Consider the following 115,591-nt stretch of genomic DNA (forward strand, 5'->3'; position numbering starts at 1 on the left):
TCTAAGACCGTGGACTCAAGCCTAAATCAGTAAATCATGATAAATTAAATAGATTTTTCAATTGTCAGTAATACACAGGTTTTGACATGTTTATACTTTGCGTCTTTGCTTCGTCAAGCGAGCGTCCGTATTCCGTAACGGCGTAACAAGATCTTTATTATCTATGTGTGTATTATACATCCGTGGTGTTATATTATCATTTTGTCCACGGTGTTGATAATATTATCTACAAGGTTGTTCAACATCCCAGACAACCTGTACGATGCAATCGCCAATCGGTCCATTTTCAAATTTTCAAAACATAATTCTATACTAAAAAAATATTAAATTGTAGAATAGCATATAACCGTCAATTTTAAAATGTAACGCTTGAAAACGTAAAGCTAATAACCTGTGTAGTTGATGGCTTGATGCTCAACCAAAAAAGAAAAAAATTTTATCTACATCGTGATTTTACCATAGACTCTATAATATAAATTATAGAGTCTATGGGTTAACGTGATATTTACAGATCTGCCCCCGATAACAGTTATAGCTGATAAGAAGAATGAAGTAGTCAGAAGCACGGGTTTAGACAACGGTTTGAAGTCTGTAGGAACTACGGAGCCAGGTTTGTGTATTTGAACAGAGCAGAACTTATGTAAACAGTATAATATTATTTTAATAATCTGTTCATTGTGAGAACTTGAACTTAAAAATAATACCAATGTTGGCGATAAGTTTCTTGACATACCTTCTTATTTGAAACAACTAATAGTTAATTTATGTTTGTGATAGATGCATTGTTTTTTATATCATGATACTACGAAAACCTACAAATTTTATCCAAATCAATTATCTGGTATAATATTTTGTACTTAATATTATTTTGGTTGTGATCATACAAGTTAAGTTCAAAGTAAAAATACACATTCACTATATATGGTAAGTGATGTACTAAATAAAATTAAACTCAACGCAGATATTATTTTTTGCATTGTAGAATTTACTATAAAAGTTTTTGTATGATATATTTCAGTATTTTATGTATTAAGAATTTAGTGTTGACCATGTACAAAAAGTATGATGCTGTCGTAAATATTTAGTGCTAAACAGTATAATTTTAAATTAAATTAAAAGGTCTCAATTAAAAACATAGTAAACGTGTCTCTTATTATTTATCTAATTACAATCCCTCAATTACATATGCATAAAAATCACAGAAAAACTTTTTATATTATTATATTATGTTCATTTTATGTACCTAATTAATTTTTTATTTCTTAATTTATATTAAATTTGTTTCAGATGTTGTGATGTGATTGGTTATCGCACATCAGGTTTGTGATAGTTTTGAAGGAATAATTTGCACTTTGGTGTTGTAACCAATCTGAAATGTTAAACACAATATTAAATACAAAAACATAGTGAATGACATAAATGAAGAACTTATTGGCTGATAGTGTAATTCTTCGAACTAATTCATCAGGTACGTAATTGGTAGATATTAGTATAGCATATTAGAATTAGAAATTGAGCGGGGTGTTCGGTAGACCAAAGAGAGACTTAAAATTAATTTATAATAGATTTGAAGAATTAATCATACCAGGCAGCAGATTTAATCCTGTTTTGCACTGATTTAAATTTTTTGTTGTAGTTTAAAGATTTGAAGTTGGACTTAGTAGATTTTGTGTATGAAACCAATTATTGTTAAATGCTCAATTTCTTTTCACTGTATTTTTACTTTTTTATACTATTTGGTAGGCCACCTTAAGATATAAATATTTTGACTTCATTGTTAATTCCTGGTTCACAACTCATCTTATTAATCAATTTTACTTTTGAATCCATTTAGTATTTCCTGCAATAAATTATTGGCAACTAATTTATAATTATTTATATTTATGTTTTTATTTAATAATTTTTCAAATTTGTTTAGTGTTTCAGTTATAGGTTAAATAACTACACAAATATGGATAGTCAAAATCAGCATTTGGTTGACCATAATTATAATTTTGAAGGAGTCAAGTTTCCATACCAAATAGTAGACCATGATTATGCCTTACCAGTCATTAATATAGATGATGATGAAGGTGTAGAAGATTTTCCTGATGAAGAAGATTTTCCTGATGAACAAGTCAATTTTGAAGAACCAACAGTATACCGAATTCTCCCCGGCGTTCAACGCAACACAAAAATATATGTTGATAATGCTGGTTATAAATATTATAAAAAAAAGTTTCTAATCAGTACAATTACATTAATATGTGAGCGACAGAGAAATCCAAGCCGCCCGATGTGTTATGGTACAGCAACAGTCAGTCGAGACGAGACAGATAATCGAATTACAATTATGACTCCTCATAATCATGAGCCTTTAGTAATTGACATGAATGTATCATTATTGAGAGATGCTCTCGGTGAAAGATGTCTTGATCCGGTTAGAACACAGTCTGTTCGGAGTATTTATAACAGTGAAATAACTAAGTAAATTGATTTTTATTTGATAATTTATATTTTGTATAGTTAGTAGGTGGTTATTAGGTTAACATTTTTTTTCTAAGTCATGATAAATTATGAATTTTTTAATTTTTTGTTTAAGTTTGGTTTGGTTTTTTAAAAGTAGATTTGACTTGAATTTAAACAAAACACCGAAGATAGGTTTGATTTGTTGAACTTTAAACAGTTTGACCCACCTCTACTTCTAATTGTTGTATTATTGCATTTAGCTAAGAGTATTTTATTTTAAACATTTTAATTCATTCAAGAATAATTTTATTGTTTTTTTTTAATTGAAAACTTTTCTTATGACACTGTCCGATACTATTAAATATCTTTTTATTTGTTATAATTTTGGTAGGCATCAAGATGCGGCTAAAAAGTACACATTTAAACAAACACAAGCAAGAGTAAAAAGAATGAGAAGATTACGACTACGGCGATTAGTAAGTTATATATTAATACGCATGTTACTGTGAAAGACAATAATTAGGAATGGGCGTTATTCAATGTTAAAGCTAGGGGGATCTCAGTCTCCCTAGAATTTTACCCTAGTTGCAGTTATGATGTCTTTGGATTGAAAATGTTGTCAACACCCACAATTATGTTAGAAAATGCTAAAAAACACATTTTGTACTAGAATTTTTTAGTTTTACCAGGAATGTAACCATTTCATTCGTAATTCTTTTTTTATTAAAAGACAATTGCTTTATTTCCTTCATTTATCTAATAGTATCTATCACCTTTTGTCATATTTACTATGGTTCATAATCTCAACATACTAACTGACAACCTTTGTATTGTTGAAATAATTTCCTTAGTATCATGCTGAATTGAGGGGGAATAGAGTTCCTCTTCTATTTCTTATTTAGCATGTTTTTATGTGTACTCTTAATTATATCCTAATCAATAAGACATTTAAATATTTCGGTACTCTCATTGTTTTTACACATTTACATCTCCCTTCTATTTTTTCCTAACCACTGTTTGATATAAAATAATTATGAGACTAGTTTAAATAATTATTACTTAAAATATTTATACTATGTTGTGTTTTTAATAGTTATTGTACCATCGCATGTGCCATTCTTATTGTTCAATATCACTAGAAGAGTAACTTTGGCATGAAAAATAATATGTTGTATAGTTGTTATGTAATTGTTTTTGTGTTGTAATTTAAAATTGTATTGTATGTATTTTTTTACAGGAATGCCAGGAATGCTGATTATTGTTAATAATTAGTTAGTAGAATTTCAACAGCTTATAAATGATCTCTCGGTAATTTCTTGGTTTTTTTTTTAACGTTATTTGTTTCAATTCTGATTGAGTAATATTATATCCAACTTTTATTTTATTAGATTAAAGATGGTACATGCAGATACGAACACGAATACTACCAGGTTGATTAGGGAATGTGTACCAACAGACTAATGGATGCAGTGATTTGTTAAAATTTCTGAGGAGAACTGGTCATCATAATGATGATCTTGTTCACCAAGTCCCCTCGAGTATGTTGTTTTATATGAATTACATATTAAATATTAATAGTTGCTATTAACTTCTTTAAAACAATTTATACTTGAATCTAATTTATCAATAAGATGGTGTGATTTTTTTCCACTACTTAATTTAATTGTAAATGTATTCTCATAAATTAAATTAATTTTGTTACCTAATCATTGTTTATTGGTCTATTATTGTTCAGTGTTATAATAAATTAACACAATGATTTACATTTTTTACCCAAGTCTTATACTCAGCATTGAATTTGATTATTTCCTAAATTCTAATTGTTGTCGTTTATTGAAATCAAACATGAAAAATTACAATTACATTCATACAATAATTGTCATACCTTCTTAAAGCTTCACACAGACTGCAGCTGTAAGAGTCCAGACAATTTACTGCCATTGTGGCGGCACCGCCAACATAGAAGAATTTTACCGCCATTACAGCAGTGAGTGGGGACCTTTAAACAGCTGCTTGTGTTGAAGGTGTTGAGTTCTTAAATTAGATATTGAATAATATAAAATATAACATTATGTAAATTACGATGATAGCCAACATAACTCATTCTACTGCAGAAATAACAAATTAATTTGATTAATTATTAAAAAATATTTATATTTAATATGTACTTAACACCATCTACCACTGAGAAAGAGTACTAATAACACACTACTTTGTATTAGAAAATCTAGGTGTTTATTGATTTTAATTTTAGTATTTTATAATTTAATTACTCATAAAAAACCTAGTAATGTCCAATTTCCTACAGAGATGAACAAATTGTTGGTATTCCTTTAGATTATTGGTTTAGCAAATATTAACATCTAATATTATTTATACTGCCATATAAGATACAAAGATATGTAATATGTAAAGTAGTATTTTCTATCCACGATTTGCCCATACAGCCCTTACCTCTTAAGTATTGCACCAACTGTTTTAGAATAAAAACTACTATGTTTCAAAGACAAATTTTCCTAGGCCAAATCCAGGTGAAGTGTCAAATAAATGACTGGTTGCAAACATTTACTGTATTCTAATTCAGGGGTCGGCAACCTTTTTTATGTCAAGGGTCAAAAAATAAATATACATTTTTCACGGCCCACAATTTGAATATACTTATTCTTTATCACTTATTCTCAACAAAAACGTACAGTCATATGCTCATATCAAATTTGGTGTATTTAAGTTCATAATTATTAGTATTAGGTTAGGTATATTAATTCTACATAGTGTCTAATATGGTAACAATGTTTTAATCCACTGTTTCCAGTCCACAGTATATAGGTAGTTTGTGGTTTTTATTTATTTTTTTTTTACTCCCGGCCTACGTACAATATTGGTATATGAGTTGCATACTTGCGTGCAAAGCTCGAGGGCCGCGCGTTGCCGACCACTGTTCTAATGGGGGAAACCCCCTCTAGATTTAAAGATTTTGTTTCATTTTCATTAATTAGTGTGCTCAACTATTTTTTTTTACTAATTCAAATGAACGTAAAACCACGATGTAAACCAAAGAGTTTTTTTATAAGCAAATGCAATGCATTTATAATATTTATAAACATTTTTAACGTATAATTTACGAAATTAAAACAAAAAAACAATTCTTATGTACAGACGTACAGTAAAATTTTAACGGATTTCAATATTTCATTACTCAATACTTCATATTAGGTTTTATCAAATATCCCACTCAATATAGACTGAAGTAGAGAAGTCATAAATAAAGGAAGTTATTATAGAATATCAAGCTGGATTCATTGGCAGCATGTAAATCTATGCTTGAGTTAGGACGTGCACCGAGTCCATTTTTCCTACCGCTAAATTAGGTAGGTATAATCAGGGCTCACTTACTGCTTAGTGCTTACTAATAGAAATGGGTCCCATGTATATTATACCATACATACATGGCATTACATGCATAAATACCATATATAAGCACCTAATACCTATAACAAGCAAAGTTATCTACTTAATTCTTACAGCAAGATGAAACTAGTAAGTAGTAACTACCAATTTTTTGAAACACTGTTCACCCGTGATAACAGTTAACTATGAGTGAACTTATGTGCATGTAAATAACTAAAACAAGTTCTATATAAAAAAAAAATAATAGAATGCAATAAAATACGTTCGTATAATAACATTCCGGTTCACTAATCAATTGTGATAATATTATTATGATGTTTCCACCTGATTGATTTATCTTTTTGAAATAAAGAAAAATATGTATCGTTATTCCTGAGAATTGTATTTACGTTCTATACTCTATACTCTATAGGGTTTGTCCTGTGTCGATACAAACTATTTTTTTTCAAATGAGAACTTATTAGTAATGGTTATTTATAAATTGTTATACATTTATACTAGGTATATTGACTGTGTACTAATTTCTAAGTCCTCATAATATTATCGCATTTAAGTGTAATATAATCGCAAGTATTATTTTAGGGACGAAATAAATAAATAAAAATATTATCGACCATAATTATTATTAATCCAAGCAATTTATAAATAACTTCATAATTTACTCTAAATAGAAACTGTCGGTGTATACGGTATACCCGAACGCAGCTTTGTCTAGTTCTTATCATAATATAAGGATTCTAAAGAAAAAATATTTGTTTTTTGACGAATACGCATTACTTTAATACGATTGAGCAAGTACACCAATAAAATATAAATGCAATATGCATTACCAGCATGACAAATTTAATTTGTCATGAATACCATTAACTATAGGTTAAGTTGTCCTTTATCTATGCACCGGTATCAATACACCTTGCCGCGCATATTATTTATTTCTTCCATGATATTTTTGATATTAACCGTTTATTTTCTGGTGATAATAATAATGTGATACAAATTATTAACCGTTTTTTGTTTTTGTATTGTGACTTGTGAGTTGTGACATTCTGTATTTCTACTGTTTATACTTACTTTTCTATGGTGTCTTGAGTACTGGACGTTCTGCTTCTGGTTACTTGTTATATCTTTCGGTTATTTTATATTGTGGAATATGAAAATATCAGTCTATACAAATTAGTAAGTACAAAGTATAAATTACTGTTAGATTTTTAAATTACAGAGTTTGGAGTTACAGACGTAGGTAACTCATATCAGTAAAAAATTCAAATGTACTATAACTTCATTTTCGATATTTATTGCGTATTTACTATTTGTGTTTATTTTAATTTTGTTCGAAAGGTAGTACAATTCATGTGTTCATAAATTATGAACCTATCTTGGAATGACTAAAGTTGTATTTTATAGTTTATAATCCCATAATTATGGAAATTGCATTATTTATAAACGATTTAAAGCATTATTACTGTCGTCATAATATACTTAATATGTTGTTATTTATAAAATACCTATTGAAAATGTAATATAATATGTTATAACTGTTACTATAATTTATAAAAATGGCATTAATTGTTTGTTTGTATTACTGTTAGATTAAAACACAAAATAATGAAGAAGGCATCTTTTGGAAGACGTTCGTCAGCAGCTGGGCGAAACACTTTTGGTACATTTGGACGGCAGAATTCATTTGATGGCAATGATATAAAGTATTTATTGATTCCATTAACATAACTATTTTACAATGCATTATTGTGAAGCAAGTTAGCAATGGAATTTTTAAAGCAACTAATTTATTTAAAAATAGATTGAGTCGTCGAGAAAGTCGTGGTATGGAAAAAAAATCTTTACTTTTGAAACCTGGATTCTCAGCAAAAAAAAGATCTGCATCATCAGACAATTTATCTGCACATGATCCAAAACAGTGGTCATCAACAGTGAAGAAACCAGCCAACCAACAGAGAAATACTTTAGTTCGTGCAACTACATCCATGAATATTACTGGTATTAATTTAGTTGCCTCTACACCATGTGTTACGCCTGGACTAAATCCAAATTTACCTGGAATAAATTCTAGTTACAAGTAACTATATTATTCACTAATTTTTAAATTCAAATTAATAAATATATCATATAATACAAATTAATATTTTTGTAGAAATCGAAGGTTAAGCTCTGAATCACGTTATAGTAACTATGGTGGTGTGCTTAAGAATAGAAAAGAAGTGCGACCGTTGACTGAAAAAGACTTTCAACAAACAGCTATACATAAAGTACTAATTAGTTAATTACTAATTTAATATTTCTTTTTATTCTGTCCCACGAGATAACTACTTATTTGCATATTTTGATTATGTGCTGAACTTTGGGTTTTGAATGTGCCAAAATCTAACTTTAAATAAGTGTAAAATAAAGTCCTAAGAAGACTTCACCCAAATTTATTGTCTTTGTCTTACAAGTGCTGAAATGTGTAACATAGCAAATGTATGCTAAGCAGTTCATATTTATTTTAATAGTAGAATTGTGACTATATATTGACCTATTATCAAATATAAAGGTAAGAATATTTTATGTGCTATGTTTTTTTTTTTGATATTTTAATTTTGAAGGGAGTTATAAGCATTTTTAAATTTGTTATATTTTACACACTTATTTATTGCTTGGAAAAACACCACAGACAATCTTGTTACCTTGTAATTTGATAATATTGATACTTAAATCACTTTATTATTTGATACTGATTAAGCTAAACATAAACTGCTAATTGTACATTAGCTATGTCACACATTTTTACGACAGAGACAGCAAATGCGAGTGAGACCTCTTCATAAGGATGATCAATTTTTCTCATGACACTAGGTATAGCTCATTTTATTATTACTTTTTTTATATTTTTGGACTTATTTCTTATTATTTATTTACAATGTATTATCTTTATGTAACATACTTATGTATGTTATATTTGTTAACTTCTGTAATTTTTATAGTATAATATGTAATATAATTAAAATAAGCTTTATTTGATACTATTTAAGTATTTTTGTTTTTAGATTCAAAACTATTTTTTGACTGCTCCTAATGCAAGTCACATTCTGAACAATGGTAGCATGAAGCCAATGACAACTACTATGTTTACTGATATGTGCGAGTATTTATTACATAAGCTAGACCGAAATCAAGTATTAAATAAAAGCAAATACATGGAAGAATTACCCAAAATAATGAAAAAGTACTATTATAAAGGAAAAGTGGATAAATCTTGGCTTATTACTGGTAATATTTAATACTTAATATTTGTTGTTCATTTATATTAAAATTTAAAATAATTTAACTATAAGTCAGATAGTTACACCATTTTTTTGCTTGCGGTGTCTACGGTGTTGCTGGAACTTCTTGAGAATTACTTTGACACCCTCATTACTATACATTTCCATTAAATAAATAACAGATCTTAGCTTTTAATTAATAACTACTTATTCAGATAAGAGCTGTATGTAGTTTAACTAAAGCAGGAATAGTGGCGGCTTATAGTAATGTAATGAATTAATTATTTAATAATTTAATTATTCAATTACTCAATGTCATCTAATTTTCAAAGGAAAAAAAAAATTTGTGTACATTTTTTAAATTAAAACAAGCATATTTGATTATGTTCAGATTATGTTCAGTGTTTGAGTAAATTTATGTTAGTAAAATATAAATTTAGTGCAGTAAATAGTTATAATAGGAACTTGATTAATTATGTCTATGTTTTTTAAGTATAAAGTATAAACCATAATTTTATCATCATTGGTATATCACTAATTTCTATTTATTGAATCTTTAAATATGGATACATTTAAATGATTTATTTTCCTTTTATTAATGTCTGTGTAGTAAATGCTAGCCATTCCTTTCCACAAGTTGTTGGTTTACTTCTTTGGTTAGTAGAATTATGTGAAACTCAAAATCGATTCAATGTAATGGATACATTGTATCCAACAATTCTTGATCCAGACGAGTCTGAAGATGAAGATTATGAACAAACAGTGGAATTTAAGGTATATGTTACAATCTTATTTTAAGTTTTAAAAGTAAACTTAAATAATATTTGAAATCATCTAAAAATGTAATATGTGTAGTCATGCAACTTAAATTGTTTTTTATTAATGTAGTATTTATTTTATTGATTATAGACTTTTATAATTCTAGTTTATATAAAACATTTATTGTTCATTTGATATATTATAAAAATACATTTTTAATAATTTTATATTTAATAATTATAAATTTTGTTTATAGATGTACTTGCCGTTTTTATTAAATTCATATCAAGTTGAGAGTAGAGGATCTAATAAACCAACAGATCAAGAATTCCTGAAGAAACAGGAAGAGCTCTTGCTGGACAATTATAGTGTGTTAATGTTATTCTATCTTATGTTGTAATTGTTATACTATATTCTTTCTTATTTTATTTAGAAAAAACACTTGGTATTGATGAAGAAGCATTGATTAATCTAGAGGCAGAAGTTAATAGTCATAAAGAAGAGCTAGATTCACTAAATGACCTTACTGAAGAACAAAAATTGGAGGTATATAGTTAAATAAATATTATTAATTGTTAATAATAATAATAATAATTTAATCACCTAAAATAGTAATTGTATTTAAAAATTAAAATGACAAAAAGTAGCTTACATTGAGATTATAAATTATAACTTACTAACGTTTAAATATATTTATTAACCTTCTACAATGTGTTATTTCTTTTTTATCTGTATTAACTTTCTAACTTCCTTAATATAATATCATAACATTTTTTGAGTATACCTATTGTACTAAAAAAACTGAAATTGAATGATACACGACAGGTCAAACAATTTTAACTCAGCAAATTTTTTTTACGCATGACTTGCAATATGGAAACTGTACACATGGTAATAGGTCAATTACTTCACTATTTGATATTATTAAATTATTATTGGCCTATTAATTTTTAATGGAAGATATTGATGCAAGCTGTCATTTGTGAAATTATGTTTATTTTTTTTTAAATATCAAAAGAATATGTAACAATTAAAATTTGTTTGTTTTTTAGGAAATGAAAGCTATGAAAGTTGCATTACAAAAAGATATGGTGAACTCAAAAAAATATATCAAAGATTTACAAACATGTCATGGAGAAGTACAGGAATATATTTCAAAGAAAAAAGATGAACTTGTTTTTCAAGGTATTAAATTCAATCCTATTATCTTATATATTTATTATACAGAGTATAATGGCAACACATTTTTTTTTAAAATATACCTATTATAATTTTAAACATAATTGTTGTAATTTATAATGTTGAATTTGCTTAAGATGGCTGGAGCGTTGACATGTTTTAAAGAGTAATATTTAGGCATTTCATGTAGCAATTTTATACGAGTTGTGTTACTGTGTGAGAAGTAAATGAATGTTGATGTATGTAATTCGTAAAATTGTGTTCTGACCAAACTAGATAGAAATTGGTGGTAGCCTAAGTTTACTATTATATGAGTTAGAGTGTTGTATTCTTTTCTATGTTGATCATGAAAAATTTATATTTGTATTATAGTTGATGTCAAATACTAAACCCTGTTAATTCATCTTTGTTATACTTATATTATTATTTGAAATATTGTTTAGAAAAAGATATTGAAAACTTACAAAGGGAATTGAATGCAGTCAAAAATTGTATTAATGGTCAACAGATTACTCAAGATGATAAAAAAAATATCGAAGAAGATATAATTAATCTGAAACAAGACATACACTATGAAACAAATTGTTTAGAAGAATACTCAAATATAGTGTACTCTGAAGATTTAAATGTTGTTGATGTTAGATTAAAAGTTAGTATTGTTAATAAACTTCTTTAGGGGGACGAGGTGACCGAGTGGTCTGACTCTTCCGCTGCGACGCAGCCGGTCGCGGTTCGATCCTCGGCCACCGGGCGGCATTTTTCTCCGGACAAGTCGCGGTGACCGGAGAGCAAGTGCTGCCATCCCCCACCCCCGGGGCATGGCAGAAACCTACGGGTGCCCCATTCGAAATTCTGCCAAAACAAACACACACGTGTTCCCCCTACCGTTCCAAAAACCTACAGTACCTACTAATAGCTAATGGCCACAGTTGCCGGGCTCAGGATCAATTAAAAAAAAAAAAAAACTTCTTTAGTAAACCTTTCCCAAAAAGTATTACCTATTTGATAAGTTGTATTTAATTGAACTTTCAACCATAGTAAAGAAGCTATTCATTGGCATTTTATTGTGTAATAATAATTGTTGCTTACAAATATTTTATTTTGCTCAGAATCTATGATTAAACACAATTTATTTTGTTTACTTTTAAATAGTTATTTTCATGAACATATTACATTATATTTATGTTTCATCAATGTTTGTATTTTCTTTTAATTTGTTTGTATTTCATCATTTATTTGAATTTCGGTCTCGTAACATTATTAATTTAATTACTGTAATTACCTTGATTATAAACTTTTAACTTTTTATTATTTAGCTGGACAAATTATTCGTACAGTACAATAAACTGTGTGCAGAAAATATTGTTGTAGTACCTGAACTTGAAAACGCAATAGCGGATAAGAATGTGCTTGCTTTACACATAAGAGAATCTTTGAAAGAAATTGATGAATTACTGAAAAGTTTAAAAAACAAAAATGTTGAAAAATTGAAAGAAGTTGAACACAAAATGGCTTCTATACGAATAGAACTAGATTCAGTAAGTAATAAAATTAATTAAAATAAGTTTACGGCTAACAAATTTTTATGTGTACGGTGTACCTATGAAATATATTGCGATTTTAGGCAGAGCTGGAGTTTAACAGATTGAAGAAAATAGCAGAAAAATTAGATCCTGAACGTGATGCTGATAAAAAACGTTTGTTAGAAATCACTAATCGTCAGTTTGAGGTAAATATTATTTTAATATTTTTAAGTGGTTATTAGGTATGTTTCATTGTCAGGAAGGCAAAAATTAAATTAATCAATCCTGTAAATCTTTCTAGTCTCCAGATAATTAGCTCAATTGAAAGTTAGAAATTTTTAGTATTGTCTTTTTTTCCTATGACATCCAACCCTGATCCTGAAGAAATTAAGGAAACAGTAGAATACAATTGTCAAACAAACATAACATTTTTGAGAAACTAAATCCAAGCTTAACTTAGTCACTCCATACTCCTATTTAATAGATATATTAATTTATGTATGCAATTATACATGCATAGAATAAAATACTCTTGAAGGAAAATAATGTAGATGGTATCTATAAGGCATCACTTTCAACCAGTGACTATGAATAACTCAATTTAATTGGTCCAATCATATTTGAACTATTCAACCTCGTCAATAGTCAAAACTGTGTATAAACTGAACAATTGAAACAGTTTTAAGTTTATTTGATTGTTTGAATAACTATTTGGTTATGTTTAAAAATAGTCTTATTATTTGATTGTAGTATAATATCGGAAGTATCCATAATGAGTACCCACTACATCAGAGGTAAAAATGGCCCTTGATAATTTATCAACCTTTAAAATTTAAAAATAAATTACTAAAAATGTAACGTTTGTAAAATTTAATATAAATAAATATTTCCCATTTCATTTATATTATTTTTAACAATCCGGTTTTTTGTTAAGATGTGCCTACAATAAAATAAATTATTAAAGAAAAAGAAAAAGTTAAAATCTTGGCCTGCCCAGAATTTTTTTTTTGATGGCCCTCAATAAAAAAAGATAGTTCACCACCGCACTGCCTTAACTCCAATACTACAATTAGAACTATATATTTTATTTTTTAATTTTAATTTTTAATTTATTACATTATGTATTCAATGATTACTATTACTTTAGGAAAAACAAGAGCATGAAAATAGGTTATACGAGATTCAAGCTGAAATGAAAAGTATTAATCTCGATAATACTGAGGTTAAAATCAAAACTGAGGAAAAAAACAATTTATGTCAGCAGTAAGTATAGTTGTTTGATTGTTTAAAATTCTTACCTACTCGTTTAAGATAATATTATTCAACTTATTTTGTATTTTTTTTCAGAATTTGTGAAATGGAGGAGGAAAAAAAGTACATCTTTACAAAAGCCTCTGACTCTTTGAAAAAACATGCTCAACTCATTGAGGAAACAAAAGAGTTTGTTAAGGTATATTATGATATTTACTATTTTTTAATAATTCAGGTGGTTTCAATTAGCTTATTTTCAATGAATTGTAATTTTTTTTCTATTGTCTTATCATTTTTACTATATAAATTAAAATAATAATTCAGATGATAAGCAAGTAATCATTTTTTTAAAGAATGGAACCACCTTTTATTATATTTTTGTAATATATATTAATGTTGTGCTATTTTATTTTATGATAAATTTACAGATACATAATGACCAGCTATTACAAAATATGCAGTCTATTAAAAGTAACTATATCCAAAATTAAAATAAATAATATATATAATACATATGTAAATTCATATAGGTTGAATGAACAGGTATACTTATTTAAGAGTTTATTTTTATATTTTTTAATTGTACTTAACACGTAATATTTTAATGTTTTGAATTGCAATAAATGATTTAATAACGAGTTTATTATTTGAATATTTAAAACACAATTGTTGGTTTAACAAGTTAAATAGAATTTAAAAGGTTGATCACTTGTCATTTCTTCATTTTGTGCTGTATATTGGACAGTGGTAATTTTTTTTACTTATCATGAGTTTTGAACTTTGAAAAGCAACATTACAGGTAAATGTGTCTTATACATGCTCATGTTAGCAATTATTGCATATTGGTCAATTAATAATTGACCAACAATTAGAGTTAATTAGAGTTCTGAAGAAAAAATAATAAAACCAATTGAAATATGTCCCCAATTAAATTATTGTTATATTTTGTTTAATGCATAAAAAAATTTACCACTTATGGGGAGTAGAGCTGTATGCATTTGCATATTTTTTGTTCTTTTTTCTTATATAAGTAACTTTATAGTTACCTACATTAATACATTTGAAGAAGCATCGTTAGGTATTCAAATTTGTTATAATTAATGTTGTGGTTATAGTCATTACCAAAAATTACTATTTAATTATATTACTCCTCTCGATTAACAGTCGTTCATTAGAACATCACAAAGAACAGAAGTAATACTCTTTAATTAACTAATTTGATAGATATTTTTCATAATAATTCCATTACTATGATTATACAGTTTGGTAGGATAAAAATCCACAAGATCAAGTAGAAAAATACTGATGATCAATGACATTGTAGATAGCGGGTACCTACCTCAAATTGATTAGCACAGTAGCAGTAGGTACACAAGGATGGCATATTGAGTGATCAAGTTCAGCTGTATTGTTGTCAACTTGTTGGCTGTAAGTGTAACTAGGAGGCGATTATTTGTTATGAGTTTTACTGATTGTTTCTAGGTAGGTACTAGTGTACTACAGTGGGTATTATACTACTACTATATCTACGTCTATCATACTACTAATACTGTAGTGCGACACTACTACTGCTAAACTAAGTTTATTATGCTGCAACAAAATTTCTAACTTCTTAAACCAATATTGATGAAAATTATCTAATTACAATAATAAAAGTAATATTTTATCAGTTTTTGTCGTATTCAATATGGACATATGGTTGTAACAAGCGTGTTTCAGATGCAGTGCTCTTTGTTACAATATTTAGTTCAGCCGTGTATGAAATAATATAAAGGCCTTAAGGATTATATTATTGAAATTTACATGGGATTCGTATGCAGATAGTCTAGGAGATCTCTAGAAGAAAATGGCATTTTTTGTGTTTTCACGAAAAGTCAATAACGAGAAGGACAGTGTTTCTTACTTTTGCTTAGTCTTGTATAATATGTGAACTGCGTATAAATGAATTTTAAATAAATTGGCGGTTATACTATACAGATTCAATACAAACTAAAAATCATGAATATGATATTATTTAATGTTCGTTTAGTTTTACTTCATAATATATGTTTGGACGCTTGATAATGTACTTACGACGACAAAAGAAATGTATATAAAAGAATAGCTCACGTGCTCACGACTACGTAGCTGAAGTATCATGTTATCGTTATATGTAAATTCAAGTATAAGTGAGGCGATGGAAAACAATGACGCTTAATTGCGCTTATACTTGTAACAATATAAGATTGCAATGTAATGTTCCATTATACACCTCGGTAAGTTTATATGTGGGTACCTTTAGACTTCAGTGTAAAATATATATTATGTATTAAAAAATAAATTCACTAAAACCCAATTCGAAAAATAGACGGCTGAAACGTTAAAAAAGAAAAAATATAATCGAAGAATCATATTATGGTTGTTGCGTATACAGCGCTATAGATACGACAGGCTGTACCTGTAGGTGCGTGTATATATTATATGTACCTACGACTATAGTTCCGCGTTTCCTGTTTTTCTTCTCGTGCGGAAATTGGTGTCCCTCGGATCCCGTCGTCGCCCATATAATATAAATCAGGCAATATACATCATGACGTGCGACGCGTAGGAGGTAAGTACTTAACTATTTATTATGATATTATAAACGCCATTCGTCCGCCCACCGATCGCCCCAAATAGTCGATTTCGCACAGCACACGTGACGGAATTTTATTTATTATTTATATACGCGATCTCTTGTACCGCGACCATTGGTGCCGGAAATCGTGCGTTTTCATGGTCGTTTCCTGTCGTTACGTATAATAATAATAATAATAATAGTATTGTACGTCGTCATTATTTGCCAATACAGTGTGATAATAATATTAGGTATTATGGTAGGTATACCGAATTTCGAGTCGCTCTCTATTTGCAGCACCATATCACATCGCGCGGATCGACTTTAAAAGCCCCACAATAATTGTGTGAGACTTAAATTGCAAAGACGGGCTTTTGCGAAACAATGTGCCATTTAATCGTATAATAATTATTATGACAATAATATTCGCGCTGCGAATGCAATATAATAATACGTCCATCTGCCATCTGCGCACGCTTCCGTTGGATTTTCCCCTTAGGATTCCGCCAAACTGTTATATTATTCTATTTATACATTATCCTGTATCTGCATCACATTACTGCTGCTACCTACTATACAATATTATATTATAATGTACATTGTTATCGTCGTTCATTTAATATTATTATTGTTATTATTATAACGGTGTATAAGTGTATAATATCAGTACCTATGTCACGTACCTTCGCGTAACACAATATAAGGCTCTCCCGTCTAGGTTGTCTGTTTCGACATGCTTAGGACATTTTTGATTAAAACCACCTGTGATACGCATATTGGCATATATTTAAACATTTAATAATAGAATTATCTATAAAAAAATATCCAATAACTAATATTATTAAATAGATTGATAGTTTTCCTAAATAATAATTGGTTCAAGCTGGTTGTAGTGTTGAAATAATATGACTTTTTTCCGACTGTTCAAAATAACGGCCCTTGCCCTTATATATTTTAATGCGTATATTATCATTTTCTCGGTATATTCTTTATTTTTATTGTTAAATAAAGCCTTGTGTCTTGTACCTTTCGGTAGAACACTTTGAGGCTTACCCTTTTGTTTCGACAGTACCTAATATAGATTTTACGCTATCGAAAGAATTTTTCAGTTTGACAATAAATAATAATAGTTCTTTAACATTAAATAATCGACATACGCAAGAGCCTAGCGCGTAACTCAAATGTTAGTCCGCAGAAATTAATGATTAGGTTATGATATGACTATCCATATCACGCGATGTCGAAAAATGTGCACATTCCGCGCAACAGTGTGACATGTAGCTAAATAGCCTATCCAGAACGCCGTGTCGCCTTTACTTTTTATCGAAACGCATTAAAAAAAGTAAACAATCCATAACACGGAAGACGATAAAATGGAGGGCAAGGAGGAAGGAGAGTTAAATGTTCGAAATTACAATGTATAAATTATTGAAAGCACAAGAACACCAATTTGAATAAAGGAGCACATCATTTGTTAGGTTCATATTATTAATATACAGCCAGTGTCTCCATACGGAGGCTAAAGCTTCATTATTTTTTCATAATAAATTCATACTACGACTATATGTCCATGCAATTTATTATAGTTTCAAAATAATGAAAAAGTCATATGGGTTTAGTTGGCGTTCTAATATTGTGGCATTTTAGATAATACACATATATAGTAAAAGACATTATTATTAACTTTTACAAAAATGTTTGTTTTATTTAAATATTGTTTTTTGTATAAAGATATGTGTTCATGTTTATCTCATGATTAGGTATAAATTATATTTTTTCAAAGAAGTTATATTTTAACATCGCCTTAATCATCGCATTATTGTCATTATGTTTTTTTTTCAATTTTAACAATAAGTTTTAAGTAAGTGAAGCTGATTATTATATTTATACGCGGTCAACTTGTAAATGGGACAAGTTAGCTCTATTATTTTTTTTTGGAAATTATAGATTACTAATTAAGATAATAGTATTAAATCATTATGTAACTTACTAAATGTTTGTGAACTTTTTGACAAATTTTGATAGTTTAAATATAAAATTTAAGCTAACTCTTCTCTCTCTAACATAAAATGTAGAGCATGATAGGTCAGTAGACTCACAAGCACCTAAGTAATAATAATATTATAAACTTGTGTTATCATCATCACGTGAAAACGTATTATAAAGTGCGTAGTAACTAGTAAGTAATATTTTATTATTTTTAATAGATTAAGCTTCAGGTACTGGACCACTGTTTTGCATTTGTTAATTTTTTTTTACAATAGATTACCATACATTAGATTAAAATAAACAAAAATACTGCAGAAAATTATGTTTACAAATTTCGTATACCAAATTAAAAAAATTGTTTATGAAATATTTAAATACTTCATCTGATCTCAGTGCCTGGTATCGTATAGTGATTATAGAATATTATTTTTACTTCTGTAATTTCGAATATATTATAATAGTATAGTGTTAGTTTGGTCGACCAAACTAGGAAGTTAGACGGATTTAATATTTATAGGATTTTGAATTTGTAATAAAACTACATGGTTTTTATTGTTTTGTTGTTATGAGTTATGACTATCAGTATTATTGTGTCTGGTTTTTTCTGATGTAGGAAATTTGATTCCTATACATCCAGTATATTATGTATGTATAACAAGTCTCAATGATTAAGATAATAGTAGATAAGTAAATACAAATCAAACTATGGCCAGGCTAGTTTTAATACAATTTAAATTTTTTTGACAAATATTATACAACTTATATGCATTTATTTAGTGATGTGCTACTATCTATAATTTGTGAATTTTCCAGAAATATTTAAATAAATATTCAACAATTTTTTTGTAATCAAATTCGAATTTACAATTTATAAAATGTCGAGATTTTTCATTAGAATTTCTTTAGTCACTTCTTCATATTTAGGGCTAGAACTCATGTATATTTGTATGTTTTTTAGAAGCGTGCTTTTACAGATTTGGTTAGCAATGGCCACAAATCGGCAATGAAATTGCCTCTTTATATAACTTTTTTTTTATTCAGATTTACGATCCATCGAGGGTCTTTACTGCCAAAACTACTTCCTCTATTTTATCTCTATCATAATATGCTATATCTTGCCAAACTGTAGTTCACTGATATGAATGCCTTCTCCTCCACTTAACGATAGTGTAGAAAATATTGGTAAATTCAATGCGTATATTTTACTATATTTTTATCGCATACCTACCCAACTTGTAGAAAATGAAATGAATATTTTACTAATTCCATAGGTACTCCTAGCCCCGATCATATAATTATTATTTTATTTATAAGTATTAAAACTAATAATAGAGATAATAATATGCAATTGCACGTATGTCAGATCTGAGCCCCAGTGGCTTAGCATAACTATAACAGACACGCTATATATATAATATATACCTGTTACGGACACAGTAATATTATGCATGTTTGGCAATCGAATTATTTCTCGCGACAATACTGTTATGGTAAGAGCGCCAGAGTGATCGTCTCGCCAGGCGGCGCGGAAAAAAACCACCGACCGACGACCGGAGGGGCGGCGCGGGTGGCGCGAAGACCGTCCGCACGCCGCGTTCGCCACGGGGTCGTTCAGTGCCGTGTTCAGCGCGGGGGGAACGAACGCCAGTCAGTGTGTCGCTGGTACAGTCGTCGTCGTCGTCGTCAACAAGCACGTGCCACTCGCTCATTAATCCAAATCGTCGGTCGGCAAGTGGTCGCCGGACGCGAGAGGTGAGTGATATTTACATAATATGCTATGCGCTATGATACATATTATTATAAAATATTAAGTCACAACATCATAAATGGACATTATACTATACATTTTAATTGATATGTGGTATATTATGCACAAGATACAGGCTTGGAATTTCGTATCAAAAATACTCGGTTCTTAGCCACCTGTTGCGGTGTTTCGTGACAATACGGTTTAGATTACCAGAGTGGTTATTATATACAACTATAAGACAATAATATTAAATTCAATAGCATAATATGTATAGTATATTAATATTATATAATTGTCATTGTGAGTAATTTTTCACCACTGTTATCGTTGTTGTTGTTGTTGTTGTCGTTATGATAATATATAGTTGTATCGTTGTATGTGCATTGTACGTGTTACCCATATATATTATTATAGCTTTCGTCTACACATATCGTACTAATATAATGACACGATAAGGGTATGGTGTTGGCGGCCGATCGGACCATACACCATTATGTTATAACATGACCGGATGAAGTCGTTTTTCATTTTTACACATTAGATATTATTTTTAAATAATATCGTGAAAAATAAATTAAACTATTCGTACATGACGATGATACCACTAAACGAAAATAATATTTGAATCGTATAATTTAATACGCCCGTCATTTCAGTGCGCTCATACTACCTACGCAACACTCTGTAAGTTTTTGTCCATTGGTCGGTGGGCGGAGCGGAGCGCTGTGGGTGACGCACGTTTGAGGGGGGTCGCCGCCACCCTGTGCTTATGCGCCCTGTTACCTATATGTACTATTATTATTAACACACGAGACCTCGAACATTATTTATCAATTAAATGAGTTCCGCCTCGATTAGTAAAACGTACGTTGGTTGTCTGACGTGTTAAACAACTATAGATATACCTTGTACATATTGATAATATCACGGGGAATCGCATAGAATTTTAATCGCAGAGGGTAGGACCTGTTATCTTGGCTGATTAAAAAACTACAACCGATTGGAACCGATTTTGGAGGCTTATATTACAGCATACTATATTACTTTTTTTTTTATTAAATCAGAAATATTTGGATAAAATAAAATATGAAAGAGTACAAACATAAATGATTCATTTATATCTCCTGCAAGCGTTACTTGTGATAGAGAGTTGTACATGTAAACAATATAGTTACTATACCCTTAATATGCATATACATCATGATTTGTTTGAACAAAACCTTACCTAAATCTGACTTTTTATTTAATCTAATACTCTATAGCCATTTCTGTTGTCCGTGATGATTACTGGTGGCTATAGAATGCTTTTATGTTGCCCTGCGAAGGATGGAAAATATTATTTGCAGCTCAAAACTGGAAAAGAGTTTGGGTAAATCGAAATTATCAACAGAGTAAATCCATCATCAGATTCAGATGGTGGCATTTATACTAATATATATGTATATATATAATATATAGATACCAATCCACGAACAATAAATAAATACATTTTCAACACCAAAGAGGGTTAATATTATTAGAATACATTTGTATAATTTTGTTCATAACGTAGGACGTTTTTGATTAAAACCACTTGTGATATTATCCTCATATTGGCATAAATGTAAAAATTTAATAGTAGAATTTTCTATGAAAAAGAATAACTACCCAATTATTAATATTATTATATACATTGATCATTTTCCTAAATAATAAAATTGGTTCAAGCTGGTTGTAATTTTTAAATAAAACAATTTTTTTTTTGACTGTTCCAAATAACAATAATAGGTGTATTATTATTTTCTCAGATTATTCTTTATTTTTATTATTAAATTAAGCCTCGCTGACGAACAATTATGGTATCTATCATACGCGTGGTTGGACACGGACACGTCTTATTATTCGTTTACGAATGGTTTTAACAGTTTAACGGTTTATGTTGGGCTTTAATTAACGGACCGAAACGATAGACTTGTGACCCAGCGATAACAAAACCTTTTTATGGACAGATCTATTTTTTCCTCTACCAGTTTGTGTGGCCGTTGTCACCCTATATTACTTACTATAGTATACACATTTCAGCTATTATATAAGCTTGAGTTTCTTGGTTGGATTATTTAAGATGCATTTGTCTGTTGAGAACAATAACTGATTTAACAATTCATGGTCCAAGTACAATTTAAAATGTTGTGCCCCTGAATTGTTCAATAAACTTGTATTGTTCGAAACATAGTAATACAACAACTAAAAACACTATATATTTTTAGGCTTCATAACGAAATATTTTTATAATATTATATGTACTTATTTTAAAGTAATCTTTTTTCAAAAAACAATCTGTATTTTTGATTTTAATAATACTTATATTATCAAAGATAAAACTAAATGTTTTCAAGTCAAATTTTATCAAAGTGTCCAAAAAATTTTCTCACTGTTCTTAAAACCTGTCAATAACAAAGTCAAAACTCAGATTTGCTTTATTATCATTTGTAATTGATGATATTTTTATAGCTTTCACATTTTGTTGGCCCACTCATCAACGTAGTTTATTTTTTTTATTCTTTTCAACGATGAAATTGATTTTTCACTAGAGCAGTTTGTGTCAAGCATTGCAAGAAAAATTTGTATACACGTTTTCACATTTTAAAACGCATTTGACATTTGCATATCTTTATTTAATTTAAGTTTGGCTGTAAATTTGAGTAGTTGTTTAATATGTCATTTTTTATCAATCAAACATACCTCAGTTTCAACAGTCAGATTTGTATTACCAATCATTTTCAGCAGTATGAGTATCACGGAATCCAGCAGATTTTTATTTTTTTTTTAGTGATTTCATTTAGGTTAGTGAAATTTTCAGCAACTTCTGTTTTGCCTTTATAGAAAAAAAATCAAAATATTACTAAAATATGAACTTTTAACTTTTCAATCTTACATCCATTTACCAAAATGATTTATTTTATTATTATTTTCTGATTGAATATGCAAATGCGCTAAGTCTCGACCTCTAGTCATCACTTTTGTAATAATTTGTATAAAATTATTGTTAAAAGTTTATAATTACCTGGCAATTTTGCGCTTGTAGATGAGTTAGTTATAACTATAATTTTTCATATTACCACCTAGTTTTTCTTCAATTTATTTAAAAAAAAATTTTTTCATCGAAATTGTTATTAAACCGACAAATAGATGTTAATATAATATGACCCTTGATACCTACATCAGTGCTCCACTCAAAACAATAATGTATTGGTATGTATAATATTATGTTACCTATAGTAAATGTTTGGTTATCATTATTTCTCGGGGAAAATGCCTTATAATTATTATAACTTACCAACAAAGCCAATTTAAAATCCAAATTCACCTAATCAAATGAGTTGTAATCAATGGTTATCGACGTTATCGTAGTTAGTAGACACCGTTGTATTTATACCGTATGACTACGATTTGACGGATAGAATATAGGCTTTTACCTTACCTTAATACGATGATGTATAATATAACAAAATATGAATTTAATGCTTATTATAACATTTTTATGTCGTTTTCGTTAATCAGCCAAAATTTTGTTTCCCCCAAATTATGGTAAACAACTAATTTTGTTTGCCTGTTGTTGGTGGGCCATTCTTTCGATTGGGACCAGTACTATATCTTATGGTTTATCATGTCCTTGCATAAATATGGTAGTACATGGTAATCACCTGAATAATCATATTATCAAAAACTGAAAGATATTGGTTCAGTTATAAGTTATAATAAAATATGCATGCATTTATGCACTTAAAAATGATCATATATGCTCTTAAAATATGCTCTTAAAATTTTTTAATTTTCGAAAAAAACATTAAAATATTACAATCTTATATAGTTATATATTATTAATTATTATTTTGATCATATATGCTAAATAAAATATGCTCTTAAAATTTTTCAATTTTTGAAAAAATATTAAAATATTACAAACTTATATTATAGTTATATACTTATATATTATTAATTATTATTTTGATTGCTTCTTATTTAAACTTGCCTGTAACAGAAAAAAAACAAACATTTCAAATATAAATGCATATTTAATATTTTTATAAATCTTACCCAAATGAATTGCATTGTGTCACTAAAATTTTTCTTATATTTTCAAAAGTGAATGAGCGGCGATTGTTCGCCAATAAATTTTTGTATCTCGAAAACGAACGCTCGACATCAACAGAAGTAACTGGGGCGAATTTATAGTACTTTAAGTCGTTTACATTTAAGTCTTCAAGATTTTCCAAAGAATTGTCTATGCCTTCTAAAATATTTGAAATTTGTTCAATAATTTCTTATCCTTTATTTTTTGATAGTACATTTTCTAATTTTTTGTAAATAGCTTTTCCTTTTTCTCCTTGCGGACTTTGCAGTTTTTCTTTAACAATTTTGACGATGGAAATAGACTCAGAAAGCATCATGTTTTGTTTTTCCAAACGTGTAATATAAGTTGAAAGAAAACTATAGTTTGAAGAAATAAATGCTAAGTTTGCTTTCAAATTTGGGTTGTTAAAAATATCTTTAGCTTTCTTGATGCTGCTTGCGTCATTTTCATCTAACTTGTTTATTATATTTTTTATGACTTCATAATTTTCACAATAATAATTAGCTGCATCCAACCATGTTCCCCAACGAGTTAAAATGGGCTGTGGTGGCATTGGGATGTCAGGAGCTTCATTTTTAAATATACGAGATCGAGTTGGTGCTTTCAAAAAGACTTTTTTTACACTAGATATAAGTTGGTCAACTATGTTAAAATATGAACGTACTTCTTCGGCCACACGATGAAATCCATGTACTATACATGTAACATGAATCATCTTTGAGTAAAGTGCTTGAATTGCTTTTCCCGATTTCACCATATACGGCGCAGCGTCCGACAAAAATAACAAAACGTTATCATGATGTACGCCTTGTGGCCATAATAAATTCATAGATTTATCAAAAAGTTTAAAAATAGTTTGATGGTTTGCCTTTTCTAATTCTTCTGTATTTAACAAAAAAATCTCACCTGGTCCGTCAGTACGTAAAACTCCTATAATAACATTGGCTACGAAGCGGCCTTCGACGTCGGTCGTCTCGTCAATAGATACCCATATTTTGTTATTTGATACGCGATTTCGTATTTTTTTAATAAAATATGTGAAATATGCACTTAAAATATAAATATAACAAAATATGCTCTTATAGGGAAAAAACAGCTGAATATGCAAAATATGCAAAATAAAAATGATTGCTTTAAACTCCTAGTACAATGAAACAAATTTCTATATCACTTGGCTATGTTTAGAATGATTATTCACAAATATGCAAACTCCTATAAGTCCCTAGCCCTAGTTATAACATATTCGACTCGCAGGTGTAACATAAAAGATGAAAATTCAAAAATATTACAGTACAGTTCTACTAAAAAAAATATAGTATTTTTAAGTGTAACAAAAATGTATACGTTATTACTGTTATTTAATTTAATTGACGTTTTTGGCGTCAATTTTTGTTTTATTTATAAACTAACAATTCAATTTAAAGACATTTTAATATGAACCCTAATAAACCTAATACGAATAATATTTTGATGCTGTGAAATATTGTTAAATAATGTTTATTCTTAACTGTTATTTATATTATTCTGTTATCTTCAATAATTTTTTATATATTTACCGAATAATAAATTTACCAATGCAAATTGTTAAAATGGAAATTTGTATAGCCTTAAGAGTTAAGTATTTTCTCTTTAGTATAGTTAATTACAAGACTAAGAGAAGTACTGGCACCATAGTTCGTTTTCCAGTCTTCGATACCATAATAATAACAATAATAAAAAAAGTTAATTACAAGACTATTTATGATTATAATAACTCTGTAAGAATGTGACTTGCAATTGAGTTGAATCAAGGACTGATTACACAGTTTCATGACGTTTTGTGGGCGACGAGTGTCTCAACGTACAATATAAGTTCTTATTTATATGCCACCATTGACGTCATAATGTATAATCATACCTATGCCGGCGTAACAATTGAGAGTAATGATAGTTAATATTATTGAGAAAGGTTAATGGTGAATTAAATTAATGATATTATGTGGAAGCCGCACGTGTTTACAATGTTCTAATCATAATACTTATGTTAATTATTTATTTATACATGAATAGCTAATCGGATTATGGTCACGTCTGATTGTTATTAGTGCTATTTGGTTACTAGTGAAATCGAATCTTCATTAAGATTTAAAATCCACTTATCTTTTGGATTAAATAACAATATATTTTTATTAGCTTTAACATCACAACTTGATTTTGGTGTTGGCATTTTCATTACCAAAAGCATCATTTGCGATATATTTTTATTTACTACCCTTAATAATAATTATTGTCGTTGTCCTTAGCGTTAAGTTTTGAAATTGATGTTTCTATCAAAAATAAAAATCAGTTTTTTTTATAATAAGTTTATATGTATGCAATGTTGAAGAATTCATTTCAATTTAAACTTTCTTTTTGAAAATAAAATGTTTTATGATGTTTGTTTTTACACTATTAATTAGTGTAGGCAATACATAATATTATATATTTTGTATTGTCCTAAGTGATTTAAAAATGTATGGCGGCGCATTGGTTATGCAATATTACTACACTAGTGTCTGTACGAGCAAATGAAGCAGCCCATAGATATAAAATTATTGATTTGTTTACTTGTCTTTATTTTAACAAAGCAACTTGTTAAATTTGTAATTATGACATTTGATACAACTATTCGATAATCGACTTGCACCAGTTTTTTTAAACTAATACAACTGTAAGACTTCAGGATTTTCAAGTTTTTTGAGCGATCCAATTTAAGATAATAATACAATCTAACATAATATTATAACTTATCAGTAACAAAACTAAAACGATACTGAACGGATGGAAGTATTGTGATAAAAAGTTCCTAGCTGTTCCTTGTTTTATGAATGGAAAAAAAGTAACAAAAATATAAAACTTTTATTCAGGGTTTACTAATTATATATTATCTATATTTTATTAATTATTAGTAATTTCGCATACTTATAAGGAATAAAGTTAATTTAGAGGTTTCGTGTCGATTATGAGAAATATTTAAGATTAGTATTATAAATAGGATATAAGTGTATTTATTTAAACTTCGATGTAAATGATTTTCAATCTCAACTTGAGATAGTAGGCACATAGATATTTTTTTGTATTACAATATCTGTGTTGTATTATTATTCAACGGCCATACAGAAATAGTTTATTTTCTTTAATTATTTAAAATTTGAAACTTCAACATTGCCTGAATCAAATAGTGGGCTGGTGGTATTTCCTATATTGGTATCCAAAATAACAGCCCAATATAATTATTAATTAATGACAAATTAAAGTTATTAGGTATTTAATTATTTTTATTTCCATATTAGATACATATTTTCAGAATATATTAATATATTATTCTAACAATAATATAAAACATGAATGATATGTTCAAAATTTAATTTAAACATTTCATTTATTATAATATAAATATATTCACATTATTATGTTTATATATATATGTATATATATTATATATATATTTCAGACTCTTTAAATTAACATAGGACTGTAAAAACTTTAAAAATCTCTTATTAAACAATATTTTATACTTTATTTTGGTTTTAATGCATATGGTTGATATAATAATATTATTTTGTAAAATAATTATTTGATTTTATATTAATATTTATTTCCACATGGGTACCTTGAATTATTGGTATGAAAATATGACATTTATATGTATTACATTATCATTCCAAAAAATAGTATTTAGTAATAAATTAAAAACTAAATTTTCCCCGTTCAGTATTATATTATATTATATTAAAACATGCATTTGTTTAGAGCCAAATGGGCTCGGGATAACTAACTTATTGTTACCACTGCTGATTGTTGCAATAATTAGTATATCGTCTGGCCACCGATCTTAAACCTGATGATTAATCGGGTTACTCCAGTTGGGGGGGGGGGGGGGGGTGATCGCTGCTGTCGATGACCAGGCGACTAACGACTAACGGAGAATAAGTCGGCGGTCTTCCGATCGTATCACTTTCGTTGAATCAACTGTGTTCACCTACGATTTCTATTTTCCCCTGCTGTCCTGCACATCGAAAGTTGTGACTGGTGAAATATTCTCATTTATCACTTGCAATGGTCATCTCGACATCGCAGGTCCGCTCAACGGACTCTTCAGAAAATCGAGGCTTTGTATCGTGTCCGACGTGTGACTTGCGACAGCGACGGCACCCGATACTTCATACATCCTTAACAGCTCTGCCACATCGCAATCGGTTCCAATTTCACGAGATTCGTACCGATTTATTTACTTTGAGGCATTTGACCCCGAATCAATGCCATTGCGTATTTTAAGTATCGTAAACAAAATGTTATAACGGTTTAAAATATTATGATGATGAGTTACGGACAACAATATTCAACGACTCGAGTTGATAATATGGATACAAAATATTAAGTTGTTTTTGTATACTAGTTTGTAATAATCGTATTATAAGCGCAATTGTTTTAATCTAGCAGAAGACAGAAATTATATTATATTATGGCAAGAGACTTCAAACTAATGTTAACGTTATTTTTTGGTAATTAACGTTAAAATAATTTCTTAGCAGTACATAACTACGTTATTCGTGGAATGTTAACTTTAATCGAAATCATTATTATGGTTAATGATGTTCATATCAAATTCATAATTTTACATTTACGAAAAACACCACCCAATCATTTTTATTTATGATAAATTACTATTCATTTTTATTTATTATAACTGTTATCACGATTAAAATTAAAACTAAAATAGTAATTGTTACTTTTAATAGTCATTAAATATTTACAACATTTAAAAAATGCATGTTGACATTATTTATTTTTACAAGATCTGTGCCATCCAGTGACTAATTGTTTTTCTAACTGCACTACAGGTGACTTATTGCGGTTTTGCACATAATTTCACAGTGACATCTTTGGTAATCTATTGTGTGCCCATTAAACTGTTGCTACCTGCTGCTTCTCTTAGCTTATTATCGTTTTGTATTTAGTTAATTCATGTACTTTATCGGCAGATTAAGAAAAATTTTTTTACAAGGCATTGTAACCAATGATAGTAATCACTCATGAATGCACCCTGCGTCGATGCTATTAATATTTTTGACAACTTCTAAAATAGTCACAATTACATAACCAGACAGATGGTTGACAGACAGAAATATTGCCGTCTGATGTGTTTAAATCATGAAAATCGACAAACAATTTTTAATAGGTGTAAATTAACTTTGTCAGTGTAGTATATATAGTATAGAATATATAGGTATACTATATAATCATCTATAATTTTAGGCCATGCAAATATTTGGAGCGACGTTTTGAATAAATATGAAGTAAACACTTAAGATACAATCAAAAAGTAAAGTTATAACAGAAATTAATAACGGTGAATCATAGAATTTCCAATAAATGTATAGTTTTTAATTTCTAGTGAAAATTGCTTTGTAGCTATTGACCTAATAAAAAATGAAAATATTTTATGGTTTTAATTAAATAAGTTTGTATTGACCCAATAATTATTTTACAAGGTTAAGTCATATCATTTATTTATCTTATCGTTGTATACATATTGTACTTGAGTCTTAACTTTATTCAATGTTGAAGAGGTTGGGGCACTTTTAACTTAATTAATCAATATTTACAGTATCGTAATAATATGAGTAGAAGTATTTATCCGTGTCAGTTTAAGGTCAAATTAGTTGATAATTTACTATAATATAATTTTTTAGAGGTTTTTTTAAAATAAAATGTATACTTCTTGATTAAGTCGATATTTTATCTCACTGGTCGTAAATGCTCACAATAAATTGTATACGAGTACAGATTACAGGCTGTTTATTATTATTATACCTAATATTAGTACAATGTCAACCTAATGTAAGCTCATAACCTCTGTAGTAAAAAAAAAAAAAATATTATATTTAATGAAAAGAACTAAAAATAAGAAACATACACGCAATTACGTCGCGTACAATGGATTATTGAGTCCTCTAAACTGTTGTACTTTCAAATAACTTCTGAGTAATACAAATTTAGAGCAATCCGACTTTTATCATTCTATCTATGAATAACCATATAAAATTATTTTATTGTATTACTGCTTGGAGTGAAGCCAATTTAAAGTATAGGAAAATATCTTTTGGATTTATTTTTTTGTGTAAGATGTATTTATGGTTTACAATGACGTGATAAATTTTGTTCGGAGAAACATAAGAAAAACGTATAATTTATTATCACTATTCATATTCATGCAATACAAATTACGCTACATCAATACTGCAATTCGTTTGAAATACGTATGAAATCAGTTTATCTGCATGTGATTGCCGGGTTAAAGACTTCTCTCAGTTGAGTCGAATTACTGTCCAAGCGTTCGTTTTCCAATTCTTCTCTGACAATAATTATTCATGTCGGTCTTACAACGATGTAAAGTATCTACGGTGATTTTTATCTCTCTAAGTAGATTAGCCCAAACGAGTGGACAGAAAGCCTTCCGTTTTGCATCTATTAAAATATACGAAAATAGAATATGTTTCGCACTTTATAGGCATTCCATATTTTATTGATCACCTCAGTGGTTGAACGAATGAATTCTGTGAATAGAGAAAAATTGACAAGCTAGGAAATCATGTCGTTTTTTTGTACTAACAAAGTTCAACACTGAGTGTCCGACGTCTAGAAATCGTATTTTGTCCTCTCTCTGTTCATTTCTATACAATTCGATACACTATTATAGTGCTGTACAGTATTACACTGTTGTTGTATGTGCGATTATTTATAATTGCAAAATATTATAATCATTTTTTATGACGTTTTATTTTAGCCATTAAGTTAAAATAGATATATTTTGGGTCTAGAGTTCAAGGCTTACATATTAAATACTCATGAAAACCTAGAGTTGGTTTTTAAATTTGCCAATAACAGTTATATTAATGTTTCGTACGTACCTATATAAACCATAGTGGTTTTCGTCAAGAATATTTCTGTGGTTGAGAGCCCAAAGCTTATACGTGAAAAAAGTCAACTTTTCAGGAGAGCAATTATTTAAAAATTTTATAAAACCTTAAAATACTTCATTTCAAACTCATGAATCACTATTTCGTGCTACAAATTATATTTTTATACATTTAGTAGATCATTTCATCATATTTTGTCACAAATAAAAATTATTTGATAAGTAACATATACCATAGATAGACGCAAACTATTTTTCTTCCACCAAACATTTTATTTTAATTATTGTTGAATATCTCATTTGATAATAGAGCTACACATTGAAGTCATATTGACATCATTGGGGTAACCATAAATAATTCTCTAGCTAAGATATTATTAGGCGTTGTTTAGACGCTTAAAACCGCCGAACATTCAAGAAGTTGAGTGTGTATAGTTGTAACGCTAATTTATTATGCACCAAAACAATTTAGTACTCTAATATTGATACCCACACACAACTAAACACGACCAACATCAATATTAATGGTTTTAATTAATAATTGTCACCGCGAAATTCTAATTTCAGTTTCAGTTTCAAATTTCAAAATAATTTTGTTCACAGCGAATATACTTCATCAAGAAATACATTTTTTAGTTATAACTATGATTTATTTCGTCCGACCGTTGGAAATACGAACATGTAATATGAGACCAGTAATTAGACTCAGTCGTCATTAGTATAATGCAATTTAACTTTTATATCTAATTAAAGAATAAAATATGTTTTGTTCTGTTTAAATTTTTTAAGCAAAATAATAATTTCGAAGCCTATGTAAATTATTCACAACTATGGGCTTACAGTTTTAGTTCATTTTTAATTAAAAATAATATTTTACGGAGATATATTAAAACAGAATTAGTTAAAAACCCGTTGGTTGATATATTTTATTGTGATTTATTATTGATAAAAACCTTTAACCAAAATCAATTTTTTTGTGAGCCGATTAAATTGTTATGATAGCGGAAAAAACCAATTTAAAAATAATATTGAAAAAGTGGGACAGGATACATACTCAGTGTTGTGCACAGTACACTTCTTTTGTTTTGCTTGCCTAGACGCAGAATAGTGATTTATTATTTATATAAATATAAATTTATAAGAATAATAAATCATCATAATAGAAAAACAAGTTAGGAAAGCTTACTCTGCGAGAGTGTTAAATTTGCGGTTCCTAAAAGTAGTTTTATGCAACGCAATTAATTATAATTCCATACAACTGATGCAAACATTTTAAAAATAATTTTTTAGTAACTTATTTTTTAATATTGACTAGTATGAACCTATATTAAGTAGGTACTCACATTTTGATATTTTATATTCTGAGGGTAGCTAACGAATGTATAGATTTTACAATGATGTGCTTTTTTTTGTCTGTCACTGACATTTGGGTTGGTAAAGATGTTCTGATTCTCGACATCAGTATTTTTTAAGATAGAAAAGTCAATCTGGTTGGTACTTTTGAGAAGTCAAAATTGACAGTTCAGAGGAGTTTTTGAAAACGTAATGAAAAACAAACAAAAAGTGAAAAAAAATGGTAATTTTTATGTAAAATAAATTTTTGAATAAATAGATTTTATTTTTTTAGGGTAACTCAATAATTAATAACGGCAATCGCTTGAAATTTTCACCAAATGTTAATATTAGGATTTTAAATAAATGGTAAAATTTTTGAAATGTTGAACTTTTGTAAATTATTTTTCGGTTAGAAATTCATAAAGTGTTCCTTTTTATAGCTAACAATAGAAATTTCCAACGAGTTTTTCTACCTCCATCAAAAAAAGTTCATCTGAAGGTTTCTGTTTTATAGCCATCAGATATTTCCAATTTTCCTAATTTTTTTTTTAACTATTACATTTGATTATTCATACAAATATGTTAGGATGACACGAAGTTTTAGCTGAGATTCGTTTTGCCTATGTAGTGATTTATCATTAAATTTATATACAACACATCCATTGCAACGAAATGCTCGACAACTGCTGTACAGAAGAGCGGTAAACACTTGTCCACCGTTTTTTGCTATTATGTTCAAAATACAAATATTATAGACTTCAAATTCATTGAGAGATAAATTGAAAAAATCGATATCTTTTTTACTGTTACCTAGGGACAGTAAGACATTGCACGGAGAATTTAAGAGGTAATTTTTTACCAATCATCGTATGTACTGGTATGTGGTAACCAACGGACAGACGGACTGATTATGCAGAACGGGGATGTAATAGGTGGAAAACTTATGCATAGAAATCTAAAAAGTAGTTAGATTCATCAAAATGTGTAATAGTTTTCGTCTTTTTGTAGTTTATCATTACGCTCAAGGAAACTACTGAACAAAGTATACGATCTCCTAGGAGTACCAACTAGACTTGATTTCATTTGATGGATAGGGCTACTAATTATTTTCTAAGTTTATCACGATAAAAACCCAAAATCATTTTTGTGGAAACAGGTTTCCATAGTCGTTGGTAGAGTTTAAAAAATATTAAGTGAAATCTAAAAAAATGAAACTTTTTAATACATCGACAGTAAAGTTGTGTTTATCGTATCTATATTTTATATATTCTAAGTTTTTAATTCAACAAAAATGCAACATGATTCTATCCAAACCATTATTAATTGATACACGTTGTACCATAAATAAAATCCAATAATTATCATTTCATAATCTGATTGGCGATTTTAATCTATTAGCACTTGGGTACGTGTGATGTGTTTTTTAATTGGCGAATGTATGAATATATACAAGATCATAAATAATCGGCAGTTTAGATTTTTAATAATTTGATCTAAGTACAATTATTCTTTTTACATTTCTATACACAGTACGATATCGTACTCGAGTCTTACAGTCAAATATTATAAATAATATGCCTTACTTTTGATATTAACAGGACTACTACAACACGTCCAACCATCCATATAACTTTCAGGAAACCAAAGGGTGAACAATTTCCGCCCTAATCCGAAAAAAGGAAAAAAAAACAAGGGACACCTATATTAATTATTTATGCTGGCACAATATTTACACTGGACGGGGAAGTGTATACTTTAATATAGGTAGTTTGAAACTAATTAATATGTATTTGTATTTTACTTTTTAAAATTCAACAACATTGTGGTGAAATCAATTCGCAAGAATTTTCAAAAACCAATCAACGCATAATTTGTGCTGTTTGCATAACATGAATATTAATGGCGAAGAGAGAAAAATATATTGGAGTGGATAAAATTAAAGAGTGGAAAATCGAATTCGCCTACATTATTGCGAACACGCGATCAAAAGAAAAACATTAACTATTAATTATAATAATAATATGACGAGGAAAGTTTATCGCTTAAAATCAACATGGATGACGATATAAATTTTTTAGACTTCAGGCCTTGAAGGGTATTACCATTGTATACCAATTTTATTTTGTTGATTAGGTATTATCGCAATAATATAGTGTGTTGATGTCAGACAAATACAATATGCGGAATAAAAAAAAAGAAGTAAAAATGGCTTTTAATCGTGTAATATAGATAGGTACATATTGTTATTCGGATTATTATATTGCATAGTGACACGCAGGTGGTCCAACTCACGCTTCCGTAACTTATTTGTGTAAAAAAACGTAAATGGAGTAGAACCACACAAAATAATAAAAAGTGCGGCGAACCTTAGACAGCGAGGTACGATGGCGGATCTCACATCGTTGGCCATTCACCCTACAGCGTGCGTGGTTAGGTACTTTAGAATCTCCGTAGATTAAAATTGTTCTCGTTTATATAGATTATTAAAAATAAAATAGGAATAGCTAAGAATAATTTACTATTTTCTCACATAACGTTGTACAATTTTGTGTTATACTTTTAACGCTAGACGCTATTTATTTTCTCTTGTCGGTTTTTGTGAAAAAACTATTCTCATAACACTAATGGTTTATAATGCTATTCTGAAATTCGTTTTTTTGAACGAATTTGAATTCGTTAAAGGTACACGGATATTGATTATTAATACGAACCTCGAACATGTTGCAGGTTTCGGTTAAACTCCTATAGCTATCATATGTTCTACGTGGAATCTTCCTTGCGAATTAAAACCAAATATTGTGAAATTGTGTTCGAATAACCTGCACGTTTAAATTCATAGCATTTCGATGAGTATTTTTACTCGGCCACACTGGTTTACATGATAAATTGGAGTTGTGGTCATAATATTATGATTTTAATTGTAAGTATGAAAAAAAATAGTATAAATCAAAGAAACAAAATAGTTGCGACGTAAATCAAACATGTCAATAAGAACGGAGACTTGTCACAACAAGATGAGAGAAATAAAATCAACCACCATGGCCCATGGGCACACGACGTATCACTCCCGTACAGACATCAAGCCACAGTCAACAGCTGATTAAGAATAAATCGGTTACACCTTATACACTCACGAACATCTGATAAACCAAAACGAACAACGAAAATGCATTTCATGCAACACCACTTTACTACGGTAAACACGTCTGTTAACCGAATGTCTCTTGGCGAAGGACCCTGGAGATAGTTTGACACCCTCTACTTTCCAACAATGTATGTGAAATGCTAACACCCAACCCAGAGACGACATCGATTCTGAAAATATGACACATACTCATACATTAATCGCATTGTAATCAAATTAACATAAGCCTGATTTAATGTCATAATTAAAATATTTAGCATACATCTATAAAACGGAAGGTATTCCGGAAACTCCAATAATTTTAACAGCTGGGGAGTATAAATAAATAATTATAATAAAAAATAGTGGTTGACAATTATTCTATTGTAAAAAAATGCACATTTCAATATTATGATAAAGGTGATAACTGGCAGTTGGTGTGGGTATCTATGTTACTTTAAAAAATATGTAGGTAATTAAGTTGCGTTAAGTACTCGTTTCTTAGAGCTAAAAACGTAATAAAGTTACGCTACTCGTTTCCCAGATAAAATTGTAATAAAGAACTTTACTTGTTACTCAAATAAATTAAGACGTCAAAAAGAAAAAAGTTCAAGAAGAGTTAATTAAATAAAGTACGGTGCAAGTAATTATGTTGTCCAAAACATAGAAAACTGGATTGTGACGCTAAACAGTAACGCGTTACTTTCGATACGATACTACGCGTTACCTATTATAATACTGTGATGGTTGCCACCAATATGTATAATGGTAAAATGTGTAAGTATTCGATTTCGATTGTTTTGATGATATAAAAAATAAAAAATTAGGTACATTATAATGTCGGTTAAAATACGAATCAAACTGTATTGTACTTCAATTTTCACTAAAACCGTGATGATTTTTAAATTTTGACGCTATTGTTATTTTTAATTTCATGTTGGGAAAACAGAATTTTCGAAAGCGAAATATCGGATGCCGAATTACGTTTTTTCAAATTAAAACCAACATTTTAAGAATAGATGAATTAAAATTAGTGGATCGACCATATAATACCACGTATATGTGCAACAGTTTACAAATATTTAGATTAAGATAATTTGGGAGTTTGGTTCATTTAAAACATTACATTTTTAATGCGCATTAAGCCAAAGTAGTAACTTCCATTAATTTATTTAACACGAATGATGAAATATTGAAATCGAATTAACTCTAACCCGCATTAGCGAATTCATAATATGAATAGAAAGCGTAGGTAGTATAAAAATATCTGTTTTTAAACAGAACCAAAAACAAATATCAGATAGGTAGTCACTCGGCCTTAGCATTATCTAATAATTCGCAGTGTATCGTAGGTACTTTACAAGAACAATAATAGTAAGCGTTTCGTAAAAGACATATTTTTTGCTCGCCTTTTGATGTCGTGTTTTATTTTCGTGTAAATTGCACTTTTTGGAACTAGTGAAATGGTTTTGTCGTCTGCAGCCAGACATGACCGAATAAACACTTTCACTATGACAATTTTACGTTACCTACGAAAACAGCGAACAATCTATTATATTATACATGACGTATATCTTAAATTTAAATGGTTCTTGTGTTTTATTGTGTTGGAGTATTTTTTTATTTTTCACACGATATAAAAATTGATTACAATCTAAAAACACTTCAATCTCGTAGCTCTCGATTAATTTAAATTAAGAGTGTTGTGTCAAACGGCGAAATTATTTTTATAAAAAAAAAAAAAAAAAACATTGGACGAACGAATTCTTAAGACGAATGGGCTACAAAATAAATATAATAGACGCCACGCGCCCACCATACGATGAAATATGATGAAATGTGTCCCGTGCACAAAACCCTCTCATAATATTATAATATAGTAGAGATCGTCTGGCGAAAATAAGTCAAATAATACTACTTTACAGTGTTCAACACGTTGGCAGAGAAGCGCATATTATAGTGGTGTTGTGCGAAATAAAACGACGAAAGATAAAAATATATGTCACGTTTACATTTGAAACAGACGAATGCCAGAAATATCGAAAATATCAATATTAATAATCCAAAAGTATGTGCAAACAAGAAATGTGGGAGTAAAGTTATGTACATAAACACTTATTTTATGTTTTATAAGTACGACAATATTACTTGTGTTCTCATATTACCCGAGGCATAACGGAACTAATCATTTATTACGTTGGACGCTTGACTTCATACAGAGTTGTGAGTTTCATATACAATATATATAAAAATGAAATGTTTTTGATGAATTAAAAAGAAATTATGCCTGACAACGCAAGTAAACAAGTTTAAAGTATTTTGAGGTATTTTCTTCACAACCCAGGCGTATAATATATTCATCCATATAACCATATTATAATATGTATAGCCAATCTTTAACCGACAACCGTACTTTAGTCATTTTTTGTTTTATTTTTTACAAACACATTATACATTGCAATAAATATTTTTTTTTATCAATACTACATATTATTGACATTGTCAATATTTACTATTTGTTATTTGCAGATTTTTAAAATAAAAACATAAATTACAATTAATTATATAAAACGATGCACCTATAATATATTTTTGTCAATCGAGTGTTAGTCGAATGACCCAGGATCCATACGAATAGTATGAACCATACAGGGGGTACACATAAGCTTTATATTAATAAAAAACAGGTGCTTAATCTAATGATTTATGATTAATATCTATATAAATCAATAGAATTGTGATGTGTTTATTATGCCGAAGTGCTGTCGCTGTCACCGGAGACAGAAATGTCTTTTTATTATTCGTTTAGCACTCATACTTATTGTACCATCGGTGTATAGATTGTGTGATTAAAATAATATAAACATATATGGTATAAGTCAATCTGCCAATATCAAAACACGATTTTATTAGTTGTATACTTTTTTATTCGTTTAGTTAAGATTATAAATCATATTTTTAACATAAAATGCTATTAGTTGAATACCAACAATAATGTCTTTTAATTACAAGAATATAATCGTTTGTTTCATCCTACATGTACAATGTGCATAGCGACCATTATTATAATATTTATATCATAATATTATCATATTATTGGCAAATGGTATTATTCATTGAAACGATTTTCGATATCTCAACGAATGTTTTTGATGTTAACTGAACCTCGATTCAGTAAAATTCATCATATGGTCATTTCTTGTGTGGTAAAATTGAATCGTTTGCATTCGTAATATTTTCTATCCGTTCGCTTTTTCGAAGTCAGTTTCCAATGATCAAAATCTCTGCTTTCGAATAATTTCTGATACAGCCAAAGAACGTATTACTTAGGTACAACTGTCTATTATACCGAGTGCCGAGAAGTGAGTGAAGTGGGACTTCTGACTTACTTCAAACTCAGCAGCAGTATCAGCTTTCCAAGACTATTTAATATTTATACAATTTTGTATTCAGATAATCCGCAGAATGTCGATAAAATGTAATTTAAGTACGACGATTGTACGAAAACATTTCTATTACCTCTCTTATTCCTCGGGCTCGTGTTACAACAAATTATTTTATTTTGAATTTGTTTTATGTAACAAAACTAATTTAACGTACAGATAATTTAGGATGTGTTCGGTCTTCATTCTTGTTGCACAATTTGCTCTTTGGGTAAGGCTTTACTTTTATAAAATATTCAATACGCTTACTCATTATTTTTGTATTTCCTTCGAGTTCAAAGTAAGTGTTAACATAAACATCTTTGTATTCCTCTTTTCAATACTCTCCTCGACTCTAATTGGATATTTTATGTAAACATATATTATTATTTAGTTGAGAATATTTTTTCTTATAAACTTTAATCAACAATGAAATAAATCGCCATAGACATTTTTAATGACTCCAACAGACGGGAGAAAATTAAAATGTTAATAATAATATACTCTGGAAAGTATGGGTACGTAAAATGAAAATATTACGAAGCTAACCGCCATGATGGTATACGCACTCCTTGAAAGTGTTTTCGCATAAATTTAAAATAAATACATTTAACTGTTACAAAAATTATTGCACGAAATGTAAAATAATTTAATAACGTTGCGGTAAAACGAAGTTGGCACGAAAACAACCGAATGTTTATTTTTGTCCATTTTCGGGGTTTTTCGAAATGTCCGTGTGTCACAAATCACAATATAAAATACAGTATAGTTTTGTATAGGAACTTCTTTTAGGCTATAGAGCCGGACAAACGGGTTCACGCCCCCTCACAAAAACGTTATCGTCTTTGTTTTGACTATTACTCGAACACGTATCAAAGAGAAACGATGTCAACCGTTGCAAAAATGATTGCACGATGTGCAACATATTGAAAAAATTGCGTTAAAATTGAGTTGGCTCGAAAACGGACGAATGTTTATTTTCGGTGAAAACCGTTTCGGCCATTTTCGAATTTTCCGTGCGTACAAATCACAATACAAGCTATACACTACAGTTGTGTACATACTCTTCTTGTAGGGCCAGGCGAGCAGAGGGTCCACGGCCCCCTCAAAAACGTAATCGCTTTTATTAACAGTCGTTATATACAACTATATTGTACATAATATTATTGTATATGCGTCTGCGCTGAATGCAAAGCAAATAAAAAGTGTCCCAAAAGCTCGAGCGTGTGCACCGACTTTCCACGGGTACACGACTCTTTAATGATCGTAACCAAATCGCCGGAGAAAAAATCCACTGGTCGTAACAGCGAGTCTTGTCAAAATATATCGCACGCAGATCCGAACACACGTCAAAAATAGAAACGATCATTCGGGCAAAGTGATGCTCGGGGTCGGTTGAAGTCGAGGAGAGGTTTTTATATCGCCGCAGAATATAATAATAATAATAATAATAATAATAATAATAATAATAATAATAATAATAATAATAATAATAATAATAATAATAATATTTTAATGCAGACGATGTTATCGTACACATTTCGTGGCATGTCAGGGGCAATAATGATTATATCCCCACAAGTCTGCGTTTTTCGTTTAGCAGTTCGCATAGGTACCTATATGCTTTATTTTAACGGTGGCGTTTTATTTTCTTCCCGTTGTAAGCAAACTATATCGCAATATTATTGTAATATAGTATCCGATGTTCGACAAGTCGTCCGACTCGTATACATACTCGACGTGCCGGCGAACTCGAATGTCGATATCGACCGACTGTCGGAGATGGCCGACCTATTATTATACGTATTATAGGAATAGAAAATGACTTACAGAATAATGATGGTCGTCGTATAAAATTACAGATAATATGGTAATCCGCGTCTTATCCGATCCCGAAACATATACTCTGTCCGTCTTATTTTTCCTTCGACAAAAACTACACAATTACGGTACGCGACGAAGTACATTTTTTTTTAAACGTGCGTTTAGTATCTTTAAGTTTGGTATAGTTATTGTAGCTCGTACGAATGAATACGCGATTAAACAACACCCAATACTTCGTCGTACATCATGACCTGCGGTAAACAGTTGAAGTTGTGATCAGCTGTATGACTGCCGATTATCTGCAGTCATCGCATCGGAGGAAATAAAACCTAACCTAAACCGATACGATAAGACTAGTATATGTCTGTGAGCAGCTGACGACCGTTTTATGTTAAAATCGCCGTGGCTGTAAGACTTTCAGGGGCTCCAGTCGAAGCTAACTTCGGGGTGTGGGTACCCATAACCTCGGTATGCGAGACAAAACCGAACGCAGTCGACGATCCGATGAAAATATGCACGCGGAGTGCTATCATGTTGTTGTTGAAAAATTCAATTTTATTACACCACAATAGCTTCAGACACAAAATTAATTACCACGATGAACTTATTATGAACGAGACGGCACTATGACTAAAATTGTTCACCGACCAAACAAAAGTTGGGCATACCTAACAAACCACACGGCACAATTTGTTGTGCCTCGATGTCTATCAGTCTTGTGAAGAATGTAATATTACATTTTGTTTCTGCGGCTTAATATAGCCTAACATCGAGAAAAAGTCACTTAGTAACTTTTAACAGAACGCCCACGATATTTATACGACTTTATATTTATTTATATATATATATATAATATATGTATATTGTATACAAAAACACAGTAAATACATACTTACGATAACATTAACAATGAAATTATTAATGGACCGCAATCATTAATATTAACTTTATTTGTCTTTTGGATTTATTTCTATTTTGTTACATTAAATCGTCGTTTATAGAATAATACGAGGGTCTAAAATAATAAGAACGTCTTAAACTTTTGTTTTCACTTCTCTCGATATTAAAATAATTGAAAGTATCCGCGACAAATATAATATTTAGATAAAATAATAAATTATTACATAAGTTCGTGTCTCCAAGCATTTGTACAGTGTTAAAATATCGGTTGTACCTGTCTTAAGGTTTTAACTTGTGAGTTGTATACTTGTACATGGTGCCATAATAAGGTCGTATCCACTGAAACATATCATATGCCACCTATTTCGAGATGAGGTATGGAACATATTATTCAATAGAAAAAAAAACAAACCTTAGGTAATACGTTATTGGTTTTCATGAATACTATTCAATGAAGAATAAAACACGTGGGTACCTATATTTCTAAAATTAACCAAAAATAATATATTTTGTTTGGTGTTTTTAGACCACAGAGCTTACACACGAAGTCGTCAAGCACGAAATGGAAAACAATGTTTTATTTTCCAATAAGAAGAGACAGTAACGAAACAAAAACGTGTCATAATAATTATATGTCAACAAATTAATATAAATTTCAAAAGTGTGAATCAATACAGATTTATAATATTATAATATTATGATGATTGACGATGTACCAATATAATATTATTACGGTACTACCTATAAGTTATATTGCGTTATTCGTTGAAAAATTAGTAAAATAATAACAATTTCGAATAAGCGCTTTCGACAGTGTATAGATCTAAGTTTTTCGAATTTCGTACTCAAAGAGGAGGGGTAATTTAATACGAATGTCTGGAAATGATCGGTATCGTATAATTACTTCCGATGTAGTGTTCTTATATTAACTACACTTTTTTTTCAGTCGAATAGGAAAGAATAAAAATCTTGTCCGGAATTTTCGAACATATTATTTTCTCACGAAATCGCTTTGGATTCGACTATGTACGAGTAACGCAATGAAAATTATACAGACGTGATTACGTGAAAGTAGTCTAGACATGATTATTGATAAACATTTCTTTACGTCAGACCGAACACGAAAGTAATTTGGATTTCATTCAACTCGAAATATTCATTAAACGTGTAACTATATTCGTTTAAATTGGATAGTTTTAACAATGCGTTTTTTTCTCTTATCATCCAGTTTATTAAGAAGAGTTTTGAAATAAAGTCATGTTTAAAAATAACAACATGTTTAGCGCAGAATGAATGAAAATGTTCGTAGTTTTTTTCTTACTCTGAAGTCGTGTCAATTAATTTCTTCATCAGTGTACTAAAGTGAGAAAAAACGCTCTGCATCAAATTTGATATTAATATTATGCTTACGATACATAATATATTTTGTTGTTTCATCCGAATCCTCGTGTTTGTGGTCTGTCCTGTAAAATCGCATATAATCACAACATTATATCTCAGTCTTTAAAAACTTAAACTCTCCTTGAAATATTAATTGCTTTTAACCAGAATAATTTATTTTCCATTTCAGTATTAATCTGCAATGTTTTAATATTTTCAAAAATAAAATGTATCTGGGTCGTAATTATGTTTTGTTAATCCAAACATTGTTTTTCACTTTCATGATCTTGCGAATTCTGAAAAGGTAAAAGTTTTAATTATCTTAGACGTAAGCGCGTTACGGGCAAACTGCGATTTCGTTAATATTCGCGGGCAAATAAACCTACACACAATTTATACATTAAAGAAATATTTTTCACCTCACTTCATTTATTAGACAAATAATTTATTGTCGAATTTCGTACGAAGTGGGCGTGTAGTTGATACGCCGTAATTTCCAGTTAACACATTGTACATTTTGTTTTATTTCACATTATATTATATCAATTTATTACTTTAAAGTTAGCGTAGTTTAAATACAATCGATGTACAATCGTATTATGTGATGCTTTCTTGGATAACTATAATTCCTTTAAGCTATGTTATATTTTTATCGAAAATTCCAATCGCAGACATTGTAGAAATAGGCATTTTGGGTTTTTGTATGCACAGCGAAATGAAAAAATCTTTGCTTACGAGTTCGTTGAATTAGGCCTTAACGGCGACGTCGCCGGTGGTTTAATCTACTAGGCGTATGCAGTTATTATAATATATATATTTATATATTTGCGATATTACACATCACACTTCTACATAAGAATTAAAATACATGTACTGTGACCTGTGACCCGAAAATGTGCGCGAGGCATGTTTGACGAATAATAATATTGAAAAAATAAAAAAAAAAATTTTAAAAACACACTTTTCCATAAAAACATTTAAAAAAAAATTTTAAAAATTGTACTAAAAAGACAAAAATAATTCTCTGTACTTAAAAATAATGAAAAATTTACTGATGAAAAATTTAAAAGTGTGTGGTGCTCATACACTTGACATATATTCCCAGTCACTATCTTATAAACATGATTGAACAAAGAAGTGTATGTGAGACTTAGCTCGGCTTTTAATGTTTTGTATGATGCACCTCACACTTTTAAATTTTTCATCAATAAATTTTTCATTATTTTTAAGTACAGAGAATTATTTTTGTCTTTTTAGTGCAATTTTTAAAATTTTTTTTTAAATGTTTTTATGGAAAAGTGTGTTTTTAAAATTTTTTTTTTTATTTTTTATTTTCTACTTTTTAGTTGAAAGTAAATATTTTTATTAAACGTTTAAGAAATATGTTTGTGAAACAAAAAGAATCAAACTAGACCTCGGGCTAAGGGGGAACGCCTCTTTAAGCTGAAGACTACAGTTTTCCGCTTTAGGGAACGGGGGCACCCCCTCCCCCCATTTTGGAAATTTTTTTTTTGCTTGATTTAGGTCCGGGAGGCCACTACGATGTCCCCCGTCAAGGGGAAACTCTGGGTTTTGAGTTTTTGATAGGATTTAATGGGATTTTCTTAAATGTTGCTTTTTATTGATAAGGAGTTTGATAAGAAATTTAATTTACTTATTTTTCATTTTGGCAGCGGACAGATTGATCTAATCAACCACATCGGTAGAACATGAAGTTACGAACAGTCTGTTGCTCTTATTTTCACTGCTGACTGTAGTGTTTAAAGAATATCGGTATCCGGTGTTTTCGGTACCTATATCAGAATACCGGTATAATGTTATTTGATAATAATTACCGTTGTTACCATAGATATTATAATAATGGATAGGACACGCCTATACTTGCTTCGTAAGAGGTTGCGGTTTTTTTTGGGGAAGAGAGAAAGTTCAATATCTGCGAGAGATATTACGGCGACGTCGTGGGGACAATCCTTTTTTTTTTTTTTGGTCCATGTCCCAAAATGACAACGGATTATTGTATTGTCATCCAAGACCAAGGTCTATACCAATTTTCAGAATTTTTCATCTTCAAAAAGTGCCTCAAATCGAGCGCGCAAGATTTGATCACAGACAGACGTGAAACCAAACTTAAGAAAAGTGTTAATAAAAAGGAAAATGCTCTTTCTTGGACTGTCGAGTCTGAGCATACGTACACCGTGTACCGTACACATCTGATTTAGTAAACCGAGGATTTGTATTTAATATTCGCACGACTTCTATGTAGAGAACCGATGCAGCCGTGTTTGTCATTAACATTTTAGATTTTTCGAACATTCGTTTGTGCGTTGATAATCTGTCATCACGTTTTGGGCAAAAGTTGGTGCGTTTCTCAATTTCGTGATGTCACAATTAAATAACGCCTCCGCTAACCTGTTGATCGCCCGTTTGGTTATTAGTAAGTTTCGCAGGTATTTATAACTGTATTATTATAATTTTCCCACGCGTATTGTATCGTTTGCAGGGCCATATCTGAGCAGGGAACTGTGAAAGGGGAGGGGAGGGCTAGAGTTAAAATAAAACCGCAATGGAAATTATTTTCTCTATCTTTTCCACAGCCTAGCGTGTATATTAACCGTATTATATATCGTCACGATTGTCATTTTATTTTTATTTTACCATTTCACCCGAACCCCTCTGTCAGGCAGTGGCGGATCCTGATAGGTTGTTCAAGGTTGTAGGAGGGAGGGGTTCAAAAAATATTTATACTATATCTACATCAGCAATATATTATATTTCTGAGAGTTATGCGTGTTATGTGAAATTATAGTGGCAGCAAACACGTCTGCTTGTAACAATATTGCAATCGTATAAACAATAATTAAAGATTATTAGAATTATGCTAAAAACTCGACCCAAGGGAGATCGCCCCATCTGCATCCCCTCTCGTGTCAGTCACTGCTGTAAGGCCAATAACTATTTGTAATTGACTATGCGTAGTTGTGCCCTCCTTTGAGTGTTGTACACTGTTATTGTAGTGATCAATAAAGTGTCACTCTACACTCAATACTGTAATACTGAAATGTACGTTTACCTTCAATCTATTTATTTATTATGAAGAGGTTATGTTGGAAAAGTTTCACATTTTTCCCCTCTACACCTTTTCATATAGGAATACGAAACAATAAGCCAACCAAAAAACACTTGAAAACAATAATTTCATTGTTAAAAAAAATTTTTTTTATTAGACATGATACAAAAATGTGAAACACATTTGTATTGGATTGATCTCCAAGAAAACAAAATGTAAATTTAACAAGTTCTGAGAATTTGAGCCACGGATTTATCGTGTTATACCTATATAGTGGTATTTTTTTCGTTCGGAATGAAGTCTTTGCTTTATGGTTGTTATTTACATTTATAAATTTAAATTTATTTGTCAATGTTATTGTTTTTTTATTTTTTGGGTCTATCCATGGTAGTAAAATATGAATATAATGGTTGTCCGCCTTAGCAGTTTGTAGTTAGTAATGGGACTTTTGTTATTCGAATAAAAACATCGGGAATTAAGAATGAAAAATACAGTTTTCCTATGGATGACCCTTGGACCCCATCGATTCCATAGAGTTTATAGTCCAGTAACCTATAAATAGTATACTGATAATATAATGACAAGTTAAAAAAAATATTCATTTTTAATGTTAAACATATTTAGTGATGAAAATATTTTTATGATGATAGGAAGTTGTTTATAATTACATTATATGTAAATATATTATAAAAAAAACATTGGCAGGTAAATTTCAGGACAACGATTTTATGTTATTCCAAGTAAATATATGGATTTAAATAGTTTCTAATTTCCGAATTTGAAAATTGTGTGTTTTGTGTGGTTTTTTTTTTAAAAATTTTTCTGACTTGGTCATTTGAAGTTATTTCCGGTTCCTAAAAAAATGATAAATATATGTTTATTTATTTTTAACATAATGATCATATCAAAAATAACAAACTATATTAAAATGATAGAAATAACGATTGTTCACATCGCTAATTTAACCGTCGATTAACATCGCATTTTCCTACTCGTCGAATTTTCTTTAGCGAATCTGTCATTGATAACAATTAATCGGCTCTACGAATATAACATTATATCATCACAAACCGTTAAGATACTTCAATGTCTACAGCGGTAACAGGATGATTTTCGAGTGTAAACCCTATTCGCAGATGGAGTGGTATCAAAACGCCATCGACCGTCCACGGGTTTCCAATCATCAAAGTAAAAAAGTAATAAGTTACGTCGCGAGTTCACCGGAAAATTCTTTGGAGGCAGTTAATTATTACCCAGTCTGCAGACTCGGCGGCGGCGCTTTCGTTCCGTTTTGTTTAGTTTTGTCGTTTTTATTTTTAATCCGAAACTCTACTGCGACGGCGGTACTAACCGTAGAATAGGTACAATGGGCGTAAGTACAAACGGCACGAGAACTTTCCGACGCTATCCAATGTCTTGGTGAATTTGTATACATCGGCCCACTACCCATCCTCCACCCACACAGTGAGCATCAACCCCTGTCGTCTACAAATCGCAACGCATTAGTCGCGACTTTGTTTATTACCAACCTTCAGGCTCAAACGTTTTAATTTCGACGACCGTTTCGGAGAAACGCAAAAGTTGTGCAGTGTAACAATAATAATAATAATAATAATAATAATAATAATAATAGTATGCCACTCACTTAAATATTATATATGACACGCACTCGTTTTTCCGTTGGAATTTCATTTCGAAAACCACTAACAGTATATATACGGTCGGTATATATAGTTGGCAATAATAATAATAATAATAATAATAATATTATTGCGACAGTCGTCGATTATTTGTACGGCGTTGAAACGGCACTTCCCTCATTGCAGGAAAACGTCGTTTTAAATACCTACGTTTTCGAATAGCAGAAATTCAGCAATGGGAACTATTATGCTGTAATGGGTTTATAGTTGTAGGTAGTTTAGGAACCCATTAGTCTTACAATGTACTTGCCATCGGTTGTAAGTAATAAGTACTTACTACCTATTGAAAGTCACATCGGTGTACTGATTTACTACAGCTGGTAAGGTTGACCGACACATCATAAGTATTATTATTATCTTTAAGTACCGTACAAAATAATTATATTACATTTTTTTAATATAAGTGTTTCTCAATATCATTTCCGTCTATTTAAATCTAAAAATATAGGTACTATGAAACTTTGCTCTCTGTACGCTAAGCTCACTAACCCTTCCCCCTACTTTGCCAACCTGCAATTAAGATGTATTGTCTATAATGCTGTTAATATTGTTATAAAATCATATCTATAATTTTCTTTTTTTTCTTTTTTTTGGTTTTCTAAATGTTTCATTTTTCTTAAACGTTTTAAAAATAATTGCGAAGTGTCCATAGAATATTATAAAAACATCACCGTACATTTTTTACAACTAAATCTTTGAACTATTAACTTTTAAATTCCAAATTCAAATTTGTAATGAAAATATATTAATTATATACCAAACTTAATGCATAACGTTTAAATAGTGTTAAGTATAAAATTTAATGAATTAAAATGAAAAAAATATATCAAATTTATGTTTATCAAGTGTAATTAGTTCCAGATTTTGGAAAAATATTACCAAATTTACCGTTTATGGTATATCTGGCTAAAATGAAAATAATGAACCTCTGAAAATAATCTATTTAATTTATTCTTAAACTTAAAGTAGATTAAACTTACTGTGACTTAATATTCCATCCAATATTTATATATTTATGTGTATTTATAAATATTATATAAAATATGTCTTTCAAAATTGTTGGGAAGAATTTATAAAATCTTGTTTTAAAATGATACTCAACCGTAATAATCAAATACCTTCACATTTTGAGTAACTAAATGAGGGTTAATTTTAATTAAATTTTAGAATTATTTGGTGTCGTAAATATAAGTCGTTTAAAATTATAACTGTTAATTTGCTTGTAGTAAAAATACTACCCAAAGTGACTAATCTTATATAAGTTTTATATACAATTCTTTTCATACATCATGTTCACACCTATAAAATAATAATTTAATTTTGTGCTACTGTTTTTTACATTTGTTTTCTTATAGGTGCTTAAAAATTATTTATACAAAGAAGTTTATAAGAAGAAACCAAATGTTTAACCATTTAGTTTTTATGTAGAATAGATATTTTTACTGCTTATTTATGAGTTTTTTTTTATCGACATTACTTATTAGATGTTCTTATCGTGTCATTACCAAAACAATAAACCTTATTCGTTCCACAATAGTATTTTTTTATTTCAAGATATTATTAAGAATATATTTTTTTTAATCTTTTATGCAAAATTATTTCATTAAAAGGATGTTTCATCCACAGTGTAGTCTCGGTCTAAAATAGTGTTACAAACGTTCAACATTGATAATTTGTGTTCAGCAGAACCAATGTTGTGTAATTAGATTTATTATATGAGTAAATCGATCCTATTATCAAACTTAAACAACTTCATTATTTATGTCTGTACCCTTTTTTTTACGATATAGAAAAGCAAGTCCTGAGTGTGTAAAATATTTAAAAATCCTCGCAACTTAGATTAAAATGAATACATCCTAGAAAACCGACATTCCAACTAAGTTAAACTATCTTACTAATAATTTTACTAATATGTTAACTGTATTTAAAAACGTTACACCACAAAGTTGGTTCAAATATGTGCTATGTTGTACTTTTTCCTTCCTCATAATGTAATTAGAAAACATGTAAATTTAAAATTTAAATTTCAGATTTTCGGTATTAGCCATCAAAATCTTCATAGACTACGTCATATTTTCGCTCTTTGATGCATATTTTAATTATATTTAATTATTTATTTAATTTATTATTTTTTTAATGGATATCTTATTACATTTTTATTTCCTACTTTTGAAAGTCAAGTAAAACCGTTAAACTTTTTAAAGTCTTTTTACATTCTGTAAATATAAATATTTCAAAGTTTTAAGATGAAACTGAATAATTATGTAACTTTAAAATGCGGTTTGTTTAATTGGAACGTTTTAAACTATTTGTAGACATACTTAAATATTTCGTGTATAATATATTATATGTAAAATATAATAATAATTTATTGTAAATATTATATCTGTTAAACGAAAATACTTCATTAATCCAGAACGCAATTCTTTTTAGTTAATATTATTACGTAATATATAGGTTAGGGGATTTAGGAATAATAATGTTTGGTTTGTTCCAGAGTAATATTATGAATAATAATTAATCATGGTTCTTATATCATAGTTTTCAGCTTACATTTAATGAAGAGTTTCATTCTTATGGACATGTTATATCGTTTTCTATTGTTTTGAACGTTTTCGAAATCTTTTTTTTTGGGCCAAAACGAAAGCACTTGTTTAAAAGAATTCGAATTATAAGTGTTTCATGTTATTCAGAAATATATAGTACTCACGTAGTCATTAATCACCGTGTTGTGAATTGTGGATTTAGTCTTCCATAAAATGTTTGTTCCGTATGATTTTTAATACAGCTCTTTGGTGGATATATGAACCCAAATAAAGAAATAGTATTTTTCTTTATCATAAAGTTTGTCACGATACTGAAGCAGCTAGCAGCTTAACACGTTGAAACGTAATAAATTAATTTTGCAAAGTATACTTACATATATATTTTTAGTTTTAAAATATAGACGATCCGATCGTTGAAGTATTTTTCCATCGCATTATTAACGCAGGTTCGAATCAATACTTGTACGAAGACTATCCCATAGATCCGGATCGCTTTAGTGGATTTTCTTCGATTCTCTGTCAAATATGGAAATTAAAGTATTTAATAAAATTGCCACCGAAATAATTTTTAAAAAAAATTTCACACTAAAATATTATTAAAATGAAGTACCTACATAATAATATTATGATATAAATTATTTTTAATCATCACTTTAAAATTCAACCCCCCCCCCCCAACCACTCTCAAAAAATACCAGAACTATGGTTTTCTCCAAATGAGTCGTGGCAATAATGTGCACAATGCACCAGCTATACACCACGTATACGTGCATTGCATTGTAGTGCAGTCTCGTATTGTAAGTTTACCTCACAGTCAAAGTTTTTACGTCTCATCGGCGGCGGCGATATTGTTTGCGTGTACAATACAAAACAATATTCATACCTCATCCATACACGTGCGGTATATATTATACGTCATGGCAACCGATACCGCGGTTCGAGGCCGATTCGTATTACAATGGGTGCGGGTACTACTCAGTCACATTTTCGATGAGAATTAAATACGCTGAAATTTGATACTCGACCGTGTTTCTAGGATATATTTTTGGTAAACTCGCGAGGCGTCGATTTTTGTTTTCCGCGGGAGTGTCTCACCCTCCCCGACTCCGCGGTTCTGTGGATCGCCGTCAATAAACGTCGTTGACGATAAAAAATTGCACTATTTTCAGTACGATTGTGGTCGGGTGTAAGCCGCGATGTCTGTGCGTAGGGTTTGGATAACACCGCTGAGCACGCACTCTTCAGTTCTCTGTAAGAGGACCTGACGCCAATAATACAACTGCAGCGATGGGGTTTTATAATAATTTCGTCTAAACTAGTTTTGGTTTTTATTTCGTTTGATAAAGTTGGACGTGATCGTGTATGCATGCAGCTGGACACGTCTGTAACCACTGTGAATAAAGCTCCGAGTTTTTTTTGTATTCATCTTTTCCTGTTGTTTTTGTCGTTGGACTTTTATATTCATATTTTTTTTTTATACCGTAGCATTATGTTTTATATTCTAACTCTTCAAAGGTACCGGTATTTTATATTCTACGAGGTTGGTAGGTCCGAGGGACTTCTAAAGTGACTGTATTTTGAATTCTTAATTCCCGATGTTATTATTGCAATAACAAAAGTTCCTTAACCGGCTAAAAATTGCGGAGGCGAACGACCATTATTTTTATATTTTGCTACTATATAGGCGTCGAAACAAAACAGGAATAATGGGAAATAAATTTAAATTTATACATGTTAATAAGCATAAAAAAAAACTTTATTAAGAATGAAGAAAATAAATCTACATATATAGATAGTATATAATACTAAAAGTCCCCAGTTAAATTTACATTTTATTTTTGAGTCTTTTAAGATACAATCCAAGTATGATATAAATGTGTAAACATTATTTTTATTTTATGTCTAATAACAATATGATATTTTTGTGTATTGCTGTGATGTTCAGGTATTTTTTTCCAAATTTTTATGGACATTTATACATTTTGAGTAGAAAAATAATACATTTTTTTCATCATTTTATTTTACAATTTCAAAATGAAACCATCAAAATGTTAAAATATCTACTCAAATCGTATGAAGCGCTAGTTCAAAATTGAGCATAGTATTGCTTGGAAACAGTGGAAACCAATTATAAAATCCCAAAATTATTAAATAATGAATATTAACTTTTAGGTATTTGCATGAAAATACCACATTATGCATATTAAACATAAGATTATGTTATAATAACCATATATTTCACCTACTCACTTATTTCCATTTCACCCACACTAGTACACTATCCTTAACAGTTGCTATGGAAAACTTTATGATTATGGTTTAATTAACAGAATTGGTTTCTTGAGAAAATTATATAGGTCATGGAACATAATATAGGTAGGAACATCGAATTCCACTTAATGTGGTTACACTGGTGTAGGCAATTTAGTTATCTTAACCAGTTGATTTCATACAATTTTTTTTAGTTTTTGTCAATTATTCGTTATCATCACATGTTATAAATACAATAAGAAAAAATATATTTCTCAAATTAGTTATTTGGAAGAAATTCACAATAAAGAAAATTAACTGTCAGTAGAATAATCAGTATAATTGCAGAAGGTACTGAGGGCGTATATCGATTCCGCCGATTTTATATCGATTCCGCCGGCTATTGACTCCGCCGGCTACCGTTTATAATATCTACATATTGATTCCGCCGGCTACTGTTTATCCCTCCCTTGTATTTGTAAACGTATTTTTAAAATTACAGTCCTGCATAATATACTTTATGATATATATATATAAAATAATAATAATTGTATAATAATTCAAAACTAAAATGTATAGTCTAATTAATACGTGTATGTGAATATTTTATAAAATGTATAGTTTAAATTGTATAAAATAATAAAAATAAAACGAGTCAACAAACTGACACTTACATACATATAATTGGAATTAATATAAATATAATTAGTAAAAATAGTGAAAACAAAATATTAAAAAATTATCAAACGATTTGAAGAATAATACAATTTCTAAGATTACTTATTTAAAACATGTGTCCAAATATTACCAAAAGTAGTTACATTTATGTTATATTTATTTTAATTAGATTATACATTTTAATTTTGAATTATACATTTATACAATTATTATTATCATTTTATACAATTCAGACTATATACATTTTAATATTTTATCATTTATTCACATACTTACACGAATTAATTAGAATAATATACATTTTATTTTTGAATTATACAATTATTTTTTTTTTATTCTTATTATATACTATGTATTTTAAAATACATATACAGGGAGGGGGGATAAACAGTGTCCGGCGGAATTGATGTGTAATATTATAAACAGTAGCCGGCGGAATTAATAGCTGGCGGAATCGATACAAACCTTTTTTTTAAACAGGTAGTTTCGGCGGAATCAATAATTCCCCGGTACTGAACCTGAGGTCTACTTGATAAGTTTTTCTAACAATATTGTAGCCTATACCGCATCAAATTAACATAACAAATTATGTTATGTCATAGTAAGTTCAAGTTAAAACCATTAGATCCATATAAATGATTCAATTACCCGGTATAAAGTTTTATTAACATATTATGGTTACTTTAGAATTACAAACATACTGTTGGTTTAGTTTTTATTTTAAATATTATTATTTTATGATTTCACTAAACAATCAGTTCCATAAGTCTGTATTGACTATAAATCATTAATTGGAACTACTAAAAAGATAATCATTTTACGACTTACATACTTACTCGTATTGTTATTGAACGAATTTCTAGCTAGCTACGTCAAAACTATAAGTAATATAATAAGCCATGCACTATATTATATACACTAAATATATTCAAAACTCACCTCTTAATACTAGACTAATTTTTTGAAAGAATATTATTCATTTGCTTTATAACAATTATCTTAATTTACCAGCTGGGTGATCATTGGAATGATGCTGTTGCTCAAAGCATTAAATTTAATGTACGTGATGGACAAAATTACTAATCTCGGAGTACATAATTTGTTCCCTACGAATAATATAACATAGAACGTAGTTGAATGTCATACAAAACGGTAAACGTGACAATTTTGAATACCTATTAACTATATTTCGTGTATTCAGGGTCCACATTTTTCAAAAAAGGTTTGTACAACTTGATAACTCTCACAATTTAATTTCTGACATTAATACGCCTGTTGCCGATCTTGAGAAGGATAATGAACAGTTTTGAGTTTGTGAGAGATTTGTCAAAATCATGAAAACATCTAAATCATTTTGTATCCAAGAATTGCAATTCTTAAATATCATTTAATTTTGACGTAATACAAGAGTATGTATTATTAATAGATGGTTGTACTTTTAGTGAGTTAAAATTATAGAAAATATAATAGACATGATTTTTTCAAATTTACGATTGAAGTTTTTTGGCAACACACAACACACATCCTCGCTCTGGTTTTAACAGTTTATACGGTTTACTGGTTTTTAGAATTGTGTGGTTTATTATAGTTTGTATTATTAGTTTTCATAGGATCCATTAAGAGAATTGGAGTTTCAGAGTACTCAATTAAAACTTTTAACGGTAAAAGTATTAAAGTGCGATTTTATCGTAAAAAGAAGTGTAATTTTAAGAACTAGCGTTTTAATTTTCACCACGCAATTTATTTTTTATTTTTGAATAATTTAGTACCCTCACTTTTGGATCGTTCAAAATAAAATTATTATAGCGGGAAATGAATGTATGCTGCACGGATATTAATGACTATACTTATCATCATTGAGTATTTAGATTATAATATTCATAAAGAATTATACACTCAATGGTATTATGTTCGTATTTTAGTCAACGTGTCAGTCGGCACATAGTGAAGTATGTAAATGTATCTGCTGTTTGAGTTTGCTCGAACGCCGTGTGGTCTACACATATTTTCGGTGCGATAGCGAAGGTGTTATTATGGAGGATTAAAATTGATAAAGTTTATGAAAACAAAAACTAAAAAAGGGAATAATGTCAATTGTGTTCCACGCTCTTTTTTCCAGTGACTTCTTTCGTGGTCACTATATGTTCCCAGGAAATACAGTACCTTGGTATAGTAAAGTATACATAGTTAACAAAACCATTTAAAATCGTTTCATCTTGGTTTTTGTTCACACAATGTCTACAGTCGACGCCCAATTGAAGTTTTCATACTATATATTATAGTATATATAGTATGAAACTTAAATACCTATGTATATTTCGACAACTGAACTAAATAAAAAATACAACCTATATCTATATATATACATAAAAAGTTATATTCGCAGGAAAGTCGTATGACTCTACCACATTCTACCGCGAAGTTCAATGTAATTGTTGGTAGTATTTTTTATTTTTCAGTGCCATTGAACCCATCGAAATGAATCAGAAAATACTTTGAATTCATTGAAAAAAATATTTTAAACACTGCATATTATATAAATTGTTTGTAGTAAAATTTTAACATTTCGGACTTCATAAATCATAACGATAATAATCATAATAACCATAATAACAGTAACAATTTGCTATTAATAACATAATAATCTGTAAAATAAATATCGGTTTTCAGATCGAGTCTGATGTCTTACTTCAGTGAAATGGACAAGTTTCGGTGGTGGAAAAGCGCTGCGATGATGTCGATATTCATCTTGGCGGTGTTGCCGTCTCCGTTGGCGACTGGTTCCAACACTTGGCAGAAACCAGGTTGCCACAAAGTAGGTGAGTATACGGCGCGATGACAACAAGAACCATAGTCGTGTGGTATATAGAGACGACACTGCTACCAAAATAGACATATTAAATTTTCACGAAATATCTGGGGCGCTTAGCACCGATCGTTGTTTTCTGGGCTTAGGCTCGTCTAAGCTTTGAACTGTTGTAAACAAAAATAGTTTATGATTCTATATTTTTTTATATCAACATATTTCGTTGAACAGTGTTCATAATACTAGTAAACAAAAAACACAGGTTGTCCAAAAATCAAGAGTCGACGGATGTTTTTTTTTTATCCGCCGAGAACGGAATACGGATAGGTGAAGGATAATAATTTTGAAAAAAAATTCATACAACACACGATAAAATCATGAGAAATACGATAAAAAATTATGATATTATGTGTACCGATTTATGCACTTTGAGGGTCGAAACGAAAACACCTAAACCGCGGACATTTTTCCGTTATTCTCTCGACCGCTGTCCTTATCGTTGCGCTTATTTTGTTTATATTCTAAACGGTGACGTTTAATCCCGCGCCGGTTGGCGCCATAAATATTGGTCGTTTGTGTACTGTTCGTTCTTATATTTATTTTTACACTCTATTGTGTCTGTATCAGCTGTGTGTTTATTTCGTATACGACTTTATAGTTACTCACTTATACTATGACAATCAGTTTTTCGCATTAATTGTTTCTATTTCCTATCATCAGTCACATCCAAATGAGATACACGATGGCCGAGTGCAGTATAAGTGTTTTTGGGAAATGCGTCAAACCATCTGGGACGGGCATAATTCGCACGCCGTCCGCGTAACTTCCAAGGGTGTCGACGACATTTCCACGACTTTTCCTCTCGAGTTCGGGATATAAATATTTACAGGCACAAGTTTACACGGGGCGGACGAAACGCGTGCATTTTTTTTCGTCGGTTAAATATAATAAATAATTCAGAATCTTTTTCGTGCTTGGAGATTTAACTATTTTTAGCCGATTGACCGAGAATTAGCCGTGTTGTTTAATACGTAAGTCAAACAAGCAATAAAAACATCATGTAGAATTGTTTGGTGTTAGCCAAAATAATATTTTATGACCAGTTTCATCAACGTACAGGAGAATTAACGAAGTTTAAAATGTTTTTTTATACATCGAAAACGTGGAATATTATCGTCTTAGAACCGTTTCATTCTTAAACTGTGCGATTAATATTGTGTTACGATTACATTAACATCGACGGACTGCCTATATGATATTAATTCGTTTTATCTACTATAATACAAATTGCGTTGCAATTTAATGGTTACATTAAATTATCACAGCTTCCATGATGTATGTTAACAATTTTATATAGTCGCATCGAATATTGTATTTTAGCGTGTGTGTCAAATTTCATTCCAACCGTCAAAAATACATGCTATAAATGGCGGTAGCTATAAATTACGATGGTTTATTTTTTTAAGTATTTTTTTTCCGAAACCGCATTCGAATAGATCGTATCAAGATAATAATAATATTATGTAACACTATCAAATGTCATGTAAATAGTATACGGACCATTAATATGATATGATAATATTACTATCGTGTTGTTTGATAAATGACGACGTCTATCATATAATACAATATTACCATATTTATGTACGAATAAATATATATATTTGCGTTTCTGAAAAATATCGTAAGACTATATCGATGCACCACCATCACCATCATCACCCCTCTCCCCTTTTCCATCTTCACCGCCATAACCACCACAATCTCCCGTCTTCGCCCACATTTCCTTCACCACCGCCACCATCACGACAGCGTCGTGTAGTGGGTTTAAAAGTTAAGCCCAACAAAGGTAGGGAAATCGAATGAATTGTGCCAGTGGTGTCTTTACTAACACTTAAGTTAGGTTAGGTTAGGTTAAGTGACCTAACACTATATATGCTTCATTACAATTTACAGGTATTATAGTATTGTTGTGTTAGGTGGCCAGAACCTTTTAATCGGGGTTCCCCGCTGGCGTTTAAACGTCGACCGAACCGTTGTTAAATTAAATCCTCCATTTTTGACCTACCGCTTATATAGTTACTGTTATTTATTGATTTTTACGGCCCTAGATATCGAGAAGCGCAGAAAATTAAGTTTCGATTTTATATAATAACACATATTTTATACAACGTAAGAAATAATTTTAAATTTTAATAGTTTTCATAGTTTGGTAATATACGACCTGTTGTTTCAAAAACCAATTGTTAGTGAGTATACTGACACCGCCAAGGTCGAACGATAGAAATAATGATTTAGTGAATTATAAGTTAAACATGGGTAATGACGTTATATTATAAAAACACAAATTTCGTTTCTTCGTATTTATTATCCTAGACAGTCGTCGTAATACTGAAGTTATCATAATAATATCCTCATCATATCCACTATCCTTTGCTCAATCTTTGCCAAGTCAACCAACCTGACTGCCAGTCGTGATGGTCACCGTAATCTATTCCATAATATTACAAACACGATGTGTGACGTCATTGCATCGCTTTATTATTATTGTTAACAATATATTACTTGTCATATCATTGACAGGTCACACGAGGAAGATCAGCATACCCAACTGCGTGGAATTCCCCATCACAACCAACGCGTGCAGAGGATATTGCGAATCGTGGGCGGTGCCGTCGCCGGCGGACACAGTGATGATCAACCCTCACCAGCGTATCACGTCCGTTGGCCAGTGCTGCAACATCATGGACACTGAGAACGTGAGTATTTAGCAATATTATAATAATGGATAAAATACTACTATATTATGATGTGGCCCGGAGTGGCGTAGTGGTTGTCCTCAGTCACAGAGCGCGTTCTAAGCATCGGCCGAGGTCACTATAATTCTCGGATGGGTGACCTGGGTTTTAGTGACAAATCACAGATACACGTGTCCCGGACCAACCGTAGTCCGTAATCCCCTAAAAATGCTAATGTCCATAGTTGCCGAGCTTGATTTCAATTAAAATCAATAATAATAAAAAAAAATGTTTGCGCATGTGATGTGTGGTCGTATGTGCATCGTACGTGAAGCGTAAAGTTAAAAGCAACATACCGTCATTCCGACTCAAGTCTTGACTTGAGTCGGATTCACTGCTAAGTCGTGTGTCTAGTCGTCGAGGGCGTGGTAGCTATGTTAACAACTGGTAACCATATTGGTTTAAGAGTTGAGCTGCAGTCAATTCTTGGTACATTCGGTTGCATCTCGGTTATTTCATGATACCGAAAAATTGACTTCCAATCACAATGCGATTTAATCGACACGACACAACACAAGACGTAGCCCTGAATCCGGCTTCAAAGGAGTATATTTAGTTGCTGGTACATGATAGATATAGGACAGTGAGGGTCCCGATGAATTTCGATACGTTAAACGACGAGTTTTATAAAAAATATTTATTCAAAAAAAGATGGATCGCGATCTTTCCCGTCATTGAAAATCATTTATTTACAAACGCGTATTACAGTCCACACGTTTCTACTCGTCGTTTACTTATTCTGTGTCGATATAGTTAATTATGCGAGCCAAATGGTTAAGTCTCTTGAGTATAATTATTATTTGCGTAGAGAAAGAAAATAAGTATCCAGAAAATACGAATACATAATACGTTTGGTTTCATAACATTACTGATTTATTTTTGAGTAAAAGCTGAGGTTAAGTGACCGCTGTATATCGAGTGAACACGATTCAATGTTTGCCTAATTTATTAATTTATTTGTATTTCATGTAATTGAGTACAAAAAATAGAAAAAAAAACACGTTCAAATTCGTTATCTTAAACCAAATATTCTATAAATTATGTTTGCTTTCAACAATGAATAGCTATTATTTCTGTTAACTAGCTAGATGAAAAACGATATTATATACTTTAAAAAAATAAGTTAGAGGTTCTATGTTCGTATTTTATTTTAAATTATAAGTACCTAATACGTCTATTTAGTATTAACGATTTCCCTCGTTTTTATTTTGCATATTGAATAATTTACATTTATATTTATCGTTTTTGTTTTTCTTAAACAATCGACTTACATAATAACAGACCGAGTGTACAATTACCATGAAATTTAATGTTCACGTTGAAGTACCCAAACAAACAAAAAAAAAAAAAATTTTATAATGCTTCTGAAATGCAAACGTAGTATATGTCATCTCGATGGAAATCGAGTTAAATGATGTTTAATGTTTCATGAATATAAATGGAAAAGATATCTTTCATTGCTGGTATCATTGGCTTAAACGCATATCTATACATATAGACATGAACTTAAGTCGATGTATTATATTATAAAACAGCGTAGTAAGTATATGTAGGTATGTGAACAGCTTTATCGGATTGAATTGGAAGAATGTATGTGCGCCTTACACGAGAAACGATAGCCGTAAAGTATTACAAGCCACTTCGCATCGTCGTAGACTCGGTAATAAACTTTTGATTTAAGAATATACGTCTTGTACTTTTGTGTTTAGCAAATATGTTTTTTTTTATCTTAAAATCTGCAAATGTGAATTTTATGTTTTCTTTTTCAATCATAATTTATGGCATACATTCATGGAATAATCGTAAGTGTACTTAATACCCTTTAGATGTAAAATGTATAATTGTTACAAATAATTAAAGTTGGTAAGGTTATTTTTTTCATAGTTTAGTCACAAATATCGGTTTGTACAGTTTTTTTCCTAATCAACTTGCAACGTGAAATGTAGGTGGGTAGTGAAGGCCAGCTTATATAATATTATCTAATTACATTTTAATTTACAAGTACGAGTATCGTATAAATACATCCAACTATTTACTTATTTATTTTTATTTCAGACGTGGGAGTAAAAATATAGTATTACTTTATATTTAATGGAATACGTGCACTAAAAGACATAAAAAATGTTGATAAGAGATTTAGTCATTTCCTCAAATCCAGCGTGTTGAAATATTATCCGTATACTACATTTTATATCAAACGATTTCCATTGCGTTATGAATGAAGCGAAAAATATTAATTTCAATCAAATGAAAATCTTCTATTCGTTCAATTTGGACGACCCATAAAAAATGTTTTCATCTCTATTTTTTATGCATGAAGAAATACCTATATCTTGTCTAAAATGTAAACCACCATTTCAAAAATGTCCCTTCGTCGAATGGGCATTATTAGAATTTTCTTAACAAATGGAGAGACACTATCGATCATTATCGTAAATATATTTAATTTTTAATACATTGCCACATTATTTAATCAGGATTTTAACAAAAACTGTTTGGTTGTGATTTAAAATATTAACGACCCAATAGATTTGTAATTTCTTCATTTATGTTTGAGAATAATATAGAAAAACGAAAAAATCGAAACCTTTTTTTAATTTTTACTGTTAATTATGTCTTATAAGTTATAACAAACGAAACTCGCACCGAAATAGTATCATAACAATATCAGAGTAGACTTAAGTCCGCTCAGAATCATTGGTATATGACTTTTCTTGTCAGTGGTGCGTTATATTAGCATTCTGTGTTACACGGCGCATCGTGTATGCAAAACAGATACATTAGGGCTTTAATTTTATCGAATATTGTTTAAGATAATATTATAATATTATTTTCAATTGGACGTACTTTATTGAACTATTTCCAACGCATATTATCCATCTTGGTTTCTAGTGTTTCGAATATTCCACGGGTATGCTCACCAACTCATTTAATATGACAATAATTTGGCCGTAAGTCACTCCCTAATCGTGCCAATTTAGCCGATATCAAAATGCACGTAACGAAAACACTTGCACCGCAAACTTCAGACCAGTGGTATTGTGGTGTATAGTGGAAAAAAAAAATTTAGGTCCTTTCAAATACCTCTTTTTGTTTGTTCTGTCTGGCAAAGGCGGGGAAAAAACGGCGAAGAAGACTTTAGTGAGGGGAAGAGAGAACGCCAGCGGCAAAGAAGACTAGCGGTTTATGTCGTGACTTACGAGTATTATTGTTGTTCGCCGGCGGAGATAACTCGTTTACGCAGTTGACGCCCGAAAGGCTTTGAACTCGAGCACAGATAATATTTACCTTTCGGTGTGTATTCGTAATGCACGTAGCGTTTTTATTTCTCTGTATTATACAGAGTGATCGGAAATCCGCCATAATTTTTGCGAGTTGTCGAAATGTCTGTAACTCGAATTTTTCAATCACCCCGTATGCGCTACGGCGGCATACTATCGGCGTCTGCGGTTCGTCGTTTCAGATCCAGATGAAAGCGTGGGCACAAAAAATATACTAAATAACGGGCATATAGGTACCACCGCGGTCACCGAAGCGTCGTCGTCGAGGGATGCGAAGAGAGAGATAGAGAGTGACAGAGAGAGAGAGAGAGAGATAGAGAGAGAGAGAGAGAGAGAGAGAGAGAGAGAGAGAGACCAGAAATAACTCGCATGGGTGATTTCCCGAGGGCCGATTGTTCAAACAAATATAATATTTTTCGACACACACACACATTCACCCACACACACACATACACACACTCATACGTGCACATATATTTATATCACTATAATACCCGATGACGACCGCCGCCGTTAGGTAGTAATAATAATAATAATCGCTTTTGGTTTCGGTTTGGAGCTTTTTTTCATAAATCCCGAAACACCGTGTTGTGTATATATGTGCGTCCTTTAATCGGAATCGTTTTTCGTACGCTTATCATGGCCGCCGAATCCGTCGCCAGTGCCTTATACAGTTGGACGATGGAGATTTAATTTATAATAGTTGCGCGATTCAGTTGCAACGTGCGCCGGGAACGGACACCTCTCCAGGAGAGTTTAATAACAATCGGTCGCTTAAAAACGTGCCTGGTAATAAAAAAAAATATATAACAACAGCGAGAAGGTTAGGTAAAAAAAATTATTAACAAACTATGTTGGCGTCGTCTTACGCAATAAATTAAAAACCTGTGCTTTTGGCGGCGGGCAATAAAACAATAATATTATGTCAGTGTCCCACGTCTGTTTTCCGGTTCATCACTTCACTGGTGACTAATCGATAGTTTAGCATATTATTACTATTCGAATGTCTCGATTAAAAAATTGAGAGATTTTCGAGTGCATGTTTTTTATATTAAATTTGATACGTTCATATGATCATAGTAAGTCTTGCACATCAGTCAGAATATTTCGATCCGATTGAAATATCACGGGTGAGATGAACCGGTAAATTCGAGTGTTTTTCAAATTAACACGTCCACGCTCAAATACTTAAAAACAAAAAAAAATAGATTTTGATTTGTTCAATACAATTCAATATTCAAAAACGACGTCGTCACAAAGTCTAATGGAATTTTGTGAAGATAATATTATACTACACAATGTTTCAACACGAATGACTAAAGATTTGTGTTTGAACTTTCTGGAGTAGTTAGAATTTGTATTTAGGCAGCATTTTCAAAAAACACCTATTTCATACTTTTAAATAAATTGTAAAACTAATTATCGTACAATATTTATAATCTTTTATTGTAAGTTATGTACTGTAAATATTTTTTGTAAATCTCAATGGACTTTGCTACCGAAGGTTAAATTAAATAATAATAAAAAAAACATTTTATACCCAAAAAATACTAAAAATTAAAAATGTATTTAATTTTAATGACCAATTTAATTTCGTGTTCACATTATGTTGGAAAAAAGTTGGTGACTTTCACTAAAATATATGAATGCGTTCTTTACAAACTGGGAAAATTACAATAATTAAGTTACCTATAGGTAGGTAACTAATAACTAAACTATAGTTTGATTTATTCTATTGAGCTGGGAAAGAAATACGAATTTGTCAGTACTCGTCTTGGATATTTCGGATGTCTGAATTATTTTTCTATGTTGAAAAGCCGAAGTTTCGTTGTACTTGTGTAAGACCACACAGGCCGTTACGTAAATCGATAAGTTGTCCATATTATATTAAATATTATTCGCCAGTTGTGCGTGCACTCGATGTCAAGCCAAAACCACGAAAATAATATGTGTATAATACATATATCAAATTTTTTAGTTCATTTTTGCAACATAATAGGTACTTATCAGTTGTCTGTTATCCTCTCACAATCCCACCTGCACTCACTGGTACTGAAATTCGATACAGAGCTCATCGTATTATCGTATGTAAACCTCCACCAAATTGTATATGTAATATATTAAAAAATTGAATATACAATATTTAAAAATTTAAAAAAAAACCGAATTATTATTAGTATTATAATATATAATGGCAGACGTACGTATACATTTTAAAAATTAATGAATTCAACTTTAAAGTGTATTCAAGCTTTCGTTAAGTATTTTTTTTAATTCTGGGTATACGACCACAAAATAAGTCGAAACATAATGGTTCAAACGCTTTTATTTTTTTGAAACGTAATTTAAATACAAAACATTATTTACTGCTCGCATAGTAAGTGAGACCGACTGGTGTCATAACGACGTCGTAACCGCGAGCTTGCATGTGTGATGTCAAACGTTTATTGAGTTATTTCCCGCGTGAAAATATATTTTGTCACGAAAATAAAAGTACGAAATACACACAGGTCCTGCGGTTTAGTGTATAGCTCACATTAATCACATAAACGCTTTTTCGATCGACGTGGTACACATACTATTATGGCATAACAAGTATATAATATTTTATCATGACGTGACGTATACATTTTTTCTCCTCGCCGAATATTATTATCTCCGTCGCACGCGTCAAACGCACTTTTAGCTCCGAGTAAATCAAGACACGTGCGCCGGCCGTACCTCGTTAACGGCCGACCCCATCACCCACCACCCCACGGTAACGGTTTACCCACCCACTCGTCGTGGGAAGGACGACTTCCCGGCACCGTCCGTTCATTACGAATGCTTACAATGATATTATCGTACCATACAAACCGCACTAAATATAACGCATTGAGATACTATTGGTATTATCGTATTATCATGTTATAATAGCTTGTTGTTTGATTGATAATATTATTTCGAATACAAACCCGAGATACTCATGACTAGGACAGTGAATTTAATGCACTAATGAACTTTAAAAAATGCATTAAGAATGACGAAAAAATGCAATAAAAAATTCACTTAAAATGCAAAAAAAATGCAATATAAAATGCCAGACATTGTAGTATAAAATTCATTTAAAATGGTTTTTAATTTAATTTTAATATTTATATTAATATTAGGTACAGGGTATTATACATGACATACCTTACATCATACATAAAAAGGTAATGTTGACGAGAAAAGCGGTTTTGATTTCGCTATTTTACCGTTAACACACTTTACCGAACACTCGCGAACGCCTAACAGGTACTAAACGACAATTACCTAACTACTAAAATGATTAAACAACCAACTTAATCTGAAGATTCCTGACTGATATACGATATGCCACAAATAACTTATGTAGTTTTAGTAGTTATGCAGCAATTTTTTATTTTATCGACGTATATACAAAAACAAATGTTTTTTTCAAACATTTTTTCCGTCAATTGACAGAATTTGATAAAATATACTGGAAAATGAACTAAAAAAGGTGAATATGACCTATAAATTCTCAAAAATGACTTAAACAATTAAAATTGTCAAAAAATGCAAAATAAAAGTTGCTTAAATGGATTTGTAGTTACATAATTCAAATTATGTACTTACAAATCTACGTTTCATTAAAAAAAATGCGCCCTCCTGCAAATTCACAGCCCTACTCATAACCTATTCCGCAGTCCCTATAATATTATACTGAATTTATATTAGTGAGTTTGTTTAAAATATGAAATAGTTCATATGTATACTTGGCGTTAAGAGATCGAGCTCGGTTCGTAGATTCATATTTGGTTTTTCCTAATATATACGATCTCGTTTCGTTTAAATTCTTTAGCGAGTTTACTTATTTTGCCTAGCTTTAACGATTCTGTTATACTTTGTATTATTTGGTATGTTATTAGTGTGTAGGCACAATATATACATAGCACTAAAACTTAAGTCATATTATTTTAATCAAAAAAGATGCCTACTCGGCTACTCGTGCAATAATAAAGAAATACAACCAACTGATTTAAACTTATACTATTTAAGTTTTATAACTAATATAAGGTGGAATAATACAATTGGGTTTATTTCTTTTTATTCTTTACCGACCCTTTGTGTTCCACAAAGGAAATATTTCTAGCGTAAGAAAATTTTTTTTTATAGTATTGATTGTGGTTTGAATAACCAGCAGAATAACACTTAAACGTGTCAACTATACGATCGATGTAAAAATAGATCATTGGACATTTGCAATTTTACTTTTCCTTTAGTTTAGCCTTTATTTTAAATATTTACACTGAACAACCATTCTACTTTGTGAATAAATAACACAATATGATATCGATTGAAATAAATAATATCCAACGTCTTCGTGTAAATCGACAATGACAAATCGTTGTTATTCGATATAATTACGTATACGTTTGTCTAGGTCCAATATCGCCGATCTGCGTTGTTCCTTTTAGACCTCTTCTAGGTCATAGGAACATAAATAATTATAACAATGTTGTTCGAATCGATTTCCTATTTTTGTCCGAAAATCGACGTCACGTGTTGCTGCTGGAGTGGAAGATTTTCCAGCAATATAATAATATTATTATGGTGGGAAGGCGGCGGCGCCCATTCACAAATTATTTTCAACCAGTAACCTATATTTAGTATCTACGCGTATACGTATGTCGTCCAGCGCGTGTTGATGCACGTCATATACATATTATTAAATCGATCATATCATATTAAAATGCCTTTTGTTAAGTGTTTTTGTCGAATCCGTCGAACCAATATTTCTATATATTAATATACGTGTATAATGTGTATTATACGCGATATTAATGTCCAGATGACGACAGCCCGCTGCGGTAAATACAATGAAAACGTAATTGAGTATTAATTGTACCGCCGTATTCGTACATTCACGTGTACGACTCCGTATTCCGACTCCTCCACGCACGGCTTTACTTTCAAAACGTATACCATTCAGACCTTATTTTATTCAAAATCTTTAAGAATTCAATCTTTTTAACTATTATAATAAATAAATTTAAATTCAAACCGGTAGTTTTTGAGTAATTTAACTTTACGAACAACTGACCTACAAAATAGTAGTCCACGACAATATGTTTAGAATATTATATATATGCTACGGCAAAACACAAAATATAAAATAGACATACAATTTAGTCTAGTCCTCATTGGACAATTTTCACAATCATAAAATGATAATAAATTACTATTGTTAACTGAGTTTTTTTCAAAACAATCATCTGCTTCGTTATAACAGTACAAAAGGAATACATTTTTTTGTTGAAAAGAGAACTTTTACAGTTACAGGCCAGTGGCCACAATACGTTCAGGCATAATAAATATTTGAAAATACGTTGTCATATTATATGTTTGAAAATTCTAAACACCGCAATTTAAAAAGACGCATAGATGAATGATACATGTGAATAAACATATTCCTCATGAACTAGAGATCAGCTGAACTTTAAGTTATAATATACCGAATAGTTTCTAAGCTAATTATACAAAAAAACGTTGCTAACATAATATCATGAACCTATAATGTATTTTCTCATTTTCGGGTAAGTCATGTTTGAGTGGGTAGACTCACATCATTGAGTATGCATACCTCAGGACTCAACGATTAACATTATTATTGGGGGATACGTTACCTGAAACGGAGATTTGATTAGCAATATAATAATATTAAGCTTCAAGGAATATTTGTCGAGTACGTCAATCGAATTATTATCAAAACGTTTATCTTCATGTAAAACGAAAACATTTCTAAGGTTTCGAAATTTTTTTTTAATTTATGCTTTGTCATCACTTAACTATTTTTTCAGTTGTTAACTGTATCTGATAATCAGCTAGTAAATTTACTTGTAGGCACCTACTCGTATTACAAAGTTGATTTATAATGTAAGTATTATGGACTGCGAATCATTTAACAAATATTCAATTTGAATTTCATACGTAAATGATATTATTTCTAAAGAAGAGGCACGTAAAGAGCAGAAAAATATCAATTTTTTTCATTGAGCATAATTTATTTTGGTACCACCGAATAAAAAAACAAATTATATAATTCAAACTTTGAAATACCGTAAACTGTTCTATTTGGAACGAAATGATCGATGTTTTCGCAGATGCGCTTAACGCATAAATGCATATAATGTTATAATACACGTGTTTGACAGGCACACTGTACGGGTATCTAATATTAAAGGGATGTTAAACTTCAGATATTATTATTTTAGGTAATTAATTTTTAGCATATAATATACAACTTTCCAAAGATACCTTAAAAATAGTGGCATACACGTTGAAGTATTTGGAAAACACACGATTTGGATGTTACGGAAAAATGTGTTGTTTGTAATCAGAATGATTGTCAAACTACATCACATGGTATAATTGCGATATCTGAATATTTCATTAGAAAAAATGAGGTATCTAGATAGATAATAATTTAAATGTTGTTAAATGAAACGACGAAGAATAATTATGGATATTGTAATAAAAAATGTTCCAATATAAGCACGAAAAAAACTAACAGTGCGTTACAGACACGTATACTACCTACTTACTACCTATGTAATATACAGTAGGTATGCACAAACTGGTCACTGCGCACTGTTGGACTCGCAATGGGAACACAGCTAAGAGACGGTATGGTTGAAAAAAGATATATTTAACCCAAACACATTTACCGTCCAAAACATTTAATACGAATTTCGCATGCTTCCCTTTATTACATTTTATTCCGTAATTGATACTTTAAGTGCCACGGACTCGTAACGTATAAAGTGCGTGTAAAGGACTGGGCATTGTTCACCCGGCAAATATTTGTTTGCGTTATTGTGTTTTACTACGGTAAAACGACGTTTGTACGCGTCGAACGTTTTGCGGATGAAAATCAGTGACAGACAAAAACCAATGAATATTATGGTTTTCTTATAAGTCGCTTTCTGCAGACTTACCACAAAGATATTTAGAAAAACATTTAAACGTTTCGTTGTATCGATGTGCGAATGTCGTTGCACCAGCGGTCGAGAAAGTCTGGTAGATCAAATATTAGGCACTTGTCAGATCACACGCTACAACATCCGAGTGGGATAATATAATATATACAGAATGTAACAGAAATAACTGACTAATGCAATAAGTTTTTTTTTAATTAATCTTTTCAATTTTTTTTTATACATATGATTTATAGTCACTTGCGCTACATGTATAATATAAAAAAAATTTAGTTTTATTTTTGAATACTGAATATTAAACAATTACAATTTAATTAAATTTTTTTTAGGTAAGTTCAAAATAGCCAATTTGTGAATCTGGTTATAAGAACATTTTTTTATGGTAAAAACATTTATCTAAGTCGAGTAGTTTATTTTTTAGAATTTATTTTAAATATCAATATTTTTTTGATTCAATTCATTTGGAACGTAATAAATTTTTTCAAAATATAATTTTAGGAAATTTGCTGACATGAGTATATTTCTTAAATCATTTACTACTCATTTAATGTTAAAAATTTTGTCCTGTGTTAAGGTAGGATCATTTTTATTTTTCTTGTCTGATCTATCTGTTACACCTTGTATATTTTGATGGTAGTGAATAAAACCCGAAATACGATGGACGAGCGTTTCATCAAATCAATTTATAACATATTTTGATGAAGACGGAGATGATCACCCACCGGGCCTCTGACTTTTCTAAGTTTTTAACTATTAGTACTTCAATATTATAATTATTATTCCTGCACTGCTGCAGGATCAGTTCTATACAAAGTTCATTTCTTCCTACAAATAAAAACGTCTGTTCTCAAACGTATACGTTTCAGTGTTTGTGAGATGTTTGTTCTGCATCTTCGGTATGCTGCTACACTATAATTCTTTTATCATTATTATTTTCGATCGATATATTATTTGTTAAATACAATTGGATGGCGTTCGCAGTCTTGCAAGACGTTACAATGGACATGTTGTAAAAAAACTTTTTGAAATCATTATCGCAAGAATTACATTTTAAAAGAGTTCAAAATATTGTTACTTCTGCTTACCTATATAGAATATGGTTGATATTTGTCAAGTTTATGATTTGTATCGCAATACAACTTTTATAACAGTTACTGCACATAGTTAATTACTTTTGTTAACAGTTGACTTTTCTTATAAAATGATAAATATTTATTCACAGTTTTCGGTGTCGTCGAGTTTATGTTCAGTTGGGCGACTTTTAATGTAAGAGCTATACAAATCATTGTTCCCTTTGCTTATATTAAAGCACATCGTATTTTAGTCAAAAGTGTATTCGTTTCAATCGAGAGGGGCACTACGGGATAAGTATGTCTACTGTTAATGGACTACTGCAGGTCTGTACGAACTATCGTTAACTTTTATCATCCTTTGAATGTATTCAAAGAGCCCATGACAATTTCATATTTAAATCATCAGATGCTATAGTCACGGTTTGCTTATTAATTATTGTCTGGGATCAATACAAGACGTTTCCAACTTTAACAATAATCACCCAATAAAATTCTATTACCGTGAAACTCGTTAAATGCCAGACACTCTCGTTCGTTGTTCGGAGGTGTCGGTTATTTGGAGGTACCATATAGAATAGGTTTCACTAAATTATCTTCGAATGACGTATTGTTCGGAAAATATAATAATTTCTGGAAAACGTTGGTGCTCGCAGTTAAAAAAGTTATAAATTCGGCAAGTATCTTATCATTAATAGATACGTCATAAACGTCGTTTTATGCATATACCTTGTGCTTTAGGCTTTCACTACATCATAATTCAGCATCGCTGCTGTAGTAGACGGTGGTAAGAACACTGACTGATAATAATATAGTTTAAGGTAGGCATTGTGTAATATATCAATCGGGTTTGCACTGAACGTTCGAGGTGTTCAATTACCATTTACACCAGTGTACCCGGTTAATATTCAATTAGGGCTCTGCCACGGGCATAATAGTATATCTTACGTGCCCATATAATATAATAATAATATTATTACCTATATCGTCGATCAGTGGCGGCGAATTAACACCTTTTGTACACACACATAATGCGCTTAACTACTCACGGTCTGAAGCCACGTCCGATTTTAGCGCGTCAATCAAGTAAATTGATTTTTGTCGTTCGATCGTCGTGTTTATGATATTAGGTATACCTACATATTGTATCATGAATTATAATTATGTTGTTGTTTGGGGAAATCTACCAGCTCATAATAATTCTATAATGGACCAATAGTTGTACTGCGGATGCACGCGCAGGAATCAGAAATGTGTAACAATATAACTAGTCACATAAATTATAGAGCTCTTGACAACTGCGTTTTCGAGTTTTTGAAGAGAACGCTATTTTTGTATACTGATTATATCGTTTTAAAAAGTAAAATATAAATATATTTCTATTTCTTACCATACGGATTTGATGTATTTTAAATTGTCAATAATATATTATAACAGTGATCGGCATTTTAAATTGTGTATGTTTAATCAGATCAATATTACATTTTACAAGATTTATAGATGTTCGAGGTTTAGAGTCGGATGGTACGCCAAAATTGATTCCACATCACGTATCGTTCACTATAAAGCTCTTTTTACAGACAATTTTAACACTTATAACTATGACCGTACAATAGTGGTAAACGATGCGGTGACGGTGGGGATTTGGTGCTGGGGAGACGACAACATTTTTACAGTCGAAAAAACATAATATGGTACATTGCGAGTTTATTGTATTAAAAAATATGTGTGTTGTATACACGTCGAGCAAACATGATGACTCGGTGCACCGAAATTTCATTGATGTATAATAAACGATAAGATTCTGTATTATAGTTGATGTGGCTAACCGTTGTAATTGCTGTGCTCTATCCACCTGGAATTAGCGGTTACAGCCGATAGGTATGGTTTAGGGGGGTGCACGAAGAGTGATTCAAAAACATTTCACAACCGCATCCTTTCTCCCTGTCGCAGGTCTATCGTCAGATGTGCAACTGCGCCCGATGCACGTCATATAATATCGTAATACCACAACTCGAAAATTATGACACTGTATGGTAACCTGCGCCTATGCACACGAATTAAATAATTACTTGTTTTGAAGACAAAAAATACTAATGGAAATTTAGGTACACGGTTACCTGGGCGGTACCACCTAGATATTATAATTAATCGACATAATATTACATTAAAGGGGATTATAAAACGTTTTCAGCAAAGTTTGCAGAGCTAAGTGGAGCAAATTGAATTTCAATCACTAAAGTTTGTCTTTGGACTAATGCCGACAGGAGCGTTGGCATAATAGTTTGCCAAGCATTAATATTATACACGTATAATCCAGTTTAGTGTATTCATATTCATATATTATATGAGTTCAATACCGGTACATTATTAATAATATCTTATCGAAATAATTACAAATTTAATAATAATTGTTGATAACGTTAACTGTGTGTTTGGGAAAATTAATAGTTTTAGTCACGTACCCATATGACTATGATACCTGCCTAAGTGGGTTATAACATTTATTATAATTACCTCGTCATTGAAACGATCACTACACAACTACAATATCATTCCAAATCCAAACCCCTCCGGCCATATGAACATCGTATTTTATCGTATTAATGCGAACACTGCCCAACCGATGAAGTATTAACTATTGCAACCGATTGTTTTGATTTCAGGTCGAAGTCAACGTCCGTTGTCTGGAGGGCGTGAGAAAACTGGTGTTCAAATCGGCATTGAGCTGTTCGTGTTACCACTGCAAGAAGGAGTGATCTTTATTTTCTCGTTGAACATTTCACCACACCACGGAGAATACCACCACAGAATATTTTTTATTAGTATTTTTAAACATAAAAAAAAAACGCCTTTATTACGATATAACATGAGTACTCTATATACCTTAATCGTAATTTATAACTCATAATTGATTAATACCATTAATACTGTACCTAAAAACATAAATATTACACTCGTTTGTACAATTCGGCACTCGATGTCGAGTCCGACTATTAAAATATTATAGTATTAGTTATATGCACATGATAGATCTGGATCATTAGTTTTACTACCTGTAATTACGATTCATAACGATATTATAAACTATGATTAGACGTTTGAATGATAATGATTTTTTTTGTTCAATAAATTAAAAAATTTAAACCAAAACACTGCGTAGTACATATATTTTGATATGCTGTTTCCATCCGTTTCTCCTTTTCCGTCTGCAGCGAGTGAGACTTATTAAAGTACACGTCAAGTATCTCATCACTAAGTAAAAAACAAAACACTTGGCAAGTACTTACCCATGTGTGTATTTTTTAAGCACTAGTTGTTTTACGACTGCAATTGTCGAATAGGATGGGAATTCTGCGGTGGATTCGTAAAATACGACCGTTAGACCTGCACCGCACCAGTTTTGTGTTAAGGCCACTATTTTTTATGTCGTTTTTTATTTCGCCTGCGGTTGTACACACTCCCGAACCACCAGCTAATGAAATCCATAAAAAAAAACATTATAACGTTAACTCGAAAGTTGCAATTAAACTGTTTAAATAGGATTTAGTGCGTTTCCCATTATAGACCTCCAACTACGTGTAAGCCATCATTTTCATACCTTATGGATAGGGCAGAAGACTTGTAGCTCTGAGATATCATTAAATATGCTTAGTACTTATGCACTTACATTTTTTTTAGCGGTAAATTCAAAAATTTCCATCGTTTAAAAAATATCTAAAATAAGAATACCTTACAATTAAGTACCTTCATAATTCAATAATTATATAATATGTCATACCGTGGCTAAATGAATGAAAAAAAGTTTTAGTCTTAATGAAATTTTTACTTGTTGAACTACAAAAATTAGACGAATCGCAAACAGAACGTGTGGTCGACCGTTTAGAAACGCACCGAATTTGAAATGCGAATATTATTTATATCGGGTATCTGTGTTCGGCTGTAACCTGTGTGGTCACATTCGGTCATTTTTTATGCCATGACAATTATCTATTTATGAATAAAATTAATAAATGGAAAACGAATCTAGCAGACCAACCTCGAGTGCTTCTAGGAAACCCGTACATAATATTATAGTAAAAACGAAAAATCAATTTAGTTCTAACAAAAATAATACGAAAACATTTTTTTAAATTGTTAGTATACGTATTAAGAAATTACTATTTTTGTACGTATATGATTTGGCTGTACTATTACTTGACTATAAGCCAACTTCAAAAAAAACCTAAAAACATGCATTTAGATACACAATCACATTATTGAATTAGCTTTGTCTTAGAACAAAACTCGTCTGTTTCTTGCAATGCTATTTTCATCACAGTTGTGTGAAATAAATATGCAAATCCTACAAGTGTCTTCTGCCCTAGTCATGACATATGTCGGGCGGTCGACGGATCCCGACAATAAGCTAGAGGCTGCCGATTGTACGTCAATATTAATCATTCCTTGCTACGCATCATATCTATATTCTCGATTACCGAGGAGGATGGCAAGAGGGGTTTTTTTACCCGAGATTCAGGTAATATATATACACCTATATACCAATATATTTATACCGATATGTTGATTTTCTCAAACCGTCGTGTGATCATAAACCTTATACTAGTAGACAAGAACTGTGTGCATGGCACTAGCGTGTGGGCTACGCGACAACATCGCCTAGTGAGGGTGTTACCCGTTTGAGCCAAAAAAAAAAAAAATGAATTCGTTTTGGGTATATCCCGTTTGCGCCAAATTAACCTGGTATAATTAAAATACAGATATACATTTTTTATTTTATACAATTTTATTTAAATCATAATATTAACTATGCGAATGTTTTAAAAATAATAATCAATAATAACTGTATAATGCATGTTTTTTTTTTGAAACAATAATCAGAATTAATACGAATTGTTTTCAAAAAACTATAGGTAATAAATTACTTATTACTAACTATTATAGTTACAGACATGAAGTCTTTAAAATACAAGAATTAACCAAATCATTATTTTAAAACGTTAAGGCAGGTAAATTTGGAGCAAATAGGCTGTCTGAAAAAAACATACCATTTTTATTTTGGTGCAAATGGACTGTACCCAAAACGAATTCGTTTTTATTGGCTCGAATGAGCACCAAAATGAGCAAGTGATGTAGGCTGTCAAATACAATAATATATATATCTCACCCTGCTACCCCGCACTACTGTGCGTACGGGTAATCGAGTAATCAAAAAGCGCCCTCTTTATTGTTACGCTTATTTCCATTCACTCATTGCTTGTCTAGTTTTAAAGGTCTATAGGACATGATAAATCCGGTGCACATAAGTTGCCTTTTAAAATATATGGATTGCCACAGCCCACTCTTATCGTATAAAAAAAGATTAATATAGGTACCTCGGTTGCCACTGATGATCAGATGTGGTTCATAATATAAACGGGTTGCCCCCAAGCAACTCACAAAAACTGTACATTTTACACTCTTATTTTATATTTTTACACTCGGACGACGATTAATCGTTCTACCTTGATAATTCTCGGGTCTGTTGTGAATATTATTCTTATCGACCGCGGTCGGGGTTGTCCGTATATTTAGTATTTACAATTTCCGGGTTTTCAAAATACATATCGTTATAAATCCGTACCCTAATGACCTACATGTAAAAAAGATCTCTTCGACAGTAAAATAACACGTCATATTCTACAATACACGACGGGTGAATATTTGATTTCCGCAAACCATAATGTAGTGATTGGGCACCAAATCTTTAATGTGATGAATTTTTACTATGCAGCTTCGGTTCCGACAGTCTGCGGTCTTGACGATTTCGAAATAAAAAAAACTCCACTCGGACGCGGTACGAGGTAGAAATTGAAAAATATTATACGAAAAGTACCGGGGTTATTATTTCGGCATTCGCGAAGCGTTTCATCTTTGTTCGAGTTCATAACATTACCCATACAACAGTCGAAAACATCACGTCGAGTCAATGGGAAACAGTGTAGGGTTTCCAAATCGGATTTCGAAATCAAGGACTATTATGTATGTTCAAATGCGGTGGCGTACATAATATTATGTGTTCGCGGGGATCGATATTATAGCCCTTGGGTTCGGAAAAAATATCATGTTTTCACCGCTGAATGCGGTGTACTTACGTGTGCGATTTATAGACGAATACTAATAATATGGGTGCAGCGGTGTAACGCATGCAGAGATGTATATTATGTTTTTTATATAATAATATCACACTGATTCGAATCCTTTACAAATCGAGCTGTAGAAATAGACTCTTTTTTTTTTTTTTAATACTGGCTAAGGCGTTCCTGCAGAAACGCGCGTTAAGTAACCAAACGCACAGTAGGTAGTATAGAGCAGTTCTCAAAAGTATTTTTTGTTCCGAGAAAAATAATCACTCACAAGGAGATCAATTTCAGTTTTCAACGGAATGAAAATGATTTACTTCCACGTAATGATTGCAAATATTAAGCATAATATGATATAATGTGGCATACCTATAATTGTATATAGGTACAGATTATGAGGTTGTACAAGGCTGAGTAAGTCAGATAATATGATGTATGTATTTTCAGCTTGGCTAAAAAATTGAGCTGACCATATTTTTCGGTTGATTAAACCGTTCTAGAATCTGTTATTTCGATACACAAATTTATTAAGCTTACTAATAAATAACAAAACCACATCAATTTTTGTTTGTAATTAATAATGTTATTATACTATTTAATTAATCTGTTATTATATTTCATATAATACCTATATATTATATTGTACAAACGCCGAATGGCGTAAATTCGTATAAATAAAAATAAAATAAAATTTTACTTTAATTAATTTCATTTTTAACTACCCTTTATTAAATAATACGAACTTAGATTATACACCTTTCAAAATGTATAATCAGCATTTTGTTTTGTTTATTCATAAAAAAACTCCACATTCACTTTTGATAATTTAAAACTTAAAACTGTATAAAATGCTACGGATAACATAATACATATTTTACATAATTGTATTAATATCATTATAGTTAATAGTTAGTGTTTACTAATTTTGTTTTATGATTTGATTTTATTGTATATCAGGGATGGGCTACTCAGAGAGCCAATTTTTGGGACTTAAAAAAAAGTAGCTGGCTAGAGTAGAGAAACAAAAAAAAAAGTCATTACTCATTAAAGATAACTGTTTATAATATTAAAATTAATGTTTTTAAATCTGTGCAACTCGTTCAATATGAGCGTTGACTTCTCGAGGAAGACTTCAACTAACGCAGAAAAACCAACTTCTATGTCTGAAGTGGAAACAAGATTACATGAAGTAGATAGGTCCAAAGTATAGTAGACCTTAGTACACCCACACGTGTCGTCTCAGTCAGTCGGTACAAACGAATAACAAAAAAAAAAAAAAGAATGATTTATCTAAATCTGTTCTGTTTAATTTCAGAGTGAAATTGAGCCAAATTTAGAAATGTTAATATTAACTACCTATCTAGCGGATGATTTGTGTTTAATCAATTATACTGCGGGATCATAGCCGTTTGGATTAAAAAAAATATTCAGTGTGTTGTTAAGATGAACGCTGCGCCGGCGCAACGTCACAATATTGCACAATCTCATACCACGTGAATAATCTTTAATATTACCTACGTGTACGACTTAAACTTTGTGCATTATCATATTGTTACCAAAATGGACACCTGATTAGTGGTGGAGGAATGGGATGGATTGTTTATTATGGCTCTGCTATTTTGAAAACATCCGCCGTAGTCCCCGGAAATCGCCGGAGGTAAAATATTACAAGTACGCAGCTACCTACAAGAATATTGTTGGCTATTTAATATATAGTTTAACGCCACAGCCCACAGTCGGTCGGACGTATTCGTATTTATGGTTTCAACCACTTACGCGTGTAGACTATTAGACTACTTATCTGTTTGGTCAAAGGCCAAAGCCGACTGTTAAGGCGGACTCGACTAAGTACATTTAGTCGGACTCGTGGTAGGTGGTTACAATGTTACATTATGGACGCTAAAAATTATTTATAATATTTTTAAGTAGCAAATTTTTGAAGACAGAGCATAGAGACACATATTCGTTTTTACCATCTGAGAATTAATAATTCACCGTAATCCGTACGCATTCTAAATCAGGTAGTACATAATGTTTTTACGTCAATTTGAATCATTGGTGTTTAAGATTTTTTGCTATAGCCACATGTAGTGGTTCTGAAATAAAAACAGCATGATATAAAAACTGAAGTTACACCAAGCTCTCTTACAATAGCAAATTTTGGTGAGTAGTTTGTACAGTATCTTAGCGAAATAGTAATTTAGGCAACAAATATATTTTTACTAAACATATTTTAGCCGATTCTTGTGTATGATTTTATTTTTAAATATCAGAAAGTATAGAAATTAAATATTATTAAGTACTAAAGTTGAAAATTAATCAGTGGCTTTGTAGTTACTCGTATTTGGCACCACGATAAAAACCAAAATACGTGTTATAATTTTTTATTGGAAAAAAATATTTATGAATTATTATAATAAATTGGTCTGATTTATAAATGTATAAAAGATAGTACTTATTAAAAATATATATAAATATATATATTTATTTTTATGTAAACTTGTTCCTATATTTTATTTCACTGTACAACTCTGCAATAACACGTTTTTTTCTATAAAAATATCTAAATAAATAACAATAAATAGAAACGCTCAAAATATTTAGGTTCGAAGAAGAATAAATAAATAAAATGAGTCAAACAGTCAAATGTTTTATTCTGGTTGGGTTTTTACATTTTTATTTAATCATGTAAATGTTGTCTTTTGATTTGAACACGAATTTAAAAGTAATATTAAGCTAGTCGAAAAGCACTATACGTTTTATTTACAGAAGCTTTTGTTTTTATTGTAAATTTGCTATTATTGTTAAAAATATAGCAAATATAAATATAATGATTACACACATGTTTTTATTGGTTATTACTCATTAGCATAATACAATTATTTAACGAATATCCATTAACGATTAACCATACGTTTTAGCAGTGTTCTGATTTATGAACGTCAATGTACCGATTTGTATACGTAGACTTGTTTATTTTACAAAACCTAATTTCTCAGATAAAAAAATTCTTAGCCATTTCGATGTTGATATAGTTAATAAAAATACGTTATTTCTTGAAAATGTGAAATCGCATTTAAAATTAATATTTTTATTAAACTATAGTTTTTAATTTGATCTATGAAAATATTATTAGACTAATATATTACGTCGTGTGATGTACTGTTGTAAGTATAGGTAATACTACCAATAATTTAAGACCTGCAATGCATATTCTGTATGGTGTATTCGCGGCGTACACACTGAATTAATAAAATTGAAAAAAACATTTTGGTATGTATGTACATTAACATATATTTTTTGTATGCAACCCATCTCATTGAAAATATCTGTGCATCCCACTGAGTATGTTAGTGAATATTACCCGATAGATGATTATGTAGTTCACTTATTATGAAATAAAATTTTGATTTCGAAACTATTTTTTACGAGGGGGTTACAGAATTTCTAAAACGACGGATTCATTGATTAGTAAGTTTTTTTGTATCTATCACATCATTATTGACCCTACTCCCCTTGTCATCACTCATTATTGTCTTTAGGTCAAATACATACTAGGTGACAGGGGCGTATTTAGAAATGTTTTGTCAAAATATCTGCTCAAATTAGGGGCGGGACCCGTTTCGCCCAAAAATGACCCTTACCGTTTCACCCGGGTGCCCGTTTCGCCCAAATTTTGCTTTTATATGATTTCCGTTTCGCCCAGAGTAGCTTAGATCAATTTCAAATTAAGTTGGCATTAATCCAGGCAAATATTATATTTTAGCGAACTATAGATAAAAACAATTCGGATGTTGGCAAATCGATTGAGTACACTTTTGGTTTATTATACTTGGACCCCGAAGAACTGTTTTGTTGAAGATTTGATTCCAGAATGTCCAACTGATGACAGAGTCACCAAATATTGTGATAATTTAGTAAACAGTTATATTTCTTATAGTACATTTCCTCCTTGTTTATGAGCATGTCATTCAGCGAGTACTCTGCTTACGACGAATGAGTGCAATTCGTTCTTTAATGACCATTTTTATTCTAATTCTCCATTAATATTAAGTTGATTGGATATTGTGAGAAATGTTGTCCAAACAGATACATATATAAAAATCAATAGTGTTGAAATACCAAAGACATCAAAAGACGCAAGTATAATAAAAGGCAAGTACACAATCAAAAACAAATAACGAGGTACCGATCAAATAAAATTACTCGCTATGAATTCATTAAAAGCATGTGTAGGTAATAATTTTAAAAATAAAATGCGGGTATTAATAAATATATTTTGAACGATTAATCGGTTTTATTATGTGTAGATTTTTATTATACCGTAAATTTGATTTTTTAATAATAAGTTTTTTTAAATATTGTGAATTAAGTATTAAATTTGTTAAATTTTTCTCTTTTGCGAAAAAAATAATTTTTGGAAAACAAAGGTGTTTTCTGGATTACGCTAAATGATACTTGAATATCATAATTTATAATCATTGCCAACTTAATTTTAAATTGATCGAAGCTACTCTGGGTGAAACGGAAATCATATAAAAACAAAATTTGGGCGAAACGGAGAGGGTCATTTTTAGGCGAAACGGGCTACACCACAAATTAGAGTGAAATCCATTGATAAAATATTACCCAATCGCATTATACAGCATATTGAAAAAATGTCACCTAAACACATTATAATATTTTATAATCATTCGCGCAAACACAAATTCATTGCAATTTGTACAAACTTTCCCAAGCCCAAACCACCTGACTTTCAGATATCTCACATTCTTACTCGTCATTGTATTATATGCAGACGATACGAGTTGTTAAAAATATATTAATACGTATTATAATATAGTACGGAGGTTTAAGCTTATTTAATTCGATATGTACGAGCTTCCAGGACTTAAATCGGTATAATATGGTATGCAGGTATCTAGGTAGGTACCTTTGTAGAATGTGAGGTAATATCGTGAACTTTTTCTGGAAAGAGATTGGTGAATATATGAATATTTTGTTTTCGAATTTTAATAATATACCTTTTGGCTTTTAGTTTTATTTATAAAAACGAAATCGAAGTGTTGAACAATGTATGCACATTAAAGGAACGCTGGACACATTATTAAAATACTCGTATATATTAAATCATTATTTATTTGTTAACGCCTAAACAGGCAATCGTTTGCATATTAAACAGTGGTAGAACATTATATACAATGAGATAATAGACCAAACAGCTACAAGTCGAATAAATAACAAATTAATCTGAGATACTCAACAAAACGGAGACCCACAGGAACCATATCAACAATTTAAATTCGTAAAATTTGCACCCTGTACATAGGCTGATTGACGCATCTTGTCCATTAAAAATAATGAGGGACGTAACATTTGAAGATAGAACGGTTAGTATAATATGATCACTGTAATATTATTTTAAGAATTACCAACTACTAGATGTATTTTTTACAACATGATCCAATAGACTATTGAATAGAGGCATAAATCAATATAATAAAAAATGATGAACAATGATTAGGCTTTGAACAATATCTACCCCTATTAACCCCATCCAATCCTCTTTCCCGTCCAGCATGAGGTTAACATAATAAATCAACATTTCAAGTTATTCTAAGTTAGAAGCTTTAATTTTTTGTTACTTAAAAAAAAAATGTTTTGACTCGACCGGATTTTTAAATTTGTTAGCAATTTATATTATATTTAAGATTGATTTAAAACTATTTGACAGGGATACATTTTGTGTGGCTCGTGTAAGTTTTGTACTGCGAGGCACAGTAATAACTTTGAATTTTCGTTAATTAATGTTAATATTTTTCAAAGAAAAATAGAAATTGTGATAAAAATACTGTAGTTTGTTATGTATAATATATTAATTTTGATAATAAACCTGTTGAAACTAATACATCAATCACCATACCGTTTGCTCAATGAAAATAATATGACAATGATTTCGCTTTACAAAAATTAAAATTATGTAATTGTACCATATACTTATAGATCATAATAAGTTGTATAAACCAAGAAATTATCATCTTTTTTTTGGCTTAAGCTTTTAGGACGCGAAGGTCACACTTACGAATACTCCATTTCCGATATGGACTATAGTTTGTGTGATGTGTAAGTTACAACTCAGTATAGTTACAGGGGCCACCAATTAATATTTTTTAATGACCAAATTAGAAGTCGGGAACTCGTTGGAGAGCCATAGAAATTGCTAAAATCGGTAGTAAAAAGTAAAGACTAATAAAAATAGTATAGTATTAGCAGTTATACTTTTTTTCTTTGTCCGCAGGCCACCAGTTGACCCCTGCACTAGTAATTATTGCATTCGCTTTTAAGACGTATTTATGAATGGAGTAAAGGAGCTAATTAGTGCGTATCCATGGAGTTGTAGATCACCGATAGTTGACGTCAACGATTCTATACGTGTAATGAACACTATAAAATATGATGCACAGGACTATGCGTCACTCACTATTTTCATGACGAGTTTCGATATTGTTTGATGACGTAAACGATAAATCGCTGTGCGAACTATTCGTAAACATTTTCCGGAAATGTGTACTCAAAACTTTTATGGTTTTACGCGAGCGATCAGACCAAGGGATCAAAGAATTTTTAATGCGATTTAACGTCGGATTATCGCGTATTATTATTTCTCCGATAAACTTTGTTTTGATGCACATAAAAGGTTAATTAAATATATGCTCATATGTGCTCGCATTTAATACCAGTCTCTACGCGTTTGATAAGATTTTCGTTTATTATTACTACATTTTTACACTTGTCCAATATCGTTAAAACGAAACAAAAATATTTATTTAGTAATGATATAATTTTCACTGGTCATATAATACCAGTGTAGATTATTATGTGTGTGTACACTATCTGTTAATGGCATGTTTGAAACCATTAAAAAAGGTTGGGTGAGGTCTAGAGGCGACTTTATTAACCAAACCCAACCCACGACATACTATTAAATTATAGTTTTTAAGCACATCCGACACTGCGCACCTCCCAGCTCCCACCAGTCCATACACGAGATAAAGAGTGTATCACTAAGTATATGATATTATTAGATCACAAATTTCTAGGTTGATGTAGTTGCGGTGATATAGTTACTCATCATTGAAAATTCGAAAATGGTATGAACGACATTTTGCACAGATGTTCCAGCATTGTGGCGTTAAAATCAATGGAACCATCCTAAAATAAAAACAATTTTCTGTAAACATCTTAACATCAATAATGATTGCTGTTAAGCTGAGTTTGTCCGAATCCATCGACTATGTCCAAAACAGTGCACACGAACTGCCTTCCTAATTGAACTTTTTTCACTCAAATAGCCTCCAATTGTTTTCGAGGGCAATATTGGTGTAGGTATACTGTAAATGGAGAATACTTAAAATCAATTTATTGCGTTATTTTTTGGTACCATCGATTTTTATATCGATTTTCATAATACATTTGAAAAAATATTATTATTTTTGTTTTCGTGCGTCGTTACATTTTTCAAATACATTTTCATTGTTTTTCATAAGTTTTTCAACGGAAGACTGACAACAGCTTAAGGAAAATTAAAAAAAAATGTACTCTCAAAATCCTAGGAGAGAGCACCAAACTATTGTATTCTTAATCCACAAAAGTATTCAAGTTCCAAAGCGGGTACCTACTGTTATAAATTAGCAAAGATCTCAACAAATGTAATTGTGATTGAGATATTATGACGAACGCGTTTCATAACGAAAAATACATCGAGTTTATAATTTTTAATACCTATAGGGACAAGACACACGATAATGTTACATAAACCAAGTCGTTTACGGATTTTGAAAGAAGACGATTATTTCTGCTGGAAATTAACTTTTGCCTTACAGTGTTAGAAACTCGACGATCGTATTATTATTTGGTATTCATAGTTTAAAAATACGAGATGACTAGTGAATACATGTTGAAAAAATCGAACATCGTTAAGCGTTTATAAAGAAGACGTTCTCGTTTTAGAAAATATTTAAAGTTCCTCAAGTCAAATGCCCGTGCAGCATTTTAGTTTTACTTATGTAATATCATATTATTTTAACTCGAACATCAACACGCTGATCGTGTATTGCTCGAATGTCGATTATGGTCAGATGCATGTCAAAGAATAATGTAACACTATGAATTATTATAGAATTATTTACACGTTAAAATCGGTTTTTTGTGTAGGAAAATTTGCCCTTGAAAATTATAAGGCCGCCAACAAAAGTCAACGATTGCGTAGTTTTAGTTTCCATTATAAGTACAAATAAAACGTTGTTTTTAAATATTTAATTTTGTTTGTATATCATGCAATGGTGGTACCCTCTGCTTGCAGTACCTGTATATATTCGTTGTTTGTGATCGGAAAAATATGTTGTGTATCCCCGAGCCCACAGGTTTTTTGTTTTATGAATTTTTACCGTTATCGCAAAGGATTGACAAGTGTTAGTTTCAATCGGACATGTTTATTTAAAGTACTGATTGCGCAGGTGGAGAACAAATGCGTGACTAATGTTTTGCGTTTATCGTTCGTCAATAATTTGAAAGATCAATTTATTATTTAACAGCAAATACCAAAATCGGATCGAAGTACGTGTATTTATTTAGGCATACTCACACCAGGATGATATTTTATGTTGTGCACGGTTAAAGTGAACGAAAAGAACAAACATTTAAGTTGGATTCTTCATTGCATTTAAATCATTTATAGTTATTATTTTAATGATTATCTCGTACGAAACGAACATTTCAAAGCACTGATTACGGTAGTTATACTATAACAATAGTATCAACAATAACACATTGGACCTAACGTAAACATCGTCAGATAAATGTATTATGAAGCATTTTAATCACTCGTCATGATAAAAAAGAACTATTGATAACAATAGGTACTCAAAACCGAAATCTCTATTCGATCATATTCTTACCAGAGTAGTAATTTCTAGTTAAATGTAGTTTACACAGAAAAGTAAGAACATACTAACCTATACAAGAAGAATTATGGATTTGTCTCTTAATTATTGTGTCTATAATTGTATATTATCTCCATTTTATAAAAATATTAGAACAAAATATACTCAATACAATGTTTTTAATTTATTAAATATTGATGTATCATAGTATAGGCCATTAATGCATTAATAGGTCAATAGCTAGAAATAATTGTTATATGACTTAAGCGCCAAGTGCTAATCTAATACAATATATACCTGTTAGTGCCTGTTATTGGCAAATATGTAAAAAAAAATATTATTTGCACCAATATCTTATATAAGTATTTCGAAATATTTAAAATTGTCAATGACTATTATGATTATTATGATTATTATGTCGATGGAATATTATGCACATTATTTGTAAGTACATAGCATAATATATTTTTTAATGAAAACAAATTTAATTTAAGTAAATTGTCCTCCACCGTAAATTTAGGTTAGTAATATTTATTTATAATTAGGTGGTAGCCACCTCAATAAATCGATAGGGCAGTAGGGAGGACGGAAATAAAGTTATATATTATTTTAACAACCTAGTAAAATCTAATTTTTCAATATTACGTGTACTATTGTAACTTTTTGTGATCTTTTCGTCTTCAGGACTTCAGAAAACAATTAGATATACTCACTATACTTACGTAAGGGTTTTATTAATTTCCGGTTTTAAAATATTTAGACGATTTCCAATGTCAACCTACTACTCATATGTGTTTTAAAATGATAAAAATTTAATTAGAATTTAATTTAATTTAAAAAAAAACTTTTGTTTACGTTTGAATATTAAGTTAGAATTATTTTTTCCTGACAACCGAAATCATAAGTGTACAACACAAATTATCAAATGACGATAAATAAATTGTTCTAAAAACTCATAGCAATTGGAATAACCTTTTTGTTTTCTATCCTTGTATTTAAATTAGCTTGCAATAATGTTTATTCTTTTAAAAAATAAAGCTTAAATAAACAAAACATTTTAATAAAAATAACAGGGGTCAACCAACTTGGATATGCTCCACGGAAAAACAAACAAATAGTGTTCAAATATAGCCATTGTCTTAATCCAGAGGTTAAACATTTGCCATGACAAATTGGAGTGGTTAACTACTTGATTGGTCTAGGAGCCGATTAAGAATTAACATAAAACATAGATGTATGATAACAATTAATTTCACTTTGATATAAGTTGCTGTCATGTATTGCATATAATTATTATTATTTTTTTATGATGCACAGTATATGCGTTTACTGCAGTAGTACTGTCATAACTATATGCAAATGTTCTACAGTTATTAAGCACTTACATGGGATTTAAATCAGTATGATTTTTTTATTTGTGTGACGGCTTGTGCGACATCGTGATCTTCGTACTATAATACTCCACAATAGTGATTATTTGTGGAACATAATTTCGATTTTATTCGATATCATTTAGGTATAAAACATTATTAAATAACATATTATACTGTAGACGATTTCACATAAAATAAAAATTTGATTAATTTTTCCCAACAAAAAAATATAATATACTCTATTTATTGAAATGCGTTGTGGCGGTACCTTTAACCGATTATAATATACACGTTTACGCGAAAAAAATACCTTTATTATGATGCGATTCGAATATTTCGAATTCGCCGAAGATTTCAATGTTTCGAAATTATTGAAAATTAAAATTCTACGTGTGGAATATTAATTCGCAATTGACGACTTCATACGATGATGACGATGACAGTATAATTTATTGTTTGTCGTATGCGATCGCCGTTGCAGCGGATTTGTCGAAGTCGGACGGACGTTTCGGTCCGATGTTTTAAGTCGGGGATTTGAACACCGGTCGGGGGCCTACCTACCCACCCACCCACCCATCCACCCACCTACACACGCACACACACACACACACACACACACCCAAAGTCGATCCCCCGGACCGATAGTGACGTGACACTTGCGACCCGAATCCACGACGATTTCGACAGCCCGCCATGATGATTGTCAATATTGGCATTGGTATTATTGACGAGACCATATTGCGTCGATGCACGTGCCGTAAGCCCACCTCTCGCGGGTATAAAACGAGCGCGTGCATACGCTCCGGGACATTATCCGTATCCGGTGGCTCAAGGTCGTCGGGCGCACCACCTGTATTACTGTTTGTGCACATATCGAAAACTTATGTGCCCGTAACCGTGGTCGACGGAAGTGACATAATGGACCGACACGTCAGCCCCACCAATATGCGGAAGTGGACGCTGGTCGCCGTGGCCCTGGTAAGTTCTGCAGTGTACGAAAACAACACATACACACACATACACATATAGTATATATATAGGGGAGTGTTCTGGTCTGTTTGTGTGCGTGCGTGTGGGTGAGTCGTCGCCGTTTGCCGCTGCTAGAAATCCGTTTTGTTTGATTTTAATTTAAATTTTTTTTGTGATTGGAGAGAGGCATAGAATCTCGTAAATGGAATTATAAGGGCGTTATATTGCCGGGCGTCTTACCAAGATGCACTTTCAAAGTGTAGAGGAGTCAAGGGGTTCGGCCCTTAATATGCTTCTGGTAACATAAATGGGTAAAATAAAAAAAAGATGAAAATGTGTATTAAAAATAATATTATAATTATTGATTAGTAACAATAATAACAAAATTAAGATTATGGAAGACTTGTTGCCCATATGGTAAAATATAATTAATATAATTATATATAATACATAACTTTACAAATTAAACACTCACCTCTACTTCAGGATATTAGTTTAGCATACAGTTTTTTTGTTGAAGCCTTTCTATAGTCCTTTAAAATATAACCATAAACATTCAATAAGGACAGCAATTGAGAAATTATAATGTTCTCGGAGTATCTTGAATCTCATTCCGAAAACTAAAAGCAGGAAACCTAGCCTTGCAATCTCAGTCTGAACCTTTATCTGAGACCCTCGGATAGATACCATATCATTGTTTTTATTCGAGATTCAATATTTCTTAAACATCTTAAGAACGAAATATGCCAAAAAAAAAAAAAAAATGAACGAAATGGAAACAAAAAAATAAATTGTGAAAGGTATAATAGTCACTGTAACAGTATATAGTGGGCATTTAATAAATCCGCCGGCGACCATAGGTCATTGCTGCTCACGCGTATCGTCTATAAATTATATTATTACAAATAACACTACGTGCGTGGCGTGTGAAAAAAATTAAATAATAATAAAATGGCTTGTTTAATGGAAAAAAATAATTAAAGGCTCATGAATTATTCTCATACGTCACGCACAGTGTCGGAGGCTTGTCGGAGACCCTCGCCGGCATATTCGCAGTCGATGCGGTCTCCCAGAGGAATCGAAAATGTTAATGCTCGACGCCGCCGCCGGTCTTGTTCCGTGTTTGACAATGAACGATCGGAGCGATAAAACGCTGTGGCGTTATCGGTGCGGATAATGACCCAATAGCGTCTTCGGATTTGTAGGCCGTTCCATTCGGTAACCATATTAGGAATATTAGTGTTTCGAATATAATTCACGATGACTTAAAAATCTCACGGAATGGGAGACGCAGAACAATATTATACATTCCAAATTTTCACGTTATAAAAAAAAAATTATTGAACGCGTAATATTCCATATACTACTTACATCGATATTAGATTTTTTGTCATTATGTACCTATGCACGGTTGATTTTAATATTCCTGCTCATTACACAGTGTTACACCAGTCGTATCACTTGCACTGCAACAATCGCACACTAATATTTGATCGTTTGAGCCAGTACTTTAAATTGTCATCTATCTATTTTGTTTGTTCTTTTCTCTGTCTATCTTCCGCTAGTTAAACTGTTTAGCATAAACGAAAATTGATTTGAGAATAGTGTGTATCACTGAATTAGGTACCTACTTTTCATTTTATACTTTTATATTTTCGAAAACATTCATATTAATTTATACTTTATTTTAGTATCCATAATTTTATGATGTTTGTTGACCAATTATAACTTATTGGTGTCAAGATTTTCCAATCCAGATAATAATACCTATCAATAAAGACAATAATCTGTAGGGAAAAAAATTTCTTTGAGATTTATGATCTTTAACCTGAATCAGTAAAACTCACCTATGTGACTATAGTTGCATGTATGTCTTGCATTTGAAATGATTGGATTGTTTTAGTTTTTTTATAAGACCTGTTGATAAACAATTTTGTGCAAAGTAAAAATACTTGAAAATGTGATGCAAGATCCCATATTAGTGTTTTTCAAGGCTGAAAATACCGAAAATATATATAGACAAAATGTTTTAAACGAATTTGGAGTTAAAATGGTGTCGAAAAAAATCAAGAACTTCGAATTCTATTTGATTATGTATAACATTTTAGTCGAAATTTGATACGTAAAGGAAAAATAACGATTTCAGTTATTTTGTTGTAATTCAAATCACGTTATTTGTAGGGTCGAAACTTCACACTTGCGTTTATTATTATTTGCTATATTCAATGCAATATTCAACATATTTACATTAATATTTTAAGCTTTATACTACTAACTTATTCACACCTTTTTACGGTTCATTGGCGTAACCTTATAATTTAATAACTCTATAATAGCAGGTAATATTAGGCAGGTATGTGAAATAATATTTCAATAAAAATTATTATTATTATTTTGTACTACCTGTTAAGACTTCAACATCGATGGCTATTTTTTATTAGCCTATTTTTAAATTAGATACAAGTTATAAATAAAACAAAATAATATTATTTACTCTTTTTGACTTATCAGTTGTTTTTTAGTATTTTAAGAACATAACTGCCATTTTACAAATCCTCTTCCATCCTTTTTCATTCCCTGCTTCTTCCTTTCAGTCCTGGTCTGGTCTACACAATTTTCTCTTCTGACATTTAGGAATTTTTTATTGATAACACGGCATCAACTTACCAAGTGGCTCTTTGCCTTTTAAACTTCCTTAGAGCACAATTTTTAACATGAAATTCTGTTACTACACTCGAGGAATGCCTATTTCATCTTATAGCGTTTAATCTCATTCACAATAATTAATCTTTTGAATATATCCATCATTGATTGTGTTTCTTCCTCCATGCCTTGATAATAAATAGGTCCATATGTTTTTAATAGCAAATTCTTATCGAACACGTACAGTCTGTGTTCCTCTGTTTTTCTTAATGTCCAACATTGTGATCAGAGAGTGATTTTGAGAGGGTTCTGGGGCTCAGTAGGCTCCTATCCTAATGCATTATTTACATGTATTATTTCCCATTTTATTTCTTTATTAAAATCCCATATTATGACATTCATTTTTTAGTGTTACTATTATGCTTAAGTATTTGACATTTTTACTTTTTTGAACTCGTACTGACTCACGGTTATGGTCTCATTTAAAAGAGTTAAATATAGTTCCCTAATATCTTTCATAATATATTGTGTTTTCTCTGTGTTGGGATGTAGCCCCCCTCCCCTTGTTTGCAGTTTCTCTCAAGCCGCCACATAAGTTAAACACTTTTTGTTCCTCTGCTCCTAGCAAAACTATATCGTCCCGATTCACACAGGAGAGCAAACTATCAACTGAAGCAGGTTCTATCCATGACTGTTTTTTCATCTCTTCCAAACTTAATTTCTCGGATCATTTTCTTCAAAATTAAATTAAAAATAAATGATGTCTAGGCCTAAGTCCGGTTCTTATCTTCACCATCCTTGATGTTGCGATTCAAACTTAGACTTTGACTTGTGTATGTTTTATACTTGATGCAATTAGATATCCCATTTCCCCTAGGAATTGAAAATGTTTTAATATCTTGCTTATGCTAGTTTAATCTATGCTTTCATACGCCTTTTGAAATCCTACAAAAATTATATGGAGTTTGTAATTATTGTATTTGAAACTCTTTTGAAATAACTGTTTGATGATTATAAAGATTTGGTTCTTTGTTGACCTACTGTGCTTGAATCCGCGTTTATAGACCTCTGCACTACACCTTCCTGTGGATTGATTCTATCTAGGTTGCAATATGAGAAACTTTTATATGTTGTTTCTAGCAGCACTATTCCATTATAGTTATGTAGACTTGCTTCCGATTTTTTATGAATCGTGTATACATATGTTATTCCCGAATTCACCAGTTAAGTTTTCTTTTCTCATATTTATTTAATAATAGTGGGTACTCTCTATCATGAATGGTTTAATATTTCTCGTTGAAGTTCGTCTTCCTTAGGTGACTAGTGGTTTTTTTAATTTGTTGTACAATTTCCTTCTTTGATGTGGCTGAGCAGGGATCGTCCTTGGGTTCGATGTATTCATATGTTAATGTACCTACCGATTCCTCCCAAAGAAGTTTTTTTGGAATACTTGCCCATGTCTTCATTATTTCTTGTTGGGTCTTCATTATTCATCATCAATTTTCATAATTTTTTCTTGCCTTTTGTATCCACCTCTAAGTCTTTTCACTTTGTGGTATGTGCTACCCGCCTTGTCCTATTTGCAAGATCTGTTTCTTTTATAATATTTTGTACACGCTTTCTTTTTTTGCATCTTAAATTTTATGAGTTTTTTTTTACTTTAAAGATTCTTTCTTTTTAAAAATAAATTTTGAGCACCACTTAGCCATCTTTCTATTGCTATTTACTTTTATCCAGATCTTCTTGGCGTACTTTCCATTAGTTATTTATCATTTTGGGATTTGAGAGTACCTACTTATGCCATATTCTCGTATTATTTCCTGCATATTTTATTGAAATTCTCTTCATTTTCTTCATTTCTTTGAGCTGTATATCTATATCATATCTGGCAATTATTTGTCCTGTTTTCCTACTCATTTCCTTTTAGCTTGACCCTCAGGTTGTTTACTACTAGAAATTAGACCAAGTCATAGTTAGTTTTCCCGGTATGTTTTTGGTAGCTAACCAAGGTGATCTATTTGATTTATGTGTCTACCGTCTGCCAAAATCCACGTTAATTTATGTATGTCCTTATGCGGGAACACTGTACTTTTAACTCTTAGATCTTTACTTAAGGCCAACTCTACATCTTTTGTTCCATTTTTACTATGCAGTGTAAACTGTGAATACCAACTACAGTTGGTCTATTTTCCTATTTTGGCTTTCATATCTCCTAGTACAATGTTTATTTTGCTAATATTTATCTCTTCTTGTAGTAGTTCTATCTCGGCAAAAAATCTTCTTTTTCTTGTTGTGTTTTGTCCTCTGATGAAGCATATACGTTAAAAAATACAATATTAAACCTTTGGGCCTATGTTTTTAGATACGCTAGTTTTGGATTAATTGCTCTAAACTCTTAGTTTTGGTACAATATTTTTATGTAGCTTAAGGTCAACTCAGAGTTGTTATCTTTAATTATACCCACAAAAAAAATATTTGTGTTTGACATAAATTAGTTCAATCAACTAACTAATAGAACAATAAATAACTAATAAAGAATATAAATATTTAATAAAATATCACTTAGAAAATACAGGCTGACAGACAGTCTTCGTTCAAAATCGTTACTCGTATATGTACAAATATTTATCGTTTTAGATATTACTGATGTACGTCCAAACATCAATGTCGGCACCATGCGGGTGCGGGTGCGGGTGCGGCTGTTGTAGTTGTGGATGTGGATGTGGCTGTGGTTGCTGTGGTGGTGGCGGCTGTTGCTGAAAAATAAAACCATTTTGATCAAGAGCCTGGTTGAGCTCGACATAACGAACCCGAACTATGATAATAGATTTGATAAGATTTTACTTGATCGATTATTTTTATTTTTAGCTACGATTATGTTAAATATTTGAATATCAGATTTTTATATTTTTTTGTTTGATTTAATTATTAAAAGTTATGAATATGAATTTTCAAACGTTAGAACAGTAAATAAAACAAATAAAAAATTTGAAGTTTCTTTTCACACAATATTAGCACATTACTTTCTGCGGACATGGTCGTGATTACTTAGTTCCTGACCATTATATCAATATACTTATCACTAGTTTATGTAGTCGTTCTGAACGATCGGAATTAGTCAACGTTGTGTATGGTCCTTATGATGTGCTTATGACATGCCTAGTGAATGCGGTAAGATCGTCAATCGCCATATAATATAGATACCAATAATGAAATATACAATAAGACTTTGAGGCACAAAATTTGGTCCACTACTGGTTAGGAATAGGCATCCGGCATGAATATTTGTTTTCAACATAAACTGATTCAAACAAAAACTTGCAGTATTACTAATGAAAAAAATAAATTACTCACAGTAATATAATTTTCTAAAATATCTTTAGAAATATAGTCCGATTGAGCGTTTTTTTTCTCAGAACCATTTATCGTATCTACATTCCACTCCGAGTAGATAACCGTGAGTGTATGCAATGATTCATCAAATTATTAAATTGAATCAAATTGTAGTTCATTGTAGTGACCAACTAAATGACGAGTTACTCTCGACACCTACCAACCAACTACATAGAACTATAGAAGAGCTTAGCACCTCTGTATTTCAATATCAAAAAAAAAATTATACTATTAATGTTCTTATAATAAATTAATTTTTTTAAATAATTTTAGATTTTATTCGTGTATGTTCAAATGGCTTCTTCGGCGCCATGCTGTGGTGGCTGTGGTGGCTGCGGTGGCTGTACATCAAGTTTTGGTTATAGTTTCTTCAGTAGTTTTCCAAAAATTACACTTTCCTTCAAATTTTTAGGTTAGTTATAAGGTAAACGCTTTAAATTTTTAATGGTTGGTTATATTATATAACATATAATTTCTCAAAATGTTTCAAGTAATCAAATATCTAACGTATTTATTAATACAATTAGGCTTATAATAAATCATGTTTGTATTTTTCTGAAATTTTCATCTAATAAATATTTACAATACACCATATAATTTATTATCTATAACTTTAATATATAATCCAAATCATTTTTTATATCCGTTAACAAATTGTCCTTGATATTCAAGTGTATTACGTTGAATTCCTGTTACTTGTGGATCCAACAATATGTAAATAAACATCCATTTTTATCTTAAGTCCAAATCACTGTGTATTATTTAACTACTATATATTATAATTAATTATGTATTTATTTTTAAACATTTATATTTACTATTAAAGTAAATTCGTTTATCAATTTATATTATTGAGATTTTGTATTATGTTGAATTTATAATTTTAATTGTATTTTAAAAATATTTTCTATTTAATATATTGGTTGTACTACGCTATGGTATCAATATAAGTTTCTGATTGCTCAAATTCGATTTTACGCTTGCTAGATAATTATTTACATTCAAAACATCAATCGATGTACCTATAGAGTATAGAGGATCTGAATTTGTACTTCTAGAAAAATGGGTTATTTTAAAAATGATATCGTACAATAATTATACACATATTATATGTAGTATGTGCTATTATACAACCACCTATACAAAGAAAATAATATATTGGCATAGTTGCATACTCCTTGATCTCGATGTCTATGTTAATCTTCTTAATTTATCAATAAGTCATCAATATTTAAGTATTATTTAACAATTCAAACCCTATAGAAATATAATACATTAAGGCATGTATATATTTACAGAAGTGTGATTTTAACCCTGATACTGAAAGTAAGTAGCAAAAAATCTATATTGCATTTAAACGATACATCAAAATATATGTTTTTGTATAGGTAGTAGTATAATAGTTTATAAAATAGTTATATTATTACTATAGTTTTGACAAGTATATCAACGGGAGGATTTTTTTTTATTATATGAAGCTTTATTAACATTTTATATTATTTGGGTAAAATTCACACATATTTTATTTTTCTGGATACAGCTCATTATTTTTTTGATGAATGTTTTTCACTTATATATATTTGATAATGTGTACATAGTTAAAGGTGCCTGTATACCTAAGTAGTAACTACTATATTATGCAGACTTAAATAAAATATTCATTCAATACATTTCTATTTTGATATATAATCTGGAACATAATAAAAATAAGATTATATAAGTATCGGTTATTCATATAGTATTCATATATCGGTTAGTAATAGTAATAGTATTTAATTATGAATAGATGGAATTTCAAATAGAATAAAAAAAACCCATCCAAACCCAAGATGGGTGGCCCCCTTTTCGGCCAAAATGTACCTTTCCTTTTTCGGCCAGTAGTGTTTTTATCAACATTATTTACCTACGGCTGTGTGAAAAAAATAATAAAATATACAAATTTTACTATTTTTATAATCTTCATTCTTCAATGCAAGTTTAATTTGGTTCGTTGTTGGCTTTTTAGAAATACAGATTAACCAGTATTATTCCTTGTTAGTTAGTTGTTTCATGTAATGTAATGTAAGAGGCCCAATCAGTTATAGTGACGTATCCTATAGACTGTGTAGGTAATAGAGTATAGTAGTATAGTATAGTAGTATAGCATAAAGTCTTACCTATACGTTATCGTTCCATCCTATCTAATATATAATAATATATTATATTATTGGCATTATGGATAACCAATTAGGTGTGTGTCATCGTGGTTATCAATTTAACACTATACACACGACACAAACACACACATACACACATTGTTTGAAGCACTCAATAAACACTCAATATGAAAGTGTTCTCGTAGACGTACCTAATTACAGACATTTTTTAAAACTAAAATTAATTAAACTATATAATATAATCATTCATAACGACTGAATTTATTGAAAGTAATCTGGGAAAGTGTTTATTAGTTTTCGAAAATTATAAATTGTACAAAGCTAATACAAAATTGGACGGAAAAACACGTCGGAAGTGCATTGATCGTAAGTGTGGTGCTATATTATATACAAATCGAACAAATACAATTTGCTCTGAAAGCGAAAATGTAATATACATAAACCATGGTCCATATACAAGGAACTTCATTGATTGTCAAATAGGTAATGCAGCTTGTAAGAGAAAAGCTGAAGAGGATCTTCATACTAGAACAAAAAAAAATATTATGCAAGAAATACCTATGCAAAGCCTAGTCATTGAATACAATAATATTAAAGACGTAAAAAAGATAAGCAAAAAAATATTTATGATATGAAAAGTCAAAAGTGACACTGGCCAAACAGGGAAAGGTACATTTTGACCGAAAACTGTGACGCCCCTAAAGATGGGCATAAATTGTAAAAGGTGTAGTGTACGTCACGACCTGACCCTAGGCGTAACTATAGACATTTTTGTGGGGGTCTAGAATTGTATGAGCAGTACAAACCCTGATAATCAATATGGTTAACTAAAATATGATCAAAAAGCTTTGGGATACTACTGATAAAACTGGGGGGGGGGATCTGAGTCTCCCCTAATTATGCCTATAAACCCGAAACCAGCTAAATTCCATACTATACTTAGCCATTAATTATGGTTAAGTTGTGATAAAATACTTTGTAATTTTGTATGTATTATAGACGGTGCCAATGCGATGTTTTGTGTGATACATTTTTTTTATAATTGTTTAAAAAAATAAACTATTATATTTTATATTTATGATCAGTAAGTATTATTTAATGAACACAGACTTTTCATACCTACTAAAGGATTATTTAATAAAGATCGATCAATTAAAATCCATCAAACGTGAATAAATTGACCAGCATTGTACGGTTAACTCAAGTATTCCAAAAAATCTCACTACTTATACTTGCATTTTCTATTAATATAAATCATTTTTTAACTAGTCATATTATGGTAAGTAGGTAATGTAACAATACTATAATAAGAGTACCTACCGAATATTATAAAATTCAGCTGCAGGTTAGGTAATAACTACTGAAATTATTCGTTTAGAACAGAAGGCCGTGTGAAATACAACGTCTGTAAACGAGGAAAATATTTCTTTTGTTCAACCGACGACAAAATAGAAAAATAATAATATATGTTTATGTTTTTATGACACGTGATGTATCAGCTAGTATAATCAAATCAATGACTCAACGCGTGTTTTATATTATAGGTACGTAGGAGCAGACGTATCCTGAATGGCATTATACGAAACAATACCCATAGCCTGTGAGTTCCAGCCTCAAATTTTTCAATTTTTATCTTAAATCCTTGTTCTCTGTACGCAAACGTTCCGATATTTATTTTGTTTTTTGCGACATAAAACTACACCACACATGCCTACTCGGTTTTGTGAGAGTAAATTACTTGCAAAACGAATTTCATAACATAAATATAATAGTGCACTTAATGTTATTTAGTTGCGAGTTTCTGACAATGACATATTCAACATCCAACTGCAGTATTACACCACTTTACTATTTTGTAAATTATAAGTTGTCAACTCGATTTGCATTGGTTCACCGCAAATACAACTGTAGGTAAAAATGAAAATTACTTCTTTTTTTTTTTAAAGTCATTTTTCGTTATCACGCACCGGCTCGTGCACTTCATTTTTTATATAATAATTTAATTGGTACAACATAATATGTTAATGTTTTAACAACGTATTTTATGTGCATTAATCTATTTAAAAAAAGAAACAACATGGTATCGTATAAAGGAGACGTGGTATTATTTGGCTGTTTTTCGTTTTTTCACACAATTTTATTCTGAAGAGTTTATACAGTGGAGTTGAGCCTTGAGTGAAATATTTTGAATTGGTCTTTGATCCAATTCTCCGATAACGGTATTCCGATATGTCTGAGGAACGGAGAATGGCATAAAGACACGGGCAATGGAGATATTAAATTTTAAAGGAAAAAAACAATAGTGTGTTGTTTTTATTTTTGTACATTATTAAGTTAAAATTTCGGCAAAAAAAGAATGTAACATCAATTATAACTGCAAGAACAGCCAAGGCAGGAACTCTTAAAAATATTGAGTCATCGTATTACTACGTATCGTGGAACGTGAAATTTACGAAACAAAATAATAAATATAAATATGTACGAGTAACGACGAGAGTTGTTAATCCCACGAAAACTATAATATCGAATACAGTACTTTAAGTTGTTGTACACTTGTACCCACACTACACCACATGACAATTATTTATCTCTCTGAACTTTGCCGAGCACTCAAGTTTATACGCATTCTAACGTGTAATAAATAAAACATGTCCACCGTCAGCTAGTTTAAATATATTGCACCTGGTAAAGTATGAACACCTTTAGACGTATCGTTCGTTTTTGCACTAAATGCAAATAGGGTTGAGTGTAGACGTGTAGTGGGGACCTCGATCCCTCGGGCCAATAACGGAAATGAGCCAAATCGTTGAAACGTCGCTATAAAATATTATAAGTGAATAACAATAATTAATATTTTTACTGATAATATAGAGCCATCACTATTATTGTATGTAATTAATATCTTAGTAATTTTTTTTAATCGATAAAAAACAACTTTAAATTGCTACACTATCTTAGTAGATTCGGCAGATTAGTCAGTCAATATTAAACATCTTATTGTATTATTACGGATAGAATGAAATAATTATGATTAACAATAATATAAATTATTTTTATTTTACACATTCTTTTCTCGTGTAACACCCGCATAATTATATATTGTTGAATCGCCGTATGACTTTTAAATTAAAAAATGATTTTAATTCGATGTAATTTTGGTATTCAATTATAATTATATGTTATTATAATTACTAAAATCGTATTTATCTTGTGCCAAGTAGGTTCCTAAAAACTGTTAAGTATGAGTAATCACGTAGAACATACGTGTATCTATTTTATATGACGTGATCTGTTGAACAAATGGAAACAATGGTATTTTGGAATTTGGATAAGTATTGGTGTACAACTGCAATATTCTAATAAATGATTACCACATAAACATAACAAGATAAATAAGTACTTCAACCCTCGTAACTCAACAATAATAATAATATAGCCCTAAGTATGGCAATAAAACTATACAATAGATGCCACAATATAGTATTTAATAAAATCTAATTTTTCCAACGAGCCTCTCGATGGCCACCACTAATATTTTTCTTTTTATACGTTTTTCAACTCTCAAGCAAAGCACTGTTCTGGTATGTGACCTCGTTCATAGGTGGAAATCGGGAGGGGGCGGCTTACGGGAACTTAGCCCCCTCAAAATAAATAATTTGAAGTTAAAGCCCCCCCAAAAATTTAAGAAACAAAAACATACTTTTATACAGATTACAGAATGTTTTAGGGATAATTTATTATTATTATTAAATAAATACCTAAATTGTAAAAAATTAAAATTTTACATCAAATTTATATGTAAATTTGTTTTTGTTTGGATCCAAAAACTATATTTAATAATTAATAAAGACTAGTATCACACATAAACGTGCTAAACAATAAACGTCATACTAGGTGTATCTATTCTATGTACTAATCGAGTGTATTGGCTATTTGGCTACATTGCTACAATAATATACAATAACATATTATACGGTTCTATAAATAGATGGGAAAAATATTATTTCATTTCTTACTGTTGTTATTTCACTAGAAACGATAATGACTAGGCTGATGGCTGATGCCTGATATCATAGTGAGCTATTCCGGCTATTATATACATTGAAAAAGATAAAACTAAATCGTTACTTTAAATGACACTATTTTAAATATATTTGAAAAAAAGTGTAATAGGTTAATACAATTAAGTTAAAAATGGCAATTGTATTTTATTCATTTTTCCTTTTTTGTGAGTATTCTAATTAGTAGGTATAATAATGAGAATTTTTAATTATTTTAATGAGTTATTAAATATAAAAAAAGTTTTGGGGGTGTGGGGGCAAAGCCCCCACAGGTTTGTTTGCTACCAACTATTTGAGCCCCCCTCAATATTTCAAAGGATCTCCGCCTATGACCTCGTTGCTGATGCTTTTGCAGTCACGTTTTGTAGGCGCCAATATAAAAATCAAGCGATCGATCCGCACTTTTCCAATCAGTGCAACTGCAACACACATCTCGTATTCTCGTATTTAAGGCAGATTAACGTTACAAGAAACTACCACAAAATAATAAACTCCCCGGTCAGCTTATTTTGGCGGATTATACATAATTATATAAAGAATGAACTCCTAACCACCGCCGCCGATGAACGAATATTAAGATATTGGAACATTTAAAAACTACGATTAACCAAAGATGTAGGTAAAAGCTATAAAAGCTATGTTTTATTTTAGGTAGCAATCAACCCAAAAACAATTTTTCTAAAATTCGCAACTATACATTTCTTTATTCGTAGATAAATGCAGCCGAACCTCATATAAAAATCATACCTGTCAATACATTAGCAGGCGTTATGGGTTTTAGAGATTAATTAATATGGTGTGTGGAGGGGGGTGGCCTATAAGGTTTTGGGTGCACACATTTTTTAAATATAACTTAAAAATACGTACTAATTGTGGGCAGGGTGACTAAACCAAATGTCAGGGGGGCTACCCATTCTATCGTAGTAAATGGTCTTAGTGGTGAAGAGTACAACCACTCGGTGCAACAAGTCTTCGCTCTGCAGAGGAGCAGTTTATGTCGATTTTACAGAGACGAATAAATGATCAAAATCAATAATTCAAACCTGCACGCTTGTGTTAAGAAAACACATAAATTATATTTCTCCGCTAAAGTGGACTATGTGCGCAATTACGGAAATACCTTCATCCAGGACTTGACGGCGCCGTGAGAGTGACATAACTACATAAGTATCCTTTATAGTAACACTGCGTCATTACATAACTTCAAATATTATTACTGTGTAAACCTAATAAAGTATTGGTAAAATGTTCACACTGTACTGCCTTAAAAACGAAAATCTAATTTATGTATTCACACCATCGACAATTAAAAGAGAGGAGTCGTCGCGAGACGCCTTGCAGATGTGTAAAAATTATATTTTTTTCATTCGTAAAAAGATGAATAACTGTAAACGTAAACAATTATTAGATACAAATAAATGTATAAAGGGGAAATGTATTTAACAATGTCATTTATAATTTGAGTAAATACACAGTTTGTACTTTTGTTTTTTTTAATGCTAAAGAAATTCGCATTGTTAGGCATGATGAGTTCTCTTGTGTTTTTTTTACTCTGCTCTTTAGCTATAAACATACAATATTTTCAGTGTATGCTCCACTAAACAAATCGACATAAATATATATTTTGTGATTTACCTGCATCTGTCGAAATAAATACTAAACCGTTGGGAAAACGATAACGGAATCAAGTGTTTTGCCCCCGCCCGATAGACCGTCAAAGTACCATAATGGCATAATATAATATATAAAATATTTATGCTATAAAAAGAAATTAACCATCAAGTGACATTTGATTGAAAACCCGTAACTTCGAAATATTAAAAATAACCAACACACAGAACCCATAAAAATGGGGTTGAGTCTCTAATATATTAATTGATCGATACTTCTTTATAAGGCGTGACAAAGAAAAAACAACTGAAATTGTTAAATTCGTGACAAATGATTGTAAGTCGTAAATATATTGGAACGCATAATGCGGTTTTTTTTCTCAAGAGTTTTTTCTTCTCGCCAGTTGATAAGGGTATACGGAGACGCGTATAAAACTCAATATCCGACCTTAGATCAATCTACATCCAATTCATCATCGGTAATGAATTGGAGACCTGAAGTAATATTGTATCGTCACTCCTTCTATTCCAAAAAAAGAAAATGGTGTTAGTAAAAACAATAAAACACTTCCTGCTATATGATGTAACGTTTCTCGCTCCGGTCAGATTCTTAAATCGTCAGACATCACTGCAAGCGGTTCACAACTACGTAATAATAACAATATCGACTAAATAGAAGACTGCCAGGTCACTCATCGATTTCCGAGAGAATTTTCTCTAACCGCGACGGGATATAAAATAATATTAAATGCGCATAATAATTTATTCAACTACAAACGTACCTGTGCCATGTACTGCACCCCGCGAGTAACCCTTCTTTGTTTTCGTTTTGAATATTTTTCACTACACGTGACGCGTGTCCAGACTGGACAAACGGCCATCATCGCGGTGAGAATATTTCGTTATAATCGTGTAATCCGCCATTTCGTCCTAAAACCTCACGCAACGTCCTCGTAATTCGTAACCGAAACGCACAACGCGTCCGCGAGAGACGAGTCTTCGTTGTATTTCGTTCATCTTTTACGCGTCTGGCAAGCCTCGACAAGATTATGGACCTGGCCGGCTGAGCTTAAAAATACGAAGTTCCCAACGACTCATCCTGAATAATTTTCCCAGCGCAAACGTGCCCGCAGCGATTTAAAGTGTTTAAACGAATTAGGAGGTGTATGTCGACGATTAATAAAAATCTCGGAGTTATTAGTGGAGCGCACGATGTCCCGGCCCTATCGTTGTTATTTTTTTTCACGGCACTGTGCTTGTACGAAAATAAAATGTGAATATATTTTTGCATAATCGTAACGGTAATATTGTAAGACGTGTCGTTGAAACCTCGCTGGAAAATGCACATTTGTTTCTGTTAATTTTTACACAGTTACTGCAGTATATTATTTTACATCCATTCGTGTAGAGGTAAAATATGTCAAACAATTTTTTTTTTTAAACTGAATACTAAAAGTCACCTTAAACATCTTAATATAATATATATTTGATTGTTTTTGTTGTCCCAAATACACAGTGGTAGTGTGCGAATTATTTATTTTTATCGAAACAATACAAAAATATTTGTTTTCTGTTTTAAGCAGTACAAATCTATTATGAAAATGATCGATTTTCCCCTCGATTATTAATAATTTATAAATTATAATATGTATTGCACAATAATAATTACATCATAATTATATTATGTTACGTATATGAGTTGTATCGGAATTAACTTAATTTAATAAACTTTTTAATGTGTTCTCGAAGGTCAAAGTTATAAATTCACTATTTATGCTCTTGAATTAAAAAAACAGAAAATAATATTGACATGTTTAATTTCTATTAAATAATATATTAATTGTGTACGTAAAAATTTGAAAAAATAACAACTTACTTACTACTTTTTAATGTGCTCCGGAACTTCTAGACGCCCACAGCTCTACATATTTAAGTCAACTAAATTATTTATCGATAATTATTAATTCAATATATTTGGACGACAAGGAAAATAGAAGAACCACGAATCTCATTAATTCTATGGTAACCAAACAATATGGTTACTAAAATGTATAATAATATGCTGGTCTCACAATTAAATTCAAATTATAATAATTTCAAATTAATTTTTAAATATTCTTTTTTATTATCATTACCTTTTTTTTAGCTTTTATTTTCGAATAAATAAATTATACAAGCCCTTATATACTTCCAAAATACTATGTCGTTAAATATGAAATGCTAGCTAACGCATAGAAATGCATATTCAGGTATGCATTTCTATGCAAAATATACATTTTGTGTATACATTTGTTGCGGTGTGAAACGTCGAGAAATGTTACCCAAATCATACTGCTTATTGTATGGAATCAGTAAAAATATGTAAAAACATAAAATTCCGGTCTCTACTAATTGTACACGCGTTACAATTGTGCATTTATTACGAGTATTTACAAAGGTCCGAAATGACTTGCAGTCGTGTCAGTTTTTAAGTACCCACGAGCAATTGTGTTTGTAGTTTTCACCTAATCACGTGTTTGATGAGCGAAAAAATTGTATTTTTACTGAAATAACTGTGAGGAATTTTTAACGAGAAAAAAATGAGTGCTGAAAATGCCCACGACACTATGTCCATATTACACACATATTTTTAGAGTTTATAACGAACGTACAGTAAATTTGGACACTCGGTAATCTAACCTAACCTATACAGAAATCTGTAAATCGTCTCCTTTCCGATCGTATGCGTGGATTATATAATATGTGCAATGTGCCAACTCCAATTATAAAAGATTACGAAATCATTATTGAGTAAAAATCGTGTGCCAATATCGATCGCAAAAAAAAAAAATATTAGATCTTATATCCGTTGTTGTTATTTATTATTATTTTTATTTCTTAGAAAATTCTATTGAGAATTTTAATTAAGGATATTGTAGGGGTTCAACTTCAACGGGTTTAATGACACGAGGAAGTGTAATATTCTAAGGGCACAATCAACACTGACATTAAACTTGTTATGGAGGTATTATTATTATACCACCGTCGTCGATGTGTGTTCACAAAATTGTTTTTTCATTTAATGTACGACGATGTATGATCCCCTCCCCCCAGTTTATTTCTATTAATATTATTATTATTACTAGATACTTCGACGTGCACTTTGAAAACAACCGTATAAATAATTTTTTTCATCACTATTTAAACAATTCTAGTGATTCATGATCGAATATTCACAAAGGAAAGCATTTTAAATTAAATTACATCTCTACACGGGATATTTCATGTTTTATGGGGAAAATTTACCAACAAACAAATCATATTATAACATATTAATAGGTATAATAATGCATTGACAAAACATACAATTTCGTACCAGTGTTAAACTAACTAATAACAAAAGTAGAATACTATACTAAACACTTACGTTTTCTCGCTGCCAAAACTTGTATACACAATCCTAAAAACTACGCACTCGGAATATTTTTTTCATTTTTCTCTGAAAACAGTTAACGTTATTTGGTAGGTACCTATAATAGCGTTTCACATTTAATTATAAGAAGGTACCAATTCGGTTTGATCACTTAAAACTCGATTGGCAGAACGCAAAGCAGCTGTCACCAATGTTGTATTAAGTAAACAGTTTTAAATGTGTCGTGAAATATTTATGAAGCGTTATAATATTTTGTTTTGAAAAAAATAATAATAATCTTGGCAGGTGGTTTGTGAATGGCGCAGTAGATATTTATATTACAGTAGGTGAGTTCTCGTTCAACGGCGAGGTCAAGTTCCTAGAAAACTCAACTTTATGCGTAAAATCGTTAAGTGGGACACTCATTTTTACACGCACTTGTAGTTGGAATATTGAATACCTGCCGGTAAATAACGCATTCACATGCAATTCGTATAACTCATAAGTAGTATACAACGACTGTTAAATAGTGGGCAGGAAAAGTGCCGTGAAACGATCAAACGAAGAACTATTACCGAATATTACGTATGGCCGTTTACGTATATATGTGAAGGAGTATGAGGGCCGCCTCCTCCCCCAGAATCACATATTGTATCTGTCTGGAATGTGGATGGTGCAAGGTGATCGTCTTGAAGGATCTATGATATCTGCGTGGCACTGCGGAAAACTGAAGATAGGCACAGTGAACTTTAAACATATGCATGATGTTCGAAGACCGGCGAATACGTCATATCATACCACCCCGGTCCTTCAGGTCTCGTCGTCTCATCCCGGATGTGTCCCTTCACAATTTGTCCTTGACCGACCCCGAGAAGAAACTATTTGCGCGTCCTTGTCGCGACTTGTCCGCGTACGTATCAATAAAATCCAAGGCAGAATTATCCGAGTAAGCCTAATTTGAATTCTTTATGTGCATATGCACTACACTGAAGGTCGACTAAAATTAAAGAATTATTACAGTCTGATACTTTTAACGACGTATGGTACTGAAACTGTTGCATTGTTAAACGGAGCATTACCGAAAGGATTTAAAATACCTGCGACGTAATAGCGAAGCAACGTTATACGAGTCTACGAATCAAACGAAGACTTACTGCATATTGTCGGCATTTTAAATTCCGTTAATGGACTTTGCAGCAGAAGGGTATTAGTTTTGCTTTATAATATTATATACCTAAGTTGTATTTTTTTCTCTACGAAAAAATACATCAGGTTAAAGTTAGAGTGTTCCAAAATCTTCGAAATCCTTGACTTACAAGGTGCCCTATTCTGCATCGAGAGAGAGGGGGGATATTGAGCACGAGCGATCAGTTAAAAGAGAATGAAATACCATTTATATATACTAAATTAATAACTATTAATTTACTATAAAATCATCAACATCTCAGAATGATAGTGGAGAGTGGAGAGTAAAAGTACTTACTTACTTTCTACTCCAAAGACTCTAAAATTTGGATTTGTAACACACTTGTTACGGTTTACTTTTTGGTTTTTACGAACTAAAGTACATTGGTAATGAACAAATGTACAATGTATAACATTTTAAACTGCCAATTTATTGATGGAATATTAGAAAATCATCACCTAAATGAAAACATTCGAGTGCTGTGATTTACAAAACTATTTGTTTATATAGTTTATCTGGTATCAAAATAAAAAAATTCCGTTCAGTACAACTTCCCAAAATAAAGTAGCATAACATGTTATGGGATATTTTTTCTCTGCAAGAAAAGTTCAGAGATTCAGAGGAATCACATATTTTATGGTTTTTGGGTATAGTGCAGAGGAAAAATATCTATTAGCAGGATATTATAGATTGATTTTTGGAATAATCATAATTGTTGATTTGTATTTCAATGGCGATAAACAAAGCGTCATGCAAAATCGGTTCAAAAAATGTTGTATCCTACCTAAAAACATATATATACTTATTTTTTTTTTTAAATGTTTGTACAATTTAATGACAAAAATAAATATTACGTTATTGATATTGATAGTTTTAAATAGTAGTCTTGGTTATATACTAATTATATACTCGTACCATACTATTTATTTTAATTTTGTTATTTTACTAAACAGACAAAAACTAATACATTTCTAAATAAAATACATTTAAAATTTTAAACTACATTGATTATACTATAGTATGGTTCAAATTTAATTTTTTTAGATACTTACTAGGTAATTAAATTATGAATAGCGTTTGGATCTGGACTAACTATTATTTAACTGTGCTAAGATATCGTTTATTATTTTATGGGCATTTCAATTAAGCATAGACTAAAATAGTCCCCTGTCACAAAAATATTTTTTTAAATGGTGATCTATTTTCCATTAAATGTAACGATGAATAAACGCTTACAGATATCAATTTTACGTTGTAGATTATAATGTCTATTTAAGTCTTTAAACCTAAAAAACATATTTCTTTTAACATCGTTTGAAAGCACCTTTAATATAAGTGGCCATATAATAATAAGTATGTCATTGTCATAATATGTCGTAATGGTTATGGTATTATAAAATACGTGTTGGGTGCATGGAGTTTTTGTGGTTTAACGATTATATATTTATATATCAAAAAATGCTTTAAACAATGCAGTCAACAGAGCAACTGGGTTATAATTTATTATCATCCGTGGGCGATGAAAGACTTTCTGGTGAGCACGAAATATATGCACCCCTGCTACAAAAATATTTTTAAGTATAACATTAAGAAGGAGTACGTTACACGGTCTTCAATCACCCCTATTGTGAATTTTTTCTTCGAACATTCATAATACCGTATCACAATGAAAATAATATTATCTGTCATATTCATTCACTCTTCTAGTTGTTTAATACTCACGAAATAAATGTATTGGGAGTTTTAAATAATCCAAACATCTCACAAACGTTTGAGTATAATATAATATTACTTCTACCGGATTCTCAAATTTATCATCACTCGGCTCCTTACGTAGTAATATTCTCCAGCTGTTATAATCCTCGTATAGATACATTGAAGTAGGTTGTAGGTGAATAAAAATATATAACTACGTATGCGCGTTTAAGCATATTTAATTCCAGGACCAACGTGCCGCCTAGGGTGTAAGCACAGAAATGTGGTATCTTGGACTTAGGGTGACCATTTTAAGAAGATAAAAAAACGGTACAGTTGTTCATCGCTAGCCAAAAAAAACCTCTCTATATACATTCACACATACGCACACAACTGTACCGTGTAAAAGTCCAAATCTGTGTCACATCACGAACAATAATTGTTTTCTAATTAATTTATCCTTTTTGATTTAACTAACCTGATCTAAATAATACGTATATACGATTTCTTTTAAAGATACAATGTAATAATATAGAAAAACGGGAACATCTTCTAAAAAAAGGATAAATAGTGTACTAAATAAGTTTGTCTTGACAGCGGGACAAGATGGTCAAAAAAAAGACAATCCCATTTTTAATGGTCACCCTAATCTAGATATGTTAAGACTTTAAGAGTCAAGAGTAGTTAATAATGTATTCCGGAAAAAGAAGATACATAAATATTTCTTCAACGATATTTTTATTTTTAAGAGAGTTATGAGTATGTGAAGCATTAATATTTTAAAATATTCATAAATAACTTAAAAATTTTAATATCGTAAAAAACCAAAGATAATGTTCTCATCTAGCATTTGGATAATAATATGTCAATTCATTGTAATATCAAAACTAACAGTACACTATTGAAACTAGTGAACGGAAATTCGGTATGTCGTAATTGTGTCAGATGGAAACAACACATGCGGGTACGACGTCCACCTTTTTGTATAATTTGTATAAACGAAGTATTGAAAAATTTATTTTTAAAGGAACACATCATTAAAATAATGTACTCGTATCATAAATATTAATATTTGATTGATAACGATGAAAGCATACAATTTTTTACCCATCAAACAACGGTAGAATACTCGTATTATATAATTATTCAATGGAATTGACTGGATTATTTAAAATAAAAGTGTATTTAAGATTCTGGTACCTATACAGCGTAAGAAAACATCTATTTGCAGAAATCTAGAGAACTTGGGAATACATTTAAAAAAGTAAAAACTACTTTCTTGTGCTTTTTGTCAACTCTGTACTCATTACATCTTCTGCGCTTATTTAAATTTTTCAATGAATGACTAACACATTGTCAAATCATTCTTACGGTGTACCTATAGACGAATAAATAAAATTTCAAAAATATTTTACTACACTATTATGATATTGTTATGCATAATACACCATGCATAAGTATAAGAGTAAAAATGTTTTTCATTATTTATTTTGATATTGTAATAACTATTATATATACCTACTATTTAATAAAATATATTGAAATTGGTAACTCCTCCGACGAAACGATAGTACGGCGGACGGAGACAAGATTATAAATCATTTTAACAACCTAAAAAATCTAATATTTCAACATTCCGTACCTGTAGATTTTTATGATACATTTATCTTTAGCACATATAAGTTTTTATTATATTTACTCATGTCAGTGTTTCATTAGTTTAAAATATTTATGCAATTGCCAATGTCAAACTATTCCTTTTATTGTATGTTCAAATGATTAAAATAAAATTATAACTAATTTAAAAACGTCTAATATTTACATTTGAATATCATATTAGAACTATTTTTCCTTAAAAAACGACATCAGGTTACTATAATACTCGTGGTAAGCGTATATGACACATAAATATTAACAAACGAACGTCACGAATTCAAATTTTCCAAAAATGCGCAGTAACTGGGTTGAACTTTCTATTCTCCATTAAATGTATTGTAATAAGTGTTAAGTAATGTTTTTCTTTTAGACAAAAAATCTTAATAATATATAAAATGATGACGTTTCGCTTTTTTCCTTCTAGAATCCTTAGCCTCTTTTGCGTTTCTTCCGCTGGTTTTCACGGCCCAGCCAATGGCAACGCGAAAAAATATCGCAGCTTTATCGTTTTGAAATCGAGCCTCCGCCATATCACCGCGATAGATTTCGACGGGATTCCTTCAAAATGTTTGCTTTTCGTCCTCTGTTCTCAGCCTTCTGTGGCCCATTCGAGTGGTTTGTTTCTTTTAAAATCCGTGCACGTGCTGTTTTTCTTCCCTTTGATTCTCACGCTTCGAAATCGCGTTTACAGACCGAACCAAAGTCGTAGAGCAGTGCCTTACACTAACTGTTTTTTTTTTTTTTTTAAGTCCCTCTATATAATTATATAAATTGTTTTGTCCTTCTCTCGGTTAAATATTAAATAAAACAGAACCGTTCTTCGACTGTGTTACAAAAATCAGTAAGAGTAGCATATGTCGGTGGTTAAATATCTGAGTAACCCCTTAAATTCTGTGACTCTGTAATACAAATAATATATAACAGAACTCTTCGTCGACGGTCAAGTCCATATTGATACCTAATTAAACATTTAAACGCAAATAATTCTGCAACTGTGGAATGTTCGAATGTAATATATATCAAATTGTGTGGCATTATAAGAATTAAATTAAATTATTTGGAGATTTCAATGAGATCAACACGCAATTATGTGGTTTGATTTGAATAAATCTACTCAAAAATACAAAATATTAATAATATTTCTTAGGCAGCTAGTACTATACATAACTTAGTAGGTATACAACTAATATTAAAAACTTAATTATGCAGTTCACTTAATAACCAGTTTACATTAGAGTTTTTATTAAACAAATATTAAACTTTTTATTAAATATACAATTTGTTGATTTTTATAACTAAGGCATTGCATTTAAATTAGACCAGTGGTTCCCAACCTTTTTGGTACTATGGACCACTATGAGAACTTTGGATACGTCACGGACCACCTCAATTGTATACCTTATTTTTCTTAAAAATAAGAATCAATTTTTTTTCACATATTTTAGAATTTTAATTATTATTACATGAATATGAGGCTTTTAATAACATGGATTTCACTATGTAATATAAATTTATAAAGAAACGACGTACTATACACGATTGACAGTAATTAGTGTTATGCCTCAAAGGAAAATGAAATTATTAAAATATTTTTACGTTTTGTAAGTATGGCTCGCGGACCACCTGACAATGTCTCGCGGACCACTAGTGGTCTACGGACCATAGGTTGGGAACCTATGAATTAGACGGACCTAAATATTCCAGCAAATGTTTACCAGAGAATTTTTCTATGTTCACAACATGAACATCATAATAAACTGTACTTTCTCAGAACATGCATATTATTCCAATTTTTTTTTTATAAGCAGCTTATGTTAGAATTTTAACAAAAGTCGTCAGAGTCTAGAAAATTTGATAATTATTATGTAAGTAGTTAAAAATTCATCAAATCTTTAATATTCATATAGGTACCCCAAGGTTTGAAAATGTAATACTCCGTAAAGTCACTAGGAGGCTGTGCTGCTGGTGTGGTGCGCCACCCTCCGAGCAGCAATAGTGTCAGCTTGTCCAATTACTATAAGATGACGAGCATTGGAGTTTTGGCGAATGGAATATCGTTCAAAATTTCAAATCCATTTTTTCACGCCGCAGTCATCATGTATTCCAGTACTATTACCACACTATTTAATATTTAGTATTTTTTTTTTTCATATTAAAAAAAGTTCTGAAGATACATCTTTAGATATTTTACACCCCCTAAATAAAATTAAATACCTACCGTATTTATAACCAATGTTATAAATATTTAGTTACAAAATTGTACCCCCCCCCTCCCCCGTATCACTGATATTTTTCGTCAGTCCAGTTCTCTAATTTTTCCATTATCGAATTAAAAATTAAAGGTCTATAATAAAACTAACTGAAATATCGATTTGGTTCGTTACGTATGAACAACAATTCCTAAAATCACGATGTAGAATCATGCACCTTATACCTGAGTATAAGCACGACGAATCATGGTTGAATGTAGATTTCCTATTATCTATTATCTGGGTGTAAGTGATAAGTGCTGAACAGATTACAGTTATCGAAATCAATCGGTGTAAATGTTAAATTTATAAATTATTCCGTGGTAGGATGGACCCGAATCCCGAAACGAAAGCCGAAGCTTCCAGATGTAAGAGGATGATTTTTGAAAAAAAAAAGGAATTTGAAACGTCTACTTGACCATAGTTATGGGACACAAATGATATGCAAATTCAGACTTGGTAAGCTAGACGTTTCACTGTAAGAAAATACTTCTTCATGTTCCTAGAGCAAAAAGGTGGGTTCTATGTGTAAAAAGTCCATTATTATTATAATGATATGATTGCTGTGTTTAGATCGCTATACCAAACAACATGAAAATCAACTGAGTCTCGAATGGAATTCTACTAATCATAATAAAAAAAAACCAGTGGTGAGAACTGGGATGGACCCCGTCGAAGAGAAGCAAATATTGAAAATAATATTGTGTGTAGCCCGTGTTTTAATTTATTTTAGGCTATTTTATGCACCGGAAAGAAAATATTAATCTTTGAGCGGTTACTTTAAATTTAAAAAAATATCAACCTGTCTCGCCTGCCACCAACACCAAACGGTTCTAAATTAGAGATCAGTCAATTATATCGACGACTTTAATGCCCATTGAGTCATGCGCAGTGTGGCAACGTCGCTTCAAATGTTGTATGTGCTCAATCGTGTTGCCAAAAATATATGACAATAATAATATTGTTCAACCATGGGCCATAGCTCATCTTGCCGGTCGTCTCTGTCGTTAATTCGACAAGGGACGTCAGTGATTTGTCATCGTCTCTCGAGGTGTTGTCCAAAAACCGGTACCCACTGCTGCTGCTTGTGATCACTTTGTCGCGCCTAGTTATATGCGGGTAGTGCCATCTCTGCCAACTAGTCGTCACTCACAAACCACCATCTAAGATCTAATAGATCATAATTATCGCTGCCATATTGTTTTTCAGGTAAGCTAACATTATTATTATTATTATTATTATTTTGGACTTATACGGTTCTGGCGGTTTTGCTGCAGAGTGTATAATATTATGATTCACTTATAATGATATTATATTAGTCCAGAAATACCATAATTATTAAATTGTTTATCTCATCGGTCTGTTTCCATACATACGTATTATGCGTGCGCAGCTAGTTTGAAACAAGTTCAAACAAATAACAACTGTCGTATTTTGACAGACATGGGTTAGGCTTAATTATTTGTCTAATAGAAACGCTTCTAAAATTATGTCCCCCGCGGTGACCACTGACAATTAATCTTACCATGCGACTGCGTAAAAATACTACAATACTACAATATGGAAAGGAAATATTTATATTTAACAGCCACGAATAACTGAGATTATCAACTGAATGACTTACACGCAAACACAATATTGTTGGAATCTTAGAGAACTAATCGCTATATATTGTATTTTTTTTTTTGGTTACTGTACCTAATTAATTCTTAATAATTTTTGTGATTTTTGTTTAACGTTACAATCTTTACTGTATGTTCTTGTGGCATTGATATTCAAAATAAACAATTGTATAAATATGTTTGCCTCATATGTATCTCCAACGGACGAGTAACCGTCCGACATGATCGACGAAAACGCAACGGTTAATTTTTTTCGAATTTGTCGGTACAACTGGTGTAGTGCAAATTGTGGTATTTGGTACTTTTTTTTTTTTGAACGACACCCGACGTGTCTAATGAAAAAATTAAGTTAAGTGTAGGTAATGTATTTTCTTCTCGACCACAATATTAGGTAAAAATAATAAAACGAATGATATTCTATAATAAAAAAAAATTTGTTAGAGTCGTTAAAAATATTCATTCGACTCGGCGTTTCTTAATTCAAAAAATGTTGAAATTTAAAGGTTTTTTCTTATTTTAAAGTATAATTACACAATGGATACCCAGTGTTAAGTGTAAATTGGATAAAAGCCCCCTAAAGGACACCAAAGATGATTATATTGTGGAACTTTTAGCTTTCACTTTATCTTTGTTCCTTTTACTAAGCTGTTCAACTTCCGTAAATGTATTTAAATTTTTGATATTCCCGGTCTCGTTTTTCATTTGTGGAACTTCACGATTTTTTTTTAAAATCATAATGTACTGAGGACGGTCTTGGCGGGTTGAAGTTTTTGTATTGAGCTATAATACATACAACTATATGTTTTATCTAAAACCAAACGTCACAAGTCTCGTGATGTTATGGTTTGAGTTTATAGAATTTGGCAAAATGATCAAAATTAGTATAGAGCCTTTTCTATATTTTTTCGAATTATAAATTAAAATGAGATTTAGTTTGAGCGGAAAAATTATTTAACTGGTAGTAAATAATTTTTGCCATTTTGATTTCGTGCGGATTTGATGAAAGTTTAAACGTATACTTATATATTTTAAATTCAATGTTCTGCTATATGCATACAATTGTTAATCATATCGTGGTTCGTTCGCTTTCATTCATCTCACAATCGTGATTTGCTATAAAACCAAATAGTCAGCCTTGGTGGCTGGATTTTAATATTTAATTGACTTCTAATATAAATCGTTTTGTGTATTTGTAGTAATTTCACGGTTTTCTGCTCGGCTGCCATTTTTTATTTTATAATCAGAAGCGCAGTGAAATTGATTTTTTTTCAAAACAAATTTTTTTTTCTCGAATCAGCATTAAAATAATTTATAATTTTTGATTTTTGATTACATGTTAATTAGAAAAAAAAACCGAGTCTATCAGACGTTAACTCTCACGTCAATTATACACCTTGTCTGTCTAAACTTTTTAAATTTAATTTTTGTAATACGTGATTTATTATTATATGTTTTTTGGATACACACGAATTTAATTGATTGTTTTTTATAATTATTAACAAACTGCATCGAGGTAGTGACAACTATCAAATACCCTAGTGGCCTAGAACAATAAATATAGTCTTTGGCCGTTCGTTGGAAGCAACCACATTTCAAAGCAAAATATTAATTTGATTAGTTTTACGATTTTTCTGGAAATAGTACGTACTTACTATGAAAAATTATTATACCGTTATAAAGGCAACGCAAAATGTTATGTACATTTAATATTTCAAACGACTTTAATAGCTGCTATGAAAACCTTTACATTTATTTCTTTTTGGGTTTTCAATTAATTTTGAACTAAAAAATACATTATATAATAATATAATATTTTTAGAGGTTCTTAATTCTAAAATTAAAGCTTTTATACTTGTTTTATTGTTAATTTAAATAATGTGCTGGACCGAAAAACATTTTTTATATTTCATAATATCCTTTGATAAAATAAACGTTCGGTCGCTTGTATTATACCGAGTATAATAATTTAACTTTAAGTCTTACATTTTATAGTAATTATTCATTGTCAATACTTAACCCGTTCATGACTTATTCTTTTGATATAATATATATATATGCCTGAAATCAGTGTTCTGTAATAGAAGTACATTGAATTAGTGTGTAATGCGCGTGGCATAATTTAGGAATAATAATAAATTAGGATTG

The 115,591-nt window shown here is 30.6% G+C and overlaps 4 protein-coding genes across 7 annotated transcripts; all 4 read left to right on the forward strand.

Moving 5' to 3' along the window:
- The first annotated feature begins 295 nt into the window (after positions 1-295).
- LOC111030596 lies at positions 296-5,517 on the forward strand. Of its 3 annotated transcripts, XM_022310166.1 has the most exons (8): positions 296-610; positions 778-924; positions 1,288-1,468; positions 1,919-2,466; positions 2,840-2,924; positions 3,686-3,756; positions 3,837-3,986; positions 4,344-5,517. In XM_022310166.1, the coding sequence occupies exons 4-6, from the start codon at positions 1,952-1,954 to the stop codon at positions 3,701-3,703; spliced, it is 618 nt and encodes a 205-aa protein (XP_022165858.1). In that variant the 5' UTR covers positions 296-610; positions 778-924; positions 1,288-1,468; positions 1,919-1,951; the 3' UTR covers positions 3,704-3,756; positions 3,837-3,986; positions 4,344-5,517. The 3 variants fall into 3 exon arrangements, with proteins under 3 accessions (XP_022165858.1, XP_022165856.1, XP_022165857.1); XM_022310164.1 differs by lacking the exon at positions 4,344-5,517 and having other exon boundaries at positions 3,837-4,320; XM_022310165.1 differs by lacking the exon at positions 4,344-5,517 and having other exon boundaries at positions 296-924; positions 3,837-4,320.
- A 1,338-nt stretch (positions 5,518-6,855) lies between these two features.
- Positions 6,856-14,471, forward strand: LOC111030595 (kinetochore protein NDC80 homolog). Its single transcript, XM_022310163.1, has 15 exons — positions 6,856-7,032; positions 7,446-7,559; positions 7,658-7,933; positions 8,009-8,123; positions 8,901-9,123; positions 9,727-9,890; positions 10,132-10,243; positions 10,309-10,421; positions 10,928-11,060; positions 11,498-11,703; positions 12,371-12,592; positions 12,679-12,783; positions 13,725-13,840; positions 13,925-14,027; positions 14,257-14,471. The coding sequence occupies exons 2-15, from the start codon at positions 7,462-7,464 to the stop codon at positions 14,317-14,319; spliced, it is 2,049 nt and encodes a 682-aa protein (XP_022165855.1). The 5' UTR covers positions 6,856-7,032; positions 7,446-7,461; the 3' UTR covers positions 14,320-14,471.
- Positions 14,472-20,031: 5,560 nt separating this feature from the next.
- LOC111030602 (thyrostimulin alpha-2 subunit) lies at positions 20,032-73,158 on the forward strand. Its single transcript, XM_022310173.1, has 4 exons — positions 20,032-20,165; positions 56,114-56,262; positions 58,833-59,008; positions 73,045-73,158. The coding sequence occupies exons 2-4, from the start codon at positions 56,124-56,126 to the stop codon at positions 73,135-73,137; spliced, it is 408 nt and encodes a 135-aa protein (XP_022165865.1). The 5' UTR covers positions 20,032-20,165; positions 56,114-56,123; the 3' UTR covers positions 73,138-73,158.
- A 14,311-nt stretch (positions 73,159-87,469) lies between these two features.
- LOC111030599 lies at positions 87,470-94,671 on the forward strand. 2 transcript variants are annotated; one of them, XR_002604119.1, is made up of 3 exons: positions 87,470-87,793; positions 93,065-93,598; positions 94,094-94,385. XR_002604119.1 is itself a non-coding variant. In XM_022310169.1 (2 exons), exons 1-2 carry the CDS (start codon positions 87,509-87,511, stop codon positions 94,235-94,237), a joined length of 429 nt encoding a protein of 142 aa, XP_022165861.1. In that variant the 5' UTR covers positions 87,470-87,508; the 3' UTR covers positions 94,238-94,671. The 2 variants fall into 2 exon arrangements, 1 of the variants encoding a protein (XP_022165861.1); XM_022310169.1 differs by lacking the exon at positions 93,065-93,598 and having other exon boundaries at positions 94,094-94,671.
- The last annotated feature ends 20,920 nt before the right edge of the window (positions 94,672-115,591 follow it).

The sequence above is a fragment of the Myzus persicae genome, unplaced genomic scaffold (assembly GCF_001856785.1).
Source record: "Myzus persicae strain clone G006 unplaced genomic scaffold, MPER_G0061.0, whole genome shotgun sequence".
Lineage (NCBI taxonomy): Eukaryota > Metazoa > Arthropoda > Insecta > Hemiptera > Aphididae > Myzus > Myzus persicae.

Coding starts and splice junctions, on each gene's coding strand:
- LOC111030602 (XM_022310173.1), top strand. CDS start 56,124: ATGTCTTACTTCAGTGAAATGGACAAGTTTCGGTGGTGGAAAAGCGCT. Junction 56,263..58,832: donor ACCAGGTTGCCACAAAGTAG/GTGAGTATACGG, acceptor TATCATTGACAG/GTCACACGAGGAAGATCAGC. Junction 59,009..73,044: donor ACATCATGGACACTGAGAAC/GTGAGTATTTAG, acceptor TTTTGATTTCAG/GTCGAAGTCAACGTCCGTTG.
- LOC111030599 (XM_022310169.1), top strand. CDS start 87,509: ATGATGATTGTCAATATTGGCATTGGTATTATTGACGAGACCATATTG. Junction 87,794..94,093: donor CGCTGGTCGCCGTGGCCCTG/GTAAGTTCTGCA, acceptor AAATAATTTTAG/ATTTTATTCGTGTATGTTCA.
- LOC111030595 (XM_022310163.1), top strand. CDS start 7,462: ATGAAGAAGGCATCTTTTGGAAGACGTTCGTCAGCAGCTGGGCGAAAC. Junction 7,934..8,008: donor GGAATAAATTCTAGTTACAA/GTAACTATATTA, acceptor ATATTTTTGTAG/AAATCGAAGGTTAAGCTCTG. Junction 10,244..10,308: donor GCTCTTGCTGGACAATTATA/GTGTGTTAATGT, acceptor TATTTTATTTAG/AAAAAACACTTGGTATTGAT.
- LOC111030596 (XM_022310166.1), top strand. CDS start 1,952: ATGGATAGTCAAAATCAGCATTTGGTTGACCATAATTATAATTTTGAA. Junction 2,467..2,839: donor TATAACAGTGAAATAACTAA/GTAAATTGATTT, acceptor TAATTTTGGTAG/GCATCAAGATGCGGCTAAAA.